The sequence below is a fragment of the Phragmites australis genome, chromosome 20 (genome assembly GCF_958298935.1).
Source record: "Phragmites australis chromosome 20, lpPhrAust1.1, whole genome shotgun sequence".
Lineage (NCBI taxonomy): Eukaryota > Viridiplantae > Streptophyta > Magnoliopsida > Poales > Poaceae > Phragmites > Phragmites australis.
In genome coordinates, this window is record NC_084940.1 from 4,672,853 (window position 1) to 4,801,301 (window position 128,449).

Here is a 128,449-nt window from a genome sequence, read left to right on the forward strand (position 1 = left end):
TCCTGTGTCCCCGATTCCCGCAGCGCCTCCTGCACCCTCAACTCCGGCGGCCGCTTCTGTGCTTCCGACTCTTGTTCCGCTTCTTGCTCCAGTTCCGGCGCCCTCAACTGTGATTCTAGCACTCCCAGCTTTTCCGACCCACGGCACGAACCTGTCAAATAACGAGTTAGCTCATAAAGAAACAGAGCAAATCATTTAGGTAAAATTGAAGACGTATTCTTCTCCTTCTGCCTCCTTGCTAGCTCAGAAAGAGGAAGCTCATCTTCAGCATCATCTGCAACGGCTGTAAAATTGAAAGAAGAGAAAACAATAAGGAAACTGATATCTAACGGTCCACGGTTTGTCTTTGACTCCATCCGCTCCTTGGATGATGGACCTTCAGATCAACCTTCCCTTGATCTCTCGATAGAGTCTGCTATCGAGCGTAGCCGAGCTCGGGGTGTGTATGGAGATTTGAAAGACATCAAAGGTATGTTGAAGGAGGACCCCCTTGATAAGGCCGGAGCTGCCCACCATATTAGGTGGGCCACATCTCAGTGGATTAAAAATTATGAAGCACCACGCCCGGCCGAACTGGACCAGCTTATATCTGACTTGGGAGCTCTAGCGGGACGTTTAGAGGGCGAACTGAACCCCACCACATTTGAGGAGACAACTTTTAGCTCAACCGCAAAGGAGGCACGCTCTTACTTGGGACGTCTTGACGTCACTTGCTCCGAGGCTCAAACTAACTTGAAACTTGCTAGGGATGAGCGTGCTGTCCTAGAGGCGCGGCACTAGAGTATCATCTCCCAGCGACAGCACTTGGCAACACAAGCTGCAGAGTATGAGCAGCTAGCGAAAGCTGCAAGGAAGAAAGAAGTGGAGTTCTAGCACTTGGAGGGTGTAGCTTCCCAGCATCTTGCAATCTATGACGACACTGTCGACTCACAATATAAGTGTATTGATAAGCTGCTGGAGCGTCGTGAGAACGCGAAGACCCAGTTGGAGCATATCAATCAAAAGAAGGAGAGACTGGAAGACAAAACGCCGCTGGACATCGCCAGGATTCTATCTTATCCGCATAAAGACTTGTGAGAGGTTAACTCCATCGAGAATAATAATTCAGCACCCCTGATGAGGTTGGTCCATGCAATGTTGGCTCCGTAGGAGTCAATAATGATTTTTTTTTCCAGCTTTTCTCTTAGTAGAACGTAAGGACTCCTCCGGTTGGGTTTCTTAGGATCAATAAATGAACTCTAGGATCTTTAGATTGTAGTGGGGCACTATCAGTGCACCCTTTGATTAATGAGCATTTGTTTGAACAAATTACATACTCATTTCTCTTGAATAATCCTCTCTGTTAGCTCATATTTTTCTTCGTTTCTATCTGGGTGCTCCCATATTTTTCCTTGTTGCTTCAACCACGCATACGTATGCATGGTTAGATCTATGTTGCGGCTGCACATGGCACAAGTCGAGGCCACCAGCAAATTGCCGCGGCACAGGCCGAGGTCGTCGGACTGCATGCGCCAAGGTTGCCGAACTGCAGCCATAAGGGCGATGAAGTAGACAGGTTGCTGTTACTGCCCAGGTTGAGGTAGTAAGGTCGTTACACCAGCTGGACTGAGGCCATCCCATTGCCGAAGTAGCGCACACCCCGCACTGGCAGCCCAGTCGCACGTTCACGCGAGTGCCAGCAAGCACCCCCGCCCTGCCCGCGTTGGTCGTCCACGTGTCGTTGATCCGACGGCTAAGTCCCTCCACCCTCCTCCTTCCTTCTCCCTTCCAGCGCGACGACGACTTCGCTGCAGTCGTCCTCCGGGGAAATATCCCGCGCGCAAGCTGACCAACCCCCTCCCCCCCCCCCCCCCGCTTCCTCGCTCTCTCTCCTCCCATACCCTGCGCGCGCGACTTTTGCAACTGCCCATGCTTGGTCGGCGTAGAGCACGCCCATGCTCCAGGGAAAAAGGTGAGCACCCCTGTGCTCCCTCACCGTCTATAAATAGAGCGACCTGTCCTTCTCTCACTCTTCTTCTTCATTCGCCGCACCACCGCTTTGCCGCCACCGCCATTTCCGCCGCTGCCACCTTGTCGTCGCCCATTCACCGTCAATGTGCTGCTAAGAGGTACCAGGGGACCATTGCCGTCTCTGTGCCGCTGCCCGTTCACCGGAAGCCTGACAGGAGCTTGTCCGCGTCGATAGCCGAGCAGCGCCGCCATCGCCTCTTCGACGAATCACCGGCCGCCGACCTGCTTCTCGTCATCCTTGAGCTTGGTGAGCCTCTCAGTCCCCCTACCACCCCCTAGATAGCATACAGGCACCTCCCGAGCCCCTTTTTGCTCATCGCCGTGCGCCGCCTTCAGTATGACTTCCGCTGCCATGTTTAGCTCGCCGCCGGCGTGTTAGAACCCCGTTCCTGTCACCGGGCGTTGTACCATGATGTCTAGAAGCCGTAGGGCCTTTCTTCGAAGCGGATTGGTGCCTCCCAGTAAGGGGGAGTGCTGCCCGACTCTTACCGTGCCGCTACCCTTACTTCGGCCGTGATCTGGCACTACTTCCGTCGCTGGCCGCCCTCGGCAAGCCTTCCTTCGAGTTCCCCGTAGCGTGTAGAAGCCCGGCGTCAACAAGTCATCGTGAAGTTATGGTGGAAATCCGGTGCCGGTGACCCTTCTAGCGACGCCCCACCAAAATTTCTCACCGCCGGCCGAACTCCCCCCTACTCTGTTGTGTGCTCATGCACGCGCGAAGTCGGGCCATCGCTCGGGTGGGGGAAAGCAGCCATGGGCCGTGGCTCCGTCTGGTTTTTCCCAGCTGCCGGCCTCGCCGACCTGGCCGCCAGATGGGCCGCTTGGTAGGCCGACCTGCCTCCGCGGCCCGTTAGCTAGGCAGCCCAAACCCGAACAGGCCAATACTGTGCAACCCGGCCCATACCAAACCCGGCACAGGCCCATCCAGACCCGGATCCGACCCATCCAAGCCCATTCGGCCCAAAATCATACTGTTCATGTGGGCCCGAGTTACTGTGTATGTGGGGCCCACCTGTGAATAGTATCATTTATTAATTTCTTGATTAAATTTTGATTAAATCTTCTGAGGGCCATAACTTCTCCGTCCTGACTCCGATTTCGGCGATTCTTCCGCCGAAATTCATCTAAAATCGAGATCTACTCATCTGTCATGTTGTAGTGTCCATTAGGACTCATTTGGGTTTCTATTTGGTTTTTAATTGATTCTTCTTTAATGTCGCTGTTATTTATCGTAGACGCGATTTCAGGACAACCCGAGTTTTGCGAGTGCTGCGGCAGAAGTATCTGAGAGTGAGGAGGATCCCGATTACAATCAAGACTTCGAGGAAAATTTCAAAGAAGGCAAGTCCTATTTCCTTGATCATATTGAACCTACGTTTTTGAATAATATACATGATCAACTAAAACCGGATTTATTATCGCATGTGCTATATATTGCATTTTCTTTCAAACCACTTGTAGTAGTTAATCCTATCAACACTGCCATACCATACATGTCATCATCCAGAATACATATCACCCTAGGAATACCTGTTGTTACATATATTAACAATAGATGATGCCTTGATATCTAGCATGCTTAGGATGGAATACGTCTCATCGGAGACATCGCTTTTAAAAATACTTCTCTTTGGAGACAAATTTACTGTTATCAATGATAACTCATATGCCATGCCTCCTTGATGGTTGTGAATTCCATGATGATCATGAAATCCTTGATGTCATGTGGGACATGGAAGGTGATGTGTAAAAATAGGTGAAAACTGTTTTGGCGCGGGCAGGTAGAGTAGTCCTCCGGGGAGGATGCTCTTGGGGGCTTGAGTTACATGATGGTATTCATTGCCCATGAAGATGTCTGGCCCTGCCGCTTAAGGATCGAGTCATTTCGCCGACATGCCTTAGCGACCCCGTGCAATCATACGTCCTGAATGGGCAGGACTTGACTTTTCCTCCACCAGACTGAGTTGGGCATAATACCAGGAGGCTGAGAGCAACGAGCAGCTAAGGGTCTATCTGTCCCGCTGTTTGGAGGTTTCAGGGACCAGCTTAGGCTTAAAAAGGGAGGCTAGCCTTCGAAACATGTAGCTCTGGAACTTGGCGTGTCTCGTGGAAAAGCCTGGTAGGAAAGGTGTTAGGAGAATCTCTGTATGATTCGCTCCTCCGCTTATAACGGTTGGAGGCTGAGCATATCGTATGGGTAAAGCTGTACAACCTCTGCAGAGTATAAATCTATTCGAATAGCCGTGTCCACGGTCATGGACATGCGAAGGCAGAACCTTTTTTACTAGACTTCGGGTGCATACGTTTTGAGTAAGTGTGTGGACTAGATGTCCATATGATGAGGTTCCTGGCTCAATCCGCCAGAAGCTGTGTGATACTAGAGGTACACCAGAAATGATAAAAAGGGACTGCAGAGCGAGGTGTAGCCCCTCCCAGGACCAAGAAACCCCAGACATAGCCCATCACTGGTTTTTGGATTATTAAAACATCTAGAAGTCAATCATAGTCGATACAATTGATAATCTGCATAAAACTGATTTACGCATAAACATAAACCATAGAGCTTATCCTTGGATATATCTATTATGCATCTATCAACCCTCTTGAAGTAGTATAGGGCTTGCTGAGTACCTTCCGTACTCACTCTTGCTATCATTCAGATGAAGAACTCAATGCTGACTCCGCGGAGGTGAAGCCGAAGATGAAGAATAGTCTCTGAGGTCGCGTTCGCTCCCTCGCTGCTTGTGGCTTGGGTTTTTGCTTCCGTTATGTATTCTGCTAGCCGCTAGGCCAAGTGTGTAATATTCAGTATGGTTTGTAAGTCTTTTGTACCCAGAATCTTGTTATTTACATACGAAGTTTGACTGTGATATTACAACTGTTGTATTGTGCGTATCAGCTACTTAATCCAGGGACTGATACAGGAGGCACAGGAGACCTCGGTAATGAGGGGTCTTACAGATACACTCCAAGTCGTACATGAAGGCACCAAATGCGTGAGAGAATCCAAGATATAGTTGCTTGAAGGAAAATTGGGAAGATTTGTGATGTATGACAAACGATTAAAGAACTAATGAGTTAAATGAGAATATAAACATGTATTAGTCCAATTAAAGATGTTAAAAAGCATTGGTGTCCCTCAAAAAGAAAAGAGAAGCTATATGTAGTTACTCAATAGATTTAAATTTGTTTTATCTTTGAATTTGAGTATAGGAGTGTCATACTATCAAGAGGGATAAGTTTATATTGACTGAAGATGTCTCAGTGTTCAAAGTAACCATTTAGACTCAAGATGAGAGACACAAATCACCACACGAACACCGAAAAGTTCTAAGTCTTTGTCTGTACCTGGATCTTTCGATCTGATTCGGATACTCTGGGTTGCCGGAGTCTCCGAGTTTAGCTCTGGCAGGGGTGCTCGGTTTTGGTTTTTAAGCCAACCTGGATGCTCCGGGTTGATCCGAATGTTTTGGGTTGTCGGAGTCTACGGACTTTGATCTGAGTAGGGGTGCTCAGTTAAGGTCTAAACATTTGATTTTTTTGAAATAATATTATTTGTTTGGAAAATTGCAAAAATAATAGTCAAATTTACAAAATTACAAAAATAGTTACCTGTCAACATGCGGAGTACCGATAAAGAACCTGTTGGTACTCCACATGTCGACAGCCTACATGGCAATGGGTCCGGGGGCCTGTCGCAACACTTGTAGTGTGCCCAGGGACCTATCGGCATTCCTCATTCCGACAGGTACTATGTCCCGCAGACAATATTCAAAGAAAATTTATAACTTTTTTATATGATCGCGTATGGAGATGATCTTTATATAACAACTGTAGCTATCAATGAGATCTACAACTTTATATTTGAACATTTTTTCATTTGAATCTGTTTAGATGCACAAAAGGTGGCTATAAATTCCAGATCTAGTTTTTTAGATCTAAATTTATAACCACTTTTTGAGCATCTAAACGGATTCAAATATAGAAGTGTTCAACTATAAAGTTATAGATCTCATTTAGAATTTTTATATAAAGATCATCTCCATACGAGATCATATGAAAAAGTTATGAATTTTTCTTTGAATATCGTTTGTGTGACATAGGAAATGTCGACACGTGGTATGCCGATAGGTTCTTGGACACATTGTAGGTGAGCCGACAGGCCCTCGGGCTCACTGCCACATAGGTTGTCGGTATCCGGAGTACCGACAAATCCCTTGTCGGTACTCCGCGTGCCGAGAGGTACCTATATTTGAAATTTTGTGAATTTGACTATTATTTTTACAATTTTCTAATTAAATATTATTATTTAAAAAATCTAAATATTTTACCCGGAGGTTCTAGGTTGACCCGGATGTTCCGGGTTCTGTTGTTTCATCCAGAACTTCCGAGTTGAGTTCCGACCAGGGGTTCTCGGTTACGCATTCAAGTGCCAACACGGAGGTTCCGTGTTGAACCCGAAATATCTGTGTTAGGCCAGAAAAGCTTGTAACAGCTACTTTTTGGAAGAAGGGTATAAATATTCCTTCACCTCCTCCTTTCTTTTGCTGTTGAACTACCTTGAGACAAAAGCGTTCATAGCCTTTCAATAGCTCTCCCCACTTCTCTAGTGTTTTAATTCTTGCAAGGATTTGAGAGTTGGGTGTGAGAGCAAGAGATTGAGTGCAAGTGAGCCAAATTCAAATCTTGAGCACTCGAGTTCATCATTAAGCCTTCGATTTTCGTTCGTCACTCTTGGAGCTTAGAGCTCCTAGACGGCTATGCATCACCCGAAGAGCACCCAAGCTTATAGAGTGCCTTAAAAAGTTTGTAAATGTCATCTTCGCCTCCGCAAAAGAAGAGGAACACTTGAATAAGTTCAAGCTAGATCTTCATGGTCACTTGGTAAGGAATATGGTTGAAAGAGACCCGACTCTTTGTGAGCACTCAACGGAGACGTAGTATCGTTGAATCTGAACATCGGGAAATAAATTTGTGTCTCTTTTGCTTTCTCGAGTTCATACTTGTTCTAATTAGTATTTTAGGTGATTTACCCCGATCTATGTGTTTGTCAGTTTGTGGTTGTAGGTATTTGGTTGACAAACCTTTAGAAAACCTTTGGTACCTGTAATAACGTTTAGAATCAACTAAACTTGCTTAGTTGTTCTTAGTTTTCAATTTCGTGTTCCAGCCAGACTATCCGGGTTGAGCTTGGAACTTCCGGAACCCAAAAGTTTCGGATTGAACCCGGAATATCTGGATTTTGTTAATCCGCTGTGAAGTTTTATTTTTCAGAAAACGCCTACTCACCCCCTCTAGGCGACACCTAGTACATTCACTCTTTGAAGCAAGGTGCAAGGTGCAAAAGCAAACTTGATCAGATAGCATCTATAAGTTTAAAGAAAAATGGGATGAATGTTATATGATAAGTGTTTTCATATTGGGAATGAGAAGTGCACAATTAAGTGAGAGTATGAGCATTGACCTGAAAAATTATTTGAAATCGGATCTTGATATCATTCGATTTCTCAAGTATTTTGAAAGAGCAGTGCATGGGAAAAGAAATAAGAATCTTGATTCATAATTCGATTCAAGGAAAAACAACCTAGAATCAAAATGAGGACACCTTTGCTAGTGCAAGCAAGCAAGTTGTACACATCCATTATATTTGAAGCTTTCCAAACTCGTTATGAAAGATCCATGTCAGCAGTGTACACAAGAGTATTGGTCGGAAGCAATGAATATGCCATTGCAATTGGAAGTCTCGATGGAGATGGAGATTTAATCTTAGAGGAGGAATACAATGTTATTGGTAATCTTTTGGAGCAAATAGTTGTATGCAGCTGCAAAAAAATTCAATAGGATTGGAATATTATGTGGTCATGCTATAAAAATCCTTGATTTGATGAACGTTAAGTCACTACCAACAAGTTATATATTGAAGCGGGGAACATGAGAAGCACGGTGTGGAACAATACAGACCACCATGGAAGGAACATAATTAAAAATTCAAAGTTGGATGCTATGCTTCGCTACAAATTTCTCTCACATAAATTCCTTAGTTTGGCACATGAAGTAGCTAGCCCCCCTAAATGCTGCTTGTTAGTGGACAACACACTCAACCTCCTTGCTAAGCAAGTGAAGACCAAATGAATGCATGTAGAAGTAATCATGGGGATCGATGTAGAGTTCAAGTTCATCCACAAAATGACTTGTTGAGTGATGCCCGTCTAAAGAAAAAGAAGTTTCGCATAAAAAGTTCAAAACAAAAAAGAAGTTGGCATGACCAGATCACAAGGTGATGAAAAAAGGTCCAAGTAAAACAATTTCAGATGGGAAAAAACAACGGTACGCTGTTAAAGAACAATCACAATTTTATTACTAACAATCCACGGTTGACTGGATATTTCTCTAATCTTTTGATTTTCTTTTTTTTTTTTGTTAGCAACAAGACGATGCAAATGATAGTGTAGAAGAACAAGTGGTAAAGGATAATGCTTCTAGAAATAAAGAGAAAAAGTATGTAGGGTATGGAACCATCAATAGCTTTACTCAACTATTGATAGTACAATTTTTAGATTCTAAATAAATAGATCTTATTATCATAATGTTACTAAGAGGTCGAATTGTGCTTTTAACTATGAAGGGATCAATTACCGACAAGCTTTATACCGAATATTTGTTTTATAATGAAGAGTGCATTTTGAAGCACTATTGTTGTTTTAGATAATGCTATGCTCTGATCCTACTGTACCCTTATATTTTTTTTATGGTTTGACTTGAAAACACATTTCAGCAAAGCCCCATATCATTACATGAATTGTGGTACTTTTGTTGCTGCTGTAATTTGGAGATTTTTTAGATATTTTACTTTTGTTACAACAATTTGAAGTATTTTGGGGATTCTCACCTGGCGCTAGATTTTCATCCATGCAATTTTGTTGATGCATGTTATATTTTCAGTCCTGCAAACTTGATGTAGCAAAGTGAAGGCAGGAGGTATCAACATTCATTGTAGCCAAATAGAAGCCCTTGGATGAGCTGAAAGGTGGATGAAAGAGCTAAAGTCAAGGTGTGACATTACTGAGTAAAGTCAGAGGATTCTGATCCATCAATGACGCTGGCTAGTGTATTTTGTAGGGCTCGCCAGCAAGGACCCTGGCTAGTGATTTTTTATTTTTTATTTCTTAAATTGAAAAATTATAAAAAATAGATGTTTATTTTGAAAAATAGACTTATGTTAAAAGGACGATAAGTGACTCTCACCTGTCACCTTTTCAGTAGGCGACCGATTAAAAAATAAAAATGCAATATTCTAATACTTTTAAAATTCAAAATACTATTAAAATAGTTATGAAAAAATCTAAAAAATGTATAGCGTAGATGATGCTATAATCTAGCTCTCCAAAAAAATTCAACTAAAACAAATACTTCTACAATGATAAAAAAATATAAATATTATTGTACAACAGATCATATTTTCGTGTAAATTTTTTTGGAGAGTTAGATTATAGTATACTATACATCATAAATTTTTTTATGAATTTATCATGACAATTTCGACAGTGTTTTAAATTTTAAGAGTGATAGAACGTAATATTTTTATTTTTAAACTTATCATCAGTAAATGGACTTCTATTTTTACAATTTTTATTTAAAAATAATAAAAAAATAACAATAAAGTAGTTACTTCCAAAAAAAATAGCCACGTACAGCGAAGAACGATAAGGTGTTGGAGAATAAAAATCGTCATTTTCCGATTTGATTACTGGTACTCTCTGTTTCCTCTGGTCTTCCACTCATCCCTGGATCTCCAACTCCTAGGCCGAGCTGGAGAATTCCGATCCCAAGAACCCCACCACGCGCCCGCACCGATCCCAATAACTTGTTCCTCCCACCCTCCGATGCGGTCCCTTTGACGCCAGTTGCGGCGGCAGGCGGCATGGATTCCGGCGCCAACAGCGTCGGCGGGTCGGTGGACGAGTCGCCGGAGCCGGCGCCGGCGACACGGTCGGTCGAAACGGTCACGAAAGGCAGCGGGCTCCGCCGGTGGCGCCGTATCCCGAGGGAGCAACACCGCGAGGGCTCCCCTGCCAGCCCCGGTGCCGGCTCTGGCGCGGGTGAGGACTTGGCGGCGCAGCTCCACAAGCGTCGTCTCGGTCCCACCGCCGACGCGCCCAAGGGGAAGCAGGACGTGGTTGCCGAGGAGGAGAGCTCGGTCGCGTCCGTGGAGTCCAGCTTCGTGCCGCCCGAGGCGTCTCCGGCGCCGGCGCCGACTAGGTTGGACCCGAATCTCGGCCTCCTGATCGCAACCGCCGGGTTCTCTGTGGGCGCCGGCGGCGCCGACTCGGACAACAGCGACGACCGGGCCAGCAAGTCCTCCACGGCCGCGAGCGCGCCGCGCCACGACTTCTCCTTCAGTGGCTTCGGCCGGGAGCGCGACAGGGCGCGATCCCGCGCCCCCGGCGGCGCTGCTCACGGCAAGAACCTGCGCGCAGCACGCGTCCGCGGAGCCAGTGCGCGCGCTGCCGCCTCCCCTGTGGAAGCGGAGAACTCGCGCTCGAGTGTCGAGTCCAACCTCCGCGGCTCTAGCGCTACTCACGCGCGGCAATCCAGTGCGAGCATCACCAGCAACGGCGTTCACAAGGTCCTGTTCCCTGATGGCCATCACAGTGACGAAGAACCTCCAAGTGAGGAGGTGCGGTATACAACTGGAGGTTTCTACAAGCAGAATGGGAGTGTTGTAGGTAGATTGGTAATGGGGAACTGTGATTCCGACGCCAACAATCATATGTTGGATGAAGCGAGTGTCGGCAAGTTTGAGAATGGAGGGATCCATTCAGGCCTTGATCAATATGTTGAGTCGATTGCGTTGCTTCAGTCGGCACAAGAAGCACTTGAGAATGGTATGTTCGAGTTCCCCTCTACCAGCTTAATTTGTGAACTTGCCATAACTCCAAAAACTCGTTCTATTAGAGACGACCATGTCATATTGTAATTCTGCTCTCTGTGGAATTTCTCATAATGTTCAATACATAAAATTGATGTTGTTTATTGGCTTGCCTAGTTTGTCTATGGATATGCTTAGTGAAAGATCTAATTATCCTACTTTTTTTGCGGGGGGATCTAATTATCCTAATTGTTCATTATAGGGACATGAAGTCCACTTTTCGGTTTGCTAGGTTAAAGGGTGATGTTCTGAACGTCCAGATTACTATGAACTGCATTTGTTTCAGCAATTGCATTTTGAGATTTCATTATTTCAGTTTAGTAATGCAACCTACTCTATTTGCTGGAATGAAACAAGCAATTGTTGTACTAGAGCGATCATTGATTGAAGGAACAACAGATAAACATGGTGCTTATAGATAGTAATTTTTTAACAAATTTATTTGACGCCCCTCTCATGCTTCTTTCATAGAAAGTGGTGGTTAATTCGATAACACATCATTTTTAAATGAGTTTGTTCCAAGAGAAGAGTTTGACATATTAGGTATAGGGCGCAACTCACACTATGTGAGGACATCCTACTAATTTTATTATTTTTGCTGTAAGGTGAGGACATCACGGTGACAACATGCTGGTTTTTAAAAAATACAGTAGCTTTGACTTGTTGCCATTGACATATCACAGCCCAGCAAGCAGTTACTTCGTGAAATGATCAACCTCTTAATTCAAAGGCTATGGTAATTAACTACCGCAATTGCTGAAACGCCCAATTTGTGAGACCCCTCCTGAAATTTGTGTGCTATGGCATGCTGTGTTTAATTTTTTTCTACTGGGAACGAATAATTGACCTGCTTCATCCCCTAGTTCTAAGAAGTAGAAAACTTGTTGTATTCTTTTTTTTTTTTTGAAAGAGAGAACTCTGCTACCATTTTTCTATGTTCTTTCAGAAGCCATTTAATTTATAACAGAGCAAGTAACAACACATGCTTATCATCCCTGTTCTGAGAAATCTAATTTTCTACTATAATTTTTTTGTGTGCTAGTTGCCAGCACTGTTAATAACACATCATTATATTTTATATCTGTTGAAATCTTCTTTTGTTTTTCCTACAAAACTTAGTTTTCTTCTTTTGCGCCAGTCAAATTGTTTTTCCAATAACTATTTTCTGCTATATATTTTTCAGAGATCCAAAAGTTTGTGGAGATCAGGAAAGAATCCGACGAAAATTCCACAACTCACCACAGTGAAACAGAATGGAGTAGCTCACCCCGTCCAGATGAACCTGTAGAAGAACCAAGTGAACGGTTGAAGTTTCTTGAGTCAAAGCTGGAAGAAGCAACCTTGCTTATCAACGAGAAGGATTCAAGAATACTTGAACTCGATGCACTCAACCCGACACAACCACGAGAAACTGTGGCATGTAATAACAATGTGCTGTCACTGCAGTCTGATATCGAGCAACTGTTCTTGGAGAAGATGGAAGCTGAGATTCAGTGCTTTATCCTGACAAGAGCTTCGCAAGCTTCGGAACCCCTGACCAAGGATAAAGTCACTCTTTATGTTGCGCAGAAATCTCAGGCCAGTGATCACAAACACATAGAAACTAAGCTGGGGAATGCTGAGAACAGGGCTATGATGCTAGAGGAGATGGTGGATAAACTTGAGGCGCAATGCAAAGAGCTCTCTGAGACTTCAGAAGTCCTGAAGCTGCAGGCCAGAGCAAATAGAGCTTCCTTGTTCTGTTCCATCCAGCTAGTGCTGCTATGCATCGCCATGGGGACCCTCCTCGTGCGCTTCATGCCCTCTTCTCCCGAGCTTGTACCTACTTGAGGTTAGAAAATTCTCTGCCGACCAGCCTTTGTGTAGACATTCTTGAAAGATTGTTTGCTGTAATTTATTGGGCATTGATCGCCTTACAAATTTTCATTTTTGTAACATCAACTCGATTTTGCTAGTAATCACTTCACTACTTTACTGTACTTATTCTCTGGATTCTGGAAATGCCACTTGTGCAGTTTTTCCATGGAATAATATTCACATAGGAATCCCAACACCCAAGTGGTTCATGCTGACATCTGCTGTGCTGTTTTATGTGTTGTCTGCAAGTCATGAACTGGGCACAATATAACCGGTCTATACCATGCGTATTGAAAATAACTGAAGACACAAACACAGAGGAAAGACCAGATTCATGTGGCAATAAACCAGCGCACTTGCAATACATGTCCAAATTAAACATCACATAGACATTCTTGAAAATGTATTTTCTGTGATTTATTAGGCATCGATCGCTTTACAGAATTTCGTTTTTGTAACATCAACTCCAGTTTGCTAGTAATCACCCTCGGATTCTGGAAATGCTACTTCTGCTGTTTTCCCATGGCCAATGGCAATTGAATCTCAACATCCTTGTGGTTCTTGCTGACTTCTGCTCTCCTCATGTATGTGTTGATCGCAAGTCATGAACTCAATATAACTGGTTTATGCGACACAAGCTGAAAAATAAATAAAGACAGACACAGGAGAATACCAGATGCATGCGGCAATATACACACGCAGTTGCACTACTTGTCCAAATTAATCAATCTTTCACCATCGGATACATCACCGTCGCAGAACTTAACGGACTGAGTAGATTACAACGAGCTCAAGAACGAGCAGCTGGCCCCATTAGCTGATCAGAAGAAGCTGGGGTCGTATCCGTTGCTGGAGGTGGCGAGGATGTAGTAGGCGACGATGTGGCCAAGCGACCCCCATGCGAGGACGTCGACGAGGTTGAAGCCGACGGGGTCGTTGGACTTGAGCAGCCCCGCGTACTCCTTGGCGCGCTCGTCGCCGGCCTCGAAGTGCGTCTTGCCGTTCTGCTCGGGCACCTGCTTGGCCACGTTCTCCCGCTGGAAGTTGAAGAAGACGAAGCGGCCCAGGAAGAGCGACACCCCCGTGCTGAGGCTGATCACCAGCGACGGGCTCAGTGCCGCCTGCGCCGCCACGGGTCGCCTCGCCGGCGTGGAGCGGAAGGACGGGCGCGCCTGCCGCGGGGACGGCGCCAGGCGGAGACCCGCCACGGATGGTGGCGACAGCACGGCGGCGGTCGAGGTGGCCATGGCGCTCGTACTGGGGCTCGGTGCTGGTGTTTCTTGATCTTGCGAAGGTAGCTAGTTACGTGCTTGATTAGTTAATGGAATTGAGTATATAGTGGGGTGCTGACTTGGCAGATATGGCGGGGGCGCGGGAATGCGAGGTTAGTGGTGGAGAGGCGGAGGATTTCGTGGTGTGCCCATGGCGTGCGGCCATTGGAGGGAGCTGGATAAGGTATCCAAGCCATACTTTTTCTGCCTCTGGAGAGTTACTTGGCTGGTCAGGGAGTAACGGTGAATGCAGTGGCTGTGCAGCATTGCATTCAGGGGGTTTGAAGCTTGAAAGTTGAAACAGATGTTTTTTTGCATGATGAATTGAACTTGATTGAGCTTGTTCTGGTTAAGCAGAAAATTCAGAAAACAATTGATCTTTTTAAGATGAATTCAGCTTGATTGATCTTATTCAGATTAGCCAGAAGTTTCATTGATCAGTACCACAAGTCCACACGCTAGTTTGAGGTATTCAGGATCCATTTCGATATGTACTGTTCTTCTGAGATCAGCTGAAAGAACCCAATGAAAAATAATAATACAGTCATTTGTTTGAGAGAAGCTCTGCACTCCAAAGTGAGAGCTTAAGCACAACGCCAGTAAAACCACGGTGATGGCCTTGTGACAACGGCATGTGTCCTTTACATTTCTAGAAATTTTAGCATCTGCAAGAGGTAAAAATTAGATTTTTCCCGGTTAGCAATTGACCACCCTTTTCAGAATCCAGATAGACTGCAAAACCATTCATGCAGCAACAAGTGGCCCAGAAACACAGTTGGTTACACAGTGACCGGCTCTCCAGCCACAACGGCAAGCCGGGTCTCACCAAGACACCAGCACGGACAAGGCGGCGACGCTGGCCGCGAGGGCCGCAGCAGCAGCAGCGGGGACGGCGGTGGCCGCCCCGCTGGCGGCCTGCTCCCCGGGCTTGACCTGCGGGGTGTCCTCAGGGCAGGCGAGGCCCTTGTCGCCCTCGTGGCAGGTGTTGGCGAAGAGCCCCGGCGGGTACTTGCCGTAGAGGTTGATGTAGCTGAACATGGTGGCGGCGCAGTTGGTGGAGACGTCGTTGATGTAGGTGGAGTACGGGCACGCGAAGTCCTTGAGCGCGCCGCAGCACAGAGACGGCTGGTACAGGGGGCCCTTGCACCGGCTCGTGATCACCGTGTAGTTCGCGCCCTCGAAGCTCACCGGGCAATCTGCGAGACGCATTTGCAGAAAACAAATCAGATGGCACAGAGCAAGAACAGAGCAAGACATCCAGTGCAGGCTCTCACCTTTCTTGGTCTGCAGCAAGCTCCGGCCGGTGGTGTCGTGCTCGTGCTCGAGCAGCGCGTCATCTGCATCCACGGCGAAACGGCCATCAGATCAACCAAGAACCCAAAACCAGATCAACGCCGTGACGGGATGTGACCGACTTGAGATGAACCCGGCGGCCGCGAATCCGACGACGACGGCGAGCACGGCCGCGTGCAGCGCGACGCCTCTGTGGAGGCCCATTTTCTGGCCACGTCTCCTCCCTGGTCGGATCGATCCTTCTCCTCCGACGCCCGTGGAAGAGAAAGGAAGGGAGAGGGAAGCAGAGGAAGCAGTGGCGGTGTGCGTGGGAGGACGCGAGGACGTGGTTAACCGGCACGCAGAAACGCGCGGGAGGCAGAGAGGCGAAGCGAGGGAGAACCGGAGGCGCGCAGAGGTTGGCGCCGGCGCGCGCGGGCCGAGTCTAATGGGACGGGGAGCGTTCAAAAATAGCTGATGCTTTGTACGGTTAAAAACTGTCAACCAAACATGGCACAATTCGATGTGTTCCTGTCTGAAGATGTTCGTGAAGATTTTGCCATTCACAGTGAAAGTTAGCACAACAAAAGCTTTGCCATTCAGCCCATTCTTGCAGCCTATGGAGATCCCAGAAGTCACAGAATTACAGCAAACAAAAGGATACTAGGGCTAGCAGCTACAAAAAACTGGTCTATTTACATGTGCACATGCAGCGCGTCAAGCCAGCGACAGGGCGGCGTCACCTTTCACACACAGGGCCGAGAAGAACTCGAGTCAAAAATGGCACCGGCAGTTTCACTGCTTCATGTTCATCAGTTCATCCAGACAGCTTACGGCGCAACGACGATCTTATTCCTATGAACAGCACAATCTCCTCTGTGCAGGTAATCAGAATGGTGTGTTAGCTCAGTTCCACCAGATATAACGTCAGGTAAGTTGCCATTGACAAGCCTACATAAAAATATTCATGAGGGACTTACCCTAACACTAGACGACTGGTGCTGCAGAGCTTCCACAGTCTCCACCATTTCCATCTGATTCACCACGGCCGCCTGCAACGCCTGATGGGACACGAAGCAGGAGTTAGAACTGTAACTGCAAGTATGTCTATTGAGAGAAACGTCAGCTATGGTATGTGGTCCGATGAGTTTAATAAATCTATCTGCAACACAAGGTGACCATAAAGCAAGTACAAGTGACAAGCACAGGACTCGATCAGGGGACCAAGCTGAGAAGGTACTATTACAGGAAGCAAGAACATAAAAGTCATCTATGAATTCAGGTGCCTCAGAATAATGGCGAAAGCCAAAAACGTCTGTTCCTCTGAAGCATATAAACATTAAAATGTGCTGCAAGGCCTCAGAAGTCAGAATCATGCATGATATAAACTGTGCCATCAAAAACATAATTGCATGTCAATATTGTTTCAACTTTAGACAAGTAAAAATTGTCCATAATGGCAACTTTAGACAACTTAAGACATCATTGCTGAAAATAAGGGTGATCACAAAGAAACATATCAGCTTTCGACAAAAGCAAAACCTTTGGGAATTGTTGTGACAGGGCAGATTTTGCCTAGGAATGAGCTTTTGACTGATCTAATATTTATGGTATGCACATCCTACAAATCTGCAGAATTTGTAGGCGAAACAACTTACTCTTTTTGTGCTCTCCAGCTCAGCTTCAAGGGATTTTATCCGTTCGAAAGACTGCAACAATATACGTTCTTTCTCCTTTGGCATATCTGGAGGTTTGCCCATGAGATGATTGTACAGAGACTCGAGCTTTTCAAGACGCTGTAAACAAGCACTCATGTTCTCTTTTACAGTTTGAGGCTCTGTTTGCTCGGCTGCTGCATAAGGATGGACATTTTCTAGCATTCTTTCTTGTCTACAAACAAAAAGGTGGAAGAAGGATGATATCTTGATCAAGACTGTGGCCAGGCCTCTAACAAGATCTTCCAAATTCCTTCCAGCAGATGTATCATGAAAACTAAGAGAAATGTTCCCTGAAATTAATTACACAAGGAACAATAGTTTCCAAACAAAGTTAAAATCAGCAGCTCCAATCAGTGACTAAAATTATGGTAAAGACAGCATGTAGGCAGAAATGACAAATTCAGACAAGAATGGTTCACTGAGAAACATTTTCTTTTAACAAAATGGACAGTTTTTACTTGTCTAAAGTTGAAACAATATTGACATGCAATTATGTTTTTGATGGCACGGTTCATATCATAAAGTAGAAAAGAAGAGATACCTAAGTTATGTAGCCATCCAAAGGTGGAAAAATGTTCCTGACAGGTCGATTGAATGGGCACCCTCTCCAATTGTTGGGAGCCCTGAGGAGATCCAGGAGTCGTATCTTGGAGATGCCTACTGTCAGAACTACAAAATGTTGAAGAATCTGACCCCTTAACCTAAGAAAAGTATTAGATACCAAAATCAGCTCACAGAAGGTACCGTGGGTACAAGATATTACAGCAATTGGAAAAAATAGATTCAGCATTTTATTCAATAAGGAAAATAATGACCAACAAATTAGAACAACTCATACTTCTTCACGAACTGGGGTAAGCAAACTGTAGTCTGTACTCATCTGAACAACTGATAAACCAACATCATCAACATCTGATTCAGATTCAGCATTTGATACGTCACTGAGCATGCCCTGCTACCAAAAGAAAGAATAAAATCAATGTCATCATAAACTGAAACGGCAGTCAGCTATTTAAAGGTTAGAATTGTTTAGGAAAACGGAATTTCAGAACCTTGCCTTCAGATTTTCTGCCCTTAGGGAAGAGCCACTTCTTTCTTCCCCATCAGAAACTTGCTTGATTTCTCTAGTACTACCGCCTTCCATACTGTGTATCAGCTAAAAATGAAAGTTTCATATTTGTTAGGCTGATAGAGACTATAATATTATTTCGTCCTTTAAGACAATTTGAACGTAAACATTTCTCCAGTCACAAGAAAACGTTCTCTACAAAAATGGCATTAGTTTTCTTTGGCGGACTCAATAATGTCTTGCGAAAGCATGAACCAATACAAGACATTGTCACAGAATCTTAGCATTTTGAGATACCTTCAAAATGACAGGATCATTCCATGGCCCTTTGTTAGACCCAAGGCAACCACCCTTGTCACTGCATGTGCATGAACCGCCAAGAAACTCCGGCAGTTCACTGTTAAAACACGAAATATTATCAGAACATGGTACCGAATATGCAGTTGGAAGAATTTTTAACTCAAATGTTGCTAGACACAATAAGTTGGCACCAACCTTGAGTCAATAACTTCAATAAGTCTGCTATGGTAGTTGGAACCAAGAACCTGAACAGAAGAATAACTAAATTCTTTTTTCTGTAGCATACATTGTTACGGACATGAATCATCTTAGAAGATTAGTCATGGAGCTTACATGAATCTTGGAAGAAGTTTTCGGATCAAGAAATCCCTTAACACTGTTCCAGATCAGCTTGAACCCACTGCCCGCATTCACAACATACATCTGATGTAGTGTCTGCAAATTCATCTTCACTTAAAAACATTGCTGAACCAAAACGATCAATCTAGGACTGCGCATCCATTGAAATGTTAAAGTACCTCAGGGTAGTAGTCACTGTCTATTCTCTGCATACGTTGAACAAGCTCCCTTGCAGTCTTTGAGAAATTCTTCAACCCCTGCAACAGCAGCAAGAAACCGAACCGATGACAAATCCAATGGTACCAACAACATACATATGAAAACTGAATGTTGCAGCCCGGTTATTGCACTGTTAGCATACCACACCATGGACATCCAATATGGTAGTAGTGGAATCAATGTGCCTCTTGGCTGCAAATTTGCAGGCAGGGAACCTCTCTCTGAAGGCCCTCTCGAACTCCTGCACATGGTACTTGATGTACCGGTCCACTGAGGTGATCTGCATGAGCTTGTTCGGATCAACTTTGCCGAGCCTTTCGATGTACACCGGACGACCTTCCCGATCAACGCCGTGGTAACCCTGAGGGTAGTACCGTAGCACATCATCGAGCTCGTTGAACTCAAATTCCTGGCCAGATGAATCACAGAGATCATCAAAAACAAACCAAGAAAAACAGGAACGACAATTTATGAACTAAAATGTACTCTGAAGTATCTGGTCACCTCCAAGATTGTGTCAGCTCCAAACTCTTTCCTCCATCTCAGCATCTCTGCCCACATTTGCATTGCCTTCTCGGAATCAAACTTCCTGGCCTTCAGAAACCTGCATTTATCATGACAACAAACAAGATCAACTTACTAATGGCAAATGAGGAACTAATAAAAATGAGGCTTTTTCCTTGTGGAACCTTAGCATCATGTGGTAGTCGTCGTGCTTGTCGGGGAGGAGGCCGTGCGCAGCCAGGCGGTCGCGGAACGCGGCGACTGCGCGCTCCTCCTCGGCGTCGCGGACGTCCTCGATGGAGATGGCGGCAGGGAAGCGGAAGTCAGTCACGCGCCGCCTGCCGCGCTTCTTCCGGAGCGCGTGGATGGCCTTCCGCCGCAGCGACCCAATCTTCCGCCGCCGCCGGTCGTCCTCGGAGTTGGGGTCACACAGCGATATCTCGTGGTCATCGGCATGGCTCACTGCAGAGCGGCGCGTCCGTTTCAACCAAGAAACGCAATAAAAAGTGCGACCTTTACTGACAGCCAACTGCGTTTTTTACCTGACATTGTTGCGTTTCTGCGTCAAATGTGGGTTCGTGCGCAGTATCGGAGCTCGAGATCGAATGGCGAATCTTGAACTGTATCTAGGAGAGATATGTTGGATTCTATTTAGAGGGTTTAACCTGCAAGAACTACAAGACTGGAAATCAGCCTCAAGCAGCAGATCTTGACTGAAATAAGCCGAGGGGAAAAAATTAAAATTCTTGGTTCTCTCCACAAGAAAAGAAGTCGTTGTAAAGTCTCATCCAAAGAAGCTGCAAATGACGCTACGTTTATGCATCCTAGGAACTCCCACAGAAAAAGAAACAAGAACTGATGACAGAAACAGCTCAACTCACACCCAAAAACGAAAACGAAAACAGCCGAACAACAAAAATCCTGCTAGTACTACGATTTCAATCACTTGCTAGAACTAGGACATCCGTAAAACATAATGCATCTTCTATAAGGCCAGACATTGCATCAGATTGACGAAAGATTACCTTTTGGATCCACTCCACAAGATCTTGGCAGCAACTACTCCTGTAACTACCACTAACAGAGTGATATGGTCGCTCCAGCTTGCTGCTCCTGTTCGGCGATCTGGTCTCCGGTGACTGCGAGTCTGAAAGGGCAGTAGCAGCTGATCGCAAACCAACCACTTGTTTATAGTACGTGCCTGAACTGTTACGTGGGCGGCGTACGTGTCGGTGGGGCCTCTTCCCCGTCCTCAGACCCTGTTTGACTATATGAGGAAGTGATTTTACTGTTAAAAATGATTCTTTTAATAAATTTTATGAATAAAGTGATTTTACGAGAAAATAAATCAAAGATAATCGATTTAATTTATTTTAGAAAATCACTTTTATATAATCATCCTAAGAATTAAAAAAATTATCAAAAACCCTATTAACTCTACACTAAAAGCTAATCTCAAGCTGGACCCTCGTTCGTATGCCCACAACGATGAGGCATCAGTCAGTACTCCCAAGAGTCACACGCACGAGCTGAACCGAAACCAAAGCCTGCTGCTTGCTCACGGGCCACGGCACGCCGCCCTCCGACGTCAGAACTGTTTAAGGACTTGAGGTTGAAGGGAGGAGTGTCTATCGAACAACGTTGTACTCCTGCAATCAGGAGGAGCTTACCGTATGAACATTAAGATAAGAGCTAAGCACCTCGATCAGCAAGCGTTTTACTTGTAACTTTCTTCTGACAAGTGACCCTGTCACACTCGATTTTTAAAGGAACAAATCAGATGTATTTCACATGTATGTTAGAATCAAGTTTTCATACCTACAGTGACGTCATCAGTGATAACATAAACTGTGTCATTAATACCGAAAATATTCCTTACGAAAGAATTTGCGGGTTTAAAAGAAAACACTAATAGAACTTCCAGCGGTAGCAGGACTTTCATCCATCCACAGACGTTGTCCGGGGGAACGTCAGCCTATGACATGGTCTTCAGAGCGACGCTTTCCTTCACTAGAACTCAGCACCATCATCCAGAAAGTCTTTGAAAGCTTCGTCTTCTGAGCAGCATCCGAAAGTTAGGAGAAGGTAAGCATGAGTACATAGAGTACTCAGCAAGTGCGGAGAAAACATGACATGTAGGTTTTATGATAAAAAAAAGTTTGACTCGGGATAACTACAACTATGACAAACTAAATTAGAACTCAAAAGACTTAGCAACCTAATTACTAGGTTATAACTCCAACAATAAAGAAAATAACTCATCGGATTCCATCCGGCTACCGACTCATCGGGGTTTTCACCATCCGACCACCCAAACCAACCACTCAGGATCCCCACTAATTATGAAGAAGTCCAAGCTCGTTCTTAACCGTGAGTACGGTTGATCGATCAGTTTTATTACTCTGCAGAGTTTACACACTTTACCCACGAGTCGTGATTCCCATTTTGCTTTACACTATCGGGGTGTAGAGCCGGGGTCTCACTACAAGGCTGTTACAAAAGCGTCTCCAAATCTATATGCACCCACTAAGGTTTCACCGCTAACAGGGATTACATCCACTGAAGAGGCCCCCTCTTGTGCCACTTAACCGTCCACTAGTGCGTACAGAATATGAAGGGCCGTACCCATATAGGTCTCGTGGTTATGCTGTTATGCTAGGTAACAGGCTTCACAAACCGGTCCTTAGGGTCCCACACAGGAACAAACACAATCCTGTTGTGCAGCTCCACCTCATACTACTCATTCAGTTGAGATCCCTATTCCATGTTACTACGAGATTACTATACCCAAATTCTTGTTGTATAAACATTAGTCAAGATTAATACTTACTCCAACTCTGACAGCACTAGCGCATAGCTACCCATTTTATTTCCCATGACCCTTCAAAGGCTACAAGAAATTGTCACACAAATTTTAGTAAAACTCTAACCATGTGATTCCATATTAAACAAGCATGTATCTAGGGAAAATAAAACTACAATATCCTACATTGGTGTCAAAGTGGTCAAGAACACTTGCCTTCAAATGCAGGTTGCTCAAAGTCTTCGAATGCTTGGTCTTGTAAGCTGGCACACTTCTCGTCTCCTAAAGTAATTGCACACATAGGAAAGCAAACAAACACAAAGCTAAGTAAATCACACAAAACAGAGGCAAATCACTCTAAAAGGGTTACTAATGGACAGCACACGCTACTACGATCTCGTGAGCGCAAAAATCAACTAAATCGGAGCTCGTATGAAAAAGTTATGATAGTTTTAATCTACAGGGGCTTTTCTGAAAGATTACAGAGACTAAATTGTAAAAACAAAAGGCCCTAGGGACCTATATGTAAAATTTTAGAGACCTATTTGTAATTATCCAAAAGTTCAGGGGCCTAAAAGCATAAAATAGAACTAACCCGGGCATATTTATGAAAACAGAAAAGTTTGAGGGCTTAAATATAAAATTACCTATTTTCTGGGAATAAAGGAATTATTTTTGTACTGGAAAATCTATTTATTGCGTCAGCGGGCTGACTGGGCTCGGTGGGCTAATGTGGCGGCTTACGCGGCTGCTGACTCAACGCAAATACCGATGTGGCGCCTACAGGGCTGCTGACTGGGCGGTGGACCAGTGCCAAAGACTGGGTCTACAGGTCTACGGTGGACCGAAGGGGTACAGGTTCAGCCGATCTAATCTGGGCCGTCGGTGGATGATCTAACGGTTCCTGGCATTTGGGGAGGTTTAACGGCCGGCGGCGACAGAAGGATGGCGGTGTCGCCGTGGGTTTCGCCGGAGCATTGCCGGCGAGGCTAGATCTATCGCTATGGCCAACGAAACTCAACGATTTTTGGCGCGCAATAGAAAGAGACGACGGCGGGGAGTCTCACCAGGGGATTCTCAACGGTCAGCGGGGCCTCTGTGGTGGTCGGCGACGAAGAAGCATGGCAGCGGGGGTCGGATCTCGGTGAGAAATGGCTGCGGCGACAAAGGAACGAATCCGACGGCCGGGGGAAGCTTCCTGGGGAGCACGTGGTGCCGGAGAGAGGGTCAATTGGATGTAGGATGCTTCGGTCAGAGCTATCGACGGCGAGGTGGCGGTGGGTCTTACCGGTGTTTGGCGAAATGGCGACTCCGGTGGCGGGGAGGCGTCGGCGAGCGGTGAAATGGATCCCTCGTGCTTTGACGAAGCTGGTGAGGGCCTCAGACGCGAAGGGGGAAGCTCGGGTGTGGCGGATGGTGCTCGGCGAGCTTGGCGGCGGCGGCAATGGCGTTCGGGAACTGGCTGAAGGGGTGCGGGGTGGAGAAAGCGCAAAGCTGCGGCGCATCTTAAATCCCCGGGACGTGCAAACCGTTGTGGAGAAAGCTGCGAAATCGGGCGACGTGCACGCGGCGGTTGCAGGCGCGAGGTTGAAGCTGACGAGTGGGGTCTGGCTATCAGCGAGAGCGAGGGGAGGAACGGGTTGGGCTGCGCTGCGCGGGGAGTTAGGTCGGGACTGCGATTTTGGATTGGACCGCACAATTCAAACAGGTGTCATAGACCCTAGAGCAATCTCATCGTCAGAGAAGTGACGCGTCGGCCGGACTGGCTCTAGGCTTGCACTAGATGGCGTGCAACGGAGCGGGGGACTGTGCTGATGGCGCTTTCCGAGGATGACACCAGCGGCAAGCGGGCCTATGGTTGGAGTCAAACTTGCGTCTTATTACGTGGCACCCTACCCACGTGGCGCTTAGGGTTTCCGACGAGCTAGTGCAGAACAAGACTGGAAGCACAACAGTAGTACTGGGCTGGTTTGGTTCACGTAAAGGGCGTGATCCAAATTTTAGGGGGAGAGTAGTTTTCTAAGAAAAATAGTTCTATAGCTAAAAATAATTATCTAGTGATTTTTTAGTAAATTTTATGGAGAAAGAGATTTTCTAGTTGAAGTGAATTAGAAGAAACTAGTTTTTTCAACTCTTAACACATAGTTTATTTCAAATAATCACTCGCACAAAATCATTTTGGGAGCTAAAATATGCAAACTGTCGTTTGGCAAAGCTTCTACAGATTCCACTCTGAGAGTTTGTCTAAAAACTCTGCCAACCAGACTTTAAGATTGCCCAACGTGTGTCATGATATTTTGTCAAATCTGTCTAAGGTTAGATGATTAAAATGAGCGTCATAATTTATCAAGCGAGAAGGAATCTGGCCACGCTTTTTAAAATCTGTAACACGTGAGTGGGATCATAGCGGTAGAGAAAAACTTATCACAAATATAACTAAGAACTAAACGATTTCCTAAATTAGTTAAACCTGTCTGATGTTAGACGTGAAAAAGTAGGACAGCATATGACTATGAACCAGGGGCCATTGCTCGACTAGCGTAGGTCTGGAGACGAGTATTAGATTGAGGTTAGCGGAGGGTATGATGGCACGTTGGGAGAAGGGTTTGCAGGGGGGTGGGGGTGTTTAAACTAGGGTTCACACTTTGGACAAGCGCTACTACTTGTCTTTTGTCGTGTTACCGTGCGTTTTATCTCGTGATGGCACAGTGTTCTGTCGCGCTTCACCGCCCAGGACTATTTTACTCCTCAAATCTCACTTCTATGTGCATTTTGTCCCATTGAAAATGTGCAGTGGCCAAAGTTTTCAGCGTGAGATTCGAGCATCAGAGCATGTGACTCTTAGGTAGTAGCAGAGCTGCACGTACGTGTTCATGGGTTGCCGGTTCGGGAATATTCCCGGTTCGGTGGCACGCACGCAGCGACGGCCGGAGTGGACCTCGCCGGCGACCAGCCGTCCACCGCGCACGCACGCCGCTCTGCATCGCCGCGCGCTATATCTTGGTTGGTGAGCTTCGTTCTCAGGCCCGTGGACAGATGAGCAGGAAACTTTTTACTCTGTGTCTCTTTCTCTGCTACTGCTCTCCTCTCCTCTCCTCTGCTCTGTTCGGTTCTTGTCATCTTGTCTTTGGATCCATACGCTGCAGTCCACACAGTCATTATGGTTGCACAAAGGTTGCTCTGAGACTGAGAGCTGCAGAACGGTTGCTCTCCGGTCTCTCTTTGTAGGATGGTCAGAAGTCAAAAGTCACGGGGCAGCGGCTCATGGCTGGGCTAGGCCGGGCTAGCTCGCCGTTGGCCGGTCGGCGGGCCAGACTGACCTGATTTCTTCTGGATTTGGGCTCCAAGGTCTGTAGGCAGTATCATCACTATCATGCACAAGCCGAAAAACAAACATTTTGGTCCAGAAAAATAGAAAGTGCTAGGTAGTCATGTAGGGCTACGCGGTATGCTCCTAGAGTGTTGCACTGTACAACATGTTGCTGGCTTGTCTTTTCACGTACTGTCCCCGACCATGTACGGTGCCACAGTCCACAGCCGACTGGCGCTGTGATTAGTGTGCTCAATGATCTCCGGGGGTGCAGCTGCAGCCTGCAGCCATGCATCCATAGCTGCACTAGTGTCACGATCGCTCACACACGAACGTGCGTGCGCACGACAGGAAAGCACGAACCTCGGCTTTCCAATTCACTACCCGGCACCTTGGAGCAGCTTGCGATTGGACTTGTTCGCACGCACGTCTCAGGCTTTTCAGCTGCTGCGCCGTGCCGGCGAGACTGACGTACGCGTCGTTGCAAGCTCGCTCCATAGGTCAGGTGTGGTGCCGGGGAAAGTCATTTCTTTCAAGGACCTCTGGTGCATGCATGTGGCCATGTGAGCGTTTGTTTGGTACAGTACGTTCTTGGACTGCACGCACATGCGGCGGAGAGGGAAAGTCCGCGGTCGGCGAGGCGTCAGTGCGGACATGCACGGCACAGTGTTCCACCATGCAACTAGCAGCTTGGCGTGCGCGACGCCGCTGCCACCTCGCCCCTCCTCGCTGACCACGCGCCGCCGCCTCTCCGCCGAACCCTTCGCGCTAGGCGCCCAACTGAAGGGGCTACTCCACATACGGAGCAGAATACAAGCAGCAGCGTGAGTGCATGTATTCTATTCGGTGCTCGCCTGGTACGGCGACCTGCCTGATACGATCAGATTCCTCGTATCAATACTATCTATTAACGGTGGCGAAATCAGCGAGTTCTCAGGCTCCTGTTACTGTAGCAGTAAGCTCTTTGTGTATATATATATATGTATATATAGGTATATATGTGTGTATATATATATGTATGTAATTTTCTTTTTTAGGAAATTCTAGAAAAATATTGAAATGAATATTAGTTACATTAATAAATCAGCTGAAAAAATCTAAAATGCAAAGAAAAATATCTAAAACTCAAAAAAATATGAAACAATTTTTTTTAGATTAGTATTACTTTCACCTACATGTTAAAACTATATACATACATAAAATTACTATTGTTTTCTCTATAATTAATTAAATGTGTTTAACATTAATAATTTCATAAATTAATATTAAAATGTACAGAATTTATGAATCTAATTTTTTTTATCATACTTTACACAGAAAAATAAAAACTAGCGTGACGTAGCCGCGTCAGACTAGTTCTATTCGGTGCTCACCTGGTACGGCGACCTGCCTGCCACTCGCAAGATACGATCAGATTCCTCACGGGTCATCTTCGACGGACGCCTCCATGGCCGGGGAGTACGTGCATGGCCCCGCCGACGCGGTCGGTTTTGTGGCCAGTCCACGTATGTGTTGCTTCCAATTCTAAGGGTCTGCGCCACTTTAACCACAGATGCAACTTTTCTGTATGTTTCAGTACGGAAATCTCCGGCTCTTAAGATTATCTTCAACAATATTTCTTTTATTTCATTCTTTTCTCGATTCCTCTCTTCGTTACTATTTTTTTATTTTTTTTAATCTCCAACAGCTTCTCTTGAAGGAATTCGTGAAGAAAAAGGAAAGAGAATCCTATCAAAAAGAGAATGACCTTAGGAATCCATTTATAACGGAAATTGTGAAAAAAAAACCCATTAAAACGCTGAAGTGAACGAAAAATCCTTTCGTGAAGAGATTTTGGTCCCTGACGGGAATCCCTTGGAGATGATCTTAGACCGACCAGTTAGCAAACCATTTCATCGTCGGGTAACACCTTAAAATCCCTTTGTGAAGGCATCCAGTTACATGCATGCAGTTCGCAACTTCACACGCCCAGTTAGCAGACTATTTCATCGTCGGGTAACACCTTAAAATTTCACGCTTCCTATCATTAAGATGCCTGAAATCGGACTTGGAAGAAACTTCGAGCAAGTAGATCGACCAGGCAGGTAGGAGAGACGGGTTACGGGCAGGGCGGCGAGGACGCCAAGCATGCTGCCGGTCGTAAGAAGCTGAGGACCGCTAATGGGGCAAGGTGGGGCAGGGCATTACAACATGCTAGGTTAGTGTGGCGGGGTTGTGAGAGCAAATCTGGTGGCATCCTCGACGTCAGAGATGGGTAGGGCGTACGTGTGAGGAAGAACAATAGTGATGAAGGAAGACAAACAGTCCCATGATTTGCACTACATGAAAAATAGATAAAGGAGACACAAAATTAGTGACGGATCGTAATATGAATCATCACTTATGATAACAGTGACGAGTCATAGTTGTGACCCATTACTAATTGAAAGGATCTAAAGGCCCTAGAGGGGGGTGAATAGGGCACTAATAAAAACTTAAACTAACTACCGAATTCTAGAATAAATAGCAACCTTAGCCTAGAAAAAATAAAAGCAACTAAACGGCCTAACAAGCTAGAATGATAAGAACAAACATGCAAGCATATAGAACATAAGAAAAGTGCAGAATTGAAACTTGCAAGAAATAAATGCTAGAAGCAAAATGTGAAATGTAGCAAGAGTAGGGAAAGATGACACCGAGTTTTTCCCAAGGTATCGAAGAGTTGGCACTCTCTACTAATTCTCGTTAGAGCATTCACACAAGGATGTCGCTACCCCTTGAGTCAGCAAGACTCAAGTGCACACTAGTGATTGTCACTTCTCCATCTCCGAATTGACAGGCATCAAACCAAGTACATGAGCTTCCCAGGGCTCCCACAAGACCTTCAAAAGCTCACCGAGAACACCTCCAATCTTCATGACCAGCTAGGTGTTGCCAACCACTAAGAGTAACAAGCTAATTGGTTCATTTGATCCCTATTAAGCCTAAACAACAGCTAGATGCACACTCGCTACTCTTGAAGCACTAATGAAGTCTTTGATCTTCAATTAAGAACTTGCAAATCACCTCAAGTGATCTCCCTTACTTCTAAATGACACCAACTGTGTATGAATACTTCTGGGTTGCAAGAGAGGCGTATGAAATCAAGTGAGGGGTATATATAGGCTAGAGGTCCAAATTTAGCTATTACCTAACCACTCACATTTTCTGTGAATACCGGATGGTCCGGTGCACACACCTCTGTCATCACCGGACAATCTGGTGAGACTACTTTTCTTCACGTGTTGTCTGGCATCTGTCAGTAGCCGTTGCAAATGGTCCGGTGTTCCTTCTCATAGTATCACCGGACAATCCGGCGACTTATAACTCATTTTCTCTAAAAATACAAAGTCACTGTTAAATAGTCCGGTGATAACTTCCTTTACATCACAGGACAATCCGGTCAGTTCATCTTGGATTTTCTTCAGAAAAATAATGCTTCTGTTAAATAGTCCGGTGTATGCATCCTTCTCATCACCGGATAATCCGATCAGTTCAACTCGAATTTTCTCTGAAAAATAACTCTTCAGTTAAATGCTCTGGTGTAAAATTCCTCCAATCACCGGACAATCCGATGAGGTCATTTGAAACCATCACAGAGAGCAAAAATAGTCCGATGAGTTTAAACCTTCTCACACCGGACAATCCGATGAGAACAAATTTTTTGAAACTCGTCCAATTCAATCGACTTTGAGTTCTAACTTCTCACCCATGGGCTTCTATGAGCTACCTAGTGCTAGATTTTCGCAAGTATGCATTCAACTATGTCTAGACTCAACTAGATCAAACTACAACACTTAACCCCCTTTATAGTACTATCAAAAAGACAAAAAGAGACATATGTCTACTCTAAGTGTTCTTCATCATCTTGTGACACTTAGAACTAGAAGATCCTTAGTCTTGACGCAAATATCATTTTGATCGACCAATAAAATTCCATGAGAGACCAAGAAAACCCATTCAATTATTGTAAACTAAAAAATTGATTCCCTTCAAAATAAACGCATTAGTCATAATGATACGGTTGCTATTAATCATCGAAACACTTACCACTTACCTAAGAGCCTAGATACTACACTAATAACGACTCATCAGTGACGGATTATCCTAGGTCAGTCATAGGTGACATGTCATGATTATAACGACTCATCAGTGACGAGTCATCGTAGTTATTCATTAGTGATATGTTAAGTTATGACTTATCACTAATAACAAACTTATCAGTGATAGGTTTTTCTAAGCCCGTCATTAGTGATAGGTCAAATTGTAACATGTCACTAATGATGATATTTTTTTTCTCATACAGCACTAATGACTTCATGGGTGATGGGTCGTAACACCAATAACTTATGACATGAATATTTTTTATTTTATTTTTCTCTTATTTTTTTCACCTAAGCAGCATTAGAATAGGAATAGTTGTATATTTCTGCTCAAGTTTGATGTAAGCTGTGACGGCTATGAACACAAACACGCGTTTCAAAAAAGGTGCAGAAACTTCAAGGGGTGAGAACTCAATCTTTTAGGCCAAAACTGTGCTAAAAAAATTCACTGAATTTGATAAAGTGAGGGAGAAATAGATGTACTTTTTCTGTAAATATCTGTAGAGTAAAAAAATATCTAAATCAGAATTCGTATGCAAAAGTTATACCCGTTTTACCGAAAGCACTCCGGTTCACCTATCAAATTGTGATCGGTGGCATGAGATATTCAGAACATTTATAAAATATTTGTACAACTTTAGATGAAGAAAAAAATTATATATAAATCAACAATTCACTGAATTTAGTATCAAACAATTTAATACTTATAAGTGACAGGTCATAACTATGATCATCACTGGGTCGATAACCCGCCACCTATGATCTTATTAATGACAGTTCTTTACTCGTCAGCAACGATGACTTATTAGTAACGTGTTCGAAGTGACAGGTAAGTGACCTATTATTAACGATGGATATCACCCATCATCCATGAACTTTTTTCAAGTAGTGTTGGCCGAAGTTTGAAGACAATGTATTATTCGTTGGATCTGCGTGATCCGTAGCCGCAGCCGATTTTAGGCTTTTGAAGTTTAGCAACCGCCTAAAATTTCGAAGCGTTACAACATACAACGTACGTACAAAAAGACGACCATGTAAACGTGCACAGGCAAATCCTTTATTTTAACACTCATCACTCTAAAGAGCACATACAGTGAATCAAACGAACAGACGGTAAATTGACGAGCACACGGACACCGTACACAAGTAAACTAACGTTGCATATATCACAACACGAACTGGACACGTTGTACGTCGGATCCCTTAGGCCGGGGAGGGGCTCTTGCCGTTCTTGGCCGGGAGTACCTGCTGCGCGTCGGGCAAGGCGTGGCAGACCGCCGCGCCGCCGGGCTTCACGTCCAGCAGCCGGAATGCGGCGTGCGCCGGGTCCCACTGGGACGTGTCGGTGTGGCACACGACGGCCGCGGCCACCGCGACGTCCCCGCCGGCCACGTCCACCACGTACGCCCTCGCGGGGCCCGTCGCGCGGCACCCGTACACGACGCCGGGGCCGGCCTCGCGGCGGCACACCACGAACCTGGACCCCTCCACCGCCCGCACGGCGCGGACGGTGTACAGCCGCAGCGTCGCCTCGGCGGCGGCGGCGGGCGCTCGCGGAGCGATGCTGCGGAAGGGCAGGCTCTCCCCGACGCGCACCGCGTCCTCTAGGAAGAACACGGTTGGCCACGCGGCGGCGCCATTGTCGTTCCGGGGCGAGGCCGCCCTGTAATCGTCGTACTTAAAGGTCATGGGAGGCACCGGTGGATCGTCGTCGTCTTTGGGCTTAACGTCGTTTGGAACGGTGGCTTCTGCATGCATTCAGTTAAGTTTGTGAGAGAGGTGTTCACATAACAAATGGTACTAATAGCATCGTATATGATTCTCTCTTTTTTTTTTTTTTGATTTGGTGATCACCAGCACGAGGGTGAAGGAGCTCGCGGATGGCCTCCGGCATGGGAGCGTCGGGCAGGGCGGTGCGCCAGAAGGCCTCGGCCGGCGATGACGTCCGAGCAGCATTCGTCAGCTTCCCAGGTGGAACCTGATGTTGTGGGAACAGAAACGAATCAGTAAACTCATTACAGAATTGAATTCAGTTTTGTGTGAAGTCCTAAGCCATGCATGGCTCGCTTTGCACCGTGAGAACCGTGGCGGCGAGGACGAGAGCGAGGAGGCACGCCATGGGAAGAATAAACCCTTGAGCTCTTAGGATCGACGTGCTCCTTGCGTGTGAGTTCGTGGGGAAACAAGAGTGTGCGCACCAAATTTATAGAAGATGCATGCCACGGGATGCATGCACTTTGCATTGTAATGAGTACTTTATGAACCTAGTTAAACTGGACCAGAGGATAGTTTGTGCTAACACACACTGCTGGCCTGCACCAATGCTGCCAACATATCCTTTTCCGAATTATATATGTTACCAGCATCTGCTATCTATCATCAGATGGGTCGGAAATGGTGAGAGCGACGTTCTTTTGAGACAATGGAGTAAAGATCATCCCAGCCGCTGCATGTGTGAGGATGCACACAGCCGTTGGCGAGAGCGACATGAAACTGAAAGTGTGTTGGAATATAATCTTGGCGATGATGCGGCTGCAAGGGCATTTTTTGCATGGCTGAGGACGAGAGCGACACGAAACGGACGACCCCAGCCCCTCCCTTCCCTCCATTGCCGCTGTGCGCTCCTGTCATCCTCGAATGCTGGCTGTGGGCGTGACCTGGCGCTACATTGTATTGTGTCCATGTCGATCAGACAAAAGTACACGACCTTCTGCCAATGGCATCTGGGACGATCGGAATATAATATCGGTGACGTTCGCAAACAAACGGGTTTCGAACGCTCGAATGGATTTTTATTTCGAAGGCACCGCGCTAGATCTTTGATGGGCTTCAAGCGGGGATTTCATTTTCGTTTTACAAAAGAAAAAATCGTTCACCGGTGAAAAAGCAGAAATTTGTAAAATTTCACTGAATTTTCAGTTATTTTTCCTCCACTGCTCTATAAGTCGTACGTGTCAGTGAGAAAAAAAATCCGAAATTACCTATTTCACTCTCCTCTAAAATTCGTAAAAATTACCTGGCTACACAGACGGTTGCTGGCATTGCCATGACAGACAGGATGGGCTCCCTACCTACTGGTTTGCTCTGAACGGCGAACGTGAGCCGGAGCTGGAGGCGATCAAGAGCGCGCGCGGCCCATCGCGACCGCCTCATCACCTGCGCCACGGACAGTGCCGTGGCCTGCCACGTCCCTGGCGCTACGTTCGCCTGGGCTGGTTGTGGCAGGCGGGCCGGCGAAAGAGCAGCGGGTGAAGGCCCTGGACGGCGGCTCCACGACCTGCCCAGCTATCCATGCCCGACCTCGCCGTTCTTGCTTGCAAAGTTGCAGGGAAGGCTGCGAGACTTGTGGCGGCGAGGATTCTTTAGCTGCAGACATGCGTAACTGCACAGGATTGCACAAAACATGCCACCGCGTTCTGCTCCGGTGCTTGACATTTTGACACGTTATACAACATGTTTGGATGGTGTGACCTCACACTTGAAGCACATGCATTTAGCATGCTTGGCCACGCACATACACCACAATTCACAAGCCACGTGATGAGTCCTAACACACGTCTAAATAAAATTAGAGTCATAACTTCTCATAGAGTATATCTTTTATTCTATCTATTATCTTAATATTTAAGGTGCAAAAGGAGCTTCCACATTCGCTCTCAATACCATAAAATTACCACATTAATCAGTGAAAAAAGAAAAAGATCTAACCACTCATTATTATGAACATCCAACGGTTTAAATTTATCCGAAGAGTTCAAAACAAAAGAAAAAGATCAAAATCTAGACCACAAATTTTTGTAATCAAAGAGTCCAAGTTCCATGTTGATTTTTTTTATAGTAACCACGCGTACCTAAAAATGCAAAAATCAATTTTGAAAAAAAATCATTTTAAATGATTATTTTTTTGTCGGTAACCCCACGTAACTGAATCGGTTTCAGAGTCCAAGTTCGATGGACGATGGACCACAAATTTTTGTAATGAGTCCAAGTTCGATGTTGATTTCTTTTTTGACGGTAAGCACATGTAACTGAATTGGTTTAAGAGTCCAAGTTCGATCGTGCTAATTTTGTTTGACGGTAGACATGTATTCGAATCGGTTTTAGAGTATGATATGGTTCAAAGGATGTTTGGTTGAGAGGCCTACATATTAAAAAAGATATGATGAAATTCTGCATTGCTTTTATTTCTCCGTCAACCTGCATTGCATTGGTGCTGCAGGTTTCTTGCCAGGTATTCGTAATCTTCATCAACCCTCATTAGTTATGCATTGCAGAAGTATCTGACAGTTTTGCTTTCTTACTGGGTTTTCATTGACCTGCATTGGTTCTGCGTTGCAGAAGAATCAGTCAGATTATTTTTGTCAGATTGGTTTTTGTGCCGGTTTTTCTAAATCTCACCTCTGTCCAAGTTTTCGTCAGAATCAACCTAGCTGCACCATCATCTGGCTGCTATGGTATAGCATCCTGATCAGCTAACTTTTTATTTGTTTGGTGGCCTTACAGCTTCTGCCTATTGACTGGTAAGTTTATTTAAATAAGTAAAAGATGAATTCTCTAAAATTAGTTTTGACAAAAAATTAGACGCAAAATTACTTACTCATAGATGTATATTGCCTTTAGCATTCTGACTCTAAAACATATGTTAATCATTTCAGTAACTTGACAACTTCAATGTTTAATTACTCATAGCTGTATATTGCCATCGCTTTGCGGCCTGACCGGCTTCGGAGAGTTCGGACACTGACGGAGTGCCGAAAAACAAGAAAACAATTCCATCTATGATGACATTGCCCTTCCTGTTCGTTTAGCACTGTCGGCCCCTTTCATTTCTTGCTTTTGCATCTCAGGAATTTTGGAAAAAATGAAATATAGTATATACTTGGATTTCCATTAGCTCATGAGGTTCCTTTGATTGTTTTTTGAACATCAGCATTCCTTTGTAATTGATCTCCATTCATTCACTCAGAGGTCATGTAATAACATATAAAACAAGTGTGTTTGTACAATTAGTACACCTATAAATGCCTAGAATTCTTCTAACTATTAAGCGCAAACATATTGAAATTCAGTTTTGTAACAGATCAGTTCCTTCAGATGAACACAAGTGCAAGTGATAACATTTAAAGTTAAAATTCGCTTTTACAATTAGTGAACACATAGATACCTACAATTATTCTTACTCCTAAGGGCATGCATTATGAAATTCAGTTTTGCAACAGTATAGCTAAATATTGGTAAGTATAGACACTATCATATCATATCCTATATGTCATATCTGCATTTTCTCACAGGATTTCGCACTATGACATACAAAAAATTGAGTCAATTGACAACATATGGACAAGCATGGAAACTTAAAGTGAAAGTGATTAGAATGTGGGAGTCAATTAATTTTGCAACTGAGGAACTTATGAGCTTAGATATGATTCTTATGGATGATCAGGTATTGCTGTAACACTTAATATTTAAAACACCTTGGCATGTCATTTTCCTTTTAGTTATTAATTTACTGATCATTACAAAATTAATATTTGTCTCATAGGGTGAAACAATTCACGCTACTATATGGAAGAACCTGATCAACAGTTTTAAACCAAAGCTAAACGAGGGTTGTATCTATGCACTTAGCAATTTCAAAGTCCAAGAAGACACCAGATACCGTCCAGTTAAGAATACACTTAAAATAGTATTCATTTACAATACAAATGTCACGAAATTGGAAGAACAATCAAATGAGCATCAGGACTATTATTTTGAGTTTGCCTCTAGATATACTGCTAGAGCGGAGAAATAGTGATAAACAATGCTCCGGTAAGTTTACCGTTATGTTTTTTTTAATATAAAAATATATCTATCTATTTTATATTATTTTTAATTTAAAATTTTGTTTTCTTAATTTGCAGATGTTATTGGATTACTCATAAAAATTAAGAAAGTAGAAACTAGAATGATAATGAAAAACACCGCCAATCCGTGACAAAGGGACATTCGCGAGATAGAACTTTTGATAGCAAAGTAAGCATGTCAATTTGTCTTCATTTTTATTTTATTGGAAATGATGTGATTGATTGTTTGTAATTTGAAATAAAAATTGTATAATGTTGCACCAAAATTTCAGGGATCATAAAGTCAGGATAACATTATGGGGGAACTTAGCTCATTCTTTGAGTGAAGATCTTATTGGGAAGCAAACAGTCTTAATAGTTACATCAACAATGGTGGGTGGACCTCAAGGTATTTTCAATTTATTTACTATGTATCATTATATTTGCAAATTTAGAAACACTAACATATTAATATTTTTAAAAATAGACATGCTATTTCTAAAATAAGGCAATGGCACAAGATTATATACAAATTTAGATATACTGGAAACTTTGGAGCTTATTGACAGGTATGTGAAATGATGCCTTTTTTTTTTCCAAATTTCAATGCACAGCTAATTTTTTTTGTATTATTATTTTGTCCTAATACTTTATATTTTATATATCAAATGTTTTATAACAGAAGAACTTTATTGGAAATTACACAAATGAGACATGACAACCCAACAGATCAGGTACAACATAGAGTTCATATATCTGTTTTTTATATTGATTTAATGTGAATCATATTTCACTATTTAATTTGGGTTTTAAATTAAAATATTTAAAAGACTAACATCTGATTTTCACATTGTAGGATTTTGTATTTACGTCAAGAGCTACGATTGATAAATTAGATAATTATTCTTGGTGGTACATGTCATGCAAAGTTTGCAACAAAATGTGTATTAAGATAGGGAACAAGTATCATTGCAATAAATGCAATTCAGAACCAGAAACAACAACTCCTAGGTATTGATACTGTACTAAATTTTTTAAATATTTTTATTTCATAGCCCTAACATTCATGTTATGTTAGGTATTGGATCCGACTCCAAATTAGTGATCACACTACAACTACCACATGCAGTATATTTGACGATGAAGCACGAAGAATGCTCAAGACAAACATCACGGATTTGCTAGATTTACATAAAGGAAAATCTGAAGAAGTTCCACAGATTATACATGAGTTATGTGGAAAATCATTTATTTTTCGATTCAAACTCAGCGGCCAGAATTTGACTGAAGGAAAAGCATACTATTTAGTTAAAAGAACATTTGTACCCGACAGAAAGCTTGAATTGGAATATTCAACAAAGAAAAATGAAGAGGTAATGGGTGATTTTTTCTTCTATTTTTAATTCATTTTCCTTATGTCTTTTCTGATTGTTTTGCTTAGCAGGAACTAAACATCAAGAATTCACCAACCATAAAGACTTCACACATAGTGACACATGTTGAATTACTGGAAGATAAAGATATAAGCAACATGGATTACAATAAATGTAAAGGAAAATTTTCATCATCGAAGAAACTCAAAGATATCAATCAAAGAAGACAGAGAGTAATGATTGTCGAAGATGACTCAGATGAAGAAGAAAATAATATTACAGTTTATAGCAAAAAAAGTAAGATTGATGATGGAAAATTGTTAAAGAGAAGACCTCAAGTTGATGAAGCTTTAGACGCTGAATACAATCATTCCAAAAAGAAAGCTGAATTAGAAAAATCCATTAAGATTGGCACAAGAGTGGCCAAAAAGATTGATGAGCTTGAATTGAAATTTTCGAATAATCAAGTTGAGGAAATAAGATTGGCCAAAAAGATGAACAGGGGAAAAAAGAAACGTGTTGTTGCAGAACAAAATGTTGGTGAAATGGTAAAGGATGGTAACAAAGATTTAAAAAGGCCGAAAAAAAATTAAGGAAAGTTGTGCATGGAAAAAGAAAAGGCTCAGTGGTTGTGATGGAAACAAAATCTTCAACTAATGAGGTACCAGAATAAATAGCATTTTCATTTTACATGTTGCTTTAATAGGTATTTAGAATTTAACAAGTATTTTTGTCTATGTGTGCGTGTGTTTTATTTGTAGGAAGAAGGTATCGATGATTCTGAATTTCTAAGGGATGATAATCAAGTTATCTTGAAATCAGCCAAAAGGTCAAAGAAAAATATTTTCCATGGAAAACAGAAAGAAAGAAAGGTTGTATTGTAGACAATAATTTCAAATATTCAGCCATTTTACATATTAGTTTATTTTTTCATAATTACAAATAACACTAACAATGCTTCTTTACTATTGATTACAGGATGACATTTACATGCAGAGGGAATCAAATTGTTATAACAATGAAGTACGCCAAAGAAACATAACATCATATTTCATATTTATTAGTTAATATGTAATTGTATAATATTTTTGATATGTTTTTGTAGGAACAACAAAGGGAAATTGGTGAAAATAGAAATCATCAAACTGCTCAAAAATTAAAAAAGAGAAAGTTGAACTGTGAAACAACATCAGATAAGATCAGCAATCCAAAAATTTCAAACAATCAGGTACTCCAAGGGACATATATTTTACAGTTTATCTTATCGTTGATGGCAATATTTTAACTTTAACAATATTTTGCAGACAAGTTATGAAGAGAATGAAGATATTATCAATGTAAGTGACTTTGACAAAGAATGCAATGAGGAGAGCCACATACCAGTGCAGAAAGAATACAAATCAACAAATCAAGTGGAGCAGCCAATTCAATACAAATCAACAAGAGCAAGGAAAAAACCTGTGAGATACACATCTTAGGATTAGGAGATGTCAGGAAGCACTTTGGGAAAGTAGCCTAAAAGAAGTAGAAATGTTTTTAGTTTATATTAATACATTATTTGAATACTTTTTCATGTCACTTCAGCTTGAAGAAGCTAAAATAGTCGATGCATGTACTATAAGTTTTACCCGACAAACATATTATAAGATAATGGGAAACCTGAGTCAGACATCTCATTAATGTTAAGTACTTATGATATGTAAAAAATCAGCTGTAGCATGCATTGTTTACAAATCACACATACACTGGTATTCATTTGAAGAAAAGAGAACATACATATTTGACCAAATCATCCAAACAATCAGGTAAACCCACCACCTCTAATTTCTTAGTACTCAAGAGAATCAGCAAGCGGAACATCAAAATCTTACCTCAACAGTTCTTGATTTCTCCTGCCACATGTATATGGGGGAAGATACAAACTGAGAGTAGTTCTTAACTAAGCCTCGAATCCTTGAAGGGTCTGCAAACTCATACTAATCATCAGGCTATAGAAGTAAAAAAAAGTAGTCCGAGTTCCGCGTGTAAGCATTTTCTCAGAGTCAGTCTATTCCTTAATGACATAAGAGCTACTGTCAGCCATGGCTTCCCACACATACTGTTAATCTGATTTTGAGCTCTTAGTGGACACCACAACCTGCGATGTGTTTAACAAAATGTTAACAATCTGAGCTTGTGTGCAAAAAGAATAAAAATGTGTTGCATGCAGAATATTTTACAAAGATAACATCCAAGAAATACTGCATACCTTCTCTGCTACAAGAAAAGCTGAGTAGAATCTAACACCAAACTGACCAATTAGAGTGTTGTCAGCCCCAAGGTCTTTGTTCTCCTGAAGAGTAATCCATTTCACATTAGAAAAAAACAATAAAACAATCACACAGAACATCGCATTTTTGCCTAAACCATATTTATACACATCGATGTATACATAATTGAAAAGGAAGGTACGTCTCTGCACCTGAAAATCCTAACAACACTGATTGACAAATCCCATCTGAAACAACTTGAATTACATATATGAATGGTGTCCATGTCTCACCTTCACCTGCTACTCGAACTTCTCCTCGGCCACCTCCTCGGCTCCTCCCTAGCAGGCTTCTCCGCGACGGCCGCATCGCACCTCACCTCGACCAACCTCCCCCTGCTACTCCCGGACCCCTACCTAACCTCTCTTGAGCACCTCGCCGCTCTGCTCCACCGGAGCGGAACTGAGCTCGCGGCAAGCACCCTCCCCCTCTTCAGCATCCTCTTCTTCTTCTTCAGAACTTATTCAGGAACAAAATTAAAAATTGAGTTATTAAGAGCAGTCCAGCAATAGGAATCAATCAAGCTGCTAATTTCCCACAACTTTGAAGTTAGAACAACAATTGTACTATTAGAGTACCATAGTTCCCATTCCACAGAAAAATATCCCATGTGCATAGAAGGGAAATAACTCATCATACTGCTAATGTGAGTGCAGAGATAAAGAACCTATTATTCCTTTATTTCAGTTGGATAGTATATCACAATGGTGATACATGACTAACTTGTATGCATCGCTTCAAAACTCAAACCTGAAAATGAACTCAACGAATTAATTCTTTGGAATTGAAAATGGACTTTGTTTTACCTGTACTAAAGCTTTCTAGGAGTGCTTGAAAGTAGGTCTTGAACTTAAAAGATAGATTATAACACTCTCTAAAGCTCCACAATAATAGCAGTCTCTCATAGATGATACTATTGAAATCTTTTAATCCAAGAAACTGCAACGCATTGACCGAATTTTTTCTTCAAAGAACTAAAACTGTCATTTTGAGCACCACTATTTCCATTGAAGCAAGGAAATAAATATTTTAATTACATTTTCTATCCGTCACCAAAAAAGAATTATTGATGTTCCTATTCAGTTTCAAAAAAATCTACTATTTTTGGAAATGATTTTTTTTCTCTTCAAGGAGATAAAACCATCATTTTGAGCACCACTACTTCCATTGAAGCAAGGAATTAAATATTATAATTCTAATTTTTTATCTGAATCTTTCTTTAGCTAAATTGGGGTTCTGTGGGCTTTCCAAATTCCACCAATAACTTATCGAAATAGAGCACAAGAGTGTGTATGAACTACAATTGGCAAAGTACATTCATTTCTGATGACATGCAATACTAGCAATCAGAGTAAATATCAAACAATCATAAGTCACAACCGTACAGGGAGATGACCATCTAGCTCTTTCTGTTGCTCAGTGACATATAAAACAAGAAAGCTGAACTCCGCTGCTTGCTCACCTTGGGCTGGAGTGGCGAGCCATCAAACAGCCCACGGAAGGCAATAGGAAGACAGTGTTGGCTCGCACGGGGTTGCTGCTCTCGATGGTGTGGAGCTACGGGAACAGGGTCGAGTCCACCACCGCATCCCCGAACGACGGGCGTCCGTCGGTGGAGGTGGGTGTCCTGTTAGCAGCGGACCAGCACCTAGAAGGAGGTGGAGTAGAACGGGGAGGAGGCGGCAAAGGGATGCTGGAAGGCCAGTCCGTCGATTGAGATGGTGAATTGGAAACAAATCGAAGTCTAGATGAATGTCTCTGTCAAGTGCGTACCCGATTAGAAGGGAGGAATGCCAGGACGGGAGGAGGCCTCGCCGAAGTGAAGCAAGACGCGTGGATCTCAGTGGATCTAAGTGGAGATGGTGAGCAGTGAACTCTTCTGAGTGGAGGGGGTGAGGGGCGGTAGCGGGCGCCAGGACGGGAGGAGGCCTCGCCGGAGTGAAGCAAGAGGCGTGGATCTCAGTGGATCTGAGTGGAGATGGTGAGCAATGAAGTATTCTGAGTGGAGGGGGTGAGGGGCAGTAGTGGGTGGATGAGGGCGTGAGGGTAGGATACGTCTCCGAATCGAAGTTAAGCCAGTACTCCGAATCGAAGTTAAGCCAATACTGGATCAGGAAAACAGCTATACATATACTTATACATGTACTCGACATTGGGAGAGGCAGGTGCATTTTTTTTTTGCACCCTCACTGCTTCATGCGCTCCTTGGTGTGGTGTCTTTAGGCTCAACCGCTCAAGCTGCCAAGTCCCAGGTCCTACACAAATTGCACATACTATTTCTATTTTCTTTTTGCAGTCCTGCAATCCAGCCACAACTCATATTGTGCTTTTATTCAAGGGTCAGCACCAACGCCTGGCAAACAAAAAGAAATTGTAACGGTATTTTTATCTTCAATTATTCCATATATTTTGAACTAATCCTTATATGCTTTTCTAATTACCAAAGTGTATTGAATACACTTTTTTACAGATCAAGAATTTATGAGAACAATCAAGAATTCAAATTTCCATATAGATATTGCTCAATCAGTATTGAACATATACTCTTCATAAAAAAAGAGGTGATAATTATCACTCTACTTTCCTAATTAACCGATATTCTACTTTTCTTGCTTCAATTGTCATGCAATTCTGACTTGGCAATCTCTCTCTGTAACTGAAGTTGTTTGCCCAATCTTTTGAAGACAATACTCTCAATGATAGTTATAATGAAGCAACTATAACTAACAATTAAAAAACAACAGTACCATTGTAGGAAATAATTAGAAGGTTTCCTGCATCCCAAATGGCAAAAATGATTGTCAGTAAGAATATAAAAATGAATCTTGAAACAATATCAACAAAGAAGCTACACATACGTACCATTATGGCATTATCTGAATATGATTAGAAGGGGATAAATAAACTAAAGAAGCATGGCTGCATATAACAACAACCTAAGCTTCTTTGTGCCCAATCACTTAGTATGGCCGATTAAACCAAAATTGGCATCAGTAAACTCATAACAGCTTCTATGATATTGCACCTATCAACTTTTTTTCTTGCATCGTCAAGTGAAAAAAGAAATGGTCACTATTTAGCCTAAAACACTGCTACTTAGACCAATAAAAATAAATATTATAAAAAAAGGTAGGCAAACATGTTCACTCTTATTGGAATACTATGATAAATCTGTGTTTAATGATTTATTAGACGAATTCTTCTTCCAACGCAATCTACAACAATCCGTCAGATACTAAGTTTAAGTTTTGATACACAGACTAAGTTTAAGTTTCATTCACAAGCTTCCTAGAATTTTTTATACATTTTTGTAATTATTTAATTTTATTTTTCACCAAAACTTTTACAGGTCTCAAACAACTTTCATTTGACAAGCTGCCTTCCATATTAACAAATGTTCATATCTCAATCAGGCTCAATCAAGCTGCCCAATGGAAAACCAGCAAAAAGAACAAGCATCAATTTCTAGAAAGAGGAGGAAAGAACAAATGGAACTAAAAAAGATGAAAAAAAGAGCTATGACTACAGATGAAACAAAGAAAACAAAGGCAAGATTGGCAAGAAAGAAGAGAAAAGAAATACTTCAACAAAAGAGGGAAGCAAAGCGTGCAAGAATAGACAATAGGGAGGTAGATGAAGAGACCAACAGCCAATCTACTAGCGCAAATTCATCAGAAGTCGATAGTGAGATATGGAACTTTGAAAAACCAACATACAGATGCCACTATTGCAATGCTTTGCTATGGTACGAGGAACGACTAAAACCCAAAAGATCAACTACAAAGCCAGCTTTTGGAATATGTTGCAAACAAGGAAAAATCAATTTACCTCCACACAAGAAGCCTCCACCTTACCTTGAAAACCTGTTAACAGGTGAAGGAACAGTTTCAAAAAACTTCAGAAAAAACATCAGGAATTACAACTCAATGTTCTCATTCACATCCACAGGAGGAGTTGTGGATAAAGAAATAAACAAAGGACATGGACCATATGTTTTCCGCATGCATGGCCAGAACTATCATCACATTGGAACTCTTCTACCTGAAGAAGGCACCAAGCCACGTTGGGCGCAGCTATACATATATGACACAGACAATGAGGTGGAAAGCAGAATAAGCGCATCGAGAAGTGGCGAGGGGAAAACACCGGTTGATACAAGCATCGTTGCCGGCCTTCAAAACATGCTTGATGAGAACAATATTCTAGCTCAATCATTTCGAATGGCAAGAGACAGGTTCAAAAACCTTAACTATCATGATTACACTCTGAAGCTAATAGCACAACCAAATAGAAATGGTACGCACGGCTTGCCATCAGCATCTGAGGTTGCCGCACTGGTCGTCAAAGATCCAACAAACGAGACTGAGGGACGTGATATAATTATTGAGTTCAAAGATATGGGGCCTCAGAGGATATCAGAAACTCATCCAAAGCTCATGTCACTGCAATACCCACTGCTATACCCATATGGAGAAGATGGATTCAAACTTGAAATACCATACAAACAAAAGGAAGGAGTTACCTACAAAAGGAACTATGTAACTATGCATGAATACTATGCATATTATCTTCACCATCGTCGTCAACAATCGATTGCGTTGTTAATGTCAGGATATTTATCTCTACAATTCTGGGTTGATGTTTTCACATGTATCGAACAGAACAGGCTTAATTGGATAAGACAAAATCAAGGAAAGTTAAGGACAGAACTGTACAGCGGCTTGCAAGATGCAATTGAACGTGGGGACAATCGGACAGAGCAGGTTGGAAAGAGGATAGTATTACCCTCGACTTTCACAGGATGCATAAGAAATAAGCTCCAAAACTTCCAAGATGCAATAGCGATATGCCGTTGGGCAGGATACCCAAACCTTTTTATAACATTCACATGCAACGCAAAGTGGCCAGAAATCCAGTATATGCTAGATGAAACAGGAAGCAAACAAAAACCAGCAGATCGACCAGAAATTATAGACCGAGTCTTCATGATAAAACTAAGAGAGCTACTAAGAGACATAGTGGAAGAAAAACACTTCGGAGAAACTACATCAGGTATGTGCCATAAAAAATAAAATGACATGTTTATTTTATTAAAATTTAAAAAACAAACAAACTAAACTAACTACTTTGAAATTGAAATTCCAATGTAGTCCTCTACACAATAGAGTTCCAGAAAAGAGGACTCCTGCACGCCCACATATTGGTATTTCTTAAAGACAAGAGCAAGTTCCATGATCCAACACACATCGACGATATAATATGTGCTGAAATCCCAGACAAGAATGAAGACCCAAAAGCCTATGCAGCTGTTGAGAATTTCATGATGCATGGCCCATGTGGAGAAGCAAACCCAAATTCTTCATGTATGATGGACAATAGATGCAACAAGCACTTTCCAAAAAGATACAACTCAGATACTACAATCGATGAAGATAGTTTTCCAATATACAAGAGACAAGACAATGGGAGAGAAATTAGAAAAGGAAATACAACACTAGACAACAGATTTGTCGTGCCCTACAACAGGAATCTATTGGTCAAGTTTCAAGCTCACATAAATGTCGAGTGATGCAACAGGTCTAGGTCAATCAAATACTTATTCAAGTACATTCACAAAGGTGATGACTATGTAGTAGGACTAATAAAGGAAAAGGACAAATCGAACAACGAAATTGACGAGATTAAGAAATACCTACAAATGAGATACATATCAACAACTAAAGCATGTTAGCGGTTATTCCAGTTTGAACTAAGTTATCGAGATCCACCTGTTGAGAGGCTAAATTTTCATCTAGAGAATGAGCAACAAGTTATTTTTCCAGATTCGACTGATATTGATAAGATACTAAGAAGGGAGGCAGTGAAGAAAACTAAATTTACTGAATGGATGGAGGCGAACAAGGAGTACGAAGAAGCAAGAAGATTAACATATGCAGATTTCCCTACTAAATGGGTCTGGATCGCTAAAGATAACAAATGGAAAAAGAGGAAAAAAGGATATGCAATCGGAAGGATATACTATGCACATCCTGCAAGTGGAGAAAGATACTATCTCAGGATGCTACTAAACACTGTCAAAGGATGCAAAACATATGCGGACATAAGAACAATAAATGGAGTTGTTCATCCAACATTTAAATTAGCATGCCAGGCGATGGGATTCCTTGATGATGACAAAGAATGGATAGAATGCATCAATGAGGCAGCTAACTGGGCAAGCGGAACACAGCTACGCCAGCTATTCACCACCATATTATCCCACTATGAAGTTACTGAACCCAAAAGACTATAGGAGTCTACTTGGGAAGCTTTGTCCGAAGACATCCAACACAAGAGAAGACTAATCCTAAACTTCCCAACATTGCAACTGACAGAATCCCAGAAGAAATCATATACTTTGATCGAAATAGAGAAAATAATGCGACAAGCAGGAAAGTCACTAAATGACTACTCAGGAATAGAACTGCCAAACGCAGATGAGCTAGAACAACTTGGGAATCGATTGATAAACGAAGAGCTTAACTACGACAGCGACCTCTTGAAGAATGAGCATCTCAACATACTCAACAATCTAAATCCTGAACAAAAAAAAGCATATGACACAATAATGGAATCAATCGACAATAATCTGGGAAAGCAAATATTTGTCGAAGGCTACGGCGGTACGGGAAAGACATATCTATGGAAAGCAATCACGATGAAACTACGATCTGAAGGGAAGATAGTACTTGCAGTAGCATCATGCGCCATAGCTGCTCTTTTGCTCCACAATGGGAGAACAACACACTCCAAATTTCACATTCCCATTAACATAACAGATGAATCCACATGTGAAATCAAGCAAGGTTCCCATCTAGCTGAGCTCCTAAAGAAGACATCACTGATATTGTGGGATGAGGCTCCAATGGCGAACAGAAATTGTTTCGAAGCACTCGACAAAAGCCTCAGAGATATACTCAGGTTTACCAACAATAACAGCGACAAAAAACCATTTGGTGGCTTGACTGTAGTGCTGGGGGGAGACTTCCGACAAATCCTACCAGTGGTGACAAAGGGAAGGAGAGAACATATAGTGAACGCATCCATCAAGCGTTCATATTTGTGGCAACACTTTGAAATTTACATTTTAACAAAAAAACATGAGGCTCAGCTGCACAGCTCACAACATAACGGAACAACAGGATGTGCAACAATTCGCTGAATGGATACTAAATATAGGTGATGGAAAAACAACATCAGATGAAGGAGAAGAATGGATCAAAATACCAAGCGACCTACTTCTACAAAAAGGAGACAACCCCAAAGAGGCAATTGTCAAAAGCACGTACCAAAACTTACTGGCGAACTACCGAGACCCAAAATTCCTAGAAGAAAGAGCCATACTATGCCTAAGAAATAAAACAGTCGAGGAGATAAATGAGTATATTATGAGCCAAATAGAAGGTGAAGAAGTAACATACCATAGCTCCGACACCGTTTGCAAAGCAACATCAAACAGTAACGAAATGGAGCATATGTACCCTACGGAATTTCTCAACAGCTTGAAGTTCCCTGGAATACCAAACCATGAGCTGAAGCTGAAAGTTGGCTTGCCGGTGATGCTCCTTCGAAACATCAACCAGTCAACAGGTTTATGCAATGGAACAAGAATGACAATCACTCAACTTGGAAATAAATACATCGAGGCAAAAATAATTACAGGAACACATGTGGACGACAAAGTATACATACCTCGAATCATCATGTCACCAAACGATTCTAAGTGGCCTTTCATGCTGAAAAGAAGACAATATCCTTTATTAGTCTGCTTCGCAATGACAATCAATAAGAGCCAAGGTCAGTCACTAAACAAAGTCGGACTATATTTACCTAAACAGGTATTCTGCCATGGACAACTATATGTGACGTTATCTAGAGTCACAAACAAAAAAGGACTAAAGGTGTTAATCAACGACATAGAATGTCCAGGTGAAGATACGGCAAAAAACATTGTGTACAAAGAGATCTTCTGATTCATTTTCATCGGGGAAACACAAAAGGCATCATCAATCTCAAACAAAAAAGGTAACAATTTCAAATATTCATAAATTAATATCTGTTAGCAATGAACTTGAAAACTAAATATTTCAACATACCTACAGTCATAACAACATCATAACGCCCAACAAATATCTTTATCAACGTTGGTTCATACTGTTGTTAAGTGCTGCATAAAGTTTGTACCAGTACTATATGTAGTGCTTGCACGACAACAATGATCACTGAAAAACAATAACATAATTCCATGTATTTGCAGGCACTGCAAAAAGACTAATAAATTTGAAAAGAGGAAGAAAACAAAAACTAGGAACCTGCAAAATAATGATATGCAGCAACCACATGAGGAATTAGCGGTTGAAGAGGAATTACCTAGCAAGTTCACCTCTACGAGGTTCTTGCTTCCTTTAAATGTCTCCATAATACTCTCAGTCAGATTATTATTGTGCAATATGAGTGACTGCAGATTGTTATAGGAATGAATAACATTCCTATATTATAAGTCCACATATAATATTTACGTCAAAATAATATACAATACATGCATGAAAAACTAAGTGTTCTGATTATTGATACTACTTATGCTACAACTACAATTTAAAAAAATATTCATTTAATATTGACGATATATTCTAAGAGAAAATCTTATCTAGCCGCGCAATTTGCGCGGGCCTCCTCGCTAGTTATATATAAAAAAGGATTCAACGTACTGCTGTTTTTTTCTCAAAGAAAAGAAAAGATGTTACACAAACACATTTGACCTAATAAGTCATACCTGAATCATGTGCAGTCAACATGCTATACATCATATGTGACTTCAACACTGGAGGACACAATCACACAAGGCAGGGCGAAGCAATGACTCGCCATCCATATTCCCTAGTGAGATCAGAACTATTGTAATGTTGCAAAAATACGATGCCACCTACATCCTTGACCACGTTTCAGGTATGTGCGTCTCAATCTCAACAGATTTCCAGGCGAACCAGCACGCATAATAATGCATATACGAAACAAGATAGAAAAATTATCTTCCTAATAAGACACCAGAGGAAACTATGCCTAGATATACATCAAAGTTTCCAGTTAACTACATTACCATCTGAGTTTGTAGATAAAAGTGCTCCTATTGCTTGAGTGTAGAATCCAATTCCTCAAGAGAAAGACAATTAAAATAAATCTTTTCCAAAATCAAACATAACAAGGGAATACCCATGCTACTCAATGATATAAAAAAAACGTGCAGAACAAAAATAGTATGTCTCTATGTCTTTATCCAGTATAAGCATCGCTTTCCCCCCCAAAAAGGATAAGCACAGCTAACATGTCACCGGTAAAGGCAAAGCAAAAGAAATTTCTAAACATCAAAGGAAGCTTTATGATTACAGTAGAAGGAACGTTGCTGTGCAAAATTGACAATACCAATTTAACATCACATGCTTTGCCATTCAAGTACCAGCTATTGTCAAGTTTCAGAAGGAAAAAAAAGGGTCTCAACCATCACAAATTTTTGGGGAATGAAGTCCCAGCTATCGCCAAATCAGCATGACGTGTACTACCCATGCATGTAGACAATACCAATAACTCCATATGAGTAGCTGCGACGTTAGACTGAATTGGTGGAAGAAGAATACGTATACAAATACTTGTGATTGATTCGGTGGCCCATAGGCAATAGGTCACCAAGGGGCATAGCAAACATTGCAAGAAGATTAAGCTAATGCCCCTTCACAGGTCACTAGGTCAGTCATCACTGCAAAATTGGCCATTAGGACAGAAGAAATGGTACCTCAAAATTTTGACTTGGAAAGCTTAATGATAAGCCTTGTGTGAAACAAACATGCATGAACAGAAAGGAATCATCTAAAAAGGGGGGAAACAGAACAGAAAAATATCCATTTAAACAGATAACAGAGCGAAGAAACTGATCAAGTACATCGACCTAGTCAGTTTATCAGAAGCTTCCACAATTTTAGTAGGATGGTTAACAACAAGCGTTGCTTCAAAACATACAGGTGAGAATCCATGACATGTCAAACTACCAATAGATACTACACAACAAAGCTCTGTTATAAACAACACTATTCCAAACATTTGCTAAACTACTGGAGCTGCTCCGCCCAGAACATCTGCAGCTGCTGCTGCTGCGCGGCGGCCGCCTGCTGGGCCGCGGCGGCGGCCGGCGGCGCGTAGAGCTGCGGGGCATAGGCGCCGGCGCCGGCGGCCGCGGCGGGAGTGTATGCCGCCGGCGGGTAGGCGACGGGGGCGCCCATGACGGGGGGCGGCGGAGGGGTGCTGGATTTGGTGGGATCCATGGATTCGTGGGCAGCTTGGAGGAGCTAGGGTTGTGGGGAGGGAGGGGATGAGAGGATTGGGGACGGAGGAGGAAGGGGATGGTGCTTTTCAGCTGGTGATTTCTTGGGTTTGCTTCTGGACTTGTTGGTATTGTTGTCCCCCCTCACTCTCACTCTCAGAGAAATGGTGGAAGATTCACCAGTTCACACTTCACACTTGGCACAAGGTAGGATACTAGGATTAATACCATTTTCATTTCAAAAAGTAATCGCCACATTTACTTTACAAATTAGAAGCCAAAAAATTTCATCTGCTTAGATAGACTCGAGTAAAAGATTCACATTTGCTATACGTCAGTCGACTAAATTTGTGAGAAATTACGCTCAGTCACGGTGGCAAGAGGCCGGTGGGTGGAGAGGCAAAGGGACATCTTGACACCGCGCGAACGGCGGAGGATTCAATGGCGGGAGCCGGCGTCGGAGACGAAGGAGGCAACGGAGTGAGCCTGTAGCGGGGGAGAAGATGAGCAATAGAAGCGCTAGGTCCGTCGGATGCGCACAAAAAGCTTAAAGCTCAAACGACCCAAGCCTGTTCATGACCAATAACACAATAACACGTGGCTTGCAAGGTGCAAACCGCCACGCGAATCAACAACAGCTTGCTGCATGCCACACGAGAAAAGTACTTCTATACACAAGTAAAAGCCAGAACAAACTAGAATCCGTTCTTACGTTGAGGATCGGTGCCTTGAGATGAGGCAGCGTAGGCAGTCTCGGCGATCTACACTGTTCAGAAACATGATTGTAACTAAGGGGTGGAACTAAACCTATGATAAGGTGAGCTTTGGAATTTTATCAATTTATAATCCATGTAAAAAAAGTCTAGCTTAGGGTGATATTTTTATATTAGTTCTAGACTGTTAAAGTTTAATTTGAGACGTGACTAAATTTTGATTCACCCTGATTGTCATCCTGTGCGTAGGTTTATCCGTGGCAACGACAGAAATACCACTGTTTATTGTCCCCGGGGTATGCAAGGAAATGTGTTACTATGGAACAACATTTCAACACCACAACTCTGGAGGAAGAAAGGAAGATAGATAGATGGCGAAATTTCGTCCCCACTCATATATTAGACTGGGCATCTTTATGTTCCTTTTATAGGCAAAAATGCCCTCTGAAATATGTTGCAATAACACTGAATAATGGCCCTGGTAACTGCTAAATTTTAGCGAGCACTTATACGCTATAACGCAACCTCAGCAAGTCACCAAACCGACGAGTGGCTGGCGAATTTAAACATCATAACCAACCATTATAAACCACCAATTAACCTCCAATTTAACCGCGATGGTAATTGGTCAATTAAACATGTTACTTGTCCCTTGTTGGCTGATACAATGAAAGAAGAAATTCTTTGAAATTTCCAGAATTTCAGCCTCATCATAGACTGAGATTTCAATTTTGTTTTACATTTTTTTCGTTCACCGACCAAAATAACAAAGTTTCATTGAAATTTCGATCATTTTTCGTCTTCTACTATGTGTGTCCCACATTTCAATAAAAGAAAATTCCAAAATTCATGAAATTTCATCAAAAATTTGGCAAAATTTTAATCCCTTATCATAGGCCTAATTCTATATTGCAGCATCCCGAATCAATGGTCTTGTGGGCATAGTGGAAAAAGATTGAAAGATTAAAATAGTTCTTTGTTACCACTGGAGCCTTTTCCAATATAAAGTCGTGAATTTTGCTAAGGTGTGAGGCAGGTGGGCCATATCCCCAATAAGTATTTTTGGGCGCCACTAATAGAGTAATAATACATCATGATGTTTGTAGTTCCATGAGCCAATGGCCCAATGCCAAAGCAACCCTAAAACGAAGGCTACTACTCCTAAACCTCCTCCCATTTCAAGTTGTTTACACCTCACATTATCTTACTGCAAATTTTAGGCTCGCTTAGGGCTCGTTTGGCAACCCAGGATTGGTCGGGATCGCGCCCCAGTCCCGGCCATCCAGGGAACAAGACCCACGCGTGGGATATGACCCCAGTTTGGGCAAAAATCACATTTGGCTTTGACGGGGGTCGGAAGAAACCCGCTCCAATCCCCTTCGATACACGGAGGAAAACATCATCCCCAACCCAGGCAGGGAAGCACGTCTCACGCGGTCACATGTCGCTAAGGCCTCGCCCCCCTCTTGTGATTCACTCTAGTGCTACCCCCCTCTCACGATTCACTCCACTGTCTCCTTCCACTGTCATCAGCTGTTGTTGGCTCTTCCATCCATTCCTCCCCCTTCCTCTTCCCAACATCCTATCGATTTGACATGTTTCTCGCGGATCCACCACTTCAAGTAGGCGCAACTCAAGGCGGAGCCCTCCATTAACCACATCACCACCGTTGTAGACTCACTGATGACACCATGTTTTGTGTCACCAGGTGTGAACTCTAGCCATGATGGCAAGGGATGCATGGCCATGCATGGAGCATGGTGATCACATGGCACCATATGGTGGGAGTGGGCATGGGGAGAGGCGACAAGATGCAGACGAGTGGAAGTCGACGGGCCTCGTGAGTGTTTCGGTTGTGCGGCAGAGGGTGATTGCATGGCGGAGCCCCCAAGTCTTATCGTGGTGGTGTTCAGGTTGGTTTGTAGAGGTCTAAGTCCCCACCTGACCCACCAGGTCACCATCCGTCCCGCCCCGATTTTGGCAAGATAGGGCAGGGCATCGGTCAGGGCGGGGCAAGACGGGGCGGGGTTGGGTTAAGTTCTAACATGCTTCGCTCCGCTCGGAGTATATGTTACATGCATGTTTAGTAGGTTTATTATCCTTTTGTAATGAAACTATTAGTAAACTAATACATATATGTAACTATTATCATGTTATGTTAGGTCTCGTAAATCTTAGATGTAATTTTTTTATTGGTTTGTATGCTGTGATAGGTATTATCTTCTAATTAAATTTGATCTAGAGCTTTTAACAATTTTAATCGGAGCGGGACAGGACGGGTCGGATCAAAGTCGAGGCTCAATGAGGTGGGACGGGGTAAGAAAAAATTTAGCTGACCTCAGGTCAGGGCAGGGCGAGGCGGATCGGGGCGGGGGACATACATGTGGGTGCGGGTGAAGGCAAAACCCGTCCTCTTCCGCCCCATCTAGATCTCTATTGGTTTGCCATGTAAGAATGGAAAGCACGCCACATGGTTGACGAAAGGCTTCAATGGCCAGAAGTTGTTTCATCAATTTTTCTTTTGATTTTTTTGCATCGCTTTATTTCTTTAATTTTTGCAATGTTTGTACCCAATGTTCTTGGATTTTGTGCTTTGTCTCTGATTTGGTTTTTTTGTTTCTCAATATTTTTTCAAGCAAAATTTTCTCATTTTTAGAATGTATCCCAAATACTTCTACATCTCATATGAGCCGCCAGGTTAATGTTTGGTTGATTTTCCAGAGTTTTTTTTATTTTATAATTTAGAATATTAAATAAATATATTACTGATAAAAAGATTTAAAAATAGACGAGCCCTAACCGGCTTTGAGCCCAGTCGAATGAACAGTATTCGTGTAAAGTACTGTTCACGACTCTTATTTGGTCTCACACATGCTCTATTCAAAATAGTAGTATTCTGTTATTCTAAAAATTCTATAACTTTTTATATGTGTTTCATAATCCATATGCAACCCATTTTAATTGAATTCATACAAAAACGTACGTAGAATTTAAACTAAAATTCTCAAAAAAGACTACTTTTATAAATTCTAACAATATTTAGGGTCTCAAATAAATTTTTAAAATCTGAAAAAATAACTAATATTCTTCTTATACGATGGACTAATTTTTAAATTTATTTTTAGCCATAGTTTATATGGTGAAAAAGTGAGTTCCTTTGTAATACTCTATTTATATGTATTTTTATCATTTTATGTGATATTAATCTTTTAATTCAATTTGAATTCAAAAAAAATTCAAACATATACAAAATTTAGCCATTGGAAATATATCAATTGTAAATATTTTTTATGTATAGGATGGAAATATTTTTTTATTTATAGGATGGAAATACTTTTACAAAATTTCATGTGATATTGTTTTCACCATATAGACTATGGCTGAAAATAATTTTAGAAATTATTCAATCATATAAAAAGAATATTAGTGAATTGTTTCAGATTTTTTAAAAATTATTTGAGACTCCAACAATTGTTAGAATTTAAAAAGTAGTTTTTTTAAAGAATTTTAATTTAAATTCTACGAGAGCTTTTTGGATGAATCTAATTAAAATAAGTTACACAAAATTTATAGAATTTTTAAGTAACAGAAGGTAACTATTTTCAACAGAGTACGTGGGAGACGAAATAAGAGTCGTGTACAGTTATTTCGACGAATACTGTTCATCCGAACAGTTGAATAGAGTACATGGGAGACGAAATAAGAATCGTGTACAGTAATTTCGACGAATACTGTTCATCCGAACAGGAGTCTATTTATTTAATATTTTAAATTAGAAAATATAAAAATAAAAAAACTCGATTTTCCAACCCAAAGTGGATTGGTGGTCGGGTATGGATCGGCCCAATAGGAGGGTAGGTTACGTGGAAAGGTTCTCCGATTTGCCAAACGAGCCCTCAGTGGGCAATTTATTCCGGCGGCTCGGTCCCTCCACCAGAGGCCGGCCAGTAGGCGACATCAGCTTGTCTAGCGTGCGGAAAGCTGTTCAACTCCCAACTAACCCTGAATTTTATTTTTTCTAAAAAAACTAGTCCTGCATTTTTTTCCCATTTGAGAACGATATTTGCTCAACCGGGCTCCACAGCGACAAAAGCAGTGAACAGAGATATGTACCTTGCTGAACGAAACACAGCCCCGTTCTGTTTTCGTTTTCAGAGAAGCTTTGCCACGATTCAAAAACATCTGACAAGTTATCTTGCAGCTGGGTGCACTGAAGGGAAAAATCCATTAGATCATGTGTCCGGACATACAAATTATTAAAATCATTTATTTATATTGAGATTTATATTTAAAAAGTAATTAAAAAATATAAGTTAGATAATATTACATGAGAGATAAATATACGAGATAGCACGTGTATCTATAACCATTGTGGAGTTGTATTTCCCCTTTGTACCGTAATGAACATCAAGAAATTTACAGATGATCAGGAATAAAAGGGGAAAAAAGCTTCGAACTTCATTGATGCAGCCGAATCAGGATCGAAATACGTACAGCTCCCTCTTATTGTCTTCACAAAAGGGGAGCTCATCTCCTGGAAGCAAAACCATGGAGAAGGCCACAACACGCAGCACAAGCCGCTGCACCACGACTCGTGACTTACTAGAGCTAGCTAGTCCAGGCAGGTGCCGCAGAGCCCGTACCCGCCGCTGCAGCCGGGCCCGGTGCCGTCGCAGAGCCCCGCCGCGCCGACGAACACCGGGCTGCCGCGGCTGCCGCCGCCCCGGCGCCCCGTCCTCCTCCTCCTCCCGTCCCCGCCGTCGTTGTCGACGCGGGTGAAGATGACCCACGACACCACGGACAGCCACAGGATGACCGCGCAGTAGAACGCCTCCCCGCCGAGCCCGCCCTCCGCCGTGCTCAGGAACCCCGCGCCCATTCCGAGAGACTCTGCGAGTGCCGTGTCGTGGTCAGTGGCCGGTACTGTGAAGCACGGCGCCAAGGCCAGGACCCGTCCTTTATAACGCGGCGCGGCTGCCGGCTGGGTTGGGTTTGGTTGGGTTGGAGTGACGCGAGGTGCATCCATCCATCCACGTCCGCGCGCGCCGAAGTCGCGTGCGCACGGCGGAAAAACGTTGCGGCCCTTGCCTAGCCCGGGAGCGGGAGGAGTTGGTTCGGTCGGCGTCGGCTGCCTCGCCCGCGCACCTGACTCCGTGGGCGCGCCTCCTGACTCCGTGGGCGCCTTGGAAGCGGTCCGTTCCCGCGACGCTTTTGTCGCATACCCTATTGGCCTCATGCCCTCATCGACTGTACCGAGCCAGCACCGTCCATCTCGGCAGCGAAGAAATTAACGGATGCATGTGCAATGCCCTGACTTCCAATCCTGTATATTGTTTTGTTATTATCTTTAAAAGCGTGGGATGCAATAGTTGGCCAAGTCAAGCCGCCGCGGTTTTCTGTTCTTAGAATTTAGAGTGTATTTGACAAAGCTTTGACTTTTAAAAAATATAAGAGTAGAATATTTTTAACTCTCGAGTAGCTTATAAACTCTAGATTCTATATGAATTCACGAGTTGGTGCTCTGTCAAAACATCACTTAATAACATGATTTCTTTTAAAATAAAACGTAGGTAGGAAGTGGTTGAGCGGCTGAATTAAGGCTCTGTTTGTTTTAGCTTCGGATTCTGGCTTTCAGCTTTTATAATCTGAAGCTGAAACAAACAGGCAGCTTTTGGTTATAGTTTTTTAAAATTTGCTGGTTGGATTGTGAGAATCTGAGAAGCTGGTTTTCCTCAGCTTTTGATAGATTGTGAAAGTTTATTTTACTAAACTGTTCATTAAATTTTTTTTTGAATCTACAGTCTAAAAGCTTTTCACAATCCAGCTTTTTACAATCCAGCTTTTAACAATCCAGCTTTTATAAACTGCTTTTCAGAATCTCTAGCTGAAACAAACAGACCCTAAGGCGCTAAGCAGTCCTGGCCTGATTTTTATTTCCTTTTGGAAAATGACGATTTCCTCTGACGTTGGCACGTTCAGTCGTGCGGAATTCGGATGGAACGATGGCGACCGAGTGCAGGTTGCTTAGGAATTAAGAAAGGGATCAAAGAAACGATGGCCTGAATGTTGATCAACTCGACGAACGCAATTTTTAGCGCAGTTTTTACGTGTGGAAGGTCAAGCCACAAAACATATAGTGTGAAATTATTTAAAATTATGAAATTAATTTGTATAATTTTTATATATTAGATATTTTTATAATTTAATTAAATATTAATTAAAGTATATAAAATTTGATTAAATAAATACGTCTATTATTTTTAAACAGAGACAATGCTATACTACTACACACTTGTTTGCGGAGATACATCGTGGTAGGTGAAGAATTTGTCCCCTGCCAATTGGATGTAGATCGACATGTTACACGACCTGCTTGTGACTTCATACGATTGATCGATCCAAGACTTGAGGTTTCAGCCTTTCAGGTCAATACAAACACTAGTTGGACTTGGCTAGGACTGGTTACATTGGAGTGAACTGAGGACAATGTTGATTGAGTGGATCTGAATCTGATGGCGTCGTTGGATATAGAATTGACTAGAGCCGTTTAGAGTTGATTGCCACCTCAGCAGTGCAGTCACATGTGCTTTAGTCATCCTTAACAGTTGACCCATCTTTCACCATCACTTCTCGCCTCAGTACATCAGTAGAATTAAACAATAATAATAACGCATCACGATGTACATGTCACTAATTTGATAAAAAGAGAATTACCGCAACATATGCGTGGTGACAAGTATTTGTGACGGGACGAAGAAGACTCTACTATGACAGTATGAGAAATTGAAGGAACTGCTAACACAAGCTCATGATCTTGTCGACCCTATTAAACAAAGATTAAGATTTTATTTGTTTTTTTATTATTACAATCTGAATTATAGAAAACTCATTTTAACTAGACCGTGGATTGTAGAATTTTGTAATATAATTTTAATATATAAATTACTAGTTATGTGTCCGTGCGTTGCAACATGATCGAATATTTTCAAGATATACCATGTGTTGTCATCCGCTTAATTAACCCCGCAACAATCAACAAGCAAGAAACATAATCAAACCTGAAGGTACCTAAAGGTTGCACCACTAGAAGAAAGTTTTAGCACTGAAATTCCCAATTCGAATAGATTTTCCATGTGACAGTCTTTCTTCTCCCAAAACAGTTGAGCAGATGAGACACCACATTTGCACAAAGTTTAGCCTGAAACCTGTGTATGAGCGGCGCTGAGGAGGAGATGTAGGTGCTTAATACTGATGGCTTGACGATCTTTGCCATGATGAAAATGTCGACTGGCCCTCAGATCGAGTTCTTGTAGGAGAAGTTGGACCAGATAAGAACTTGGGAGAGGCGGACCAGTTGAATAAGCTCATGGGGAACCACCGGAGGACGAAATCATAGGTGTTGTACCGGGAGTTAATTTTGGAGGCATGTATGGCGTGATTGAGAACTGGTATCTTGTAAATGATTTCTATGTAAGTGGTTGCACTGAAAATAGAGTTAACACGCTGATATAGTTTAGCTGCTCAGTAGCGAGAGTGAATTACCACCACCATGGGTGGATTCAGTAATTGTAGATCTGCTGGAAGCATCTGAAGAAGTGTGACTGCTTGAAACTTCATCTACCAAGTCAATTTTTTTAAAGAAAAAATGAAATCATTTATCAGGCATGAAGTTATGGCTATTACAGTATACTTCAACAAAAGATGATATGAAAATTGAAAGGATGTTGAACAGCACCTTTCCAAGACGGGACCCAGGCAGTCAAATTATCTTCTGCATCGTGACCCTGACTAGTTTCAGACAATTGCTGTGAAATTATGCAAATAAAATCATTTGCCAACACAAAAGTTCCAGCAGAAGAGAAGACTTAAAACGTAACTGAAAGTGCATCTAACCTCTATGTGTGGTTTTGGTAATTAATGATAATACATATGGACTAACAATGGTGTTGAGTTTGTTAGTAGGTTGTTTCATAGGTGATGCATGGATGAGAGATATGTATGAGCTCCAGGTGAATGAGGGGAATAAAAATGCATCGAGATAGATGAGAGATATGCATGAGCTCTAGATGAATGGAGGGAATGAGCTCTAGGTGATACTCGGGTAAATAATGACAATGCATATGGACTAACAATCATATTGAGAATTGCTATTAGGTTATTCCATAGGAGATGCATAAATGATGAAGCATGAATTCTTTGAGAAATGTTATGAGTTTAAAGAATTGCATCAAAAATCATTGAGATTTTAGTGATGCTCATAAGAAAAAGAAGAAGCTCGATGAAGATTGACAATATGCATGAAGGCTAATAAGTTACTTGTGGAGGTCAAGTAACTTAAGGTATAAATGTTGTCATTTAGGTTTTATGGACTAACCCATGTGATTTGTGCTTAGAGTGAGTTGGGGTTAGGATCCATAAGAAAGTATAAGTTGAATTGAAATCATATGTGGCAAGAGTGAAGAACAAGAGTGGACTCCATATTTGATAAAATGAATTTCTTGAAGATGTTGAATACAAAGTGATTTTTTATGGCAAGACGGTGAAAGGCAAGCAAGACTTGACTGCGATGGACCATCCGTGGTGAAGGGCAAGCAAATGACTTGACACCGAAGTACCAAGGTGGTGGTGAAGAGCGAGTAAAGGCTTTGTGCCGATGGACCGAGTGAGGCTATGAGAAGCTATGAGTAATTCGCATCAATCATATGAAAAATCAAGAAAAGATGGAGTTAAGAATATATAAAAGTTGACAACCCTCAAGGTTTGAATGAAAGAAGCATTTCTTGAAAGTATTCAAATTCTCAAAGTGGTTCAAACGAGTTTTATCTTTGAATTTGAGTATAGGTATGCCGCATTATTAAGAGGGATACAACGTGAGCTAATTGTCATGTCTCAGTACTCAAGAGTTTCTAACCAAACCCATGTGAGAGTTTCTTTTTAGAAATCCCGGTGTGGAAGTGTCCGAATTTGGTTTTGGAGTGTTCCTAATTTGATCATATATATTTTAGGTCATGAATTCAGTTGGGATGTGTAGATCTCTGAATAAGCTTTCCATAGAGTCCAAAATCGTTGAAATCAGACTCCGGGATCAAAAGTTATCGCCGTTTTTCAGAAGTCAGCTGTGCTGAACTCGGATACTCCGGTGTAGGCCGGATACTCCGGGTTGTCCGGAGTCTCCGGGTGAGACTCCGCCAGAGAGTCTCGATTTTGGCTGTTTTAGTTGATCGGATACTCCGGTGTACCCTGGAGACTCCGGGTAAGACCAGAAAAGTTGAATAACGGTTAGTTTTTTGAAGTGGGCTATTTATATCCCCTCATCCCCATCCTTTGGGGCTACTGCAAGGGCACGAAAGAAATACTTTTTAGAGTCAAAAGAATTCCCTTTCACTCCATTATAGTGTGTGATTTGAGAAGAAAAGTGAGTTGGGTTGAGAGATTGGAAGATTGAGTGCAAGTAAGCCAAATCCAATCTTGAACACTCGAGTTCATCGGCAAGAAGTTTGATTGCATTTGTTACTCTTAGAGGTGAAGCCTCCTAGCCGGCTAGGTGTTACCCGGTGAGCTCCCGCGCGTGTAGTGAGCCGCGGGAAGGTTTGTGAAGGTCGATCTCGCCTCCGAAAGAGAAGAGATAAAGCTAGTGGATCGAGAAAAGCGGTTGAAAGAGACCCGGCTTGTTGGAGCTTCCTCAATGAAGACGTAGGATTCACGGTGGTGAATCCGAACTTCGGGAAACAAATTTTATGTCTCCTCTTTTTTTCCTCTACTTTTGAGTTCTTGCTCAATCTACTTGTTTGTGTGTATTTGAGTGTAGGTTCTCCATGAATCTATTTAGGATCATCTCCGGGAGCACACGACATCACTTAGTTTGAACTAGAACTCTTTACCTATCCTTTATATTCAATTTTGGACTCAATTCTGTACAGAACTCGAATAATCCGAACTTTACCGGAGATTCTGGATCTGTACAACCCGGAGTATCCGGACTACCCCGGATACTCCGGATGAACATTGATTTCAGTCGTATGAACAATATTTTCAGCCTTTTTCAATTTAAGTTTTATTGCATATCTCTTGCTAGAATTGAATAATTTTTGTCGCCTTAGAATTGTAATTTACACACTTATTTAGGGTGATTGTGCACTAGTTGAGCCTAACATATTTATGTTTTTCACTTGTGAAAAATCTGTTAATTTATATTCCGCTGCAAGTTTATGCCAACGGTAAAAGAGGACGATTTTTTTTACAAAAACGCCTATTCAACCTCCTCTATGCGATATCATTGTCCTTTCAGTAACAAGAAATATCGACTAAGTGGGAAAGAAACATTTTGATCAATAAAACTCACCAACAAATTATCTTCACTCAATGATTTCATCAACTGCTTCTTAAATGCCTCCAATTGCAAAAAAAGATTAACCTCCAATAATTTGATAAATAGCGAAACACATTTTTTCATGTTGAATAGAGAAAGAGTTTGACAAATTTCATGCTGACAAGAATACCCTGCCAGGATCTACAAATGTGTCTTTCAAGAAAATAGCAAATAAATAGTCTAAGATTCATCAGAGACCAGAGTCACAAAAGAGTAAATGGTGCACTTAAAAACGTCAGTCAACGGTTCTAGTTTCCACAACACAGTGTGCATGAAACTGCAAGGTAGAGTAACTGACAGTAAAGCAGTCACTAATCCTGTTCTTAGTAATATTGAATCAATTTCCACAAATTTAGGTCGACAGTTTGACATCCCTAATATTTTGTGTTAAATTCAAAATTATGCAGTCCCCGCAGTATCCTCTATAAGTTCATCAAGTTAGTCTGCTACCCAATCTAAATGCTGCAGCAAACTTCATCTTTTTTTCCAACTAAACCAAATCCTTTGACATATTAAATCTATTGATATAAATAGACACAATCAGAATTTAGCAGCCCAGCCTAAGTTGAACCATCTGGCCGGAGTCACAAACTTTCTACCATGTAATCTAGAGAATCACCAAGAAGACCAATCATAGTCTTCCATCACAGTAACCATTAAAACTAACAACACTACACAAATTACACAAACGCTCCACTAAGATGAACACTATAGACAATAGAGTGAACAAAATTGGCTCCTTCCACACCAGAACCAACACTAGAAACATACATCTCATCCAAATTCATAAAATTTCAATGAAACCTTGGCCCATCGTCACCAAGTGTCCACAATAATGGTCACTGGGAGGCACGTGTCCAACATGAACAAGCAAACAACACTAAAAAATACAAAGTTTTAATAAAAGTCCCCCCACAAGTTCCACCCAAGAAACGTTAAAAACACACCTATCCTCAAAATTGACAGGCCTCCCAATGCGGTCATGCTAAAACCCAACCTTGTAATCAGAATTGAAAGAATTTGCACTAAAACGGGAGCTGGAAAGTTAGTCCTCGCCAGCTTCTTTGCCGTCGTGGCAAGCGAGTCCCTCTCCTTCGCCAGCTTCGTCTGCGCACCAAGAATCAGAGGGCAAGAAAGCTAAGTACAAATCTTAATCCTCAGGGCACAGGAATTCCGGCAACAGCAAGCGTACGCTATCATCGAGAGCGGCGTGGAGGCGTGCGTCGGAGTAGGCGAGGCGGGCGCTGAGGTTGGCCTTGGCGCGATCGCCATTGGCGAGGTCGCTACGGCGGCGCGCGACGTTGGCCTCGAGGCGGGAGACTTAAGAGGCGATGGCCATGGAGGTGATCTTGCGCGCCACATCCAACTGCTCGTATGGGTCGGTGAGGATCACAACCAGGATCTCGTCTGGCAGGTGGAAGTCCACGCCCACCGCCGTCGCCTCGTGCCTCGCCATAGCTGCCGTAGGGGATGGGTAAGTAGGTTAGCTCCCGGGCGCGGTGGTCGATGCGAAGGAGCTCGCATCCAACGCTCGTCTGCGGCATTGGATGAGTGGTGCGTCCGTCTTCTTCCTGTTGGAGTTGCCATTCGGCTCTGGCAGCGGCGACACAGCCGCGGCGGTCGCGGAGGCAGGAGGCGCAACAGCTTCGACGGCGGCGGTGAGTGGGATGCGGGTGGGTGTGGGGGTTGGAGCGGGAGGAGGGGTGGAAGGAGTAAGGGAGATGGGGAGAGGGGCTTCGGTGTGGGGCGAAGGAGGGGGCGATGAGCCGACAATGGATCCAGGGAGAGAGAGGTCTGGGCGACGCGTCCATCGGGTGGGGCGCACGGGGGAGGGGAGCTTCCAGAGGTGGCAGCGGAGGAGGAGGGCGATGCCAGGTCGGAAGGTGAGGGTAGCTAGGACGACGTCGGGAGGGGGACGTAGAGGCACACGATGAGGCAGAGGAGGACTCGGTGTGCAGGTGGTGCTGGCGATGGCGGGCTGGAGCGAGGGTAGGAGGTCGGGCGGGCGAGCGAGCGGGACCTAGACACGATCGGACGGGTGATGCTTCATGCGGGCGAGAGGGTGAGGAGCATCCGGTCGTTCGACCGGGTAGATGAACGAATTCACAAACTATTTTTTAAGTAGTAGATAGTAGAGATGAGAAATAACTTTTATATTGAGATGGTTTATAATGAGAATAAAAAACAAACCAGTATAAAACGAGTATTGAACACTCCAACCAAATCTAACCAACACCGTACTATTCCTGACATTAATATGAGCAGGCAGTAGCGAGATCACGAGGCTACCTCAAGATAACTAACCACAAAGCCATTATATTCCTGCGTCGTCGGAGGAACCAGCTGCCTACACTACGTACTCTAACAGCCGCCTCCACCGCCCCCGCCGCCGCAGCCGCCACCACCGCCGCATCCACCTCCTCCATGCCCGCCACCATGGCTGCCGCTGCACCCACAGACGGCACCACAACCACCACCGTACGCGGCCGCGTAAATGCCCGTCGTGCCAACGACCGTCCCGGACCTCGCGGCACCGCGGCTCGCCGTCGCCGCCGCTGGCCCAGCCTTCGCGGGCGCTGGGGCGGGCTTCTTCGTGGGCGCCAGGGCGGGCTTCTTCCGGGGGCGTTCGTCGTGGCCGCAGATGAAGACGGCGAACGAGACGACCCAGACGGAGACCACGACCATGCAGATCCCAAAGAACCACGACGACCACAGAGCGGACGCCGCGACGCCGGCGCCGGCGCCGGACGCAAGAATTCTCGCCATTACAGGAGCAGAGGACAAGATCTGCTACTGCTGAAAGTTGTGACAGCACGTTGCATGCAACCTCTGTGCCTGTCAGGAACCGACCGTAGATATAAGCTACGAGGGTTAGTCGCCGCTGAGATGCAACGGATCAAATCTTAATCAGGTAGGGCTCTCCACCTTCCTTATCTCAAAAAATACAGATGTTTATCGCGTTGATCACGTCCAGAATTATCCAGAACGGTTCGTTGCTTTCGTTCCTGGGATGATCCTAACTGACTGACCTTGCGGATCCACTCTAATAAAAATTGGTAAACGTTAATACGTACGTATAGCATTGCTCTTCACACTAACACCATGATGCGCCATACCATGTTATCTATGAATTATTTAACAATTTATCACTTTTGTGGAATGAGTGGCAACAATTTTTGCTAGGACCTATGTAGCAGCCTCAGGCCGGAAGTCCTATTCGGAGCAACTAGAAAGAACACACTAGACATAACTACTGAAGAAAACTTCATACTGATTCCCCAAACCCAAGTTAGTGGCTTACAGACATAGACAACAACTTTTTCTGCAAGCAAACACATCACTTAACCGATGCCTCTCTCATTCACTTAACAACAAGCAAACACATAGGTAATGCAACTAAGATCCTGTTTAGCAGGACTCTAGCTTTTAACTTCATCTCAGATCTAGTGTTTAGGTTAATATATAGTGGTTTTGTATATATTTTTAGGCTAGAATGTAAACACTTCTATTGTACCGTAACTTCAACTTTATAAATTTCTAGAACTAGAAATACCTTGCTCTAAACATTTTTAGAGCTAGAGCTCTGCCAAATAGATTCTAAATACAACAAGTAAACACAAGGTGCATCCACATACCCACATGCAAAGACTAATATCAACTAAAGAATGCAAGTAGTAAATGTCTAATTTGTCAGGAACAACAATAAAAAGCGAGAGATTGATTTATCTTACATAAACAACAAATATCGGTTTGAACATTATATAAAAATTATCTTCAAGACAAGCCAACTCAAACAAGTTCACAAGCTAAGACATGGAGATAGCAATTCAGCAGAGTAGAACGAAAACTACTTTAAAAGGCATATAGTTCCAATCTCTCGCTTCTTTTTTTCACCAACGACATCCCAGTCAATTAAAAATCCCAGTCAGTGACACAAGAAGTCGTCAACAATCTTTTTTTCACCAACAACATCAGGATATCTAACCAAGCACGCCGAAGTCAGAATAGTCGGACATTCACCATCCCAGTCAATTAAAAATACCGTGCATGCAAAAAACCTTGTTTCTCCTGGACATCTTAATTTTGATCATTGGCTAGTGATGACCAAATACAAATATGAAACAGTAAATAGCGCATTACCGTAAAATCACCATTGAATGGAACAAGTGCGACAACATTTTGAAATATTTTAGAAGAAACTCTTTTCCTGAATTCACTCCAGACACCTTCAGGATGTACATCACCGAAAGGCTCTTCAACAGTATTAACCAAAATCATGTCACCTAGTAGACGATACATGGTATAATTGTTGTTAGTGCTATAGCAGAGCTGTAAAAAGGCACAATGCAGGATAGGTCAGCAAATGTACATGGATTGACTCACGATTGATCATATTTATTGATGGACTAGGATAACCCAAAGAGTGTGTATCCCCCAAATTGATCCTTGTTGGGAACATCTATAAATGCTGGTGCAACAAGGTCAAGTGATTAGCACTGACAGTCTGATATATGCTAATAAGTACATTAAGTAACATTCACATAAAAATCTGCACATAACAGAGTGGCGCATGGCGAATGTCATAAAAAACCCGAAACAAACTGTATTAAATCATGACAAGATAAACTGAATTTCTGCACAAATGGTACTAATTTTGTCGCAAACGCTCTACGGTGGTGATATTTTCAGAAAGCTCTACGGATCCTAAGAGCCTGGTGCTGCGATTACTGTCTAACAATCTTGAGAAGGGAGGACAACTTCCCGTGTGGTCTCTGCTTTCTAGATAAATTTTTGCTCTACAAGATCACCAATAAAACAATCATCTATGTGGCACAAGTCTTCAATTCTAGCACCGGGAATGCGATAGTAGTTATTAAACTACTGCACACATGAATGTTCAGAAGTTCTCTATCACGAATCTATTATCACCTGGGGTTCGAAGTAACTAATGTCAGATTGCCTAATTAGATGTCCAGCTTGATTCCAGAAACAACACTGATGTAAAACACTCGCAGTTCGATCAGAGGGGAGTTGAAAATGAAAAACCCTTTTGGAGAAGTGCGGTTTGTTTCCTTATATGGAGGGAGTGAATAGCTCAGCATGACGGTTCCACCTGATCTGTAGCCCGCTTAGTTAAACGTTCAGTGTTCGATTCCAAAGGAGGGTTTAGGATTTTTATTTTTTAAAAACCTCGGTTGATGAGCATTTGAAGTTGGATTCTCCTGTGTCCAAAATTTGTATTCTTGAATTTGTTTAGAGTTTGCTGCTTTGAACATCAAATCTTTGGACTTAACCCTCCTATTTTAAAATTTACCGTACTATTTAGTTCCAAAATTCTATTTTCAATAATTTTGATGGATATTAATTTGTACTTGAAACACGAGCCAGGTATAGCAAATCCAGACTGTTGTTTCAACCTGGAAAGTAAAACTACGTACAGGTTGCTGGCCGGTCTCCTGCTGATCCTTAGAATTTTATTGCACTTTAACAGTGTAATAATACACTAGGCTACGGGCATCACATGATGCAGAGAGGTTGGAAGTTTCTTCCATTATCTAGAAAACTATCGAAAATACGGCCGTTAGAGGGCATGAAACTGAAACATTATTTATTCTCTAACAGTAACACCTGATCATGCAACCTCATAACTTACGTGAACTCATAACATTTCTCTTTATCCACTAACAAAAAAAAAGTTATTTCTCTTTATTGTACCGTTGAACTGGAGTTGCTAATCGTGCTCTAGCTGCAGCTGCAAGCCGGCGCCATGGTTGTCCGTGTGGGAGCTCTCGACCTCAAACGGCGAGGCCGCAGATGTGGTTGACGAGGGGCGGGTACACCGGGTTGAAGGGGAAGCTGGAGAAGGCGTCGACGACGCACTTGTTACCGATCTTCTCCAGCACGGAGCAGCACACCTCGCTGACGCGCACCTGGAGCGCGGCCAGCGAGTGGAGGATGTCGTCCACGCAGTTCTCCGACGCCAGGATGGACTTCCAGCAGGCCACCACCGTCGGCGGTACGATGGGTCCCTTGGGGTCGTCGTCGTCGAACCTCGGTCTCTGCTGGAGGCGGCGGTGCGGTGCCGCCTCCGTCGTCGCCGCCAGGGAGCCGAGGACGGCGAGGAGAAGGCACAGTGAAAGGAGGGCGTGGCTAGCGTTAGCCATTGTGGTCTCGAGCTCGGCTTTGTGTGGCTCAATGGTCTCTGTAGTTGTGGTTTCTCGTGGCGATGTGTTGTGCAGTGTGCTCTTGGGAGAGGGCTGGTGTTTTGAGTATTTGTAGTTTGGGAGGGAAAGAAAGGTTACGAATGGATTCAATGGGCAGCTTGGAAACGGGCACTGATGTCAATACGCTGTTGTTTATTTTGTCTGAACGGTGTGCAAGTTATGCATGTTTGTATCGGTTATTTTTCAGTTACTGTAAAGAAAACAATGCAGCATTGATGCATGCGTTTACAGATTAATTTGAGAAGGAACAAACAAATTCATCAAACAAAAAAACCGGTCAACTACTGTTGGTAATTTCCCCTTCCCTGCTTTCTTGTGTCACTGACAGAGTGTAGCTGTTTTAGATAGAGGTGATTGACCTCCTGCTTCATTCTTTCAAGGATAGCATGGATCATCAAGTCTTTCGAATACCGTAATAATCACACGAACATGACAGGTTGAACGCAGCATCGTAAAATCATGTTGATAGCTATAGGCCATAGCACATGGACATCGTGCATATGCAGAGATTACACACCGGATGCAGCACACTGAAGTAGTGGAAAGGGCAGCAAACTTTCTTATTAAAAAAAATCTTACAATCCACTCATACAATCAATAGTTAACTAGTATATTAGCATAAGTACAAAAATGTAATATATCTTCGTGGTTCCTAACTGTTTCTACGATCTAACCCTACCACTAACTTGCTGGCACCTTTACATCAGGAAAGAGATCAGTTAAAAAGAATAAGCGCACTAGACAACTTAAAATACCTAGAGCACAAAGAATCGATCTAACAAATAAAAGAAAGAAAAAATCATACACCACTATTTTCCACTCAGGGATTTATATTGCACTCCCGTAGAAATACTTGAACGAAATTGACATACGTTGACCAGTACTTGCGGTATTTGGGCAATCCAATCTCAAGCCAGGGTTTCAGATTTCCATTGTAGTGGATCACAGACGCCCGCCTGATGTCTTTTTCGTTGACATTTGGGTTGTACCCAAGTCCCAACTGATGCCACGAACGATCAAGAGGGAACGTATGGTTCCAGAAAGTTACAAGGCCAGCAGGGAGGGTACCTAGCTTCCATAATAGCCTGTTTTCATTCTGTAGAAACAAGACAAGTCATGAGTGAAATATACTACAAAATAATATGGCATAAAACACTAAAGAATAGCCAAATCCTACAGAAGTATGCTTGTGTATCAAAATATAGCAACAAGCCTTCTAAGAATCTAAGATATAGTATGCTCAATTCTTGGTGTTGGTGAAGTGTCTGATAGCAAATTCCATAAAATGGCACATTAGATCGTCATTTACAATTTCTGCTCAAGCACTTCAATGCATATTTTAAAATAGCACAGGAATCAGATGCACAATTTCTTCACGACAAGTTCTTCCTAAGCTCATAAATACTCACCAACTTCTGCCAGGTGTGGTAGACCTCAGTGATGTTTTGCTTTCTCCACTCAGACAGATCAAACATGTTCATGCCATAAGCCCAACCGCATGCATGTGGATCAAAGTTCTTGGCAATAAGAGGATTTGAGAAGTTAAGGTACTTATCAAACCTATGGAATGTCTCTCTACAGGTCTCAACAGCACCATTAATATTGCCTTTGAGATCTATCAACCAAAGTGCACTGAGGTCCCGCTGCACTACAGTATCGTCATCTAGAAATAACACCTTGTTAAGCTTTGGGAAGATCTCAGGGAGATAGAACCTCAGATGATTGAGAATTGACAAGTACTTGGGGTTCCGAAACTTGGGATTCTCGTCAGGCCTAGCATGCCCACTTCTGAAGTAGTAATCAATCATAAACCGGGATTCTAGCTGCTTCAGAACAGGACTGTAGCTTGAATTTAACCACGTGAACTCTTCAATGTTCTGAACCTGAATAGCAGTTTTACCCATGGGATTAGCCAGGAACCACATTTTCATTGCAGCATAGTTAAGCCTATCCGTGACAATGTGGAAGACATGGTTTTCAGGTTTCTGCATCAGAGAGTGCATTGAAAGATTAGTCGTGAAGTTAAAATAAAATGCACCAAAATATTCAGGGCAAAAAAAAAAGTAGATTCACACTGCCCATTTAGCAACTTAATATTTGTCAGAAGCCCAGTGGTGTACCTTAGCATGAACAAGAGTGGAGTTAACAACCACTGCAGCAGCCAATACATTGTCTGAAAACAAGGCGTAGTGATAGAGTTTGGGGTCTTCCAGCTTTTCCATATATGGAAAATCCCTATTCTTTGAGTTGGTGGAATAATACTCATTTGTAAGCCGCAGCGTAAGGCAATGGAGACCCTTGGGTAGAGATTTTGCTGCTATTTGTCCTAGATAGTTAGCTAGTCTTTTTTGAGACTGGAGTTGCTGCTCTGTTGAGTGAAGGACTGTACGGAGCCTGTTCACAGCACCTGAACAACTATCATGAATTTTCCCGACCTTCACCAGTGTCTGCTCCATTACACTAATTCTGCTGTGGACACTGTTGAAACAATAGAAAATCAGGTCAAAGATGTTCAGTTGCAATTACAAGTACAGCAATACCAATCATACACCATCACTAGACATGCCAATTAAAACTCTTGGTACAGTGGAAGAGAACGTACTTCTGAGGTAGCTGCCGATCACTGGTCGCATCACCAAGTGCTCGTTGTATATCCCTCATACGTGCACGGAGCTCCCTTGCCAAGCCATGATTGCCTCTAGAAGCAACAAATCCAAGATATGTCTTTGCTCTTGTCAACTGGTCCTTGATGATGCAGATTGTTGCGTCTGGTGATGTGGATTGACCAGCGCTACTATTCGTTGCGCGACGAGCAGCATTACTGTTCCTCGCCCTTGTTTGATACTCCCTGGGGGTAGTAGCATCTCTAGATTGTTCAGATAATCTATGAACAGTGCTTTCCTGGATAATTAGACCTTTAGCCGTTAGATCAAGGCAACAACTTGCCTGAAAGACGGTGACTCGAAGAACAAATAAACACCAGGATTAAATGATTACACAAGCTAAAGCCTACAAATATCACCACGCAATATGATACTCATTCATACGAATAGCAACACATGAGTACAGCTTTCATAAAAGAGTGACAATTTGGCAACCCATGAATAACATGTTATCTACAATGCCCTTGACTTCCAAGGAAACGTAAAGCAATAAATTGATCTTCTACAATAAAATTTACCTCATTAGAAGATGAATTCAGGTTTCCAATAGTGTGCATTGCAGAAATGTTATTCTTTCCTGCTTCACCTGATCCATCCTTGAGCTCCACATCAATTGCATGCGGCAACTCTATCCCAAACCCTTTCCCATTCTGCTCTCCAGCCTCCTTGATATCCCTAGGTTCACCAAATCCATCTGCATTTCCCTCCGTTCTGACAACTTCCTTGATCATGCCATTCTGTCCCAGACGAGCATTGTCATTTCCCGAAATAACCCGTGCATCTTCCTCGTCCGCATTCCGTGAATCAGGCTCCTCCCTCACTACACTAGCATCTGATTTTCCAGATGCATGGCTCCTACTCGCTGCGTCAACCACTTGCCAGTGATCAGTTGCAGATAGCACCCGGTTCTTGTGCTCCCCTAGCCTCTCAATTGTCAAATCTACAAAAGAAATTTACCCAAACTTCTTTCAAAAATCCTGATGCAAGACATTTGCCATCAATGGGCGGTTTGAGCACTATCAATGCGAACACAATCATCTTTAGTTGACCAATTGACCGGTATGAACATAACTTTTTAGAAGATTGACAGTAACAGCAAAATGCAAATCTTACCCCGAAAGATAGGCCCAATCAAACAGGAAACGGGGGCGAAAAAACTCACCTCTGGCCAGAGACACCTCAGATGTAGCCACATGCGGCCACACCAGATTTGACGCGTCCTCCCGATCGAACGCGCCGCTCGCCGCTGCAGGAAAAAAACACCACCACAGAAATTACACCCGTCAAGCACAGATCCTCCCGGCATTGCCGACACCACACGCAACGAACGCCCGCGGAGTGAGGCAAGGGAAGGTAACGCACCGGTGGAGTCCGGGAGCGGCGCGACCGAGACGGGGGAGCCGCCGTAGAGCACGAGAGGCGCGAGCACCGAGGCGAGGAGCAACAGCAGCGCGGCCCCGCGCAACCGCCGGCCCCGCGCCGCCGCCGACATTGCCCTCGCCGGCTCGCCGCCACCGCCGCGTGGGGAGGGAGGAGGGAGAAGGCGGTCGCTTTCCGGTGCGGCCAGGTGCGTGCTTTTTTTTTGGGTGGCGGTGGCCGTTGCAACACCACCTATATGCCTGTTGGATCTCAAAAGCGGTGGAATGAAATCAACTCAACGATAATTATATATTAAATAATATTTTTTGTTTTGATAAGATCTATTATTTTAAAATTCACGCTAGGAAAGGTGAAAGTTATCTAAATAATGATGTAGGAGCAGTTAAGAGCATGACCTCTCGCGGCTAGTTCCAACGTCCGTGCCGTGTCAATTAATTTAGCCTCGTTTTTGTTTTCATCATAGTGGGAATAATGTAACAAATGTTACATCTGGGCGGATGCCCTTCGTCCCATATTTTGTAAGTACTGTTTTTGAGCCTCCATCTTTGATTCTGCTGGGGAGGTGTTAGATCTATTTTTCCTCTATCTTTGGTGTTGAAGTCGTCGTTGTCCCTTCAGCGTGTAAGATGTGCTCTGACGGAGGCTTTAGGTGCTAGTTATTGCAGCTTTCAGCGTTGGTAGCAGGAGTGGAAGAAGAAATGGACCATGGATCCAAATCTTCCGTATTAAACCAGTTTTAGACAGAGAAACACTGTTTATACAGTGAAATGTGCCTTGTTACAGTATTCTACATTAATTAATTATTTACTGTGGATACAGTGGTTGTACTGTAGAATTACTACTGCAGCAGACAATCCGAAGCATTCGTCACGGATCGGACGACTGAAAATTTTCATTGCTGCATATCACTGTAGATCCTCACTGCAGAGGATCCGGATCGATGGACCATGCTTTCGTCGCTCTTTGCTGCTCTGCGCTTGCTCGTCTACGGGAGCAGCGGAGGGCACCGGAGCGGAAGAAGATTATGAGGAGGACTGTCATGTACTCTTCTGTAATTTCTTTTGTTTCTAGGGTGCTAAACGCAATTAGGTGATGTGCTGTGCTGACAATTTAATATAATTCCCCTTCGAAGAAAACAATTCGCAAGTTTGGAGAGATCTGAGAGATAAATCGAAAAAAATATTTGCTTGTGATTGTGTTGCTGCATTCGGCCCCCGCAAGAAAAGAAGGTGGCAAAAATTAAATCCTGTGCTGGCCTCCGCAGCGACCTTTTTTTTTTCAGGTGTACGTGTCCCGTTTCTTGGCGATCTTGACGTGCGGTTGGCTGGTTCTGGTTGGCCCTCACGCGCACCCGAGCACAGCATGAGCATGGCTCTCCGTTCAGGGGAAAGGCAACTCCATAGGCACCTGATTTATAACATCGCTCATATATTTCACCAAAGAGACTTGGTAGCCAGCGGCAGACCTTCCAATAAGATAAGCTGCGATGGTCGTTTCACCTACCGATCAATAACTCAGTGGTGAGTGAACACTGTTCAGCAACTGCGCTAATGCCGACTAAGACTGAGATGAAGTTCGTCATACCTAAAAATATAAGCACGGTCCGCCACTATTTATAGCAATCATACAACTCAAAAAGTCCAAACCTCCCTAATTTCCTCAGTTGAATCCCTCCATTTTTCTTCCAAAATTCCTCAGTTCTTTTGCAGAAATGCTCTAAACCGTATGCTATCGCCATTGCATAATATAATTGTCAGAGAATTGTATATCGCAGCAAGTAAAATTCAGCTGTACAAAACAAAAACAACTCAACTGAAGAAGCAGAAACAAGTACTACATGGAACAAAAAGACAATGCAAGAGAAGGATCATCCCCAAGGGCCATGATTTGTACCCTTTCTGGTCTTTTCACTACTCCATCCCAGTCATCATTATCCCGGGTCCCCGTGCCGCTGCCACGCGCCACGTCAGCGTCACGCGGGTGATGATGAGCAGATGGGGGCGCACCATCGACGCGCGCGAGGGCCGCGGGCTGGCCACGTTCTGCATCGTCACGCGGCGGCTGACGAGGCGGGCCCGGGGCCGCCGGCCTTGAGCGCCGACCGCCAGACGGGGTCCACCTCGCCGTCGGCGGCCGCGGCGAGCCACGCGTCGACGCCCTCGAGGAGCGCGCGCCTGCTGCGCGGCGGCGAGACCAGGCGGTCCCCCGGCACGCCGATGGCCGCGGCGCTGCCGTCCACGAGGGAGCGGAAGAACACGTCCCGCAGCTCCCAGCCCGCGCCGCCCGCCACGCCGAGCCCGCCGCGGCACTTCTGCCACGGGAACTGGAACACCCCCGGCGGCCGCCGCGACGCCTCGCCGACGCCGTCCGCCCCCGCCTCCGCGGCGGCCTCCTCGAAGGGAAAGTCCGGCGCGTCGTCCTCCACCTCGTCCCTCGCGCGCTTCGCTTTGCGCTCCGGCGGCCGATCCATGCACGCGCGTACGGGCACTGCATCAGAAATGGCATGCATGCACGCACGCATGCACGCACTGGGATTAATCACCATCGACTTCAGCCTCTCCGCTCCGGTCTCAAGATCATCAACCACACTTTTCCTTGGATGCAAGGCGTGCATGCTGCATGCAACAGCAAACAAGACTGTACTGTGCAATTTCATACATGGATGCTACGTACCTCAGAGGAGAGGACAGGGACGAGGAAGGAGGGGGCGCTTGCGGCTTCGCGGGGTGGTGTTGTTGAAGGGATGAACGAGAGGAGGGAGAAGGGGCCACCGGGCTGGTGTGGTCGGTGGCATAAGAGAGATCGAGAAAGTGTGACTGGGCGAGCGTTTTGCATGCACGCACGCCACGGGAAGGCTCCTCGCGGCTGACCTAAATGCACTGAACTGAACGGAACGGCAAAAGGAACCTATTGACCATGCATGTACTAATCCAGTGCTAGGATTAGTACGACTCTCGATCTAGAGCTAACATTTGCCAAACAGATTGATGCCACTGCACGAACGAACGAGCGAGCGAGCATGCGTGCTTGTGCCTTGTTCTTGCCCTGGGAGAGCGCTTTCCCCGCCGGGGGTCGGCAGAGACGCGCCCCGGCACCGCATCGCGTGGGTTCGTGCATCGCCAAAGAAGGAACCAAGGAGCAGTCGTGCGCGGGATTGTGCCATCCGGAGACGGAAGTGCACCGGGATCGCATGCCCCGCCGCGGCAGCCGGCAACAACCCGACGAGGGTGCGGGCAGGGCGCCCGTGCCAGCACGTACGTACACGTCAGCAGATTGGGGCCGGGACGCATCGCGTTTGCATGCGCGGCTCCCGTCTCGCTTTCTTTTTCTCCCCTTTGGTCTCCACGACAAAGGCAAGGCAGCCGGCGTGACGGCATCCGCACGGCTGTTTGGTTTTGATCCACATCTGCCCCGCCAAACATTGGACGAGCTAATTATTTAGCGGAGGAATTGGTATTCGCAATTTCGTCCAGTATGGACGAGTTAATTGTTGGCGTCTATCCAAACGACTTCGCGGGATGGATCAACACCAGTTTTTTTACGGGGCAAGCGTCGGCTTCAATCCAAACAGATCTTTTTTTTTTAGTGCACAGGTCTGTTTCTTATCTGATCTTATCAGAACGTTCTAATGTCTGGTCCAGTCCACCCCGACCCAGTGATCGAATTATTCAAATCCAGAATGGTTTGGTTGAGTTGTGTCTGTCAAATAGACGTGTACGGAAGCGAAGCGACCACCTCATGCAGAGCGACATGCATATGGTTGGCACCTGGTATTACTCGGTAGGACGCAACATAGTGTGCACGCCATCCCCCTGCGCTCAGCGAAAGAATGTTGATCCGAGGCAGTAGCAGGTGTGCCCATTCAGCATGTGAATTAGCGTTCTGCCGTGACGAACTGACGACGATAGAGTTCGCCAGTGACGCCACTTCGTCATGACTATAATTCTCGGATCTGTTCATAACAAACAGAAGGGCAAAAACACACGAAAAATAAGAGTTCGTAGCTTGTCTGGACTGCAACTCGAGTTCTCCAAAGATAACTCTGAAGAAAGCTCTGAAAAAATAAAGTAGCTTGCATCTTCCAGTACGAAAAAGGAAAATAAGCAGCTTTGTCTGAACGGCAACTCCGAAAAAGGAATGCCATGGTATCATGCAGCAGCAGCAGCAGCAGCATGATGTAAAGATCATGAAGCAGTACAGCACCCAACTCCTACAACGCACAGAGAAGGAATGTATATTTTCTTATCCTCAAGTTTGACCCTCAAAAGTCACAATATTATGCTATCATCATCAGGGCAGCATCTTTTTATTCAGGTAAAGACTAGTTCTCAGGCTTGTATGTATTTGCCGTGCCATCCGCACGCACGATTCACCGTCCGATGATGATCCATCACACTGGTTATCACACTGGGTTGGGTTGTGGAAAAATTAATCGGTGCATGCGTTCACATGACACAACATCCAACATATGGTGGGTCGCAAGTGCATTGTTGGCCCATTTTCTTTTTCCACTCATCATTGTTGTTTTGATTGATAGCTTCTGGAGAAGCGAATGATGCAAGGAGGTGAGCGGTTTCATTTTGATGCATTGTGTTCTCTCTCTAGTTTCGTCTCTCTCCCCTCATCTTGTCTGTTGTTCAAAGGCGATTCTGCTTACTCACGCTCCGAATCGACTGATTTTTTATGGTTTGATCTAGCAGGGAGCAGAAAACAGAAGCATGAAGGAGGGGTTGTACTGGAAGTGAGCTCATAGATTTGCTCTCTCTTGTTTAGAGACGATTCTGATTTCTAGTGTCCCAAATCAACTGGTTTTTTAGGTTTTGATCCAGCAGAGAGCGGAAAATAGAAACAAGGGAGGGGGTTATATTGGAAGGTGAGTTCATCTGTTTGCTATATGTAATCGATTCTGTTCTCCCTTACCCTAAATCAATCTAGATTCTGTTGGGAATTCTTAGGTGATGCCTAGTGTTATAGATGTAAGGAACGGTGACGTCCTAAGAGGGAGGTTGAATTAGGACACTTAGAAATCTAAATCAAAATTGGCTCTAAAAACTTCACAAGATAAATCTATCTCAATTTCTATTTAAATATATTATAGATTTATCTAGTATGCCTACTCTACCGCTTAAGAGGATTGCAACTTACTCTAGCAAAGTAAATTGCAAGTATGTAAATATGAAAATATAAATAAAGTAGAGAGATAAACTCGGCACAAGAGATTTTTATCTCATGGTATCGATGGCATGAATGTTGCCCCTAGTTTACGTTGGAGCTCCACAAAGGATATGCTCCCGGTCGACATACTCTTCCGGTCATGTCTTTTGAGCTACCAAGTAATCAAGATAAGGTCTCAAGCATGATGAGTCATCAAACCACCAAAGCAAGGTCTCACCATTAGCCTCTCTTCCAGTCACTTGCCGTCGTGATCACTTCGGAGCTTGAGCCACCAGGGCAAGGGTCTCCGCGTCTCTGTACATGGAGTCCAATTTCGATGGTAAGAAGCTCAACCAACGTTGAGGAACTTGGTCCCATCCATTCAGGCGGCGAGAAGCTCGAACGCCCATTCCCCCCATGAGGTCATCGATTTGGGTATTGGTGGGAGCGGTGCTACAGCTTGCCTATAAGGCTGTACTAATTTGTTTCTCTGGTTGTATCAATTTGCTTCGAATTTTGTATTGATGTGTTTTTTCGTTTTGAATGTGCACAAGTGGTGATTTTCATCACCGATGGAGTTCTCTCTCCTTGTGTTTGAGTAGGGCTCAAGACTGGGCGTTCAATTCTGGTCAGGCTCATCCCCAACGACAAGGAGCTTGACCAGGTGTGGAGGAGCTTGTCCCCAACTTGAGGAGTTCGATCTGCTCGATTTTGGGCGATATGGAGTCCAATTTTGATGGTAAGAAGCTGGATCCTAGATTGAGGAGCTTGCTCCCATCCATTCAGGCGGCAAGAAGCTCGAACGCCCCCATGGACGGTGTTAATTTGGGTATTGGGTGGAGCAGCACAACAACTTACCTTTGATGTTGTATTGATTTGCATCTTTGGTTGCACTAATTTGCTTCAAAATTTGCATTGATGTACCTTTTCGTTTTGAATATGCACGACATGTTAATAGATTTTCAGTTTTTTCGAGTTTGTGCCAATGTGCACTTGATGGTACTTGAGCAATCAGACGTTAGTTGCCTTTCCTAATCTGGCTAGTTGACATAATTAGGAAAGCAACTAATTAATCACTTTCGTAATTAGGGGTGTGCGGGCGGAAGGTCATTAGCATGCACGTGCATGCGTTAGCCAGGTCCTTTTGTTCATCACAGGGATTCATATCCTACACCATTTCACAACAATGATACCGGTGGTGGATGGGATTCGGTTGGCTACCGGCTAGATCCGCGCATGGCATTCTTGTAGTGCTCCGGCTGGCTGGATCTGGCCGTCCGAGGCCCGATTCCCGTGCCGCCACCATGGTCTGCTCGTGTGGTGATGTGCTCGGTGGTGGTGCTTGGTGGTGGTGCTCGTGTGGTGGTGTGCTCGGTGGTGCTGTGTCCGTTGCCCCCATGGTGCCACCGACGTGGTATTGAGTGTATTCGCCATGGGGGTTGCTGTCGTGGTACTGTTGTCTGCCATGGTGCCGCTGCCATGGTGCTGCGTGTGTCCGCCATAGGGGTCACCGTCGTGGTGCTGCTGTCCGTTGTGATGCCGTTCCTGTGGTGCTGCTTGTGTGTCCGCCGTGATGTCAGTCATGGTGCTGCTCGTGTGTCCGCTGTGGTGTCCGTCATGATGCTGCTTGGGTGGTGCCATCGTGGTGTTGCTCATGTGTGCGCCACCGTGGTGTTGCTCGTTGCGGTGTGTCGCGGCTGTAGCTGCGGTCGCTGCCGTTGTCTTCTACGAGTGATAATGTTTGAGCTTCAAGACGCTCGGTGCGGCTAGCGCAGCGCGGTTACCCTCACTCCCCTTGTGCCATGGTGGCTCCTCCCCTTACCGGATTTGTCTTCCTTCTCTCTGATCCGGCTCGCGACGAGCCTCATGGCGTGGGGCGACTTATGGGGTGACGTGTGCTCGTGTTGGTTGTGGCATTAGGTGGGGGTTGGGTGCCTCGAGCGAAAGCCTTGCCTAGCGTTTGGCCTAGGGCAACAATGGTGATGCTCCTGGGTGCCGCTTCCTCTTTGGAGGAGTTTGTAGAAGGTGCTCCCCCCTTCCTCGCTGTGGGATCTTTCAGGTGAAAATCATATCCGTGCCTGGACAGGCGATGTCAGCACTTGGGGCATCGTTTTACTCCCTGGAGGCGTTGCTTTGGAGGATCCCATGCCGTGTTCTGGTGGCCGATGTCCTAGTCGCGGTAGGTCCTTACTTCGGTGACGGTTGTGAACACTCCGAGCCTCGAAAGAGGCAAGTTGTCGGCAAGGCTTCTACTCTTTTGGTGCTGCACCGTTCTGTCCACTGGTGTGCTTTTATAGAGTCAAAGCTACTGCATTGAGGCGTCCGACGAGCTTGGCAACAATGAGATATGATGGCTGTGGACAGAGAGACGAGGACATCTAGACAGAGGCTAAGGTCTATTTCTAGAAGTTGGAGCTGCTTCGTCGCAGCGTACAACAATGACCTGTTGGCGGTCTCCGCGTGTGTTTGTTTCCAGGGTGTTGTGCTTTTTGCCTATTGTTTGTCGGTGGCGCTCATGTCGTCGAGTTTTTTTTTTTGGCAAAGTGGTCCTGAATCAATTGATCAGTTGTTAAGGTTTTTGAGTCCAGTTTTCCTTATAAACAGGGCTAACTCTCTTCTTCTATAATAATATCGGCATCACTGGTACTGTCCTTTCAAAAAATATTGCTGATCTCATCCATAGGATTACAAAGGGATGATTGTGATTGTTTGAAGCATCATACCCCTAGAGTGAAAGAGCTGATTTGACCAGAGCACTTGCCCGACATGCTGGTGACTTAACCAGAGCTGTCATCAATCGTAAGTGCCAATGACAACTCAGCTTGGCAAGCTTGACCCTAATAGGCTAAAGCCCTCATAAAAAGCCATGGATGATGGATGTTTCTCAATATAACCTGAAATGCAAAATGTGACATTGTCAGTTGAGGCAATGCATAAGTAGCAAAATCATCCATCATTATGGAATTGTGAACTCTTGTCTACACTGATCATTTTGTCCTTTAGTGGACTGCATCGTTGCATCAGCTGTCTTAAACCTGATCGTGTCATTTTAGCGAACAAATGTCATCTTGCAAGTTGTCTGGTTTATCTCAACACAGCAAAATAGATTTTAGGAAAAATTACCTGAAAGAAAGCCAACCCAAGTGTGTTTCCAATCAGAGAATCAGAGTTCAGAGACTGCACCGCTGGAATGTTGGATGCATTTCCATGTTCCTCACAGGAACCAATAAGCCAGTCAGGTACATATAGACAATAACCTGACTTTTGCAACTTGAAAGAATTCAGTAACTGAATAAAAGAATGAAAATCCATGTCTGCTGGAATCACTTCCAAAAGAATCCTCTTTGTGTGCTGCAGTACACGACTTCCTCAATCAACAAGAATATTTCAGGCAAGAATACATGGGTTCATCATGTAGGCCTCCTCGCTGTAACTGCATGAACCCATGACCCTACAAGCACAATGGATAGCCTGTGTCCTTCTGAACTCACAAATACTCAAGATCATCATAATCACCAGTAATCTCCACAAGAACAAGAACCATTGCTGAAATGGTGGAATCTATTAGTGTCCCTCACAACAATCTCCCTTTCGAAGACATTAGAGACATATTTGAAAGCAGAGTGGCAATCCCCACATATCCTAATATTCTTCATGATCCGAATCATTGCCCCAGCAGGTGTGTTGATCAGTGCAAATGCAAGTGCAATTTTCTCGCTATGGTACTGCAACTTTACCTCCCTCTCTTGTTCATCAACGTGCAGAAGCACATAATCCGTATTAGGGACATATCCTGCTTTCCTAATCTTGATGTTTATCTTATCCCACATCCTGTATATCTCTCCTGCACTCGGATGTGTATCGTCATTCGCCACAAACATGTGCACTGAATTCTCTATCTCAACCCAACTGCAAGCAGGCTCCTTCTTTACACCTGTTGCCTTCATCATCTTCCTCACTCTAGCAGCAGCATCCCATTGCCCTGTGGAAGCATATATGTTATACAACAGCACAGGTGGACCAGTATCATCTGGGTCAAGTTCAAAGACATGATCAGCAGCAAATTGCCCTATTTTAGCATTCTTATGCATTCTGCAAGCCCCAAGCAAGGCTCCCCAAACAGCAGCTGTTGGTTGCATGGGCATTTTAAAGACAAAGATCAGAGCTCCCTTCAGCAAACCGGCTCGGCCAAGAAGATCAACAAATGTAACATAGTGATCAATCTCAGGCTCCACATTGTAGTCCTTCATCATGTCAAAGTAGTGCTTGCCTTCCTTCACCAGGCCTCCATGGCTACAAGCTGTCAAGATGGAAAGGAAGCTGATCTGATTAAGGGGAATGCCACATTTCCTCATCTCCTCAAAATGAGCAACCGCTTCCTTTCCAATTCCATATTGTGCAAATGCAGTGAGCATTGTGTTCCAAGTAACTAGATCCTTCTTATCCATACGATCAAACACCTTTCTTGCATCGACCATGCTCCCAGACTTTGCATACATGTCAAGCATCGTGTTGCCCACGAACGCAGTTAACTTCTGCCCAGACTTAATCATATGAGCATGCACCCACTTCCCTTGCTCAAGAACACCTATACCAGCAATCGCAGAGAACACGCTCGAGTACGTAAAATGTGTCGCCTCAAACCCATTCCTCTGCATCTCTGCAAACGTCATCAACGTTGTTTCTCCATCACCCTTCCTCGCGAACCCAGCAATCAGCACGTTCCAAGAAACCCCATTCTTCGAGTCAAGCCGGTCAAACACCGCAATGGCCATGTCCATCTGCCCACACCGCGCATACATGTCAAGAAGTGCACTGCCAACATAGACATCCTCATCCCAGTTACACTTCACCGAGAGCGCGTGTATTTGTTCCCCGATGCCACGGCCAGCACAGGCACCGGCCGCCTTGAGGAGGCTGGCAAACGTGAACCCGTTGGGCTTAAACCGCGCCCTCAGCATGCCGGGGAGCAGCCCAACTGCCTCGACCGACATGTCGTTCTGCGCGTACCCGGCAATGAGCGAGGTCCAAGAGACCATGTCTCGGTTCAGCATCTCGTCGAACACCCTTCGCGCGTCCGAGACGGCGCCGCACTTGCAGTACAGGTGGATGAGCGAGTTGCAGAGGAAGGCGTCGCCCGCGAGCCGGGAGCCGGCCAGGTGCGCGTGGATCGTCTTTGCATCGTCGAGGCTCCTTGTTTGCGCGCAGGCGGTGATGAGGGAGTGGTAGAGGCGCGGGGTCGGCGCGAGCTCCCCCGCGTCCAGGAGATCGAGAGCGTCGAGGCCGGAGGCGGCGGCGGCCGCCGCGGGGGTGGTGGCGAGGTGGGCGGCCGAGGTGTAGGGCCTGGTGGCTCGGCGACGGAGAAAGTGGTTTAAGAGAAGCTTGTGGTGCTTTCTCATGGCGGTGGCGGCGGTTGGTGTTCGACGTTTTGCCTCCGAGAAGGCGACGCTCACAGCGAACTGGGGCACGTATGGACATGTTGATCAAAGAGGCCCAAGCCCAATCAAGCCTACAAACGGGCCCAAGCCCAATCCAGCACGCAAAATTTCATCAGGCCCGTGCGCCGTCCAAGTGCGATTTTTTATATTTCGAAAATATTTTTTTTTTTTGCAAAAGTAGGCATCCGTTTGAAAAAATTATAAAAATAGTTGTAGCCAGTGGACAATACGTTTAAAAATAAAAAATATTATATTCCATTGCTCTTTAAATTTAAAACACTATTAAAATTATTATAAAAATTTCTATCTTCTTCTCTAGTACTATTTAAAAAATATGTAGTAGGCCTCACCCTGATCCCTCCTCTCCCCGCGCGCCAGACAGGTGGGCCTTCCACGTCCAAAAAAATCGCTGCCCCCACTATCCCCAGTCCCCAAATCGTCTCCCCTCCGCCGCCGCTAGAGTCCCATCCGCTTGCCGCACCTCCGCCCTCCCAGTTGCCGTTGTCCTACGCCAGTCCCGCTGGAGCTCCGCTTCACCGCACTTGGTGCTCGTCTCCAACTCCATCGCCGCTAGGGTTAGGGTTCCAGCAACCGCTCGCTGAAGGGCTCGACCTCACGGGGTTCTTCTTTGCTCCGGGTAAGATGCTCTCCTCTCCTTGATTCGATTCATTTTGCCTGATTTGTCGATTGGTCTCGGATCGGATCGGCAACTGCACGTCGTCGCCACTGTCGTTTCCGATCAGATTGGCCACTGTAGGTCATCCCCGCCGTCAACCCCCCCTCAACCGGTCGCGCTCGGATCCAGCACCGGGCACTATGGGCACGACAGCATCATGAGGGGCTACGGAGGAGGAGGAGGTGGAGGCATGGCTCCCGCAAGAAGCAACATTGATGCCGTCTTGTTCCATAGCAACTTCTTGAGGTCTCCGTCGAGCTGCTCGGCGCCACCGGATACCATTGGTGGTCTACAGGAGGTGACTCGCACCAGGAATGAGTGGAACAAGAAGGGCTGGTACGGCGAGGCGATGCGGCACTACGACCGTTCCATGGTGCTATTCCTGGACTGCGTCGCGTGCTACGACAACCGTGCCACCTCGCTCATGGGGCTCGGCCGCCTAGCAGAAGCGCTCCGCGAGTGTGAGGAGGCCGTCTGCCTGGACCCAGTGAGCGCCCGTGCGCATGGCCATCTTGCCAGACTATGACTCTGGTGAGATTCTTTCGCTTGCCTGCTGCACTGGAATGGAATGGAATGGAACCGCATCCATAGATCTTGCCTTCTTGCTTCCGCTTTGCTTGTGTGCAAATCCAATATGCTGTTCTTTTTCTATCAATTCCTTTTGCCTTGTTTATCTGATTGCAGATTAGTACCGTAATGGTGTGTCACGGTGATCATTACCGGTTGCTATGTTACTTGCTTTGGAAGTAAAATTGTTGATCTTGCAATTGCATGAGAAACATGAGAACATTTGTATCTTTGCTTGGTATGTCGTAGTGACTTTAATATGGACATCACACAATGCAACTGAAAAGAAGTACTTACCTATAATGTAGACTGTATTTTGATCACAATATGCATAATTGTGCGTTCACCATAAAATTGTTGTCCTAATTGTTCGATGTTTACATGTATATTCAATGTAATGTAGTTGTCTGAAGCTACTAAAATGGCACAATGATGATGGTATTTCAGTCTTGGGATGGTTGACAAGGCAAGAATGCATTTTACGCTGGCTGGGAATGCAAACCTGCGTGATCCTGCTGAGTGGCAGAAGCTACACGAGGTGGAAAGCCATCAAGAGAGATGCATGATGCAAGGAAAATCGGAGACTGGAAGAGTGCGCTAAGGAAAGCAGATGCGACCATTGCCAACGGAGCAGACTCCTCTCAATTTGCAGCCCCTCCTTATAATTATGTTCCAAAATATAACATCTTTTTTTGGTAATTCAGTCATTCTCAAGGGAATCACATTTTGCCTGCAGCGTCTTGCCTTGAGGTCGGAAGCACTTCTTCGGTTGCACAAATTGGAGGAGGCTGGTTCAACTGTTGCGAGCTTGTTGAAATTGGACAATGCGTCACTACTTTCAATGCTAACCAAACTCTCAGGCATGGCAGCTGATTCATATGTACATATTGTCCAAGCTCAGGTCAACATGGCATTTGGAAGGTACAACTATCAAATCTTGAGAATTCTGCTTATTTTCTTTTCTTGGTTCTAGCAACACAAGTATTGAAATTGGTTTTCTGCAGGTTTGATTCAGCTGTGGTGCAAAAGGCAATATTTTCATCGAAGTAAGATTATGTTTGCTCGACTACTTCTAAAAAGACAATCAGTTCCGAGAGGTGAAAATATTCAGAGGTCAAAATAGCTAATCAGAAGTTGAATTTAATCTGAAATATATTTTAATGCAAATGATAGAAAGATGTGCTTTTCTCACTTAAATTAATTCTTCACTCTGCACTTGTCCTGAATTACATTGTGCGCAGCTATTTTTCAACAGTATGGTGAATATATCCTTGATTCTATAATCCAGTACTTTTCTTTGATGAAATGCACCATAATCGCGAGCCTCTAATTTGGCACCGGCTTTTGCAAGTTTATTCAGAGCTAGAGTTTTGGAGAAAACACACAAATATTGTATTGTTGGCTATTGAATATTGTTGTTATAATATAGGCATGGTAGATTGTTTTCAAAATATTCTAGTTCATTGCCTATGTTTATTAATTAATGCTCTTAAGTTGATTCATAGTTGTTTGTGGAAGTTTTACATCTAAATTTCTAACTATCGCCATTATTAAGACGATGACAATACATATTATAGCGTGATATTTAACTCTTGTTGCAACGTACGGACACGTAACTATTATAAGATAATAGATGGCTCGTAGCCGTAGGGTAAATTTTACTATGGTAAATGTCTTCGGATGTGGACACTGGCCCAAAGATTAGTGGCTTAGGCTGATCTCTCTCCCAATCCTGATGCTCCGAGGGGAGAACCATTTAGAAAAGCTTATAGTAGGAACTGGGCCTTATCCAGCCCATTTAGAAAAGGTCACTTGAGAAAGCCCATAGCCCATCTCCTCAATGCCGCCTTATATCCGGCAAAGAAACTGAAGCGCACTCAATCTGAAGTCACAACCGCAAACAAGTTTTTTGTATAAGGGTTGTTATAAGTTTCGTGGATAAATTTTTTGTTGCAAATTTATGGACAAGTTTTGTGAATAAAATATATTGATATTTTTTTACGATAATTTTTATGGATAAATTTTTGTTACAAATTTTATGGACAAGTTTTAAATAAAAAAGTTTTTTTGGAAAACTTTTTTTAAAAAGAAACTTTACGGAGGGGGAAAACTTTTCGAAAAGGGTAAGTTTTAGCTGTCGGACTGTACCACTCGTTCGGCCCCAGCGCGAGGGAGAAATAGCCTCGTCCCCGCCTGAAAAAGCTGTTTCGCGCAAACCAAACCCTAACGCGCGCGCACCCCAAACCCTAAAGCGCGCAACGAGCGACCGAGCCGGTGAGCGAGAGAGAACCATGGCGGCGGCGGTGGCCACGCAACAGAAGATTCGGTGGGGCGAGCTCGAGGAGGAGGACGACAGCGGCGACCTCGGCTTCCTCCTCCCGCCGCGAGTCGTCATCGGGCCCGACGAGAACGGTCTCAGGAAGGTGATCGAGTACCGCTTCGACAACGAGGGCAACAAGGTCAGGGTCACCACCACCACCCGCACCCGCAAGCTCACGCGCGCGCGCCTCTCCAGGAGCGCCGTCGAGCGCTGCTCGTGGACCAAGTTCGGCGACGTCGTCAAGGAGGACGCCGGCTCACGGCTCACCATGGTCTCCACCGAAGATATCCTCCTCGAGCGCCCACGAGCCCCAGATTGGCGCTGTTCTGCTCTCCCCGTACCTTTTCCACATAGATCTGCTCTGCATCGATTGATTCATCTGTTAACCATGATTGATCATAATGTCTGTAGACCATGTATGAATTCCAATTGTAGTGCCAACTATATTGTTAGTTATGGACTTGTGGTGTGCTCGAATTAGTTATATTTTGGATACATTAGTTGATTGGTATTTAGTACCATGATGCATGCCTTCATTCTCATTCCAATTGCTTGTGATGCAATCAATGTTAGTGTTACCAAGACCCAAAATTAGCATTCTTCATATTTTGACTCTTCATCCTCCCTGATAATCTTCATAATGTGCAGTATTGTTCAATGTAGGCTACTGTTTATTATAGTATGTTAAAAGAACAAGGCTCTACACCGTTTTAAAAAAATTAGTGGGCATACTTTTTCTGTTTCACCTCCCGGTGAGATTCGCTGCAGCTGGTATGATGCAGTTGTAGCACCAAGTAGGCAAGTACAGGTGATCTCAGTCCGTTGAAGGATTGTATTATCCTGAATGCAAACATACCACAAGAATCTGGATTGATTATATTGATCCATACCAGTTTTTCTTGGCTTGATTACTTTTTTGTTTCCAAACATTCACAAATTGTGACATAGTTACTGTTGATCAATACAAGCCAAAGGTTCTGTCAGCTTATAGTGCACATGTTGTCGATATAGAGACCTGTCTTTCAGCCATTGCTAATGTTCTGCTAAAGCAGTGACATTAGTCTTCTTAAAGTACTTGACAGTATGTCTTTCTTGTTGACAATGACTGTTTTTTTCGTTCTGAAGCCTCAAAACTCGCTGGTTTTGCTGCAATCTTGTTATCTTTGTGTCCTTATTTGCTAACGGTTCACTTAATTGTAGGGAGCAAAGCTGAGGAACCAAACTACTACACTGGGTATTCCAAGTAAGGTAGGTGCTCTTCTCATAGTTTGCAGAACCTGTGGGAAGAAGGGTGACCACTGGACCTCAAAGTGCCCCTACAAGGACCTTGCTCCACAGACAGACAGACAGTCCTACCACTGCGGACGGCCCTGCAGCGCAAGGTGGTGCTGGAAAGGGATCATATGTTCCTCCATGCAAGAGGGAAGGTGCTGATAGAAGTGCAGCAGATGTGATGAGAAGAAGGAATGATGAGAACTCTGTCCGTGTGAACAATCTCTCAGAGGATACCCGTGAGCCCGACCTCCTCGAGCTGTTCCGTCCATTTGGCCATGTTAGCCGTGTCTATGTTGCAGTGGATCACAAGACTGGATCAAGCAGGGGGTTTGGCTTTGTCAACTTCGTTCACAGGGAGGATGGTGAGAAGGCTATCAGCAAGCTCAATGCTTATGGTTATGATAACCTTATCCTCCGAGTTGAGTGGGCAGCACAAAGGCGAATTAGTTCTAAAAAAATTGGTGTTGTAGAGGACAACATGATCTAGCTTTTAAAAAAATTAGCAAAAATATTATCTATACAGTGAAAAAAGACAAATTTCATTGTACCAAATATGACCTGTCCGCCAATTTTTTTCAAAATTTTTAATGACTTTCAATATTATTTTAAATTTTGAGAGCAATGTAACATGGTTTTTTTATTTTATTTTTTTAACATGTCGTTCATCGGAAAGATGACATGTCTATTCTTTAAAACCTATTGTCTGTTAGAAGTACGACGTATGTCTATTTTTATAATTTTTTCAAACGGATGCTGTAGTTTTGCAATTTTTTTTTATTTTCAAAAGGTAAAAATTAAAAAAATTCCACCGCAGCCACGGCCGCCAAACGTCGCGCGGCGCCCACGGGACGGGACCGAATCGATCGTCGCGCCAAACACCCCAACCAATCAGCCGCCGACGGGACGGACGCCACCGGCGAGTCCCGCGCACCCGATTCGACCCCGCCCCACCCTGCCCCCATCCGACCAGCCGCGCACCCTTTATAACCAGCCGCGCGATTCCCCACGGCGAATCCGTTCGCCTTTCGTCCGTTCAATTCAATCCCGTGCCGCGGCGAGGAGCGGAGTGCAGGAGGCGAGATGTGCTGCTGCCCGAGCAAGGTGTGCTGCATCTGCACGCTCATCGTGCTGGTGCTCGTCGCCGTCGGCATCGTCTTCGGCTTCGGCGTCTACACCCGCGGCTTCCACAAGGTCACCAGCAACATCCACCTCCAGGGCCCCTACGCCGCCGCCAGCCCCGCCGGGTCCTTCCGCACCTACGGCCACCTCGCCGGGTCGCCGCCGTACTAGAAGACCCTTCCCGTCCCTCGCCGTACTAGGCCCTCCGAGATCTAGGGCTCGGCGACTCGACCGCCGCCCTTCATGGACTACCACCGCGGCCGCCTATAGAAAAGGAAAGCAATCGTCTTGGGATTTCTTACTTGCTACATTTTTTGTTTGAACCAATCGATTCGATTGGTTAGTGGTAGTGTAATTCGTGTTCTTGTCGATTTGGTAAAGAGTATCGCCAATTGAGGCTCATCCTGTTTCGTGTTGATTTGTTGATAACTTGCCCCGCCCGCGGTGTCAATTTGGGGCGAGTTATTTACTCCGCCTATTCGATTAGCGTTTGATTGCTGGGCACGTGGATGGCCGGAGTTGTTTGGTTTGGCCATCTGCAATTTCTGCCTCGCCCTCCCGCGACGCTCATGCCAACCAACATGTGGGTTTGGCTTGTTGGCACTCGTCACGAAAACCGACCAACTGCGCAGGAGGAGGTCATAAAATTGACTGTACTTGACGTTCAAACGGGTATTTGCTTGTTTTTATTTGCCAAGCTCTTTTACGATAATTCATACTATTCAGAGGTAGGAGGTAGTATAAATTTAATCTGACAATCCACATATTTGATATTTTGGTAATTGTTGCAATTTTGTTAAAATTACTCACCATACTTTTGCTAATAGAAAGATCGACGTCGTAAACGTCGGATCGCTAACCCTAGTCGATGGGTAACAAATGAACTCTCATGCTGAATACAGATTACGATAATGAAATATTACTCTATTTAGAGACATATAATTACAATTAATTACTTTCATATCACTTATTTTTCTCCTCAAAATAACTCTAATATTATCATACTACTCACATATACTATCTATACTACCGGTGAGAAATAAATAGTATTTTGACTAATTTGAACTGTTGGACTCTAAAAATAGATGGCTCATATTAATTTTGGACCACCATAAAATTTCTCCATTTGCCACTGTCTTGTTTGTATATCATTCTCACTAGTAATGACTATTTTCTTACAATGGTAATTGAGCGATTATCCTGAGGTTGACGATTAGTATATAAATTATGAACAGCTAAGTAGGTTAAACAAAATTCAGATTTGGAGAAGAATAGCTCACGTCAAACAAACCGATCATATCATGCGTATTATCATAATAATCACCAGGTGGTCCAAGTCTAGTACGCCGATGGATTAATTCTAGTAGGGGCAGCCGGACATGATACATCACATGGATGGGCATGGAAGCGAGAGTACGTTCACCAAAAGATGCTGCCCTGGCATAAAAAGGCCGCTTGAATGTTGCCGGGAATTTTGATGAGTTTTGAATGGGATTATATAAGCTGTTTGGTCGGAGATGCACGACTGAAAATTCCGTATATCGAATTAAAACATCATTGTTGAAGTATAAGTGAGATAGGCAATTTACTTCAACATTCACTAACTGAAGTATAGCGGTTATTATGTCCACACGTGACATTCACTTTTACTTCAATCAACCACTCCGATCTCAGGTTCTCTTCCTCGTATATAGGTTATGTAGAACTAGTCACCATGAAACTCACCATTGCCGATATCAAGCTAATGAAGCAAGTGTTGTATGTAGACGAGTGAAGAGCCCTTATTTTTGGCATACGGTTTTGGCCGTCTTGTTGTGATTTTTTTATTCCCATATGTGATATAACTGGTCACTCTCCTGTAATCTTAAACTTTTATAATTCGATTTCCTCCTCTTAATTTAATCAGGCAGAGCTCCTGCCTCTCAAAAAAAAAATTATGTCCACACGTGTCCGTTCCCCAATCCATATTCTGTGCCACACTGCTAGTGAACTGCGGTTATTACAGTAAGAGACAATGGAAAGCACGGTTTGGAACTTGCTTATACCTCGTCATTAAACAGAAGTTGTACTTGGAGTTCATCTCAAACCCTCCTCTTCAATCCACTCCAAACCCAACCCTGGCTTATAGTTCCGGAGACCTCTCGTATACTTATATACCCACTTCTGCTCTTAGAAATCCGTACCAACCGTAATCGAGATTCTCTGCAGTAACTATAGATGTATTAATCGTCACTGACATGTTATGTCAATACCTGTTAATACATTTACAGTTAGATCTGTATCCCATATGCAAGCACCTAGCTAATCGGTTAAGGAAGAGCTCCTCCTTAGATTTTAGAGAATCCTGTCTATTTAAACGTAAAGTAGAACAAGTATAAAAGAAAGAAAGAGAGTAACATTTTTTAAGTAGTTTATCTCATGGGCTATCCTCACTCAAGTCTTCCTTCTAGAAAAAGGTATGATAGTAATGATTAAGCTCGTGATGCTCTGGATGAGACTGACTCTATATACCCCAAAGGACAAATCTGATGGGTCATTTTGACAGAAGATTGAGTGGGTTGCGGTGAGCCCGCCACGACTGCACAGTGCACGCGGCAAGATGCGGATTCCACCTGGCCCGTTTAATTCTTGGTGCACAGAGTACCAAGCGGCTACAGAGCATAGCAATACTTGTTGATATTATAGGTTTTAAAAAGTCCAAAAAATATATAAAAATCTTAAAAATAAAAAAAAAACATCAAAAAGGAATGATTAACCACAAGTGTATATTATGAATTCCTTACTTGCTTACAACTAGCATAAATTTTGTCAAATCATTACATCATTTGACTTAAAGATTTGCTTCCTAAAAGAAAAATAAAATAGCCTTCAGCCTGCACTCAACTTTTTCACGCCGAAGCTCCATTCAAGGTCTGAAACTACAAAAAAGGAAACAACATAAAAAGGAAATTAAGATTCACAAGCTACAAGTATTATTTGCTACCCTTTACTGAAGAACTGACGACTGTTCAGAAACAAAGTATACAGAAGACTTCCATCCCAAAACAAGAAGACCATTATTTAGACTACAGTATCTCTAATATGATCATCTTTTCTCTATTAGCCATAGAAGAAATGGCTTCATCACTTTCCTTCTCCTCATTCTTACTCTGTGATTCAGCAATGCTTCTGCGATTCCTCACATTTCTTGCAGTCTGACAGACCATTAAGGTGACAAGCAAAACAAAATCATACAGGGGCAAAACAGAGCACACTGAAATCAACTGTCTCTAGGATGTCATCATCTTGCAAGCTAAACTGAAACCTTAAGTAAATAATACTCCACAAATCATGTGCCAATTTTCATCATCTTGCTTCTTACAGCAGCACAAATAAGCTAACTAGTATAACACGAACGCAAGCACCCCTTCTATTGCTCTGACGCCATGGCATGGCGAAGCACCCAGAATCACAGCAGGAAACAGAGCAAGCAAACAAGCGGCCTCCTCCAGTTACTCCGTCAATTCCCTGTCTCACGGAAATCAAGAATGTACTTGTCAATTGGCGGCAGTAGAAGTAGGTGGAAGAGCGGCGGTGGTGGAGGCATGCGCAGTGGAGGAAGAGGTGGAGCCGACGACCATTGGTGGCGGCGGAGCACGTGCAGACGACGAGGTCGGTGGTAGATCCTGACGATGAGGGGTGGTGGCGGAGGGCGCGCAGGAGACGGGGGACGATGGTGGAGGTGGTGGTGAAGTCAGGAACGTTCGACGGCGGGTCTGCCTGCTCTTGTGTTGCTGCCCTCCTCAGTCCTCACTGTTGTGGCGGGCTTGCGGCTCCGCTGGGATGATATGGACTACCCGCGTAGGTCGTGCTCGGGCCCCACGGCTGGATCAAAACGTCCAACCCCTTCACGCTGGGAACCTGGCCATGGTACTGCCATGCCAACCAACCAACCAATGCAGCAATGCTCTCCATCAGTCCATCTATCGTCTCCTGCGTTTTCCTTTGAAATAAAACTGCGTGAATTCATGCCAATTTGTGTATGTGTTTCGAAGAGTCTAAACCGCACATACATACATATAAACTGGCTTGTACTCTCAGAGGATATACTCTAGGAGAAATTGATTACAAATTAAATATGGTTTTGTTTTTATCTTTCTATTTTAACCGATGTAATTAGCGCGTAACAATTCACATTTGTTTTCTTTTTTTTTTTTTGCGAGGGAAAGGGAATATATTAGACGGAAGCAATACAATCGTCACAAATTAACCTAGTTACAAAATTTTCTTCTTGCCCTATCCAGATCCCAGAAATATCATGGATACGGGCATGATTAGCTAGTTTGTGGCTAACAGTATTCTGGCTACGATCTACTTTTTTGATCCCCAACACCCTTTGTTCGGTGCACAAGCGTCTCACATCTCTCACCATATGGGCAAGAGCCGAGCGGTCCTCCTCAAGTGTTGTAGCAAGGAGAACAACCGAAGCACAGTCCGATTCTACCATAATCGGCTTAGATGTGTATTGGAGCGCCATCTCAATTCCTTCCTTGCAAGCAATCAGTTCAGCCTCTAACGCATCATCACAATGTAGAAGTGATCTGCAGGATGTGAAGACTCCATTGCCGGAATTATCCCGTAAAATCATGCCAATGCCCGCCCTCCCATCTTTTGAAGAGAAGGAGCCATCTATGTTTAATTTGTGCCATTCCGGAGGTGGTCGTGTCCATTGCTTAATCACCTTAGTCATAGATATGCTGGACCGCCGCTGCAACCGCAATTCCTCTAAGGAGACGCCAATGACTTGCTTGCCTCTCGTCACATCACTGTTCGGGTGCTGTTTGATTAATAATAGTGATTGGACATAGCTCTCCAGGAATCGCCTGGAAACTTCCACAGGCGGAGCCGGCTTTTGATGAATCACCTCGTTGCGTACATGCCAAACACGCCACAATAACATTAGTAACAACATGCGGCTCGTACAAGGAATCTTATCCAACAGAATTAATAACCATTGCGTACCTGACACATGAAGCGCTTCATCTGACGGCAAGCACCAAACCTGCCGCATAGCATTCCACAGCGCTTTGGCATTTGGGCAACGACACAACGCATGGAAGGTATCCTCTTTTTCCATACCACAAATACCACAGACATCATCCAGAGCTAAGCGTCGTCACCGCTTATTATACTGAGTGGCCAAGCTATTAGAGGCAACTTTCCACGTAAAGATGCGAACCTTCTGCGGAACAGGGCATTTCCACACCTGGTCCCATAGGGGGTTCCTACCATCCGGATGCAAGCTTACTGCACCACTCCCAGATCCCTGCGCCTGAAGGTTCAAGGCTAGCTTATATGCACTCCGAACAGTAAACATGCCATTTCTCTCTGGATGCCAGGCCAACATATCCTCCACCCTCCTCCCTGCGGTCTTGATTTTGGAGATAGCAGCCACATCGACCGGCAAGAAGATTTGCTGAAGCTTAACAGCATCCCAATGCCCCTGATCATCCAACAGATCTGCCACCCTCTTTGTCCTGCATCCCCCCTGCCTACTGATGACCCTTCGGGAGTGGTCTCTCGGAATCCAGGGGTCACGCCAAATTCTTATTGAGTTACCATTTCCCACTCGCCAGATCAGCCCTTTCTTTAGCAGCTCCAAACCATACTCCATAGCGCGCCATGTAGGCGAAGCATTCCCTGCGAAGACTGTATCCCCCAAACAGCCATTAGGGTAGTAGCGAGCCTTTAATACCCTCGCACACAAGCTATCCGGTTTCAAGATCAGCCTCCACGCTTGACGCGCTAACAACGCTTGATTAAAGAGCTTCATATCTCGGAAACCCATCCCACCTTTACACTTCAAATTCGTTAGCCTGCTCCAGGAAGACCAATGAGTTTTCCGATTCCCATTTTCCACACCCCACCAAAAATTTCGAGTCATCTTTGTGAGGTCATCTAGTACTGACGCGGGAAGCTTAAACACCCCCATGACATAAACCGGGATAGCTTGTGCAACCGCCTTGATCATGATTTCCTTGCCCCCACTAGATAAAAAATTGTCTCCCCATTGAATTAGCCTTTTACTTAGCTGTTCCTGGAGGCTTTGAAACTTCCCTCCCTTCATCCTCCCTTCCGGCATTGGCAGTCCCAAATATTTAGCTTCAAAAGAATCCTGCACAACACCAAGTATGGTCTTTACCGCTTCCTGTTTGGGCTGTGGGCAAGCATCACCAAACATAATAGAGCACTTCGCTGGGTTAATTAATTGACCAGTGCCCTGAACATAAAGGTTCAGCACCCTTCTGACATTGGCGGCTTGATACTCATTTGCTTTAAGGAAGAGCAAGGTATCATCTGCAAACAAGAGGTGGGACACACCTGGTGCATTACGACACACCCTAACAGGGGATACTCTCCCACCATTCACCTCAGCCTTTATCAAATGTGACAAACCATCAGCCACAAACAGGAATAAAAAAGGGGAGAGGGGATCACCTTGTCGAAGGCCGCGAGTCGGAACAAATGCATCCAATAGAGCTCCATTGAATTTTACGGAATATCTCACCGAGGTCACACACGACATAATCCAATCGACCCAACGGTGAGCGAAACCTATCTTCAGCATCGCCTGTTCCAAAAAAGACCAATCGACCCGGTCATATGCTTTTGATAAATCCAACTTATAAGCACAGAAAGAATTTTCCGGTTTCTTTGTGTTCTGTATGTTATGGATGCATTCGAAGGCAACCAAGGCATTATCAGTGATCATACGGCCCTGCACAAAGGCGCTTTGATTAGGCGAAATAATGTCATCTAATAATGGTCTCAACCTGTTAACCAGACACTTAGAAACAATTTTGTAGAGGACATTGCATAAGCTGATAGGTCTAAAATCTTTAAGATTCATCGGGTTATTGACCTTCGGAATTAAGATAATGGAGGTATTATTTACGCCCTCAGGCATAATCCCTGTTTCAAAGAAACACCTTACAGCTGTCACAACTTCTTGCTTCACAATTCCCCAATTCCTCTGATAGAACCTCGCAGGAAACCCGTCCGGTCCAGGTGCTTTAATCGGGCCAATCTGGAAGACTGCGTTAGCAATTTCCTCCTCCGTGAATTTCTTACACAGCGCCTCATTCATATCCTCCGTTACCTGCACATCCATCAGCTGAACTATAACATTAGGATTAATAGAAGGGTCTTTAGTATATAGTTCTTGAAAATAAGACGTGGCCAATCTTTCCATAGTAGTGGGGACAGTTTGGATATTCCCATCATTATCTCTCAATTTGGTGATTCTATTTTTCCTCGCCCTCCAGACCGCCTTGCTATGAAAGTATCTAGTGTTTTTATCGCCTTCCTTTAGCCAAGCAATTCTTGACCGTTGTAACCAGAGCATTTCCTCCCTATATAGCAACTCATTCATTTGGTCCTGTAATCTTCTAATCTCACTTCTCTCTCCCTGGTTGTTCTGCAGCTCTTCCAGTTTACCTCTAAGCTTCTCAATTTGACTACCAACGTTTCCAAACTTTCTCTTCCCCCATTCTTGCAGAATTTTCATCATGTTTTCCATTGCCTTGTTGATTTGTACCAGATCTGACATGGCACCATTTTGGCACCATTCATTTGCAATAATCTCCGGTAATTCAGTTTCCCGTTCCCACATGATCTCATAGTGCCGGCATCTTCTGTTATTTCGACCCCCTGATTCTTGCTACAACCGAACCAAGACAGGGCAATGGTCTGAGCATGGTGATACCAGGTGTTTAACCGTAGCATCGCTAAACAAGTCCCTCCAAGAATCATCAGCAACTCCTCTGTCCAATCTCACCTTGACATTCCCTCTACCAGCCCTATTGTTATCATAAGTGTAAGGCAAACCTTCAAAACCCAAGTCACTTAGACCACAAACCTGCAGAACATCCCTAAAAGCTTGCATCTGACGTTCTGTCCTCCGAGTATACGAAAAGTGTTCAAACTGCCAAAGGGCTTCATTAAAATCTCCCAAAACCAACCAAGGTAATTCAGAACTCTGTTTAAGATCACTTAAAAGGTTCCACATGTGTTGTCTGTTCTCGAGTCTCGGCTCACCATACACACAAGTTATATGCCAGGTTGGCGCATTCTGGGAGATTCGAATATACGCATCAATATACCTTTCATTCACACCTTTAATCTCCACAGACCAATTTTCATGCCAAAATAAAGCTAAACCACCACTACGACCGTCACTGTCATTGCCAACAAAACCTGTGAGACCTAACCTACTACGCAAACGCCGCACTTTCACACACTTTTGTCTAGTTTCACAAAGGAACACAAGTTGGGAATTATTGGCTTTAACCAAAGACACCAGGTCACGAACTGTCGGAGTATTCCCTATGCCCCGGCAGTTCCAACTTAAACAATTCATGGTTCCTGACGGAGCACTATTGGCTCCGTCAGTTTACCAGTAGCCCCCGGACTGGTTGCTTCCCTACCATCCTTGCTTACCATATCGTCCTCCTCCATCTCCTGGTCTTGAATCACATCACCAACTGAAGGGTTCAATCTCTTTTTCTTCTAGGCCCCTCCTCCAGTTGCTGCATTTGGCGTCACCAGCAGGTCCAACTTCGGCACAGACACACCCGAGCCCCTCTGGTCAGCCACCCTTTTGGATCGAAGCAGACCATCTTCCATCAGCTCAGAGGTGCCCTATGACTCCAGCACCGTCCCCAAAGACCGCAGCGCTGGGATCATATCACTGGAAGTTAAGGAAACTCCCGGAATTGGCGCCCCTCTGATTAAATCAGCCTTTGTATTAGTCACCCCTCCCAGATTTTTGGTTACCAACAGAGAAACAGATTGTATAGTTTTTCCTTTCTTACTGGCCTTCTCCTTCTTCCCCTCTCGTTCCATCACAGAAAGTTTATTTGCTTGCTCTGATAGTTCTTTATCAATCTGCATATTTCCTTCTGCTTCTTGTTCTTCAAAGTCATCCCTCACACCAACCTGTACGGGCTGATCCCCCTTGGCATCCTGCCCCTGTCCTCTCTGCCGATTAGAAGAAGAGCCTGCACTGCCCGCTTGGTTGAAAGCAAGCTGTCGTCGGACTGTCGGAGTGGCCTCCGCCTTGACATAGCTTGTTCTTCGTTCATAATGCTTAAACGGCGAACAATGAAGTTCAGCCGAATAAAGCTGCGAGACTGCCCCCTCACCAGCCTTTGCACACTCCTTATCTGAGTGTCCCATGAATCCGCAGTGGAAACAAAAATACGGCACCCGTTCATACCGCAAGTCAAAGTTGCGTACCACCTCCTTTCCTTGAACCTTCACCTTGGTTGGCAACTTCACCTTCAGAGGTCGGTCAACAGGGAGCTCAATTCTGACTCGCAGGAAATCATGCTTGTTCCGGCCGTTTTCCTCCACATCCACCGCCTGGACAGACCCAAGCTTCTTGCCTAGTGTTTCTCCAGCCCTCTTATTCATCATCCCCAGCGGCAAATCATATATACGCACCCACACCGGAATAGCGTTAAGAGGAACCTCCGACGGGCTCGTGAACCCATCAAAAGAAGCAACAATAAGAGCATCACCTCGGTGAATCCATAGCCCTCCTCTAAGAACAAATGCAAAATCACCTTCCAATCCAAATGTAATAATAAACAAGTTATCCCTCAGTGCTTTAAAACTAAAGTCTGATCGTAGCTGCCAGGCCCGCTTGAGATCATCAAAAAGTGCCATCGGGTTTGGGTGTTTCAATGAATAATACCTTGCTAACACAGTCCATTGACCAGCCGACTGAGCTTCTGCCTCATCGATCTCAAATTCTACCACGCCATCATCCTCTTCTATCCCACCATCTTCAAGATAAGCATCTGGCCCTGTGTTTATGCCCATCTCCCCCGATTGATCATCCACCAGATACTGGCCTTCCCGAACCTGGTTTGCCTCAGCTCGCGCCATGGACGAAGTTGCCTTCTGCGGTACCAGCATCAGATCTTTCCCCAAATCCCCCAACTGCGAATCCATCGAAACACCGACGCAAAAGGACTTCGGGTGGGCAGTTCCCTCAACGGGCACCCCTTGATCACCCCAATCCCTAGCGGCAGCGAACGATAAGAACCCAGCAGTAGGGAGCGAAACACCAGGGACTTGAGCCTTACCGTCACCTGATGGAGATTTGCAGCACGAGACGGCCAATGCCCTGGGCGGCCTTAAGAATACCCAGAGCAGATTCCCCAGACCCTGAACAATACGACTCGAATTCCCCCTTTCCAATCTAGTTAACATCCAAACTCCAAACAATTTCACCACCGGATCGGAATCCCCAACCTTCCTCGAGTTGGAATCAGACTCCATCCATCCACCAATAACAGACGGGCAGGCCCCAAAAGCATCCCCAAGGGATAGACTCCTCGCTTCAAAGACGAACGCCAACAACGACTCGGAGACGGGCTCCATCCTATCTTCCATCCAGTACTCGAAACCGGCGGCGCCGCGATCCGTCGTGTTGACGACGCTCCGGCAATTCACATTTGTTTTCTGATTGTGCTATCTGAATTTTGAAGGGAGCTATCGGTGCTCAGACACTACGGGAGCACCTGCGTAAGGGTGACATCGCCGAATTTTCGCGTGGACCACGTTGCTTCTGTCTCCGTCAGAATTGTCAATTTCACTCACGATCAACCGACCGTAGTATCTCGTCCAAGTAAGTTTAATTTCTAGTTACCTTCAACCTCTCCTCCTTTCCAAATACAGGAAGCGTTTGTTCATAAAGGAGTTGAAATAGAGCTAGATCGCGGTTACGATCGCGGTTTCCTATGGGGTGTAGCTGGTTTTGTTTCTACAAGACTCTAGATTGAGATAAAGTTTATCGACTTCAAAATAAGAAATAGTGTAAGCAATTCCTGCTTCCTTTTGAACGTGTGATACTCGTGGTCAACTAACATGCCGATATAGCTTACTTTCCCTCGTTACACATACATATACACACCATCACACATGCATACCAAATTCAAATACGCACGTGTGCGCACCTATCAAATGTCTAGAATCTAACGTCTCCACCACACCGCCAAGTGCCAAATTAATTATTTTTTGTCACTCTATGGATTAATTGGTTAATAATTTGTCACCTAACTTACTGTCAGTGATTCAGATAGAGCTATATGTCAGTGAGAGAGTGGGATTATCACTTATGAGACCATCTCCAGCAATAATTGGTTTCCGTATTCTAAAATACTGTACCAATGGAATGCAAAGTGCTACAGTATACGTTTGCCGCTCGGACCTCCACTCCAGCAGCGTCGGCTTCCAGGCAACAGTGATACAGCCGATCGGCAAATTCCAGGAAGCTTCGGTATTTTTGCAGCCGGAAGAGGGGCTCCCGTATCACTATGCTTAGTGTATGCGTGTAAGTCCGAGAGAAGAAGGAGATGAATGGAAGGTAGGAAATAAGGTAGCTACTGGAGATGAAAAAAATAGAGAATACTGTAATAGTATTAGAGGATATTGTAATAGTATTATAGAGAATAGAATTTTAAAATATCTGTTGAAGATGATCTAAATATATTGTGTATTTTTTCTCATGTATTTGCATTACAGTGTGTTCATCGATCCTCTCCAGGCCCCTCCAACCAAATGAAGACCGAATGGCAGATGGATACGCAGTCTGGTTTCGTGCGGATGCTGGAAGAAGGCATCCTCCGGACATCCTCGTGAATGCCGTTGGCGGTAGTATCAGGGCCCATCGTGCCGTCCTAGCTGCACGCTCGCCGGTGTTCATGAGAATCGCTACTATAAAAATTATTTTTAAGTAGATAATAATCTATTTGTATAGGTATTTAATCAATTATTTTTAATAAAAGTATGTAAAAATAGATGATTTTCACATATGCAAAAGATATCGTATGTGAAAACTTATTTTCAAATACGGTTCACTTAAGAACCGTCTGTGATAATATATTTTCATATACAGTTTATTTAAGAAATCATCTCTAATGATTCAATTTTTATACATGGTTCTTTAAGCGGATCGCCTTTGATAATCAATTTTCAAAATTAATATTTTTTTTCAAAAAAAAAAGAAAATACACTAGAGGAACCCACGTCATCGCAAATCACACGATTTTTCACTTAAAATAAGATTTATGACACTCAAATCCGGAATCTCTCAGCTCGTACGATATATTCTTACCATCTTACCATAAAAGTACTAGTGATACTAATAGTGTAAGCAATACTTTTGATATATTTTGTTTGAAACTTCAAATAGTTATTTGAATATCTAAATGAGTTTAAATGAAAAAAAATTTCAACTACAAAGTTGTATATCTCATCGAGGGTTACAATTTTTATATAAAATTTGTCTCCATCCAACTTCGTATGAAAAAATTATAAATATTTACAACCTATTATCAGAGATGATTCATATAAGAAACCCCATATGTAAATCATCACCATTATTAGAGACGGTTCACGTAAGAAACCACCTCTAAAAATGTCTTTTACATATGAGATTTCTTATGTGATCCGCATGTGGTAATGGGTTACAAAAATTCATAACTTTTTCATATGAAGTTAGATAGGGACAAACTTTATATGAAAATTTTAGCCATCGACGATATCAACAAATTTGTGGTTGAAAACTTTTTTCATTTGAAGTCATTTATATGTCCAAATAATTGTTTAATACAGGAGGCTTCTTATGTGACCCACATGTAATAATCATCATTCAAAGTGAATCTAAGAAATTCCTATGAATGGACCACCTCAAAATAAATCTGTTCTTGCCCCCCTCTGATAATGACAAAGCAAAACATTTGAGGTTCTAGACATACTCATTTAAATATGACTCAAACTATTCATAGGGTTGATATTTCACCATCTAATTATTATGACAGTCACAGTTTGATTCCTCTTCAAATGATTATTTGGACATTTAATGTTTTTAAATGAAAAAGGTTTTAACTATAAAGTTGTAGATCTCGTCGAGGGCTATAATTATCATATAAAGTTTATCTCCATCCGATTTCGTATGAAAAGTTATGAATTAATTGATTGACTAACTATAACCATAAATCAATAACTAGACAAAACAAAATAGAAGATTAAAAAATAAACAATAGTGTTCAACCCTAATACTATTTCTCGTCTTGCCTTTACTTTTTTTTTTAGATATCATTTGTCCAACAAGATTACGTTAGTAAACTCCAACTTAGTGACGTTAGCAATCAACACACTTTTTCAAATCAATTAAAATATACTAAATAAATATACGTGTAATCAAACATTACAAAATTAAAACAACAGAATGCAAACATATTACGGATTATCACATAAAAATAATATCAAAGAATTTATAATGTATTTTAAAAAATAATATGAGATACGGTGACGACATTAAAAACAATAATAATTTCAAAAAATCAAGAAACAAATAAAAATCAAATTTTGCGTAACACATAAAATGAAAATTATAAATTAGATCTATTTACAAATAATAAATATGATTCCAATATTATGAAAAAAATTATATTTATATTTTATATTTCAATATTTAAATATAAATAACTGATGTATCTTAGCATACAACCATTATTAACACAAATATTTATAATTCAGTCGTAAGCTAAATTTCAACCTGTGCAGTCGTACGAGTTGATATGCTAGTTTCATTATAACTAGTCCCAAGACAGAAAATATAACTCCACATGCACTCTGCACACCATTATGGCCCCGTTTGGTAGAGCTCTGGGAGTTGATTCTGCTCCGGAATCACTCCCAGCGCTACCAAACGGGTTGGTTGGGGAGTGATTCTGCTCGGGAATCACTTCCCGTTTTGTATAGCGAGGTGGGAGCTGAAAAAACTAGTTTACACCTGATTCTCGACTGATTCTTCTCGATTTCAACACAATATCCTCTTAGGAATCACTTCCACCACTAGCATACCAAACGATTTTACAAACAGAATTACTTCCACCACAGAATCACTCCCACCCTACTTCCACCACAGAATCACTCTCACCACAGAATCATAGCTCTACCAAACAGCGCCTATATTGTTCACCATCATGCATAAGCTGACACATCATTATATTGTTCTTCACCAAGCCAACCTTCTCTGGCCAGGCTTCATTCCTCACCATCATGCATGAAATCCTAACAAAGCTCGTCAAGCAATCGAATGACGACTCATCTTCCTCGTGTCCCCGACCCTCACCACAAGAGGGCTCCTCACGCGGTGTCTCCCGGCGCCATCCGACCATACCAGCCGCCCGAACACGTACTCCCCCGGCAAGAAGAACCCTTTCTTGGCCCTAAACGTGACGGTGAGCTCTTTCTCTTCCCCTGCCGCGGCGAACTCGAGTCGCTCCGGCCGCACGTCCACCGACACGCCGCGCGGCTCGGCGACGCTCACGTCGTACGTGGCCGCGCCGGCGCCGACATTCCTCACCCTCCTCGTGACGATGTGTGGCGTGCGCCGGTGGGGGACAGATGCGGCACCGCGACGGATGGGTAGTTCAGGTCTTCAGGCTTCGGTGGCCGCACCGGGCACGCGTATGCTGGCTGCTGCCGCTGGCCGGACAGGAACATGGTGATCACCGAGGAGTTGTAGCCCAGCGCGCAGAGGAAGCCGAGGTAGTCCGTGGCGTTCGCGTCGTAGACGAGGCCCGGGTCCGCGGCGCGGTTGGGCTGCACGTGGCCGGCGCCGTAGCCGAACGGCGTCGCTCGGAGGAACGACGAGTTGCTCATTGGCTTCCTCATGTTGTCCTGCACTCTGGCTGCGATGCAAACATCAAACAACTTTTGTTAGAACGTAGTTGGCAATGTGCAGTGTGTTTGCGCTCCGAATTTTGAGTTACCGGTCGCCATGATGGCCGACTTGATCGCGGCGGGGCTCCAGTCTGGGTGGAGGGCCTTGAGGAGGCCGGCGATGCCGGAGACGTGCGGGCACGACATGGAGGTGCCGGACTCGGAGTTGAAGAGGACGCGGCGGTCGTCGAAGGCGAGGCCGGTCGGCCCCGCCAGGCCGGTGAATGCCGCGAGGATGCTGACGCCCGGCGCGGTGATGTCAGGCTGCCGAAGACATCCACGGACAGTTAGGAGTCGATCACTCATGGTCGAGGCAAGAGTCAGAGGCATGCATGGTGTGCCGCGGGAATTGTTTTGGACCTTGAGAATCTGAGGCCTGACGGTATTGGGGCCTTGGGAGGAGAAGGCGGCCATGAACGGCGCCGGCTTCGTGTCCAGCGTGGTGTTTGGGACAGTGATGTAGCCGGATGCAGACCTGCACGACATGAGCACTGGGCTTAGACTGGAACCATAAAAAAAAACTCCCAAAGGATATGGAAACCCAAAAAAAAATGGAGCCAAAAAGAAGTCATTTGGCCCATGCAGGTCTCGAACCTGCGACCTTCGCGTTATTAGCACGACGCTCTAACCAGCTGAGCTAATAGGCCATTCGAACGAATAGCCAAATAAAAGTTAACTAGTATGATAAGTTCAGTATGCCAACAGGCTCCATCAGAATAGGTGATGTGCGTGGCCGGAGCACGTGTGCATCGGCGATCACCTCATTTCCGCTGGCCTCATCGTTCGCCAGCACCAGGCCAACTCCACCGGCCCGGCGAACCGCCTCACCTTTCTCCACCCGCGCACTATTCCCACGGATGCACACGACGATCTTCCCCATGACTTTCGCCTTGTCCAGTGACCCCTAAATGCAAAGTTTCCTGCAGAATCCGCAAGTGCACAAGCTTTCCATCACAACCATGCCAGCCATCAGAAGATCAACAATTTCAGCAGGTGTATAGAACATTGCAAGGCAGGCTCATGCATGCTTACGCTTCCTTTGCTGTTGCATTGGCTGCCTTTGCTTCCTCTGAGCTGATCAGCCGGTAGTACTTGTTGTCAGGGAGGCGCACCGGCGAGAGACTTTGCCTCTGTCAAAATAAAATGCTGTATTTCATCAGATAAAGGTTGGAATAATAGGAGTCTGAAAGATGATTTGAGCTATCGATCTGTTATTGACTTCGATCCGATTCTTGTTGCCAAGGACCAGGTACGCAGGGAACTCCCTGTCCATGGTGCTGGCTCCGACGGTCACCAGCCACGGCGGGGTGTTCGACACAGTGCCGGTGCCGGGCCCCGAGTTCCCGGCCGAGCGGTGACGCCGTTCCTGACCGCGTGGAACGACCCAATGGCCACGCCATCCCTGAAGTACTCCGCGGGGGAGCCCCCTAGAGACACAGAGAGCACGTGCACCCCGTCGTAGATGGCAGCGTCGAACGCCGCGATGATGTCGGCGTCGAAGCACTCGCTGCCATTCACGGGGCGCCAGCAAACCTTGTACGCCGCGACGTGCGCCCCCCTTGGCCGTGCCGTTGCCGTACCCGAAGAGATTCGCGCCAGGCACGAACCGGCCGGCCGCCGTGGAGAGCGTGTGCGTGCCGTGCCCTGTCAAGGATCAGACGCCACCACAAGACGAAGACACAGCTGGGCCGAGGAGGACGGGGCGCCGCACCAAGCCTAACCCGCGCGTGCGTGGAGACGAGTGGGCTCAGTGAGTGTTTGGGCCTGAGGCCATGTAATGAGTCGTTAAATAGCAGAGACGAGGGGGAGGCGGGTAGCGAACATGTGACTCTGGACATTTCCCTCTCAATACAGCTGTCCTCCCTCCTCTATCTTCTTCTTCCTCACGACATTTCTTCTTCTTCACGATGATCTTATAGTTCTACCAATCCAGTCACTAGGAATACCCTAACAATCTGGTATCAGAGACCTACCTTCCTGCGACCATTCTGGATCCGCATCACCACTTCACGCGTTTTCAGAAGCGCGCCGGCGTCATGGATCCTCAACTGAAGCTCCTCCTCGACGAGTTCAAGCTCCTTGGCGATCGGTTTGACGGAGTCGAAACGCGCATCGATCGGGTCGAGTCCAACTTGGTTGAGAAATTCAAGCCAATCGAAGAAGCGCTCACCACCCTCGACGCCTGGAAGCCGCAAATCGCATCCGCGGTGGAGGCTCTCCAACTCGAGATGGGTGTGCTTCGTAAGCACATCGATCACGTCATCGTCGATACTTCGGTGGATTCCGCGGGCATACTGGCGCCCCCGGAGATGGCCGGCCAGCGCCCACCTGCTGGAGATTCCGCCATCGGCCTTCATGGGCATCGCGAGAACTCCGATCACCGGGAGCATGTGTTTGGGTCAGTCGCTACCCTCACACATCTCCCGGTCAGAGGTACCACACAATCACCAACCCCTCACTCTACTTCGGGTTTTCGCCCCATGGATTCGTTCATGCATTCCTCATTCAGTTCTTCGCACTTGGGACCCAAACTGCCTAAAATGAATTTCCCGGAATTTGACGGCGAGAATCCGAAGTTGTGGCAAAGTCGATGTGAAAATTACTTTGACATGTTTGGCGTTGATCCATCCATGTGGATTAAGGTGGCGTCTATGCATCTTAAGGGTGTTGCGGCTCGTTGGCTGCAATCGGTCGAACGCCGTGTGCGCACAGCAACATGGTCGCAGTTCTGTGAAATGGTTCACATGCGTTTTGGGCGTGATCAGCATGAGCTGCTGCTTCGCCAACTTTTTCAAATTCGACAAACCCATACAGTTCAAGAGTACATTGATAAGTTCGTAGCATTAGTCGATCAACTTGCAGCTTATGACTCCATTCCTGATCCACTTTACTATACCACTAGATTTGTTGATGGCTTAAAAGATGAGATTAAATCTATTGTTATGGTTCAACGACCGATCGATTTGGATACTGCTTGTACTCTTGCTGCATTGCAGGAAGAAGTTGGAGAAGGCCACAAGCGCCGTGATTATCGCAAACCGGAGTACTCTGCTCCTTATCGCTCATCTGTGAAGAATACGTCTCTGATGGCTCCTCCGAAACTTCCACTTGCTGAACCACCGCTTGACAAATGAGGAGTGGACAGTACCCATCACCAATCCACTGATGACAAGCTGGCTGCCTTACGTGCATATAGAAAGGCACGAGGGTTATGTTATACTTGTGCTGAAAAGTGGACCAGAGATCACAGATGCAGCACCACTGTGCAATTACATGCAGTTCAAGAGCTGTGGGAGTTATTTTCTTGTGATGATGTGGAGGCTACCCAGCAATACCATCAGTCTGAAGAGGTCCTGTTCGCCTTGTCTTCTGCAGCTAGCACTGGACACGAGTTGCCCAAAACTATGAAGATATATGGTCAGATTCAAGGTATTAACATCCTCATGCTTATAGATTCTGGCAGCTCCCACACCTTCCTTAGCACTGCTATTGCTACACAACTTCAAGGAATCAGTTCAGCACCTGTTTCTCTTAAAGTACAAGTAGCTAATGGGGGCATTTTGGAATGTACTAAGGAATTGCAATCTATTTCCTGGTCCATTCAGGGACTTACATTTCAAACACCCTTCAAAATACTGCCACTACACAATTATGGTGCCATTATTGGTATGGATTGGTTAGAAACATATAGTCCTATGAAAGTACATTGGGGGTCCAAGTGTATGACAATTCCTTATGATGGTACTTAGGTCACCTTACAAGGGATTACTCCTGATTCCTCTGGACAGACAGAAGTGCATCTGATGACTATTCTGTCAGCTCCCACTCATACCACTACAATGGCTGTGACTGAACCCATACAGGAATTGCTTCAACAGTATGCCGATGTGTTTGCTGAACCCAAGGGTCTTCCTCCTCCCAGATCTTGTGATCACAAAATTCCTCTGATTTCGGGTGCCCAGCCAGTGCAGGTCAGACCCTATAGGTATTCTCCAGCCCTCAAGAGTGAAATTGAAACACAAGTGCAGGACATGCTTGCACAAGGTCTGATTCAGCATAGTAGCAGTGCCTTTTCTTCACCTGTCCTGTTAGTCAAAAAGAAGGATGGTAATTGGCGTTTTTGTGTGGATTACCGACAATTGAATGCTTTATCTGTGAAGAGTAAATATCCAGTGCCTATTATAGAGGAATTGTTGGATGAATTAGCCGGAGCATGTTGGTTTTCTAAATTGGATTTAAGGGCTGGATATCATCAAATCCGATTGGGCAGTGGTGAGGAATTCAAAACAGCATTCCAAACACACACCGGTCATTATGAATTTTGTGTGATGCCATTTGGGTTATCTGGTGCTCCAGCTACATTTCAAAAGGCCATGAACACTACTTTAGCTCCTTTCCTTCGCAAGAGTGTGTTGGTATTCTTTGACGATATATTGGTGTATAGTAAATCACTAGAAGCCCATGTGCATCATCTCAGTCAAGTATTATCTCTGCTTAGACAAGATCAATGGTTTGTCAAAATGTCTAAGTGCTCTTTTGCCCAACCCACCATTGCTTATTTGGGACATATTGTTAGCTCAGCTGGGGTACAAACTGATGGAGAAAAAATTGCTGCTATCAGGGATTGGCCAACCCCAACTAATGTCAAGGAGTTAAGGAGCTTCTTGGGTCTTGCAGGGTACTACCGCAAGTTTGTGCGCCATTTTGGTTCAATCAGCAGACCCCTAACTGAATTGTTGCGTAAGAACTCCATTTTTATGTGGACAGATGTGACTGACAAGGCTTTCAGAGCTCTTCAACATGCATTGATCACATCACCTGTTTTAGCACTTCCAGATTTTCACAAACCATTTCAAGTGGAAACAGATGCTAGCGATGTTGGTGTGGGTGCTGTCTTGATGCAGAATGGCCATCCCATCGCCTTTGTTAGCAAAGCGTTGGGCACCCGCACAAGAGGCATGTCAACATATGAAAAAGAATATTTGGCCATTCTGTTGGCCATTGAGCAATGGCGTTCCTATCTACAGCATGGTGAATTTGTTATTTATACTGATCATTGCAGTTTAGCCCACTTGAATGAGCAGAGATTGCATACACCGTGGCAGCAAAAAGTATTTACAAAATTGCTCGGTCTGCACTATAAGATCATATACAGAAAAGGGACTGACAACAAAGTTGCCGATGCTCTGTCCCGACGTCCACATTCTGAGGCTGAATTGCATGCTATTTCTTCTTGCCAACCTCAGTGGTTGAGTGATATTGTGAACAGTTATGCTACTGATCCTGATACTCAGAAATTGCTAGCGGCTGTCACATCTCGAGCTGAGGCTCCTGGCTCTTACACATTCAATCAGGGTGTTCTGCGCTACAATCAACGAATTTGGGTTGGCAAAGATGAAACACTTCAACAGCGGATCATTGCTGCCTTACATGACAGTGCTCTTGGTGGTCACTCGGGCTTCCCTGTCACTTACCGCCGCATCAAACAATTGTTTGCATGGAAGGGCATGAAAGCACAAGTGCATCGATATGTTCAGCATTGCCATATCTGCCAGCAGGCCAAACCAGATCGTGCGAAGTATCCCGGTTTGCTCCAACCTTTACCAGTTCCTACACAATCGTGGCAGATTATTTCACTCGATTTTGTGGAAGGCTTACCTCGCTCCGGCCATTATAATGCCTTGCTGGTAGTGATCGACAAATTCTCTCGGTATGGACACTTTATAAACCTCACTCATCCATTTTCTGCACCAGTCATTGCTCGTGTGTTCATGGATTCGGTGTATAAGCTTCATGGGCTACCCTTGTCAATCATATCTGACCGTGATCGCATCTTCACATCTCACTTTTGGCAAGAACTATTCAAATTAGCTGGTATTCAGTTGCGCATGAGCTCCTCCTACCATCCGCAGACAGATGGGCAAACAGAGCGCCTGAATCAGTGCGTTGAAACATATTTGCGTTGCTTTGTTAATTCTTGCCCCAAGAAATGGAGTCAGTGGATTTCACAAGCTGAGTATTGGTATAATACAAGTTTCCATTCTACTCTCAACAAATCTCCATTTGAAATTCTTTATGGCACAACTCCTCGTCACTTGGGAATTGAAGATGGTCACAATTCTCCAGTCACTGATATGTCCTCATGGCTCCACGAACGTGTTTTAGTGGATCGTCTGCTGCATCAGCATTTGTTGAGGGCGCAGCAGCGTATGAAGAATCAGGCCGACAAGAACAGGTCCGAACGCCAATTTGCTGTGGGTGATTGGGTGTTCCTCAAACTCCAGCCATATACACAATCATCAGTCGCTGTCCGCGCCAATCACAAGTTGGCATTCAAGTTCTTCGGACCTTATCGCATTCTGGCCAAGATTGGATCCGTGGCTTACAAGTTGGAGCTCCCTCCTGACAGTTCGATTCACCCCATTTTTCATGTGTCTCAATTGAAGCGAGCGGTCGGCGCGAGCACACAGGTATTACCTCAGTTACCCTCCGCTAACTCTGCCTTACAGATTCCAGAGCGCATTCTTCAACGTCGGCTCGTGACGCGTGGCACGACTACTATCACTCAAGTACTCGTCAAGTGGTCGTCGACACCGGAGGACCTCGCTACATGGGAGGATGCCGAAGCCTTGCAGCAGCGGTTCCCGTATGCGCCGGCTTGGGGACAAGCCGGTGTCCAAGGGGGAGGGATTGTCAAGGATCAGACGCCACCACAAGACGAAGACACAGCTGGGCCGAGGAGGACGGGGCGCCGCACCAAGCCTAACCCGCGCGTGCGTGGAGACGAGTGGGCTCAGTGTGTGTTTGGGCCTGAGGCCATGTAATGAGTCGTTAAATAGCAGAGACGAGGGGGAGGCGGGTAGCGAACATGTGACTCTGGACATTTCCCTCTCAATACAGTTGTCCTCCCTCCTCTATCTTCTTCTTCCTCACGACATTTCTTCTTCTTCACGATGATCTTATAGTTCTACCAATCCAGTCACTAGGAATACCCTAACATGCCCGTCCGTGTCCCGCGTGCTTGCCGGGTTCACATGCTGACCAACCGTTGCCAGGTACCCCTTGTTGAAGAACCGTGCACCTATCAGCTTCCTGCATGCAGACGTACATAAGCATCATCATCTCCCTGCACAATCAACAACTCTGCGTATCTGCATCTCCATATGCAATCCAAGACTATTTGCCAAACATTATGACAGTGCTCAAGGCTAATGGTCTAGTCAACATTCCAGGACACTTTGCCTGACGGAAACAAAAAATTTGAGATGTAGACAAATGTGAGTTGGTGTTGATCTCGGGCTAATCAACGCCCGTTTCCTAAGGAAGTTTAACTTCACTACGCGCTCTGATCGGAGACACTAAAACTAACTCGTGGTTTTGGTCCCCTGTGGCGATCACAATATAAAAGGAGGGAGTCAGCCATCTCATACGATCCAACGATTGGTTGAGATAGGTTTAGCCTCAACAAACTCTACTCGTCCGATCGATCTAGTGCTGGAGGCTACGGGAAGGCTGACGCCTCCCTTACAAGATGACGTCGATGATCTCCAGCACTCCACTGCGACTTCAACGAATTCCTTCACCACGCTGGTGTCCACTATGTCAACATCAGCATCAAGCCAGCGATCGACTACAGCAACATACACCGACCGCATCCTCCTCATCGATCAACCCTAGATGGCATCTCCGAGCATCGGTTGCAATCAAGATGTGTTTGTTTTAGGGCTAATGATGATTTAAGATGAACCCAAGTGCATAACAATAGTATCAGAGCTAAATTAGCCCCTAATCAGATGTAATTAGGCTTAATTAACGCTTAGTCATGTTCGAATGATGCCAATTTGTGAATAATTAGGCTTAATCATGTTAATTAGTGGCAAATTGCTCTAATTATTCTCAGTTTGAGTGTTTTAGTTTCAGATTAGATGCAATTATGCCTTTTTTGCTTCGGTTCATGATTAATGTTGATGAACGAGGTCCCACTTATGTTCAATCCGGTTCGAATTAATGTGAATTAGTCTCAAAGTAATGATGTTCTATTACTTTATGCCTCGGATTAATGCAATTTCACGCACAAATGTTCATGAATTAGGAGTTTAGGTTCGGATTATGTGTTTTTCATGTATGTACGTGTGCTTGTGTGTTATTTTGGGACTCGGGATTGGATTATTGGGCTCGTCCAGGGTCCTTTTGGTCTCGAACATTAGCAAGAAGGAGGGGAATTAGACAAATATGAAACCCCAAGTAAAAACCCCCTAATCCTAGAACCCTAACCCTTAAATCCCAAATCAAGCTCAAGAACTAAAAGAAGAAGGGGATACTCACATGTTCTTGCACATGTGGTCGACGTTGTCGTCGCCAGAGCCGCTGCAGAGCTCCTCCTTTCATCTTTGTCGCGCACAGACACCTTAGCCTAGCGCGTGCCACCATCCTTGCTGGCGCGTTGCCTCCTCTCAACGCGTGCACACCGTCACCTTCACGGGCACCACCACGAAGCAGCTCAGCAGGGCCGCACGCAATTTCCACCACGCGCGTGCATCGGTGACCAGGCCTGGGGTGGTGCTGCTCCGCAGCTGTCGGTGTATCAGGAACCGGGGGTCCCTGAGTCCCGAGGCCAGGCCAGCCGTCCGCCACGTGTCACCATCCCGCGATGTCCCTCTTGCGGGGTGAGAAAAGTCCAAGTTCCGGGAGAAGGTGCTTGGGGCCACAGTCTCTGGTCCCCGAGCACCCTAGTTCCTCGATGACCCGCAGAGTCTAAGTACCGGGAAGAAAGTGCTCGGGGAGGCGCCCGGTCACCCCCGAGTACCCTAGTCCTCCGATGATTAGAAGAGCTAAGTTCCAGGAGAGAGTGCTCGGGGACTGCGCGCAGCAGTCCCCGAGCGCATGGTTCCCCGAGGGCCAGTACGAAAGTGCTCGGGAGAGAGTGCTCGGGGACTGCGCGCCGTAGTCCCCGAGCTCTCGGTTCCCTGAAAGATCTGTGCAAAAGTGCTCGGGAGAGAGTGCTCGGGGTTGCACGTGGCAGCCCCCGGGCTTTCGGTTCCCCGAAGGTTCGTACAGGGATAAGCATTCTCGGGAGAGAGTGCTCGGGGAGGTGAACAGTACCCCCGAGCACCCGGTACCCCGAAGACAAAGATAGGCATTCCCGGGAGAGAGTGCTCGGGGAGGTGAACAGTACCCCCGAGTACTTGGTTCCCCGACAACCCAAAGAGGCCCCCGAGGGGCCCACCGATGAGGTGTCCGCCCGTCAGAGGTCCAAGGCCGCATTAAATGAGCGCGCGTGGCCTGACACATCCAACTGCTCCCGCCGCAGCGTCAGTTCCTGCATGCTTTGGCAGAGGGGCGTGGGGCTATTAATTGCACGGGTCCCGTCCCGTATCATCCGGTGTGTCTCGGGATAACATTGCCAGTATCAAGGCATTCCGCCTGCCGCCCTGCCGTGGTAGAGGAACAAGACAGGGCGGGCACGCCGGATGACTCTGTGGCTGCCCGGTGGGCCCTCTCAACGGCGCCCGTTGCCGGGGCGTTTATGGTGACAAGTGACCGGACGCGCGCCGTGTTTTCCACCTCCCCGGTCACTTCGCCCAGAGGAAATGATGACGCCTTTCTCAATCGTGGCGTCTTGGAACTTGTGCCCCTCCTTCCCGTTCGGGGCATGTCGCAGCCGGCGAGTGTATAAAAGAGTCGGCACACAGAAGAGAACGGAGAATCGAAAAAAGGCAATCAGAAAAAAGCCCAAGCAGTCAACCGTGCCGCGACCAACGAAGAAGAAACCATAAGCTTCGAGCACAGAAGCATCAAGAACAAAAACCTTAGTCCCTGCCCAAGAACAAGGGGCCTCAAGCTCTTGGTTAGACACAATATTCTTGTAACCAGCTACATCCTTGAGGGATCTCCCCCAGGACAGTTATTACAACCATACAGGAGTAGGGTATTACGCCCCCGTGTGGCCCGAACCTGTCTAAACTCCGGTGCATTTACTTCCCTTCGCGTTAGGTCGATCATCCCCCACCACCGGCCATTGTGTTTACGTCCACTTCCATCTATTTCTCCGACGAACTTATTCAGGATCATCCCCCCGGCCGAATCTCTAAAAAGGGGTCTCTCGGGATCCCTGCGACAGGAGTTCATCCTCCGACAGCAGCCCTGGCACATCCCTCCTCTCTGGTGTTTGCTTCACTCGTCCCTCGCCGACAGCCGGCAACCTAGCTTCATCACTATCACTCTCGTCTCTCACGTTCTCTTCTCTCGCAGCACGGTGAAATCGGAAGAGGAGAGGGAGACTGAGCTAGGGTTAGGGTTACCGGTGGGTGCCGTGTTTTGTCTCACCGAAAACGGTGGCGGACCATTCGATCTAGATGGATGGCTGAGAATCATTGGGTCGTCAGGTCGGCGCATGTGAAGGAGGGTCGGTGGGGCCTGTTGGGCCGTGCTAATGGGCCACCGCACTCAGGCGCTAATGGGCCACCGCACTCAGGCGCTAATGGGCCGACCGGATTTATGGGCTGTTTTGGGCTCTTCTCTTTTTTAACAACTTCCAATGATTTTCTAATGTTCTCTTTTATGCACTGGAATTAATAATGTTTATAGCCCAAATAAAGGATGTTTAATGCATAAAATTATGATTAATTCTCTTTTCAAATTATAAATAATGGTAAAAAATTTTGGAGAATTTTACGACCAAATTTATGTAGGTGCATAATTACTTTATGACCAAAGTTGACTGTAATAATGCGATATTTTATGTGTTCATTCAATTTCTTTTCCATTTTCTGCCAAACGGTGATGCGGATTAGAGTTTTAATTTATGCATGATTTTAATCAGACCAACGTAAGGTTATTTTCGTGCAAATTTTTCTTTATGATAAATTTTCTAATCAGGCCCAAATTTTCTCTCCAGCTCTTAACGCTTCCTCTGTTGCCGTCACAATTGACGGCATAGAGCAACTTACGGGGAATAACTTTCCCGCTTGGAAAGCTAAGGTGACTGTTGTCTTTGGAGTTTTGGACATTAACTATGCACTCAGGGTTGATGCTCCAACTGCTCCCACCATTGGCGTGGATAATTATGATGAACTAAAGAACACATATGATGCACTTTGTGAGAAGTGGAAGCGGTCTAACCGTATGTCACTAATGATTATGAGGAACTCTATCTCAGAAGCTATAAGAGGAGCAATCCCAACCTTAGAAAAAGCTAAGACGTACTTAACATCCGTGGAGGAGCAATTCAAAGGTACTTCCAAGGTTTATACCAGTACATTAATTCAGAAGCTTCTCAACACTAAGTACAATTATGGGCCCGACAGCATAAGAGAACACATCATGATAATGATAGACATAGTTGCCAAACTTAAGAGCATAGAAATGGAAATCTTTGACAGTTTACTTGTCCATTTCATTATGACCTCTCTCCCTCCTGAATTTTCTCCCTTTAATATTAACTACAATACTCAGAAAGGGAAATGGACCATGAGTGATTTGATCGCGATGTGTGTCTAAGAGGAAGAGATGTTGAGGACTGAAAAGAAAGATTTTGTTAATCAAGTTAGCAGCCCCAGAAAGAAAAGAAAATTCTAATAATTTTAACTCTAAGAAGAAGTTGCATTTCCTCGCTAAGCACGACAAGACAGCAGAGAGCACCCAAGGCACCTGCTCCTTCTGCTCTTGCCTCTCAAGAATCTAAGGATGACGGATGTCACTTCTACCACAAGAAGGACCACTACAAGAAAGACTTTGTTGGCTTCCTGAAGTAACTCGCAAAGAAGAGTAATGATTTAATAATATTTATTGATAAATATCTTTATATTGATTTCTCTCTTAATTACTGATGGATTGACTTAGGTGCCACTATGCAAGTTACCAACTCCTTACAGGAATTCCTTACCGCGAGAATGTTAGGAAAGGGGGAGCGAAGTCTTAGAGTGACCAACGGGAAGGAAGCTGAAGTCGAGGCTGTTGGATCACTTCCCTTAGTCCTTGATAGTGGTTTCACTCTTAGACTTAATAATGTAGTTTATGTTCCTACCATGAGAAGGAATCTCATTTCAGTTTATATGTTAGATGATAATGGTTTTCATTGTAATTTTGAAGATAATAAGTGCATTCTTAAGTTTAATTTAGATGGTATTGGTTTTGTCATCCGATAAGATAAACTTTATATGCTTCCTCTTAATAACATCTGTGTCTATGAATGTATGTGATGTAAGCTATAAGAGAAAATGAAGTACAATTAATGAGACTTCTTTGAAATTGTTGTTTAGGCCACATTTCGATGGGGAGAATGAAATGTCTCATTAAGGAAGATAATCTCCAACCATTAGACTTCTCTTACTCTGACAACTACATAGATTGCATTAAAGGAAAATACGTTAAACAAATAAAGAAGGGGGCCACTCGGAGCATAGGATCATTATAATTAATTCATACAAACATCTGCAGTCCTTTTCCTGTGACATGGTTTTGATTCATTCATTACCTTCAGAGATGATTTCTTCCGTTACAGTAACATCTACCCCATTAAAGATTGATCTGAGTCTCTCAATAAATTTAAGATATTTAAGACTGTGGTAGAAAATCAGCACAACCTAAATATTAAAGTAGTGAGATCGGATCGCCGGGGAGTGTATTATGGGAGACATGCCCCATATGAGCAAATCTCTGATCCCTTTGCCAGATTTCTTCAAGAAAATAGCATAGTAGTCCAATATTCTACACCTGGTGAACCTCAGTAAAACAAGGTAGCTGAGAGATACAACCGCACGTTTATGGACATGGTAGGAAATATGCTCAGCTATTCTAGATTACCAGTTGAATTATGGATGGAGGCACTTAAGATAGTCACACATATTCTTAATCGAGTTTCCAGTAAATCAGTTTCAAAACCACCTTATGAATTATGGACTAGGAGAAAGCCATCGTTAAAGTAGTTACGTGTATGGGGCTGTGCTGTTGAAGCTAAAGTTTTTAAACCACATATTGGAAAATTAGATCCTAAGACAGTTAATTGTCACTTTATCGGTTATCCCGAGAGATCGAAGGGGTATTATTTTTACTGTCCACATAGGATCACTAAGTTTGTTGAAATAAGACACACTGTATTTCTTGAGAACGGGGATCTAGAGCCCAGGAAAGTTGATCTTAAAAAAGTGGGTTTATGTTCCTACACCGCTGATCCAAGAGTCTTACATCCCTGTACCACAAGTGATTGCACCTTTAGTAGAAACTAACGTCAGTGCACCTCCTGTTGGGGTCTCTGAAATTCCTAATGTTACACCTAACGATGAGCCTCAGTAGTCCCATGCAGTACTCAGTCCTGCAAGACCTAACAAACCGATCAGAAAATGACAACGCGATAGGAGACCTGCCATCTTGAATGATTACGTTATCTATATGAATGAGAATGTAAGAAAGATAGAGGATCCTAACTCATATAAAGAGGCTATGATGAGTGACTATTCACCTGAGTGTCTTAATGCTCTAAAGGACGAATTAAATTCTATGAGTGATAATGATATATGGGATCTAGTAGAAATCTCTAATAGGGCCAAAATAGTAGGGTGTAAATAGATCTATAAAACAAAGCATGAATCTAAGTGGAACATCGAAAGGTTCAAAGCAAGCCTCGTAGCTAAAGGCTTCTTGCAAAGAGAAGGGATTGACTATAATGAAACTTTCTCTCATGTATCAAGTAAAGATACCTTCAGAATAATTATGATGCTTGTAGCGCATTATGATTTAGAGTTGCATTAGATGAATATAAAGATGGCATTCTTTAATGGTGACTTGGAAGAAAATGTTTATATAGCTTAGCCGGAAGGTTTTGTCGTGGAAGGCAAGTAACATTTGGGATATCACTTTTAAAAATTGATTTATGGTCTAAAGCAAGCTTCTCTGTAGTGGTATCTCAATAGTTATACCCTTGCTTAGAAGGAATTCTAAGATATGAATGGCACTTCCGGTTAACATGAAACTGATACAAGATGAACTTGAGCTTATTAATGCATTTCTCAAGGAAATTGGCATGAAGGACTACAATGGTGAAGTAATCGAAACTTGTACAAAGCAAGTCCGAAGGTTGGCGTATGACATGGAAGACATTGTGGATCAGTTATGTATGTTGTTGGTCAAAACCAACAGAAAGGGTTATGGGCATACGTGAAGAAACATTTCAAGAAATATCAATCATTATGTACACTTGATGAAATTGCGACCAAAGCAGATATTGTAGGATCAATTATACTCTAATAAGACAATCAGAGGGGGTGAATAATTGCAGAAACCAAATTCAAGGATTAATTCATCCAAATCGAAAATCGATTTAAACTCGGTATTCCACTCAAAATAGATTATACATGCTCTAGTAAAAACAATATAGAGAAAGATCTGCTGGTCCGATTTCCCTAAAATTTGGACAGCTAAAACTATATTCAAATACAAAACTAACACAACAAGAATAAAGTCAATCGGATATATGGATAAATAATTATGCCTATTCAAAGCAGTCTATATCAATCAGAATCGAGTAGATCAAAACCTAGTCGAGTTGACCAAAAAACTACTCGAGATCAAACCAAAACCACTTGAAATTTTCTCAAATAAAACACTAGATATTCTAGAAAGGTTTTGAATGTATTAAACCAAGATGAAATTTGATAGAAACACGAAATTAATCAAAAATCAAAACCAAATACACACAATATGTAACAGAAAGAAAATTCCAAATCAACAACTCATCAACTTACAAAACTTGATTTTCATTGTGAGTTTACAAGATGCATGTCCAGAGCATCCAACAAAGATTTCCACGAAATCTTAAAACCTAGACAGATCTACTCACTAGATCAAAAGTCTAAATCTAATCTCGTTCTTGGCGCTCCTTACCCTAACCGAGACCCTCTCAATATATAGCCCTCCAAACTGTACTTGGTTTGAAAACAACTTTGTATCCTACCCGGACACAAACCATACCAAGACACGTCCACCCATAACCGAATCCAACTTGTGCTTAAGTCCAACTCAGACTAGCACTCGATTCCTTATGGGACTAGACTCTTCGACCAATCAAATCACAACCTGACCTTACCATGTACTCAAACGACTCCATCATATGAACACACAATCTGTTGCCCACGACCTCACGTACATTTGCCCTTCTCTGCAACGCACCTAGTCGCACACATGCAACCTTGTCTTCACGTACACTGTTCTCTAGCCCAAACGTCTCGTATGACATCCTCGATCACTACGATCTCAATTCCTCCTGAACCTAGTCGCTGAACTTCAGTTCCTCCCAGAACTTAGTTCGTCGATCCGTCATCGACCATGTTTACCTTCAAGCAACACCTGCACATGAATCAACAAACATGTACGAACACAAGTCCTTCCCAACTTAACTCAAGATCAGTTCACACAACATTACTCACACGAGTATATTGCATCACTTCTACGCTAACACCAGCGTATAAGCATATCTAAGCTGTAACTTAGTAACTCATAAACATTATCCTAATGTCTTTAAGCTAAATCACTTTGCTCTGTCAATTTCATCATCCAAACTATTTTTTATCACATGATCTCACAGATACGATAAACAAAGAGCTTATGGAACTTTAAAAAAGAATAGGCCACTGGATCAAACCAATATCTGGTGTGAGTTATATTCCTACAACAAACTATGATAGCGAACAACAACTATATCATCCTGGACATGATCATTCACTCAATGATGATGAACTTGTAGGAATTGACAAAATTAGTGAAATCTTGATTAAGTCATTGCATCTGGAAGATTGTTCTCTTCGGATCATTGTTGTTTTTTGGTATAGGTGGCCTCGGGAAAAGCACACTCGTCAATAATGTCTAAAAAAAGAGGAACTATTATCCAATTTTAATTTCCATGCCTGGGTTTCTGTCTCTCAGTCATATAAAATTAATGATATTTGGAGAAACATGCTGAAAGAAATCCATGGAAATGACAATAGAGCATTTGATATTGGAAGTATGAACAGTGCAGAACTAAGAGTGGAACTGTGAAAAATTTTGGATGAAAAGAGGTACTTGATCATATTGGATGATGTCTGGACAACTGAAGTTCCTTTGAAGATCAGAGTTGCTCTTGTCGATAATGGCCTGGGAAGCAGAGTAATAATCATGACAATAATTGAGGAAATAGCTTCAATAGCTGAGGATGGTTGTAAGATCAAGGTAGAGCCTCTAAATGACCATGATGCATGGCTTCTATTTTGCAGGAAGGCATTTCTAAAGATTAAAAATCATATCGGCCCCTCAGAACTACATCATTGTGGTAAAGACATAGTGGAGAAGTGTGATGGATTGCCGTTAGCTCTTGTGGCAATAGGGAGTTTGTTGTCCCTCAAAACAAGGAATAATAAATAATAGAGGTGAGAAACCAAGTTAAAATGTGTCTTGATTTATATGTGATGAGTAATTGATAAGGTTGTCGAGTTTTGGATTTTTTGAGTTTGGTTTGAGTATTTTGATTATGGACTAACTGAAGTCGGAGTTGGAGAAATATATTTGCTTGTCTTATAGTGTGCAGGTGACGGATGCAACTTGGTGGTCGATAGCGGGTGATCGGAGCTAAGCGGATGTTTGGTGCCGAACAATCAAGGAGGTTAGGCGGAGTCAAGGGTGACCCTAGCTATACACGTGGAGATCAAGCAAAACATGAAACAGAGGATGGAGATGGGATATTAACAAAGTCAAGTGAAAGAAATGCCGGTGCAAGTGACAAGGCGGCCTGAGAGATCAGGAGTGGGAGAGACTTGCCAGCGGTTATTATTGCAAGATGAAGTACACATGTTGATATCAGAGCACTTGCTTAAGGTGTAAGCAAGTGGTGAGTCACGCTTTGAGAAGCGTGCAAAGGGTTTCACGATGGGGCCTCAAAACTGTGGGAGAATTGGATGAGTATGTGGCAACATCACGAAGCTTGCGTTGAGATGAAACTAAGTCGTGAAGGCATCGTGACTGTTGGATGAATGGAGCAAGAAATTGACCAAAATGCTCTCGGTGGTAGGTAAAAGTGTACTACAAGAGAGGGATATTTTGATAACAAGCTAGAAAACTTAGAGATCAAGTTTTATAGGCTTGTAAATAGAGGGATAGGACTATGAGAGAGTTTGAACCTGCCACTTGAGTCTCTTGTGCTACCCATTTGAGATAGGGCTAGTGCTAGGGTTCTGAGGAGAGAAAGATGAGTGCTAAGATTATATCCAGGGTTAATCCCTGATAATAATTTTAGGTATGCTGAACAGTGGGTGTGTGAATGATGTTTCAGAAACTAGATGTGTGTGTAGACGGTGAGCTCAGAGACATAGGGAGTTATATAGGTTCGGACCGGATAAGCCCTACGTCCTGTGTGTTATGGAGGATCTCAGTTGATTACATATGATATTCTAGCTGGTTGTCAGACTTGATCTCTCTCATACAAATGGGGTCCTCATCCATTTATAGTCGGGAGGAGGAGAACTTACATATGGGTCTAAACAGATAACCTCAGTTCATCCTAATATCTAACCCAAACCATCATTATGGAGGACAAGGCGTGCCCACTTGTTCTGAAGGCTCCGTATATCCTGTCGCCATGCGCCGTCATGCTAGCTTAAAAAGTCCCACTCCGCAACATTCAATGCTACGGGACGGGACAATGCACTTCTGCACCGTCCCTGTCCACTTGCCTGGTCGGGCTGCTGATGACATCCCATCTGTCGTGCGCCGCTGTGTTGGTCTACAATGTTCTGCCCCGCGGCATTTAATGCTACGGGACGGGACAATGCCCCTCTGTGCCGTCCATTACTTCATCCGCTGGAGCTGGCGCTTGAGGAAGAAAAACACTTGAGTGCATGTCAATAAATATGCTTTAGACATGTTGTGTCAAATCTGACCCTGCGACCAGTAGGGCTAGTCGCGGGTTTATGTGATGGCATAGGGAGACTGGTCGCGTATACGTTATACTGGTCGCTGGAGCCATATCCTGGTCGCACGATCGACCAGTTTTTGGGAAATATACACCTCTAGTCGTTAAGTCATCGATGGGGTCCGTTAACCAGGGTACCCTTTTACTCAATACACCGACAATAGCCCTAAAGCCTCCCCGTGACTGTGGTCTGGCCTGGTCGTGCCACTTGGGTCTCGGGCATACGTAGTTCGTCCAAGGAGTGGTCGTTGATGCTGTCAGTCCTCAAAGTTCAACTCTGAACTTCGCTTCATGTGAGGAGGTTTATGTGTCCTGAGAGAGAAAAGAGGGTACGAGAGAGACATTAATTGCCGCTGGATTTGAATGGTTCCTTCTATGCGCCTCCTCGGGTTTTGAGCGGTTTGAATGCCGCGCTGGTTGGGGCGCCTGAAATCTTTTAAAGAACGAGTGTTTGATGGTCTTTTGATCCACTCCTAGCCTTCCTTCTTACTTTCAGACCTTTAGTGCTTAGTGTCCGTTCGTCTCTATTCCGTCCCGTATTCTGTTCCGTAGCGTTCTACTAATACGAGCCACATACTTTGTTAGGCAAGGTGGCAGTTGTCCGGTCAGCATATAAATAGAGTTTTTTTAAAATATTTTACTCGTGTTTAGCGGCACCCTTGTTCCTAAGAGCGCCAGAGCAGCCACAATGCCAAGTAACAGTGGGGATCATGAAGCGTGGACATGGATTGTTGTTGTTATCAGGAACATTGGGCACACATCACTAGTGGAGAGACGAGACGGACGTGCCAACCGCAGCAGAGAGGAGCGTACGATCGATCAGGCGGCGAATCATTCCAAAAGGATGGCACCTGGACGTTAACCACCAGCCTGATGAATGCGAATGCCCAATCATTGGCAAGTGGAAAAGAACATCTGTTTGGAACTTTGGATCCGGACAAATAGATAGCGTATTTCCCAGGTAGCACTTAAAAGCGGTGTTAGTGGACACGGATAAGGGTGTCAAAAATCCAATTCGAATTTAAATATTTAATTTGATAAAAAAAATTGAACATATAAAATTTAAATTAGATTTTAACATGATTGTCGGAATCTGATTAGGATTCAAGATGTTTAGATACGGATGTCTAAGGTAACGATGCTTAAAAGCAATCCACGAGTTCGGTTCGGGACACAGGAATGCAGATTCCCTGAACTATTATACTGTCGAGACTGACTTTGAGATCGTGCAGAAATCTTGGCTAGAATTGCATTCTCAGGTTAATAATGTACAAGGGCCAAATACATCTAAGTACAACATCACTAGCAGTACATATTTCGAGACCTTAGCTGATCAACAAACTGTTCACGGCGTGCTAAATGCTAAGATTTACTAAGCTCACTACACTCGCAAAAATTTTGCAACCTGTCAGGCGGAGTAGTCCGACACGGCGAACGAGCAGCTCGACGACGGGCCCCCCGAGTAGTGCGCGCTCCGCACCGGTGACGCCGCCAGGGCCGGCGCAGGCGCGGCAGCAGACGCCGCGGACGGCTGCTGCTTCGCGCCCTCCCCGGCCGCCGCGGGGCGCCTAATCTCCTTAAGAAGCGCCACGACGTCCTTCATCGCGGGCCGGTCGTCCGCGCGGCGCGACACGCAGAGCGCGGCCACGGACAGCACCTGCCGCATCTCGTCCGCGTACGCCTCAGCCGCGCTGCCCCCGAGCCGCGCATCCAGGAGCTCGGACGCGTCGCGCTTCGCCTGCACGTGCTCGCGCACCCACTGCACCAGGTGCGCCCCGCCCGGCAGCGTCGGGTCCAAGGGGTGCCGTCCCGTCAGGATCTCCAGCACCACCACGCCGAAGCTGTACACGTCGCTCTTCTCGCTGATCCGCTGCATCGACGCGTACTCTGCTTGCGCAGAAAGTACATTTAAAATGTCAGGATAATTCTTGAAAAATGTACTGACCGTGGAATTATGAATAAGTGAACGAAAGATGTAGTGAAATTCTGACCTGGCGCGATGTAGCCATACGAGCCGGCGATGCGGGGATGCTTGGTGGTGTCGAGCTTGGAGGACGCCGCGGACAGGACGCGGGCGAGGCCGAAGTCGGCAAGGTATGGCTCGTACGCGGGGCCAAGCAGCACGTTCATGGATTTGATGTCGCCGTGCAGGATGGCCGGCACGCAATCGTGGTGTAGGTACGCGACGGCGTGCGCGATTCCGAGCGCGACCTCGTAGCGCGCCCCCCACTCGTCCGCCGGCGTGCCCTTGGCGAGGCCGCCGCGGAGGAGGCCGCTGAGGCTGCCGTTGGGGAGGTAACTGTAGAACAGCAGCCGGGTACCGCCGTTCGCGGCCCAGCCGAGGAGCCGCACGATGTTGCGATGGCGGATGGAGCCCAGCGCGGCGATCTCGCTGCGGAACGCGGCGGACGTCGCCGCGTCCGACGACCACATCTTCTTGACGGCGAGGGTGTAGCCGTTCGGGGTGTCCACCTTGTACACGATCCCCGAGCTGCCGGTGCCGATCACGTTCGCGGACGTCAGCCCGCGGAGCACGTCGTCCATGGTGATGTCGAGCTTCTGGTACAGCGTGACCTCCCACGTGCCTTCTCCGTGGATGATGCGGCCGCCGCCGCCGCGGTGCGTGCGGGCGAGCATGTAGGTAGCGGCCATCAGGAGTAGCGCGCTGACAGCGGCTAGTAGGGATATGGCTATCTTCAATAAGGAGATGGAACCGCGCCGGGATGACTCGTCAGAGCCATCGCCGACGACGAGGTGGCGGTTGCCGGCGAGGTTGCTGAGGGGCAACTTCTGGAAGAATGGAGTGTTTGGGAGCTCGCCGGAGAAGGCATTGAAGGAGATGTTGAGCGTAACAAGGTTCTGCAACGCGGCAAGCGGCTCAAGGCCCCCGGACAGCTCGTTGTGCGACAGGTCGAGGCTGCCGAGCTTGTCAAGCCCGGCGAATTGTGATGGTATCTCCCCGGAGAGCCTGTTGCAGCTGAGGTTCAGCGAAATCTCCAGCGATGGAAGTATTCCCAACTCCGGAGGGATGCCTCCGGTGAAAGCATTACCGCCGAGGTCCAGCAACTGGAGCTTCTCGCAAGAACCGAGCTCCGGGGGTACGGAGCCGGTCAGGCGGTTCTTTCCCAAGTACAGCTTCGTCAGCTCCGGCATTGACCCGATGCTGGAGCTCAAGGGCCCGGCGAGCTGGTTGTCGGAGACGTCAATGAGCTGGAGACTGCGTGGCAAGGTGTCCGGCAATGCGCCGGACAGAGCATTTGCGTGTAGGTCGAGGAACTCGAGGCTGGCACACCCCGAAATGGCTGCAGGCACCGGGCCGACAAGTTGGTTCTCGCTCATGTCGAGGAAGTTGAGGTTCTTGAGGTTGCCCATCTCGGCGGGTATGGTGCCGGACAGCCGGTTGCCGTTGAGACGGAGCCGATAGAGATTGGTACAGTTGCCAATGTCCGGCGGTATGAACCCGGACAGCTCGTTGTTCAGTAGCAGTAGCTTCGTTAAGTTCTGGAGCCTGAACAGCTCCTTCGGGATCGGGCCGGTGAGGTTGTTGTACGACAGGTCCACCGCCTGCAGGCTCGGGCACTCGGCGAGCCTAGTTGGCACGCCGCCGGTGAGCTGGTTCTTCCACGCGTAGAACAGGGTGAGGTTGCGCAGCCTCGGGAAGTCGATGCGGATCTCCCCGGACAGCGCGTTGTTGTCGACCTCGATGTCCGTCAGCGACATGCAGTTGGAGAGCTCCGGCGGGATGGCGCCGGTCAGCTGGTTCGTGCTCAGCTGCAACTGCTGGAGATTAGGCAGCCCGCCCAAACTCGCCGGTATACTGCCGGTGATGGAATTCAGCGACAGGTCAATGAGTGTGAGCTCCTTGCACTGCCCGATCTCCGGCGGAATCGTGCCGACAAGCTGGTTCTGCCACAGAAGCAGCGTTTGCAGCTTCCGGAGCTGGCCGAGCTGCGCTGGTATCGGGCCGGAGAGAGAATTCTGGTACAGGTACAGGCTGGTGAGCTCGGTGCAGTTGCCAATGGACTCCGGGATCCGGCCGGAGAGCAAAGTGGTGTAGATGGCAATTGTTTGGATCTTCTTGAGCTGCCCGATCGTCTCCGGGAGGCTCCCGGAGACGCCGGTCTCCGCTAGGCCGAGCATGGTGAGATCGCTGCAGCCTCCGATCTCCGGCGGCAACGGGCCCTTCATCCCTTGGTTCCCGCCCGCGCGGAGCACCTGCAGCTTCTTCAGGTTGCCAATGCTCGCCGGGATCGGCCCGCTCAGCTCGTTGTCGTAGAGCGCGAGGTACGTCAGGCTCGTGAGGTTGCCGATGTCTTCGGGGATGGCGCCGCGCAGGGAGTTGGAGTTGAGCGCTAGCGACTCGAGCTTCGCGAGCCAGCAGAGCTCGGCGGGGATCGCGCCGGTGAGCTGGTTCTTACTGAGGTCAACGGTGGTCAGCTCGCCGTACTCGCCAAACTCCTTGGGTATCGCGCCGGTGAGGTTCGTGCCGGACAGCACCAGTGTCTTCAGCGACGACGCCAGCGGCTGAAGGTTCGCGGGGAGCGGGCCCTGCAGGTCGACCGACGTGATGCTCAGCCCGACGACGTCGCCGCGCGCGTTGCACGACACGCCGAACCACCGGCACGGGCTCGCGTCCGCGGCGCGCCACGACGCCAGCGCGCCGGCCGCCGGCCGCAGCGAGTCCTTCCATTGGAGCAGCACCTGGCCCTGCTCGTTGACGCAATGGCACGGCGAGATCAGCAGCAGCGCGCAGGCGAGCGATACGAGAAGCGCGAGCCTCAATGTGACGGAGTTGAACCGCGGCGGCATTGGCGCGCGCCTCCGCCTCGGTGGCGAAGCTGGGGCGGGTGGATGACGAGAGGCGAGGGGGCGGCAATGTGATGGATGGCTCGCTGGTGAGGTGGCGTCTCCTACAAGCATTGGGATTTAGAGGGGGAGACCCCATGATTTGTTTATACAAGGAAAGCACAAGAGATCTGGATCCAAATGAGCACCAAGCAATGGCCATTTGCGGAAAAAAAAAACCAGATTTGATCTTGCAGTACTGTGTGTGACAGTGTACTGCCACTAAATACAAGCTTGATTGGATCTTGGCTTGAGTGAATTAGTTTTTAATCAGGAAAAGGATACTGCATGCAGTTTAATAAGTGATGGGAAGATGAGAGGAAGGTGGTGGCCTAGCAGCTTAGGTGTGGTTGGGGTCATCATCTGCATATGCTTAACCCTAGTTGGTGTACTTATTACTGCCATTTCAGCCTCTTCGGATTGTTAATTGCTCTTGCTGTCTTTGGAGGTGAAAACATCTCTTCTTCTTCCTCCTCGTGTTCTGTGAAAACAGGTTACTGCTAATTCTCTCGGCAATCGGACATTTATCCAATGTTCGATGGAAGAGCATTTTGCAGTGTCAGTTATTCTTAATCCCTGTTCCTTTGTACCGTTGGTACAGGAGTTGACAGTGGCTGTTACTTCTGGCTTTAGGTGTGACCTTCTAAAATGTTTTCTGATGGCCTGCAGTGGCAGTGCTGCTGCTTTATGGTTAGCTCTTTGCAGGTAGAACAGTTCTTCTGCAGATCTCCTCCTTTACACTGAGTAAGGTAAGTACAACTGTAAAAAAATGCATCTTTTGTTGCTAATTCAACATTTTTTTACTTTTCCATTACCAGCATTCATCTTTGCCTTTGCCTGCAATATTTACAGACCTACAGAACTCAATCTTTTCAGAACTTGCTACTAACAATCGTAAAATATAGTCCTTTCTCATTCTTCTCTTGTGCTATCTTCTGAAACGCTTAATAATTTTCTTAAGCTGGTATAGCCGCAATATTATTTAGGTTTACTAAACTCCGGTTACTATTATTGAACATATGATGATCTAAGCTATTCTTTGATAAGAGTATTGCTAAAATTCACAAGAAAACATCCTCTTTTCACAAGTATGCTCACAATGTGCTGTTTTTTCGTCGCTTCCTTGTAATTTGTATGTACTTCTCAGTTTATGCGCACCTATCAGCGAGCTCAAATTACTCGCTCTGCAGCTTGGTAATAGGTTAATCTGTGTAAGTTCAGATTCTTCAGAAAGTATGTTCCATGTCATATGCCTAAGTTTCTTCAAAAAGGAGATCACTACGATACTAGAACTGGCAATCCTAATTACTTCCTGTGAACTCATCATGGGCATCAGAGAGAGTTCTGTTGGTTAAAGAAAAAAGATTAAGACAGAGGGAATAAGAGAGGAATCTTAAGGTGCACATGGCAGTAAGTAAAGGGGGTGAAGGTTAGTACAATGGAAAGGCATAAAAAACTTTCAGCTACTTACCCATGTGAATAGGTGCCAAACCGCTGGAAAGTAACCGAAAAAGACCAGATATGCGGTGATAAAAATAAGTTTCTTGAGCAAGAATATGATCGTGTCTTTGAGTGGAAGGGACAATGAGGAATAAGATAGTAAGATAACCGCCCTATTGTTCTTAGTTAAATCCCTGGATCTATCTTAGCTTAGCATCATCACCATGGCTGCTGGTAGATTCCTTTGGGGTTTGAATAACTACCATTTCAACATCAAACTCATAACTTTTAAAAGTGCAAAGCACGCTCGTCGATTTTTTTAATGTTTGCAAACTGCTTGGTGGATTCAATTATTTCACCATTCTTCCTGCTCGGTGATTTCATTTACACCAGTTCAATTTTTCTTCCACCATAATTTTGTTTATTCTAACCAAACGTTGGCTCTAAAATTAAAGGAGACAAATGGTTTTCAAGTCCCATAAATTGAATTGCGATTGAGGACTAGCTAATGCTACTGCCTATGACTTATTACCTTGTTTCAGTAAACTTGTTCTGAATTTTAAGTCAACTATGTCGAATTAACTTTTAATTAGTAGCAAATGTTCATTCTGAATCTTACCGGGGATGAACGGTTTTCAAGTTGAGAAACTTGAGTTTCAACTGAGGACGAACTAAATGATGCTGCCTATGACTTGTTACCTTGTATCAGTAAACTTGTTATGAAGTTCAAGTCAACTATGTCAAATTAACTTTATGTTAGTACCAACGTTATACATAATAAACCAAATAACCCAAGCTAATCGACCGTCATTCGCGCTTAACTCGAGGTTAGAATGTGGTCACATGTTTGATGATGGACAAATCAGGATACATGTTAGGTGCCACAGGGTTGATAATGTTTGAGTAATATGGTGGTGGTGAACATCACGGGAGTATGAGGCTGATTTGGATTCAGATCCCATCAGGGGGGGGGGGGGGTTGAGGAGAGGATCACAAGATGCATGGAGCCATGCAGGGAGCACATGGTTAAGTTTAAGTGGACTTATCGCGTGTTTAATTAAGACAAAACCCTGCACCTTCTCCAAGCTGATCAGGCACAGTTCTTTGACAGCTAATTCTTCCGTTAGTTCTCTGACACTAGGACATTTCTCAGGCCTAGCTGAAGCCAAGATCTGATCTGATCCTATGCCTCTTGTCCCTTCAGTAAATTTTTTTTTGCTAGCCCTAATTTTTTTACAGAATTCCGCCGACTCTACGCGGATAGATCTGATTGGAGAATAACTCTAGCTGCACTGTCAAAAGTTAATTAGAACTGGTGGTCGGTTAAGAACATTCTGTCACTGAAAGGTTGAAACAGTTAAACAATGTTGCGAAGGGTACAACTTCTCGGTTCCCAAATAGAGTAATTTCTTGCTTTCAAATAGCAGTGCGTTTGGAATAATGGAAAGCTAGAAGTAGCCATCAAAATTGTTAGGCATGGGAGCAGGGTTTCGTATATTGAGTTATCGGGTTATTTTGATCGAGGTGCTAAGTAAGACATAGTTGTTTGCAGGGTAATGTTGTTTGGCGTGGATGTTGTGTTTTTTTATAGCTGTTGGGTTGTAACTGCTTTCTGTATTGTACCTCTTCTCCGTGTTAGAGAAAAAAAAGAAAAAAATTGTTAGGTATTTAGCCAACTAAATCACTGTATGCTGTTGGGGTCACATTCTCCAAAATTCACTATATGGTTAGCTATGTATAGCTGTTGGAGTTCTCCAAAGTCAGAACAGTTAAAACACTGCTGCACAGCAAAGAGCTTTTCCTCTGTCTCATAACGTCACTCCTGGCTTGCAAACTGATAGACCCAAACTGCCAGAGCTAGCAATCCATATTGCTACCCCTCCGATCTCAATATAAGTCCAGTTAGATTAGTTCTCATACTTTTTTAGTTTTGATCACCAATAAAAAAAATCATATAGATTAATAAT

At 44.6% G+C, this 128,449-nt stretch overlaps 13 protein-coding genes, 2 long non-coding RNA genes, 1 other non-coding gene and 3 pseudogenes across 19 annotated transcripts; 5 read left to right on the forward strand and 14 right to left on the reverse strand.

Moving 5' to 3' along the window:
• The first annotated feature begins 9,733 nt into the window (after positions 1-9,733).
• Positions 9,734-12,918, forward strand: LOC133902076 (WPP domain-interacting protein 2-like). Its single transcript, XM_062343655.1, has 2 exons — positions 9,734-10,895; positions 12,123-12,918. The coding sequence occupies exons 1-2, from the start codon at positions 9,932-9,934 to the stop codon at positions 12,767-12,769; spliced, it is 1,611 nt and encodes a 536-aa protein (XP_062199639.1). The 5' UTR covers positions 9,734-9,931; the 3' UTR covers positions 12,770-12,918.
• A 548-nt stretch (positions 12,919-13,466) lies between these two features.
• On the reverse strand, positions 13,467-14,043 carry LOC133902079 (photosystem I reaction center subunit V, chloroplastic). Its single transcript, XM_062343657.1, has one exon. It carries the CDS (start codon positions 14,041-14,043, stop codon positions 13,618-13,620), a length of 426 nt encoding a protein of 141 aa, XP_062199641.1. The 3' UTR covers positions 13,467-13,617.
• A 737-nt stretch (positions 14,044-14,780) lies between these two features.
• Positions 14,781-15,615, reverse strand: LOC133902078 (GPI-anchored protein LLG1-like). Its single transcript, XM_062343656.1, has 3 exons — positions 15,483-15,615; positions 15,342-15,404; positions 14,781-15,263 (listed from the first exon to the last, which is right to left on the reverse strand). The coding sequence occupies exons 1-3, from the start codon at positions 15,562-15,564 to the stop codon at positions 14,890-14,892; spliced, it is 519 nt and encodes a 172-aa protein (XP_062199640.1). The 5' UTR covers positions 15,565-15,615; the 3' UTR covers positions 14,781-14,889.
• A 462-nt stretch (positions 15,616-16,077) lies between these two features.
• LOC133902075 (phosphatidylinositol/phosphatidylcholine transfer protein SFH8-like) lies at positions 16,078-20,641 on the reverse strand. Of its 3 annotated transcripts, none has more exons than XM_062343652.1 (15): positions 20,514-20,641; positions 20,031-20,153; positions 19,674-19,950; positions 19,489-19,588; positions 19,127-19,393; positions 18,945-19,022; positions 18,760-18,861; positions 18,622-18,671; positions 18,424-18,523; positions 18,115-18,213; positions 17,896-18,009; positions 17,599-17,758; positions 16,998-17,347; positions 16,320-16,400; positions 16,078-16,215 (listed from the first exon to the last, which is right to left on the reverse strand). In XM_062343652.1, exons 2-15 carry the CDS (start codon positions 20,035-20,037, stop codon positions 16,195-16,197), a joined length of 1,806 nt encoding a protein of 601 aa, XP_062199636.1. In that variant the 5' UTR covers positions 20,038-20,153; positions 20,514-20,641; the 3' UTR covers positions 16,078-16,194. The 3 variants fall into 3 exon arrangements, with proteins under 3 accessions (XP_062199636.1, XP_062199635.1, XP_062199637.1); XM_062343651.1 differs by having other exon boundaries at positions 20,031-20,162; XM_062343653.1 differs by lacking the exon at positions 16,998-17,347 and having other exon boundaries at positions 16,175-16,215; positions 20,031-20,162.
• On the forward strand, positions 16,134-17,134 carry LOC133902080 (uncharacterized). 2 transcript variants are annotated; one of them, XR_009906825.1, is made up of 3 exons: positions 16,134-16,270; positions 16,347-16,575; positions 17,016-17,134. It is a non-coding gene; the product is annotated as an uncharacterized LOC133902080 (long non-coding RNA). The 2 variants fall into 2 exon arrangements; XR_009906824.1 differs by having other exon boundaries at positions 16,347-16,621; positions 17,016-17,049.
• Positions 20,642-30,925: 10,284 nt separating the features above from the next.
• LOC133902378 (BURP domain-containing protein 15-like) lies at positions 30,926-31,883 on the reverse strand. Its single transcript, XM_062343963.1, has 3 exons — positions 31,797-31,883; positions 31,577-31,700; positions 30,926-31,470 (listed from the first exon to the last, which is right to left on the reverse strand). The coding sequence occupies exons 1-3, from the start codon at positions 31,839-31,841 to the stop codon at positions 30,926-30,928; spliced, it is 714 nt and encodes a 237-aa protein (XP_062199947.1). The 5' UTR covers positions 31,842-31,883.
• Positions 31,884-37,074: 5,191 nt separating this feature from the next.
• LOC133901956 (uncharacterized) lies at positions 37,075-41,447 on the reverse strand. The gene is made up of 5 exons (XR_009906807.1): positions 41,420-41,447; positions 39,463-39,688; positions 39,169-39,252; positions 38,792-39,057; positions 37,075-38,378 (listed from the first exon to the last, which is right to left on the reverse strand). It is a non-coding gene; the product is annotated as an uncharacterized LOC133901956 (long non-coding RNA).
• Positions 41,448-54,726: 13,279 nt separating this feature from the next.
• LOC133901809 (uncharacterized) lies at positions 54,727-55,544 on the reverse strand. Its single transcript, XM_062343316.1, has one exon. The coding sequence runs from the start codon at positions 55,527-55,529 to the stop codon at positions 54,906-54,908; it is 624 nt and encodes a 207-aa protein (XP_062199300.1). The 5' UTR covers positions 55,530-55,544; the 3' UTR covers positions 54,727-54,905.
• Positions 55,545-57,376: 1,832 nt separating this feature from the next.
• On the reverse strand, positions 57,377-62,118 carry LOC133902379 (uncharacterized protein At4g15545-like; annotated as a pseudogene).
• A 4,339-nt stretch (positions 62,119-66,457) lies between these two features.
• Positions 66,458-66,826, reverse strand: LOC133902380 (uncharacterized). Its single transcript, XM_062343964.1, has one exon. It carries the CDS (start codon positions 66,824-66,826, stop codon positions 66,458-66,460), a length of 369 nt encoding a protein of 122 aa, XP_062199948.1.
• A 599-nt stretch (positions 66,827-67,425) lies between these two features.
• On the reverse strand, positions 67,426-71,324 carry LOC133901178 (probable galacturonosyltransferase 4). Its single transcript, XM_062342456.1, has 7 exons — positions 70,912-71,324; positions 70,712-70,795; positions 70,068-70,489; positions 69,489-69,787; positions 69,007-69,364; positions 68,296-68,871; positions 67,426-67,982 (listed from the first exon to the last, which is right to left on the reverse strand). The coding sequence occupies exons 1-7, from the start codon at positions 71,039-71,041 to the stop codon at positions 67,707-67,709; spliced, it is 2,145 nt and encodes a 714-aa protein (XP_062198440.1). The 5' UTR covers positions 71,042-71,324; the 3' UTR covers positions 67,426-67,706.
• Positions 71,325-72,643: 1,319 nt separating this feature from the next.
• Positions 72,644-73,953, reverse strand: LOC133902214 (uncharacterized). The gene is made up of 2 exons (XM_062343814.1): positions 73,603-73,953; positions 72,644-73,416 (listed from the first exon to the last, which is right to left on the reverse strand). The coding sequence occupies exon 2, from the start codon at positions 73,397-73,399 to the stop codon at positions 72,980-72,982; it is 420 nt and encodes a 139-aa protein (XP_062199798.1). The 5' UTR covers positions 73,400-73,416; positions 73,603-73,953; the 3' UTR covers positions 72,644-72,979.
• A 4,741-nt stretch (positions 73,954-78,694) lies between these two features.
• Positions 78,695-81,547, reverse strand: LOC133901200 (pentatricopeptide repeat-containing protein At3g24000, mitochondrial). The gene is made up of 2 exons (XM_062342482.1): positions 79,207-81,547; positions 78,695-78,977 (listed from the first exon to the last, which is right to left on the reverse strand). Exon 1 carries the CDS (start codon positions 81,480-81,482, stop codon positions 79,596-79,598), a length of 1,887 nt encoding a protein of 628 aa, XP_062198466.1. The 5' UTR covers positions 81,483-81,547; the 3' UTR covers positions 78,695-78,977; positions 79,207-79,595.
• Positions 81,548-81,893: 346 nt separating this feature from the next.
• LOC133901628 (uncharacterized) lies at positions 81,894-87,002 on the forward strand (annotated as a pseudogene).
• A 206-nt stretch (positions 87,003-87,208) lies between these two features.
• LOC133901873 (uncharacterized) lies at positions 87,209-87,880 on the forward strand. Its single transcript, XM_062343408.1, has one exon. The coding sequence runs from the start codon at positions 87,440-87,442 to the stop codon at positions 87,647-87,649; it is 210 nt and encodes a 69-aa protein (XP_062199392.1). The 5' UTR covers positions 87,209-87,439; the 3' UTR covers positions 87,650-87,880.
• Positions 87,881-101,618: 13,738 nt separating this feature from the next.
• LOC133902381 (subtilisin-like protease SBT5.4) lies at positions 101,619-109,923 on the reverse strand (annotated as a pseudogene).
• TRNAI-AAU (transfer RNA isoleucine (anticodon AAU)) lies at positions 102,833-102,906 on the reverse strand. The gene has a single exon. It is a non-coding gene; the product is annotated as a tRNA-Ile (tRNA).
• On the forward strand, positions 104,108-107,285 carry LOC133901296 (uncharacterized). Its single transcript, XM_062342606.1, has one exon. It carries the CDS (start codon positions 104,296-104,298, stop codon positions 105,391-105,393), a length of 1,098 nt encoding a protein of 365 aa, XP_062198590.1. The 5' UTR covers positions 104,108-104,295; the 3' UTR covers positions 105,394-107,285.
• Positions 109,924-121,431: 11,508 nt separating the features above from the next.
• Positions 121,432-125,753, reverse strand: LOC133901148 (LRR receptor-like serine/threonine-protein kinase RGI3). Its single transcript, XM_062342412.1, has 2 exons — positions 122,189-125,753; positions 121,432-122,084 (listed from the first exon to the last, which is right to left on the reverse strand). The coding sequence occupies exons 1-2, from the start codon at positions 125,115-125,117 to the stop codon at positions 121,606-121,608; spliced, it is 3,408 nt and encodes a 1,135-aa protein (XP_062198396.1). The 5' UTR covers positions 125,118-125,753; the 3' UTR covers positions 121,432-121,605.
• Positions 125,754-128,449: the final 2,696 nt, after the last annotated feature.

What these genes read in the sequence shown, in the direction of transcription:
- LOC133902076 (XM_062343655.1), top strand. Translation starts at nt 9,932, where the DNA reads ATGGATTCCGGCGCCAACAGCGTCGGCGGGTCGGTGGACGAGTCGCCG. An exon ending in ACAAGAAGCACTTGAGAATG is followed by an intron (nt 10,896 to 12,122) that starts GTATGTTCGAGT and finishes TATATTTTTCAG; the next exon opens with AGATCCAAAAGTTTGTGGAG.
- LOC133902079 (XM_062343657.1), bottom strand. Translation starts at nt 14,043, where the DNA reads ATGGCCACCTCGACCGCCGCCGTGCTGTCGCCACCATCCGTGGCGGGT.
- LOC133902078 (XM_062343656.1), bottom strand. Translation starts at nt 15,564, where the DNA reads ATGGGCCTCCACAGAGGCGTCGCGCTGCACGCGGCCGTGCTCGCCGTC. An exon ending in GGCCGCCGGGTTCATCTCAA is followed by an intron (nt 15,405 to 15,482) that starts GTCGGTCACATC and finishes CCGTGGATGCAG; the next exon opens with ATGACGCGCTGCTCGAGCAC. An exon ending in CTTGCTGCAGACCAAGAAAG is followed by an intron (nt 15,264 to 15,341) that starts GTGAGAGCCTGC and finishes TGCGTCTCGCAG; the next exon opens with ATTGCCCGGTGAGCTTCGAG.
- LOC133902075 (XM_062343652.1), bottom strand. An exon ending in AAACTTCTTCCAAGATTCAT is followed by an intron (nt 18,672 to 18,759) that starts GTAAGCTCCATG and finishes TCTTCTGTTCAG; the next exon opens with GTTCTTGGTTCCAACTACCA. An exon ending in ATTGAAGTTATTGACTCAAG is followed by an intron (nt 18,524 to 18,621) that starts GTTGGTGCCAAC and finishes GTGTTTTAACAG; the next exon opens with TGAACTGCCGGAGTTTCTTG.
- LOC133902378 (XM_062343963.1), bottom strand. Translation starts at nt 31,841, where the DNA reads ATGGCGTGCCTCCTCGCTCTCGTCCTCGCCGCCACGGTTCTCACG. An exon ending in TCGCCGCCACGGTTCTCACG is followed by an intron (nt 31,701 to 31,796) that starts GTGCAAAGCGAG and finishes CCACAACATCAG; the next exon opens with GTTCCACCTGGGAAGCTGAC. An exon ending in GCTCCTTCACCCTCGTGCTG is followed by an intron (nt 31,471 to 31,576) that starts GTGATCACCAAA and finishes GAATGCATGCAG; the next exon opens with AAGCCACCGTTCCAAACGAC.
- LOC133901809 (XM_062343316.1), bottom strand. Translation starts at nt 55,529, where the DNA reads ATGAGGCCAATAGGGTATGCGACAAAAGCGTCGCGGGAACGGACCGCT.
- LOC133902380 (XM_062343964.1), bottom strand. Translation starts at nt 66,826, where the DNA reads ATGGCTAACGCTAGCCACGCCCTCCTTTCACTGTGCCTTCTCCTCGCC.
- LOC133901178 (XM_062342456.1), bottom strand. Translation starts at nt 71,041, where the DNA reads ATGTCGGCGGCGGCGCGGGGCCGGCGGTTGCGCGGGGCCGCGCTGCTG. An exon ending in TGAATTCATCTTCTAATGAG is followed by an intron (nt 69,788 to 70,067) that starts GTAAATTTTATT and finishes CTAATTATCCAG; the next exon opens with GAAAGCACTGTTCATAGATT. An exon ending in CCACTCTTGTTCATGCTAAG is followed by an intron (nt 68,872 to 69,006) that starts GTACACCACTGG and finishes TCTCTGATGCAG; the next exon opens with AAACCTGAAAACCATGTCTT.
- LOC133902214 (XM_062343814.1), bottom strand. Translation starts at nt 73,399, where the DNA reads ATGGATCGGCCGCCGGAGCGCAAAGCGAAGCGCGCGAGGGACGAGGTG.
- LOC133901200 (XM_062342482.1), bottom strand. Translation starts at nt 81,482, where the DNA reads ATGAGAAAGCACCACAAGCTTCTCTTAAACCACTTTCTCCGTCGCCGA.
- LOC133901873 (XM_062343408.1), top strand. Translation starts at nt 87,440, where the DNA reads ATGTGCTGCTGCCCGAGCAAGGTGTGCTGCATCTGCACGCTCATCGTG.
- LOC133901296 (XM_062342606.1), top strand. Translation starts at nt 104,296, where the DNA reads ATGGATCCTCAACTGAAGCTCCTCCTCGACGAGTTCAAGCTCCTTGGC.
- LOC133901148 (XM_062342412.1), bottom strand. Translation starts at nt 125,117, where the DNA reads ATGCTTGTAGGAGACGCCACCTCACCAGCGAGCCATCCATCACATTGC. An exon ending in GTATGGCTACATCGCGCCAG is followed by an intron (nt 122,085 to 122,188) that starts GTCAGAATTTCA and finishes CTGCGCAAGCAG; the next exon opens with AGTACGCGTCGATGCAGCGG.